This window comes from Manis pentadactyla, chromosome 6 (genome assembly GCF_030020395.1).
Source record: "Manis pentadactyla isolate mManPen7 chromosome 6, mManPen7.hap1, whole genome shotgun sequence".
Classification (NCBI taxonomy): domain Eukaryota; kingdom Metazoa; phylum Chordata; class Mammalia; order Pholidota; family Manidae; genus Manis; species Manis pentadactyla.
Genome location: NC_080024.1, coordinates 3230977 through 3374750, shown reverse-complemented (window position 1 = coordinate 3374750; position 143774 = coordinate 3230977). Strand labels below are relative to the sequence as shown.

General features: G+C 48.8%; 1 protein-coding gene and 1 long non-coding RNA gene across 7 annotated transcripts; both read right to left on the bottom strand.

Moving 5' to 3' along the window:
* Positions 1–39897: 39897 nt before the first annotated feature.
* LOC130684215 (uncharacterized) lies at positions 39898–43431 on the bottom strand. The gene is made up of 2 exons (XR_008998402.1): positions 41939–43431; positions 39898–40097 (listed from the first exon to the last, which is right to left on the bottom strand). It is a non-coding gene; the product is annotated as an uncharacterized LOC130684215 (long non-coding RNA).
* A 6853-nt stretch (positions 43432–50284) lies between these two features.
* Positions 50285–127646, bottom strand: COL6A3 (collagen type VI alpha 3 chain). 6 transcript variants are annotated; one of them, XM_057503389.1, is made up of 45 exons: positions 126682–127646; positions 126387–126528; positions 111189–111309; positions 109086–109703; positions 102465–103067; positions 98157–98741; positions 95882–96481; positions 94070–94642; positions 92057–92665; positions 89531–90136; positions 87540–88154; positions 86099–86698; positions 85171–85508; positions 84006–84084; positions 82908–83053; positions 81583–81675; positions 81071–81124; positions 80020–80091; positions 79294–79320; positions 79143–79187; positions 78970–79023; positions 78447–78509; positions 77753–77818; positions 77308–77361; positions 75166–75201; positions 74500–74562; positions 73708–73770; positions 72396–72458; positions 71494–71556; positions 69935–69985; positions 69753–69788; positions 69239–69301; positions 68183–68245; positions 66963–66995; positions 66843–66879; positions 66741–66752; positions 66145–66638; positions 64574–64670; positions 63306–64004; positions 62210–62312; positions 59809–60206; positions 58851–59114; positions 58511–58609; positions 51859–52023; positions 50285–51057 (listed from the first exon to the last, which is right to left on the bottom strand). In XM_057503389.1, exons 3-45 carry the CDS (start codon positions 111277–111279, stop codon positions 51017–51019), a joined length of 9534 nt encoding a protein of 3177 aa, XP_057359372.1. In that variant the 5' UTR covers positions 111280–111309; positions 126387–126528; positions 126682–127646; the 3' UTR covers positions 50285–51016. The 6 variants fall into 6 exon arrangements, with proteins under 6 accessions (XP_057359372.1, XP_036756977.2, XP_057359373.1 ...); XM_036901082.2 differs by lacking the exon at positions 126682–127646 and having other exon boundaries at positions 126387–126630; XM_057503390.1 differs by lacking the exons at positions 66741–66752; positions 126682–127646 and having other exon boundaries at positions 126387–126630.
* Positions 127647–143774: the final 16128 nt, after the last annotated feature.

The following is a 143774-nucleotide window of genomic DNA, read 5'->3' as shown; positions in this document are numbered from 1 at the left end:
ACACTCAGAGTGAGGAGCGCTCTCCAGGGCACTTAAAGGCATCGTTTGTATGTGTCTATGTGACAGACATAAGCGAAGATCAGTTACAAAATTTAAATATGTGAGTTACAGAACCCCAACCAAGTTGAGAATACAACTTTAACAAGACTTCCATGTTTAAGAAAAGGCAACTTATTCAGAAGAGGTGGGGCATTGAGACATGGAATGGAAATAGTGTGTAGACAGAATAATCTGGAAACCTTGAACCCACAGTCCCCTTCAGTTCTTCTCAGAAGAATCAGACCTTTCTCAATGTTTGAGGAAACATCCTGCCTTTGTCTAAAGAACACCACTTGGGGCAGTAGTTGGAATAACTACGATCCTCAGGACCCATCCTCACTGTCCCCTCACCTCCAGCCCTGTAAATCAAGACCCAAAGGACAATTCCAAGGTAGTCGTAGAAGGAAATGGCTTATGCACCAAGAGCATCGCAATGATTTGTATGAGCAGGAACCTGAGGAACATGTGAATTTTAAAGGTTATCAGACCAAGGAAGAGGAGCTATAAATGGATCAGACTGAACTTGCCAAAATGGGGTTACTTTTACAAGATTCAGGATTTAGTGTTCTCGCTTTCACAGCTGGAATGTCTTTATTAGTTGGCGTTGTTCATTGACTGAAACTTGGATTTAATCAGTGAGGTCAGGATGTCAGATCTCTGGCAGCATAGTATAGACAAAAGAATCCAAATGCTTAGGGAGAGGGGGATAAAGTAGGTTTTATTATGTGGGACCCACTCACTTTCACCTTGACTGTGTCCTCAGGTGGTCCCAGAGGACAGTAGATAAGGAATTGAGAAGAATCCTGGAAAACCTCCATGATAGCCTCCTTTGCAGGCGAGGGTGAAAGGACAGATCCTCCACTGAAATAGACTCCCTGACCTGATTTCGATAGGAACGGTGGAACCCACAGCGGCCGAGACCAGATGGCAGCACCTAAGCATGGAGTAAATAAGTGTAAGGGGCTAAAGCGTCAGTGTGGTGACACGTTTTATACTGCAGGGAATTATGGTGATGGCTGATTTATCAAGTGCTTCCTGTCAATGAAATAGACAAGAAGCCTACTAAGATTTTACTTGATATATATAACTAGAAAAATTCTAAGCCCTCTGAGCAGAAACATGACTGAGCCACCCAGTAGGAAGCCCTTGCCTCTCACCCAGTTCTTTCCTTCGCCATTTTTATTGAGGAATAGTTGACATCCATCACTATATAAATGTAAGGTGCACAGCGTGATGTTTGATTCATGTTTGCTGTGAAGTGATTCCCACAGCCGGTTTAACTCGTATCCATCAGGTCACACAGACACCATAAAAGGTAAATAAAAAAATTTCTCTTGTGATCAGAACCCTTAGGATCTGCTCTCTTAACGGCTTTCCTGTGTGTCAGCCAGCAGTGTGAGCTGTGGTCGTCGTGTTGCACATTACACCCCAGGACTCCCCATACCTCTGGGTGTCAGCCAGTTCTAATACTTACGCCCCTTAACCAAAGCAGAGGCTGGTGCCCTGTGTGAGGAGGACCCTGCGTCCCTGAAGCAATGCACACTGCAAACTGTCAAGCCTTCCTTATGCAGCCCCATGTGACCATGTGGCAGGAGTTCTAGAAATTCAGCACTGTAACCCCTCACTCTGTAAGCAGAGCTACACAAGGTGACTTCCCTCCAAAAGAAGGGATGTGCAAAGGAAAAAGAATGCCTTTATAGTTCAGAGCCCTGATAAATACTGCCTCAGACACGTGGCCATGCTCATCAGCTGTCATCAGTCACGTTGATAGTGTTCATCCTTCGCAGGATGTGAGGGTAAGGGCCCTGGAGACGGCTGTCCCAGAGGAGCTGGGATCTTTGGGGAAGGGGGTAGCCAGACCTCCAGCCTGGAGACCCAGAGCACGTAAATACCCAGACCTCACTCTCCTCTCATCTTTCAATTTTCTGCATGTGGTCCATGCTGTCCAAACCCTCCTAAAAGGCAGAGGGCACAGGGGCCTGCTGACCTAGGCTACAGGGGCAGCCCCTGGACCACAGAAGCTGGGTGAAGGCGGGGAGAGTACCCCATGCATACCTCATCCACCTGCACACACAGCAAGCAAGGGGTCCTGGAGCTTTGGGAACTACACACACACAAACACACACACACTCACACACACACACACACACACACACACACACACACACACACACACACATGCAGATATCTGCCTCACTGGAACTTCTGAATGTGAAAAATGCAAAGAGAGAAAGCAGAGAATACTGCGTCCGAGAGCAGGTCTGGTTTCTGCCTGAGTCTGGTAGCCTGAAGAAACCACTTTGTTCTTTTCTTAAGAAAAGGCAGAAACATTCTTATGCCCTGTTAAATGTTTTGGAAGACACAGTAGACAGACATTATTTTTTAAGCCTGTCTTTTAGGACAGGAATAAGTAGTCTCTATGAGATGGTAACTTGGGGGCCATCCCCTGGCCACTGAGAAAAACAGAAGCTCTCTTCAGATTAGACAAAAATCTTCAAAGGATTTTCATAAAGTCACCAGCATCCAGAAGTGGCTTGCTTTTGTTTCTTTCTATTCTGAAATGAGGTGGTTGGGGGGGCAGGGGCAAACAGGACATAAGGTGACAAACGACCTCTCCTGGTTAGCTGGTAGCTCTCTACTCCTCCTGACCAGAGGGAAGTTCACCCTCGAAGACTGGCATGCAATCGAAGCTTCATCAATATTTGCTGAATGATGATGGAAGTTAGCAAGACTGTAAAAATTTATTGTCAGTGGTACCATCCTGAAGTTGGACTTTGCTGTCTGTGGCTCCTTTGATGGGCCAGATCACCCAAATTATCATGCTTACCTGCTTAAAATCCTTCAATGGCTTCAAAGAAATGCCAGGCTCCCAGCCGGGAACCCCTGGCTGCCGATCATCGGGCCCTGCTGCCTCCATCTCCTCTCCAAATGCCCCCTCACCGGCCCCCACGAGCCAGCCATTTGCGCTCCTGCTGCTCCACAACCAGCAGCACCATCTGCCCAACGGCCGCTTCTCTCGGGGGCCCAGTCCTGCCGCTGGTGTCCCTTCGGGCTGGATCCTGCCCGTCCTCTGCTCCCTGGCCTTATTCCTGAGGACTCTCCTCAAGCCCACACTCTAGCCGTGCACCCTATTCCTGCAGGTCTTCCTGGCTCTCCCCCACCAGACTGAGCCGGGGTGACAAACGACTGTCCCTGAGTCCCCTCGCACCTGGGAACTCGGCAAGTGCCTGCTGGGTTGCTGCGTTTGTGGAATACGGCCTCCCCAGAGGGAAACCTTACCTGGCAAGAAGGGGAAGTCTGTGTTATTTGACCAAAGGGTGGAATCGTACATGACTTACTGGTTTTAAAAAGGGAAAACACAAGTGAACGTAAGCAAAGTTGTTAAGGCACCAAATTTCTGTTTTCAAATTTGATATGGAGCCAAGCATGAGTTTCACTGCCACGAGCCCGAAGGAAGCGCATGCATCTTAGAGACTGCTTAGCATGCCTAGTGGGCACTAAATAAATGGGTAGTTGTAACAGTCTGATGAAGGTAGGACGATGTGAAGGGGTCAGCAGGGCACAGGCCACCTGACAATGACATACAAGGACAGCCCTGGCAGGCTGTGCGGGGTTCCAGGAGCTGTGCTGTTCAGTTCTGGCTTTGTTCTGTGCAACCAGTTCTCTCCTGGCTGCTCCTGGCCCTGCCTGCCTCCCTGCCTCCCCACCCCGGCCTGGCACAGACTCCCAGTTCTGGCTTCCAGGCCCAGAGATTGCAGACCAGTATAGCTCTCCCCATCCCTCTCCCTCCCACTGGACTGGGCGTTCCGTGGGCACAGCTCAGTGACCGGCCACATGCACCTTCAAATGAATGAATGGAGAAAAGATACAAGAAAAATGCCTGAGTTGGTTCCAGGTCATCTTCTACCTCAGATGCCTTTAATGTCCCCCTTCTTCCTTATGCCATTCAGGCTTTGGAATCCCCAGATTCTCACCAGAGTCAGAGGTAGAGTAATAAGCAGAGGCTTAAAAGTGTACATTCTGGAATCCCCTGTGTGAGGTTGACTCCTTAACCCCCAACTTCTTACCAATTGTGTTATCTTAGCTCAGTACCTAAACTCCCTTAAACTCAGTTTTCCATTCTGTAAAACTGAGATATTAATTAATAGAGCTGACCTGATGAGGCCACAGTTCCCAAATAATGTGCCAAGGCACCCCAGGACACCACAGCAAACTCACATGGCACCAGTGGACACTTCAAACCTTCAAGGAACCACGGAGACGCTTATGCGATGCAGCACGAACTCCGGATAGCTTCTCTTGATAGGGATCTACCATAACATGGCCACCCTTGGGTTGGTTAGACTAGGTACTGAAAAGGGGCTTTTCTTTTGTTCTAGGGACACTGGAAAACTTCACTGAGATGCTCAGGGCAGTGTGAGCTAAGCTAGGCTGGGAGTCCATGTCCCAGGTTGTGAGCATTTAATGGAAGTACATGACACATCTGCTACTTGTGAAGTAATCACAGATGTGAGCCATCATCAGCGGACCCCATTCTCTGAACCAGTTTTGTCAAAGAATTCTACTCGTGTAAATCAGCATTTAAATTATGAGCAAACAAACTTAAGCAACAAAATTATGAAGAATTCAAATTCCTTTATTTTCCCCAATTACAAATTGAGATGACAAAATAATTTGAGAAAAAATGTCTCTGTGGGAATGGGCAAGCACTAGAACTCCTTGGGGCCCTTTCTTCTAAGAAATGAAACCCACAGACATTATCAAAATTTTCTCTGGGAACAAAGTGCTAGAAGAGAGTGAATAATCCTTGAGCCTGCTGTACCGGGAATTTGCGCCAAATAATGACAACTGAATGAAAGATAGTCTTTGGAAGTATACCATCTTAAACAGTAATTGGAATAATTCATTGATTGTTATTAACTAAATGTCAAGCATCCTGCTTCTAAAGAACTAAATGTACTAGAAACAATTTATTCTATTATCTTTATTTAATTTTTTTATGGGTATTTTGTTTGTTTGTTCCCAAGACAACCACCATTATATTTACTACTGTTTTCAGACCAAACGCCATCACTTGGTCAGCAGTTAACAATATATCAATGTGAAGTATTTAAGTGGGAGTTGCCACGTCATTTTTACAAAAAGATTCCCAAGAATCACTAAGGCTAGAAATTAGCTCTTGGTTCTAAGGCTCAAACACCAAACAAGATGTGTTGCCTTTTTTCTTCCAAAGAAAAAAGCTGAATTCTTGAGTCGACTTTTTTCAGACTGAAAGGCTGACCCACATATTAAGCTGTCCTGGCGTCCTGAGTATTGCCAGAGCCCCCGACAATCGCAGACGGGAGGAGGAGAAACCGGCCGTTAACGCCCCCACGATGCTGACCAGCCACTTTGGTATCTTGGCTGTCGAGTCTCTTTTGCAATCTGTCTAGCAGTGTCCTTCCTTCTGCATCCAGACCTAGTCACCGCAGCAGGAGCTCCAGAAAGTATGGGAGTAAAAGCCTTAGATTTAGTTTGAATCTAAACTGACCTTAAACTGTTGGTCTGGGTTTCTAAATGTTCAAACATTTAATAACAGCAGATTCTTGTTTGATAAGATCTAATTGTGAATAGTGTACATACCAAGGAGCTCAGAAAGCTTTTCCGTCTAAAAAATTCTCTACCCCATCCCTATGCACTGAGGGAATAAGGACGCTGGCAATCTCTTTATCAGAGGGTAAAGCCCACATGACCAAAAACACATACCGAGGGTTCCAGCACTCCATTTTCCTGAATTTTAGTCCTAGAGCCAGTTTTAAAACGGTTGCCTCTAAAAATACATTAGAAGTCATGCAAATCGTTTGTGGAACATGGATACATTTGCTCTGTGACTTGTGCCACTAAAATGTCAGGATTTTGAGGGTGGGCATCATGTCCTGCTTTTTCCCTGCCATGTCTCCAGGATGCAGATAGTAATAGGTGCATAGTGAATGCTCAGTAAACAGTGCTAAAATCAATAGATAAATGTTCCAGTGTTATTATATGCTGTGAAGCAGGCTCTTAAAGTCACCCAGTCAGTCCTGTATGCATTGCTTCATCTCATATTTACAACACTATAAAGGAAGTTAGTATCATGTCCATTTTACAAGTGATAAAGCTGAGATTCAAGAAGGCAAGCAAATCACCCTAGACCACACAGCCGGCACAGAGCGTGCCCCATGGTAGATGCTCAAGAAAGCTTTGTTCAAATGACCCAAACCACCCCCACAGGACCACGCATCTTATACCGCTGGTGTTTCCCATTCATGAGGGTCTACAGCATGTAGAAAGCTCTAGCAGAAGCAGTACACGTGGGAGGAGGAATACAGTGAGGGCCCGGGTTGGGGGGCAGCCTCCCAGCGACTGTGAATGGGGAGACCAGTCTTCCCTGGCTGTGCAACCTCTTTCTCTTTTGGAAAATGGCAGGATCTGCAAGACTGAGAGGGGTCCCCCAGAGCGTAGGTGCTCCTAGCAAGGTCGGTACGCTTCTAAGATGCCCACTTAGACTCTCAGGATTGAGACACAGCAGGTTCCCCTGGCAAATGCTCCAGATTGTGAGTGCCCTGCGCCCGGCCACATGGGAACCTCACAGACCCCGCCTTCTCCTTCTCACAGCCCACACTGGGCGCCCCTCTGGGCTCTGGCTTCGTCCTTCCCCGACCATGACCTGCTTGGAGACTTCTGCCCATTTAACTTCCAAAGCCTCAGTCACAGCCCCGGCCTCTTTTGAAGGCCATGCCGTGGGACTTGCGTCTGTGGGGCATCCCTTGGAAATCTTGGTCACCGTTATTCTAAGGCCAGAGCGGGTGGGCGCGGCGCTGGACACATTGCACAGCCACACATGCTCTTGGCGGCGGGGGCCCTGGCTTTGCTGCCACCGTCTGTCCAGGGTGGGGGGACCCTTTACGAGGAATCTCGGAGGGAAGTTCAGGTAGTAACATTCCTCTGCTCCAAGGAATCCCAGCCCCTCTCGTTGCCAGTGTGGAAACGGCCATGTGGGGAGGCAGCCCCCCAAGATGATACGGTGAGCTAACCGTGGGGCAACTTCATCTCTTCCTCCTTAAACACCACACCCGCTGCTTCCCAGAAAAATCCCAGACTCTTCGGGAAGAATGACAGCGCCCTGAACAGCGCGGGGATTCGCGGGCGCTGTGAAGCCGCTGTGTCCTTTGCGCTCAGCCGGCTCCTGCCCCCACGCGTTCCAGCCGCAGGCCTCCGGGGACGCCGTGGTACTCGCACGAGTGTTCTGGCTCCGACCCAGGCGCGCCCAGGAGCAAGGGGCTCGGAGCTCATCGGGAGGGTCCGGAGAGGACTCGGGGGCAGCGTGGCCACAAGAACTCAAAATCCGTTTCTTCAACAAGAAACACGGCTCCCTTAAAATAAAATTAAAAAGTGTCCAGAAAATATTTTATTTCGCAGATGGCGGATAGGAAAGTCAGCCTTCAGAGAGAAAGACAACCTCCAGAAATCAAAATCAAACAGCTCTGCCAGTCGGGCTGCCCTGGAGAGGGGCTACCCCAACCTCGGCTGGGTCCCGTGGCTTCGGATGGAGGGGCCGGATACCAGGAGCAGAAGTGATTTTCCAAATCTATGGCTGGTCCAGCTGGGAGGGCTTTACTCTCAACTGCCATTCCACCAAGAAATTAAAAAACAATTTTCCTTTGAAGTCCTGGAGTGTTGTTTTTTTTTTCCTTTATTTAAGATTGCAGTTTGAGGTCAGAAAATGAGACACACAGAGAATTCACAAACATGCACGCATTCGATTTGGTAACATTCCATCCTGCAGGCCCGTGTCTCATTGGTGCGAAGGCCCAGATGGTTTACAGCTTGACCAGGCTTAGGCTGGCCAGCCCGGAGGGATCTGGCTCACAGCGTTTGGCGGAAATGGAGGTATTTTATGCATTAAGCTGATCAACACTGGAGGAAGTGAACCATGGAGACTGCCTCTAAATATTATTTTGTGACTCTATTTTAGCCAAAAGATCAGGACAAAAGATGCACAGGAATCAAACATATAAACCAATGGAGACTATGTTTCAAATTACAATAGGTGTGCAGCAGTTTATTCATTCTGTGTAGCACCGATGTTTTTCAAATTAAAATCAAGTTTTTCAAACTTATTCAAATCAATTTGAGTTGATGTAAATGAAGTCAAATTTTCAAACACAATTTTTCTCAAAAGATTATTGTCTTTTATCAATTACAGCTCAATCAGGAGAGGGAAACCACAGTGCAACTTAGAGAAAGTTCAGAATAAAGATTTAAGTAAAATGGGGGATTGGAGGACCAAGACATCGGCTAGTAAGAAAGGACAAGACCTCTAAAGAATATAGGGGTAACACACAGCAGGAGCCACCACCCTCTCCCCAGGGTGGAGGTGGAGCCCGCAGGGGTCCCTCCCACCTGCCAGTGCAGAAGAGAGTCAGACCACTGACCACTGGAGGTGGCCCACTGGGCGGCGAGAGGTCACTGAGGTGCCACACCAGGAGCGCTTGCTGGAAGTCAGTGCTCTAGAACTTGCTGGAAATTGTTCTCCAGAGGGCCAGGAAGGTGGCTCATGGGGAGGTGTGTTCATGGATGTGCTCTGCTGGAAACCAAGCAAACTGACTGGGGGCCTGGGGAACAGCACCAGCTGCCATGCCCTGGGTGAGCCGGGCACTGGGGGAGCAGTCTGTGCTGCAGAGGCTCATGCAGGAAAAGCCCTTATGTTGTAGGAGCTGAGGTGCTGGAAGCCCCCCAAGGCAGGGTTCTGCCCAGGGGACACCCTAAAGCCAGGAAGGTAAAGCCCTTCCTCTGGCTATATCTCTCCAGTGGCCTCGACCGACAAACATTGTGCCCAGTGGCCAGGGAACAATATTCAAAGGGTCTGTGCGGGGCAGATTTGGAGCTGAGAGGCAGTCCATTGATGGCCGACACAGCCCACCCCTCTGGCCCGTCCGCTTGCATAGGTGCTCTTCTTGAACTCCTGTGCGTAACAACAAGACAACAGTGTACTTCTTCCTAACAAGATACAGCTGGGTCCTAGAAGTGAAGAAACACTACCCTTCCCCCAAAATGAGGAGACACATCAGCCCAATGATTGCATTGATTGTTAGCTGTATTACTCATTCCCCAATTTCAGTCACAATCTAAGGTTTTTTTCCATAAATAAAACATTAATTTTCAACAACTTGTACATAAATTAAAAATAGGGAAGATTGTGAATGCTTAACATATAGAAAAAATACTCTGATATAATAAGCAAATAGAAAATATACAAAGACCTAAAGTCCTTGTTTCTGCAATTTGCCATGAAGCTGGATCGGTGACGGGGCTTCCTGCCACTAGGTCGTATTTCCCTTGCCCTCAGCCAGGCCCGGGGCTGTTCTCTGTATGATAGAGAATCCCAAGCCCTCCTTCCCCAAAACTGACAGAACAGACCAGGGAAGTCTGGGGCTCTGTCATCGCTGAGAGGGGCCTGAGGAGGCCTGAACACGATGTCCCAGGGAATCCTGGACGGGATTGTGGAGCAGAAAATGGCATTAAAGAAAGGCAGGAAATCTAAAGTGTGGACTTCAATTAATAATGATGTGGGAAGATGCGAGCCTAAAAACAGGGACAGGGTGTATAGAAACCCCCTGTACTATTGCTGTGGCCTTAATTGTGTCCCCTTAACAGCCACATGCTGGAGCCCTAACTCCCAGTGTGACTGTACCCCTGTGTCTTGGGATGGGGTTTTTAGGAGGTAATTAGGGTTAAATGAGGTCATACAGCTGGGGCCCTAATCCCATAAGACTGTGGCCTCATGAGATGAGGACAAGTCCTCTTTCTCTCTCTCTCTCTCTCTCTCTCTCTGTGTCACATGGGGACACAGCAAGAAGATGGCCATCTGAAACTAGGGAGAGGGCTCTTCCCAGCCCCCGCCCCTGAGGGCCCCTGGTCTCAGACTTCCAGACTCCAGATAAACAAATGCTTACCGTTTAAAGCCACCAGCCTCTGGCATTTTGTTACAGCAGCTTGAGCTGACTAACAACAACTCTTTACAAGCTTCCTGTAAATCTAAAAGTGTTCTAAAAACCAAAGTTTATATTTTAAAAAGTATGACCTAGTCAATGTGTCTCATCCACCAGGGGTCCAAGGATCGTTATTGGTTTTTTAATTGACGGCCTGCCACTCCTTTACCCCCATTGTCAGGAAACCAGGTATTGCCTTTAGAGCCCCCACCCCCAAAGTGACCAAATTTGGGGGGGCCTGCTCAGTCCTAGAGGGGCCAGCCCTGCTTCCAAACCCCAGTGGAGAGAACTTGGAAATCCAGGAGAATCCGGAACATACTCCCTGCTCTGAGGCTCTGCTGTTGGGCTGGCAGGCATCACTCTTGCTCATGCATGTCCCCTCCTGGCCACCGAGGGGACACTCATGTGGGCCCCAGGTTCACGCTCATTCCTTCCACCATTGTCCCAAGGCCCAACACCGGCACTGACGGGCGTCTTCCTGAGGGCCTCTGGCTCAGTCCCCTGTCCAAGTAGGGCCCGGCCCCCCTCCAGGAACCTCACCCAGGCAGGACCACAGACAGCGAAGGGACCCAAGGATGAGGAAAGCGGCTGCCAAGGGACAAATTCAGCCTTTAATTTTACTGAATCGCAGTGCAACCTCACAGTAATGATTCCATTTTAAGTCAAAAAAACATACAAATGGGAAAAAGAGAAATAATCTTTTACTCAATTGTTTATTTGAAATTGAGTACTCCTTTGATTTGGAATCAAGTTTCTGATTTTCTTTCTGGACTAAATTGTCAACGACGGGCCCTGTGTTCAGCATGGCTTCTGAGCATGGGGTCACCTTAGCAGAATGGTTCTTGTCCCATCATCATGACAGAATCCCAGGGTCCCAAAGTCATCCTTCGGGACCTTCAAGTATCCTCTGGTTTTCTGCGCTAAATGAAACGGCAGTTCAGCGACTGCCATCGAAGTGAGGAGGCCAGGCTGAGCGATGTCGGGGCGCAACCACGGAGTTGGAAAGCAGGAAGCCTTTTTTGATTTCGGCTTTCGACTCTGCAATTTGAGGGCTGCCATTCAGGCTGAGCCAGGGAAAATGGGCCGTATCATCCTAAGCGAGTTTCCCAAAGATAATTTTGGTACAATACATGAATTGAATCACAAATTTGTGTGGCAACTTGGCAGAGAGAAAAAATCCCACTGTGAGGTCGATTGTTGAATAAGAAGCTGTCCTGATTCCCAGTTCGCTTTGGAGGGTGGGGGAGTTCTCTCTGTGACATGCGACGCTTGAAGGCACCTTTCTGGCACCACCCAAGGCTAAGCCCCTGCCCTTCCCCTGGCACGGACCACAGGGACATTGCATGGCCAATTCCACAGGCCCACTGGGGACCTGCCAGTGAGTTCGGCGCAGGAGGGTGTGAGATTTGCTGAGTTAGCTACGCCCGTGCATATACCCGTGGTCACATGTAAATTTTGACTAATCTATGTTAAACCTAAAACTTCTCTCAATATTTCAGACTAACTCACCTCTCAGATACCTGGTCTGTTCTCCCAGAGATCCTCCCTGACACCTGGAATACCTGTGGCTCACTGGGAAGCATGATTTCCATCTGGACTCTCATCAGTAACAAGAAAATAATGCTACAAATAATAAACTTTTTCTAACTTTTTCCTATAACTTGACCTATAAATTCTAGGCCATGACTATCTCAGACAGGACAGCAGTACTTCCAGTTAGATGAACATTTCTAAATATTTTCCTCTATTCAGGACGTGTCATTGCTATTGCCCTCAAGTGACCCTCTTTCAGGAACTTACCTTCATACCTGGGATGTTCCTGTCCCCTAATTCATAGATGTATCCCTCAGCCACAACAGTTAATGAATTAAAATGTAAAAAGGCTTATTAGAATTTTTCTTTTTTATAATTTATGAAATTTTCTGCCATACCTCTCTTCCTTATATAGATCATAGATCTTATTACTGTTATTTGCTTTATCATGATATCTTAATTTGAACTCATTCTGATCGGATCCACTTTACAAAGTAAACATGTAGAATTATTTTCATTTTCAGTTGGTTTGCTCTAAGTTTTTTTCCTTGGAACCTGTAGGTTTCTTGTTCTTTCATTTTTGCTCTCTTAATAGAGCACGAGAGGGAGGTAAGAAGAGGATTCCTCTTTATATGGCAGAAGGAACAGTGTAGGAACGAGGATTGATACCACTGAGTGCTTTGCGCTGGGCAGCAGCAGAGGTAGGCGGGACGGCAGTGGGGGGCCTGCTCACCCCCCAACCACAGTGACGGCTGCCCTGGAACATCGCTCAGTGGCTACAGAACGTTATGACTTTACAGCTTCTTAGGACAGAATGTGGCCCGCAGGGCCCCCAGCTGAGGCCCTTCCCTGGGGGAATGACGCCTGGAGCCCTGGAAATGCCCAGCGTGTCACTGGGCGGCCAGCGCAGGACCTGCCCCTCCTTTAGAGCACCTTCCGGCCAGGCTTTCACACCGGCCTCTGCGCTCCCAGGTTGGGCGCCCAGGCCAAGCGCTGCCTCACAGGCCAGGCGGGCCCCCCAGCTCCCCGGGGCCCGCCCACGTGCTACAAGCACAGCCCCGCCCGCCCGCACCACCAGGGCTACTGGGGCTCTGGGGCCAAAGGGACCCAGGCGTCCTCACACAGCTCATCAGAAGTGAAGTGGAAGCCAGTCTCTTCCAAAGCTGGCAGTGGTCCCTGACTCAACCTACACCACCACCCCTCCCCTCGCTGCTCTCTGGAAGGAGGTGTGTGCAGGGCTGCGTGCAACCAGAAGGCATGTGTGCAGTACCCCTCAGTTCACAGCGACTCCATGGTTCTGGCATGCATGAGTTTCCCGCAAGACGGAAAAGAGAGAACTGTGATGCTTAAAGCCGACGGATGAAGGATACTCCCAGGAATGTGTTGTTAAAAATGTTTCCCGTCTCGCTCCAGACCCACACATTTCATCCTTGCTTCCTTAAAACAGATTTCCTCCCTAGCTACCTTAGAATAAACTGGGTTCAGTAATTAAATATGTTAAAATAAAAGCACAAATTGTTATAGGAGGATTATTAGCTAGCTTCATAATTAGTTGGCTTTATTCTAAGGGTACAAAGCCCTCTCTAAGCAAAATCTCAAGTGAAAAACATCGAGAAAATAGTTTTCTACATAAAGTCAAAATGTTCTGCATATCTAGGAACACCATAATCAAGTTTAAAGACAGATAACCAGTGGAAAGAAATCGTTCCAAGATAAGTGGTGAAGGTTTGATGTTCTTTATGTATCAAAAACATTTACAAATCATTAAGAAAAGGATAAATATACACAAGTCGGATAAAAAAGGCAAAATGAGGAATTACGAAGCTAAATAGAAGGGGTCATTAAATACGTTAGAACATGTTTAAACTTACCAAAACTTGAATTTAAAATAATTAAGGTTATCATTTCCAAAGCAAAAAATGAAAAGCTGATGAATGAAACTCCTTACTGGCAAAGATTTAGGGATGTAGGCTCGCAACTGTGCTTTGGGGCAAGGCACATTGATTTAGGGTTTTTCAAAAACCATCTGGTCCCATGCCTTCCGGCCAGGTGAAAATTTTCTAGGATGTTCCTCTAGAAGATCTAGAAGGTCAGTCACCCGGATAAAGTTGTTGATCACCTCACTGCAATAATAATGAAAAGCTGGAAGAAATTTACGTGACCAAAAATAAGGAGACAATTGAAGAGCCAAGTGACATTCCCCACAACTATGACATGAATTGCATTGTTGAAGAAGGCAGAGGACTCCGGAAACGCCTCCTTCCAAGGAAAGTGGGGCATCTCCATATGCATCCATGTAGGGACAAACACTTGAAGATTGGACACCAAATATTAATCATGATTATGGTTAGGTAATAGGCTATAGACAATTTAATGATATATTATGTGAAGAAAAGCACGAACTTTTAAAATTTTCACATAATAGTACTTTAATTTTGTTTAGAAATATGCAATTGTTATCATTTCATTTAAGTTGTAAAGATTATGCATAATAATATCCAGAGCATAATCTTAAAGCAGAAAAGCAAAAAATTATATAAATCACTACACAGTTTTTAAAAGCATAGAAGGAAGAATAAAAGGTGGGATATCAAAACGTCACGTAGAGTTGAGGCAAGGTTGCGCATTTGGGCTGGTTTCTATTTTTCCTCTTTCAGCTCTTGTCTATTCTTCCAGTGTTCCTCAATGCTTATCTATTACTTTTATAATAAAAATATTGTTCGAAATAGCTTTTGCCTCCACTTCTTTATAAAAGTAGTGAAATGGCCAGGGAAACAACATGAAATGTGCATAATCACGGGAAACAAATTTGCTGTTCAGATGCCTACAGGCTTTCTTTTCATCGATATGTATTGTTTTCAGCCTATAAATCATGAAACTTGCTTTTCTTTGATATTTAGTCATTCAGCTTCAGCTTCTATAAAATGATTAACGACTTTCTCTGGGAAGATCATTTGTATCCATAAGTGAAGAAGAGTTTTATATACTTTGTGTTCGTACATAAAGGCAGAGTAGCCTCTTTTTTATTCTTCTATTGACTCACAGAAATGCCTACAAGTCACTTCATTCTGGAACAAATAAGGTAAAGTGGTTCTATTCCTGTCTCAAGTGACCTCAGGCAGTTTCTCTGGTAAAGAGTCCGTTTCTATGGAAATGGCTTTTTCATAGACCACGCTCCCTGCCCAGAATCAGTGTCACATCTATACTTGGTGTCCTTTTTGGAATTGTGAGGAATGGATGATGGTGAGTTTGGGTCAACTATAAAGTATGCCTGCCAAAGAAAATAACCCAGAAGCTGTCAGCTGTGCAAGGCTTTTGCCTCTTCTGGAAGTTTCCAGACCTCATCTCTTACATATCAAAGACAATTCTTGAAATACCTTCAGTTCTGACACCGATATCCAGCTTTAGTGCAGCTGTCTGCTCTGTGTGCAGAGAACCAGAGGGCCTCTTCCCAGAGCTCTGTCAGCTTCCAGAAGCGCCTCTCCTAGGGTCTTGGGGACTCTGAAGACCTTGACTTCTCATCTCCCCTGCCCTCTGAGGCCACTCCTCCCCAGGTTCCTGGAGGTTAGAGTCTGCCCCCCTTTCCAGGCTCAGTCTCCTTTCTTGCCCTCTTCTGCATGCAGCACCCTGGGTCCCTCGTACTGTCCTCCTGCAGGCTGCAGGAGAGCGTCCGTAAGTTGTCAGAACGCTTGTTTGCATGAGCTCCCGCAGGGGTTAAGAGCTAAGAGTCTGGGTCCATGCTGTTGGGGTGCAGATCCCGGCTCAGCCCCTCTGTGGCTGTGGGGTCCTGGGAAGTCCCTCACCTTCCCTGGAAAAGGGGACAGGCTGGGCCGCACTCCTGGGGACCCCTGGGGGCGTGGAGGAGCTGCAGTCCTGGCCGCGCTGAGCCCCAGGTGTGCACTGAGTGAGAAGAAGCAAGCTGCTCTCATTTGCTGGGCAGCATCTATGTACACACGTTTCATATACTTGTTACTTAGTTCTTACAAAAGTCCTTGGAAATGTGATTAGCGACATACTATCCATAAGACTGAGGCTCAGAGAGGCTCTGCAGCACGCCCACACCCCTGATGATCACAGCTAAGGCAGCACTACACACGCCTCTTTGCGAAACACACCTTGTCCCTCCTTTCTGTGCCTTCAGTTTAAACAACAAAGCCGACTTCTGCCCCAAGCACTCCACTGCACACAAATCAGTAAAGTGACCATCAGTTAGTTAGGTGCTTTGATCTCGGCTAATAGATGATCACATTGTGTAAAAGACAAAAATCCCAGTTAATGACAGTGTAAATGCAGACAGGGCACGGGATTACCTTTGGGAGGACGGAGTAGACCTGAGGACATCTCCCTGAGGACACAGGCAGAGGGCCCCTGAGCCCCTGCAGCTTGCCCTTTGCCCGTGCATTTGGAAAAGGCTGGTTGCAAAACTCTAAATGGACATTTGAATTCTTCTTCCATACTCGGAGTTTCACTGCCAAGTGGGAGAAGGAATTGGCATCTTCTGCCAGCTGGCAGGCTCCCCCCGAGGCCACGGTGTCCAGCCTGGGGCGGCGGGAGCTCCCTAGGCCTCCTTCCGGGATCTGGCCAGCTATGCTGCACCCCCAGGTGGCTGCCGGAGGGGCCCCTGCAGAGCGCAGGGCACATGAAGCCCTCGGCTGGGGAGGGGCCTCCTCGGGCCTTCGCATATTCCGGGGTAGGCGAGTCTGCACCCCCAGCACCCGCATGAACGCCCACCCTGCAACGCCCCTGCAATGCCCTTGCAAGGCGGCTGCCCTGCTATCTTTGTGCACGTTGCCATACTTGTTCCGGGGTCACATTAGGTTTTCTCAATGAATGTGCTTTGCAGAGTTTAAAGGTGATGGACACCTCTCATTTTGAGCCCAGCACACTCCATCGTGTTTTCCCCCAACACTGCAGCACAGGTGTGCCCGTCCATCAGCGCGGCGGATGTGCACTGCCCCCCCACCCATCCCCTGCTCACTGCAAGGGCGCCCAAGAGCTTCCTGTCTAGGCCAGCAGGGATGCTCTGTTTACCCCTGGGCGTGGGCGAGCGGCAGGCCTAGGACGCCGCCTTCTGCTCAGGGCTCTGGTGACAGAGAGCTTCAGTCTTACTGAGGAGTGACTCTAACACAGGTTGTGTGGATTTGGGGGAGATGGGACTTTTGTGCTATTAAAAACTACTTACTCCCCAGCTTTGCCCGAGCACAGTACAGGTGCTGGTGTGGCACAAAAGTCAGCCGTCCTCAGCCATCCCAGGCCTGGGTCCTGGGCACCGCTGACCACCTGACCACCAGGCAGTGAATTCCACTGAGATTCCGGGAAACCTAAGCCCTCTGGCCCATCTCCTTGCAAACACCTGTGCCCAGGACCACCTGGTTGGTGACAGCGGTGGGTCTCCTGACCTTCAAGCGGGGCCTCTCAGACTCCCCCAAGAGTGAGCAGCTCCCATTGGTGTGCCCCAGCCCTTTGTGCTGAGTCCGGCGGGCAGAGAGGCTCTCCTGGCACACAGTGCAGGCCCCCTGTTTGAAACTCCTAACCCCCATCTGCTAACTCAGGGCAGGAGGGGGCACCTCCCCAGCACCAGAGAAGGCAGTTCTTGAGGTGCGCAGCATGACCAACTTTGTGAAGGAAGAGCATTTGCAGGGAGGAAGGAGTGTGAACAACGGCGGGGAGGCAGGCAGGGGCCCAGTGGGACCAGGAATGGCCAGCAGCATGACCAGGACAAGGTACACAGCAGCCATGGTGGGAGGTGACGCTGAGGACATGGCAGCTGTCAGAGCAGGAGTCCTGAGGTGGCCCCGGTGTCTAGGGAGGGAGGAAGGCATGGCAACTATGACCTTGACCTCTGCTGCCACCCGGACCCGGTGAGGTCAGACTCAGCCACTCACTAGCCCATATGAGCTCAGGCAGAGCACCATCCTCGGTGAGATTCTGCCTCCTCTGTTGCAAAAACTGAGGTCTTGGAGAAGGAGGAAGGGGGTCTTGGAGGAGGGCAGGGACCTGGGGGAAGCCCTGTAGGGACAGCTGACGACTCTCCTCTCCCCGCGCCCCTCACCTTCCTTTCTCCCAGCTCCTGGCACCTCTGTCCTCTCTCCCAACGCCTTTCCTTTTTTAAACAATACAGTTTGTAAAGATAAACACTGGGCTAAATTAAAACAAAAACTGAGTATAGGAGGGAAATGAAAAATAATAAATTAATAAAATGCGGTGATCTAGGAGTGAAGTCAGCAACCAAGATTAAGATCCTGGCACTTGCCAGAGGCGAGATTCGGTGCGGCTCCACACTTCCCAGCAGCAGAAGGGGAGACTTGATGGGCACAGGAATCAGAGGGTCCCTGGGGAGAAAATCAGCAAACAGGTCACTCTCACAGAAGTGCCTCGATACCTGGTTTTCCTCACACGGTTGCTCCTGGAACTCACATCCATCTGTCTCTGCAGCCAGCCACCTAATACATGTGCGATGTGCCCATCTGTCTGCTTATCTGTCTATCCATCCCTCCCTTCCTCTATTGTCACAGAGAATGGTTTGTTCTAGTCACTATACAGAAACCCTGAGCTTACACACTTTCACCTCGGAAACTTCAACATGAGCAGAGCTGTGACCTAAGCAAGAATGCCAGCTGGGCCCACAGGGGTAATGACAGTCACCCGTGAAGGGCTGTGGCATCCCAAACACAACAGCACTTAGGAGGGAACCTGTGCTTGTTTAGAAGACAGGTCTGTGTGCAAGCATGCTTTTCTAAGCCACAGCACAAACACTGTATACTGTTGAAATTGTTCGGAATTTACATGACTCAGTTTCTGGGAATGTTGACCTCCATAGGGTGAGGAGTTTATGGTTATAAATACTTATACTTAAATTAAGCTGAGTGCATGGATTAACTGCCCACTTTTTTTCAGGAACGTTTATTAGAACATGAAAATGTTCACAAAAATTCCATAGGTTAGATATGTGACAATGCACTCTTGGACTCGCCTTCGTGTTCTCCATTGCAGGTAGTGCAATAGGAAAGGTGCTGTGTTGTCTCTGTATTTAGGGTAATAACCGTCTCCACTCGTATTGATCATTGTAATAGCTGATTGGTGGTGTGCATCTCTCCTCTATCGGTCCTAGTACTGGATGGGATCTACAATATCCTTGCATATATTCTTAGTAAGAGGTAGAAGATTTTTGTTGTTAAAGGTGGTGTGTGATATTAACATAAATTGGACATATTCATCATATCTGTTGAAATGGATCGACTTTTCCCCCAGCTCGCTCAGTGAACTAACCCACTAAGCGTTGCCCTAGAGTTTTCATTTTGTTCTGACAGCTCCCACTTGACCACCAGGCTTTCCAAGTGCTGAGCTGATCTGCAAAATCCCCGAATAGGACACTAATTTTGTAGTACTGCGTGGCGCTGCCCGGTCCCGTTCTGGTTTTGTTACCCCCAGTTTCCAAAGGAGGCAAGTATTTCCTGTCACTGGCAATGCCACGCCCACTGATCACCAAAAGGCTGACCAGCAACGCATTTTGTGACCCACTTTAGAGAGAACAATTTTAAAGAAAGAACTCTGGTGGCCACTGTGACTATAGGCCACCATTGTGGCCGGGTGGTGTCGCTGTAGAATTGCTCTGCGGTGCCTTTAAACATGACTGGGCTTAATAGCATATAGGACACCTGCCCTCTGTATTTGCGTACCGAAGGCCTTCCTCCTCTGCTGGGGCATATTTTACTTTCCACTGGAGCTGAAGACCCTTCTCATTTCCCCTCTTGCTGCCTCTCAGATCTGAACGCTGGTTCCAGCTCCACCATCCGTCCTCCCAACACCCCCTGGACCACAGCAGCAGTGTGCAAGCTCCAGCCATACGCAGGGAGAGCAAGACAAGACCGGGGAACAGACCTGGCCAGGCCAGACCAGGCCCGATGGGAGGACGGCCAGAAAGAGGGGAGTCATGGCAGCTGAGGGAAAAACAGTTTTTAAGGAGGTCAAGGGTACCAGAAGCCACTGGGAATTCAGGGAAGATGACAATAGCATCATAGCCATGGAATCTGGCAACAAGGTGGGCACTGCTGATCTGGGGGAAAGCCACTCCAGCGGGCACAGAGCGTGGCCACAGCAGATACGGGTAGGAGGGGAGGCTTCGCCACAGCATAGAGCTGAAAAGTGACAGTGGCTGGAGAAGTTGGTGGAATCAAAGAAATTTGCCAATGTTTTTTGCTTTGTTTGTTCTAGGGCAGGAGATAATCAGAATTGATAGAATGATGGAGAAGAAAATGCTAGTGAATAATACAGGGACAGAAAAACTTGTAGGTTCTTAGAAGGAAGAGAGAGGAGGGGTGGGGGCACAGGCAGAGGGGTCGGCATTTGGTGGGGCGAAGGTCTGTGGGGGAACTCCAGAGGGCAGCGGGCCATGAGGCAGCACCTCAGGGTGGCCTCTCCTGTCAGGTGCCAGGTCTGCAGCCTGTGCCCGGCTGACTGTTCACACGTTCATTTGCTCTAAGCCAGAAACTTCGCCAGATACTGAAGCACAGCAAGTCATTCTTGACCCTGAGATTCCTGCTGTCCTCACTCATCAGTGGACCCCGGGAAAGCATCCTGGGCAGGCTTTCGTCTGCATTTGGCATGGCCTTCCACAGGGTGACCCCTGATGCGGCAGGGGCCCAGGTACACGGTGCTGGAGAGACTTGGAGCAGTGAAAGCTTGTAGGCACTGCTCTGACCCACTCACGCATCAGAACAGGAAACTGGAGAGTGAGCTCGAATGAACTGTGTGAGACTTAAAAGGGGTGGACGTACACATCAGCACCAGAATTTTAAATATATATATATTCTCTACATGTTTGGAATTAGAAGAAACCTGACAACTAGTATTGTGTATGTGGGGGCCGATCTAGCTGGGAAAATCCAGTAAATGAAAACACCAGAGACACCCCCCACCTGTGTCACATTGACTCCCCCGGCGAATCACCCGGAGGAAAGTATCTTCAGTGGCACCCCGTACAAGCCAGGAGATCCCTCCGCCATCCGGACCTTGCGGGAATTCCTGTGGTCACCCACACCAACGGCTTGAGGTGGAAAACTGGCCTTAAAAACCCGGCTGACCCACAGTCTCCGAATGAGGTCACTCTGAACTGACCGAGCTGGGAGAAACTCCCTGGGGACAGTCCACATCCTGTGCACTTGAATTTTCTGAGATTTCCTTATTTTAGCAACATAATCTAGGTCACTCAAAAATTTTTCATTTCAATTTTATTTTTAACCCCCATAGCTGATAGAATAGCAGGTACAACAGGGCTCTATGCACAGTAAATACTCGAAGCTCTGTTTCCACTCAACTATGAAAAATGACAGTAACTCCTGTATTGCCAACCTCACCAGTTCTCAGGAAGCACAAAGGACATACATACACTGCCTAGAGTCTATGCAAATAAGATTCTCCAAAGGGTATATTCAGCCCTTTCTTACAGTCTGTGTTACCATCTCGATTACCTAAATTGGGAATGGGTTTCTGGTTATTGAATTGAGTGTTACTCAAATAACCTTTTTGTTTCATCCTATGTTAAAGCATTTCTAAAATGTTTGTCCACTTTCATTCTTTGGTAGCACCATCTGGGGGCAACGCTCAGCTCCGTCCTAGGCTGAAGGGACGGACACAGGAGCACAGGGTCAAGCATGAATGATTGGGGTTAAGCAGAAAGGATGTTGGCCCCATTAGCAAATCTGTTTGTTTCCTATCAGTTTCCCCACTGAGGCAAGCTCCACGAAGCCAGCAGCCGCACCTGCCTTGGCCAGGGGTGGACCCTTAGGGCCCAGCACAGCATCTTACCTTCAGCAGGTACATACAGATATTTGTTACCTGAAGAAGTTCCTGACAGTAATCTTGTTTTTATTTCTTTTCCTTCCAAAATAGGAATAATTATAATACAAATATTCTAACTGGTTGAAATAATTTAGGGTCTTAACCATCTTCATAAAATAATAATTTTCAAATGGAAAACCAGAATATTCAGAGCATGACCTTGACTTTCTCTGTCTGCATGAAATCAAAGTATAAAATGAACTAAGTATATTCTTAAAGCAATGAATCCTGATGTATGACATGGGGGCAAAACCCAGGGGCTCCCTGGCCAGAGGTGTCATAGGAAAGAGTAAGCAGGATGGACGTCCAGCTTGGCCACAGTGAGAGGCGGGTCAGGCTCACGATGAAGGTGAGAAGAGCCTTGGACAAAAGGAGGTTCTTAAACAAGCAAATTCTAGAGGCTGAAAGAAAATTATCTGCATCTTCTAATACCATACGGTCAAAACCAGAAATGAAATCACTGTAACTCTGAAACAAGAACCAGGCCACAAAAGCCTTGCCTTCCATGGGCGTGCAGAAGGGGTCCTGCCTCAGCTTCAGAGCCACTCAGGTTTCGTTTGACTAATAAAGGTTCAGTGTAAAATGTAACGTCATTTTGCTCCCCGAATGATCTGCCTTTTTGAGAGCATAAGCAAAGATGGAAGTGATAAAGCCCTGGATGAGTCGGCCGCATTCCCCGAGGGAATAACGCGCACACAGCTGGAAGCCCCAGTGACCACATCAGTCAGACTCAGCCGTCTCAGGATGGTAGGAGTTCTCAAAGACAGCCTGGCTTGGGGGTGCTCCCACGGAATTCATTTCCAAGTTCTTTGATCACAACTTGGAAATCACTCACGTCTCATCTCAAAGACAAAGAAGCCCACACACGGGGATTACAGGATTCAGAAACCCAACCACCGTTTAAATGCCATAAAGCACACTAGACCTGCAGTTTGAGTAATGTCTGCACAGATCATATAACTCGTGGAGCACTTTGTGTACTCTTTGTGAAAAACACAATTCTCCCAGGCATTTTGGACATTAAAGCTCAGAGACATGAAGGGACTTGACTCATACGGAGGGTGAGCAGAGTAAAGATCTGCGCACAGGTCTTCGGGTTCCACTGCAAGGCGAGGGGCCTGAGTGTATTCACTTAATGATCATGCTGAATATGGATTCTGGGAGAACAGGGATTTGTGTGTGTTTGTTCCTTGGTGTATTTCTGGTTCTCAGGATAGAGGTGCCCAAATACCTGTGGGAGGGAGGAAGGGAGGGAGGGAAGGAAGGAGGGGAAGGAACATCCCACTTCATCATGAGCATCTAAATGGAGGCACAACAACACCCCTAGTTGAGGAGAGAGGGCCCCCCTGCTGGTGAAAGCCGAGGCCGGTCAGCCAGGAAGCTCAGCATCACCTCCATCGCTGTGCCCAGGTTGGGGAGGTGGAGGAGACGAGGTCTGTCTACACAAGCAAACCTGGGACAAGGGGTGTCTGCGGTGACGACATATTTCCAAGCTTCTCATTTCAGCCCAAAGCCTTCCTGTGCATCTGGACCCAGGGTGGAGGCTGCAGAAGGCAGGGTCCCCCTGCACAGCAATCCTGGTGGGGATGAGGATGACGGGCACCACCCTTCTCCTGCCCGCCCCCATCACCTCATCTAACTCAACAGAAAGTAAAATCCAGAATGAAATTTCATGAAACTTCAATGCCTAGGATTTTATTATTGTGGTTTTTAAGGGAAAATAAAATATGGATAGTAAACATTTATTTTCAATTCCATCTGTGCCCTGCATATTTATATTTAAACACTGTACACTTGCAACATTTAAGAAACAGTAACGGTGATGGTTGAGACCTGTTCTCAGGCCGTGGCTCTGCATCATCACAGATGTTTGACTTGGGAAGCGTTACTGTTCTTCTGATTCTGTTCTTCATCCTCAGAAGGTCATTATAACAATTAAATATGATAATTCAGGGGAAGCCCTTAGCACAATGCCTGGTACTCTATAAATGCCCAATAAACTTTAGTGACCATTAGCTTACTTACTGTCTTTGTTTATTGCATCATTATTTCATCATTACTTTGTCAGGGTCACTAAGCAAGGGTATTATCGGGTAACTGCCTTTCTCTTTGTGTATTATTTTTGGGGTTTCTCCAAAGTCCAAGATACATTTTTCCTGTGTTTCATGCTCATTACTCATTCTCCTTTACGAGGTTTGCCAGGTGAACGCCAGTCCTGGACTTGGGAGCAGACGCAGCTCTACCCCGACCCGGAACATCCTGCTCTCCCTGAGACTCAGCCAAGGAGGGCTTGTCACCCTGCCTTCCCGCCAATGCGGGTGCTGTGAGGCGCCCATGTCTGAAGACGGGGCACCACAGACGGGCATGAAGTGACCCGCCGGCACTCTGAGGTCTATAAAAATATTCCTAAGAATTGTTTCATTTGTAGAAATTATCAAGCTGACCTGTTACCACACACTAGCATCTAGATCATTATATTCTAGATCAGAAGTTAACAAACTTTTCTGTAAAAGACCAAACAGTAAATATTTGGGGCTTTGTGGGTTGCGCACAATCTTATTTCATATAATATCCTTCTTTTTCTCTTTGTTTCACAACCCTTAAAGATGTAAAAAAAATCTTAATTTGTGGACTGTACAAAAACAGTCTATGGGCAAAATTGGCCCCCAGGCTGTAGTTCGCCGGCCCCTCTGCTGTATCTCTGATGTCCTTTGTCTTGGACAGCGTGGCGGTCGGGAAGAAGGCTCACTTAAGTTTTCTTTTGTTTGCTAAAACCACATTAAAAATCAGCCTTGTTTTCAGCTTTTAGGAAACTGGACTCTTCCAGAGACTTAATTGAAAGAGAAGAGGTATTTCACTGAAATGTATTTTGGAATGAGTTCTGTATATTAAATATATATAATTAAATATATATATGAAAAATAAACACACACTCACAACATATGGTCCCTGTATTTCAAGTAGTTGAAGTTAATAAAAATGTCTGAACTTTTTCAGTTGGTTTCCATGGGAACATCCGTTAAAGCAAGATGTATATCCTCAACAAGCACCAGGGGCTCTGGCTGACGAAACGTTTTATGTATTGACTTTGGAGGGCGTTTTATTTCCATCCGTGCCTGCGTGGCCGGCTCCCCCGTCCCCCTTGGCTCCCTCCAGCCCCTCCTGTCCGCGTGTGCCCTGCGCCTCCTGTGCTCCTCGGCTGTCCCGCTGTCTGCCTGTCTGTCTCTCCCCTCCCCCGTCCCTTGCCTCTTGATGCTGTTGGCTCTGTCAGCCTCTGAGATGAAGGTCAGACATCTGGTTTCCATCTGCCCACACTGTTTAACTGAAGCCCAGCCGACCCAGATTTCCCGCTCATAAATCATTACTCATCTGGAGCACACTCAAGGCCGCTCTGGGACTGTTTACTCAGCGTATCTCCTTTTTTAGAAGAACTGCTTCCCTTCCACGTCTTTTGGAGTGGCCTGCCATTTTCTAAGTTGATCATTTTCTCGATTTTTAATTTTTGGAAAGGGGATGAAAGGAGAGTTTACTTTGATAAGGCATTTACACAAATTGTATGAAAATTAGCATTTGAGAAAACGTAAGCGTTTTCCAATAATAAAAGTAGAAAAACTGGAAGTGCACACATATTATAATATGAAGATATGATATTCTACATTTTAAGTAAACTTTTCAGAAGTAGAGATAGTTAACCCTTAACATTGCTATGGGCCAGGTTCTGCTTGAAATGTTAACTCACTCAATTTTCAACAAGCCTGCAAAATAGGTGTTACTGACCTTAATGTACAGACTGAGGAAACCAAGGAGCAGAAAAAATAAGAAACTCACACATAAGCTCATAAGAGGCACTCCTGGGAAGGGAGCCTGGCCCGGGCCAGAGTCTAAGCTCCCTGGTTCAACTGCTTCTCAGTTTCTTCCATTGTCCCCATTTCACAGTTGGGGAAACTGAGGCACAGAGAAGTTAAGTAAATGAAACCATCATAGCTATTTTCAAATTTTTTTCAAACACCATCTCTTTTTCAGTGCTTCTGATAACGTTGCAGTGCTGAACTGTATGAGTTTTCAGTGAACTTCCAAGAAGTTTTTGAATTCTGTATGTGGAGTTGAAGTTAAAAATGTTTACATTTTTCAGAGAAGCATGTAAAATGCATAGATTTCTCTTAACTCACAGGAGAAATGAAATGACTACATCAAAATATTTTAACCTAGAAATTGACCAACTTGGTCAAATGTGTCTCCTACGGTTATAATGCCAACAACTTCAGATAAATTTAAGTAGGAAAATGAAAATGTGAATTTAGGTAAAGGGCACTGAGCCTTCTTCTAGTTCCTGAGTCACACCAAGCGATAATCACTGTAAGGGATATTCAGTGGCTATTCTTGACGTGCAGTCCCTGCAAAGCGCTGCGTGGGGCCGTGGGGAAACGAGGCATTGGATCATTTCTCTCCCTGCCAAGGGTGACCCTGCGATGGCAGATGTAAAGGCTGCAGGGGGATCCTTGTCAACTGTGGCACTTTGCACAGATGTATTCTTTGAGCGTGAGAGGTGAGCCAGTCTTCCCCCCGGGGTTTCCGAGCAGCATGCTCGTGGGGCGGGAGCAGCAGGGAGAGGGCCCGGGGGTGCGGCGGTCAGCAGCCACTCCACAAGCTCAGGAGCTGAACACACAAAGTCTTACTTTTTATTCACACTCTCTGCTCTGTAGGGTATAGCAAGGGCCGTCTGCTCCACACAGCATCTCAAATACTCAGGCTAATGGACCCTGCACAGTGTGGTAGCTACACCACCAAGAACGCAGGCCCTTCATGTTCACCGTGGAGAGACTGAAGGAAAGAACATAGCTCTTTACTCTCTCAGCAGGATGGAACTTCACTCCTTCTCCTGCCAGAGCTCGTTGTCAGGACCCACCACCTGCAAGAGGGAGGGGACGCATACGGGAGCGGACGAATCCACTGTGTGCTCACAGAAAGGGAAGGAAGGCTGAGAACAAGCAGGAATGCAAGCCCATTTCCAGTCCTATGGAGCTGGGGAAAGAGGCAATGGAGCCTCAGGAATGGGGGCAGTTGGCACAGAGATCCTCATGGGGGATGATTGCATGGAGCTGTTGGTTCTAAAATATATTGCAGGTAAATATATTAATTATTTGGGGCTTCCAAATTCCAAGCACTTGGCATGTATTTTAAAAGCATTATGTGTTTTAATTCTTGAAATAACTCTATAAAGTTAAGTAGTCTGCCCAAGGATGTGCAGGTCATGAATGGTCAATCTGGTGCTCATCACGAGCCCATCGCCTCCAGAGCTGTGCCGGTGCCCCACACACAATGCTGCTAATCATCATGCTGTGCAGTGCAAAGAAAAGGATGCACAAGGCTTGGTGCAATCTGTAGTTTATTGGCCTGAGTATTTCCCCCCCTCTCCCGGGTGTATGTCTCACAACCTGGCTGCTGCTTGTTTGCTCTTCGGTCTTCCTCTTATTCTGCAAGTATCCTTGTAACTGGATGGGTTTATTTAATGTAGTCTGTGCTGCTTTCTGTGCCCCAGGTGGATGCGTGTATCATAGTGAAACAAGTATATGTAGAATAAAGCAGAGAATTACTTATTTATTTATACACAGAGATAATCTCCGGATGGTATTTAGTCTATGAATCTAGTCTTCAAATTCCAATATGCAGCTCAGTAATCATTACAAAAAATCCCGTACTGCTCAGCGGTTTCTGTTATTTTTTAGGCAAAATATTTATACTAAGAAAAATCAGAAATTAATTGCAAGTAACTGATCCGGACATATGGAGGAGCTCAAAGGAACGCAAGCTCCAGCCCAAGGTGACCACCTGGAAGCAGAAAAATCACAGCAGGGCAAGTTTCCTGTTAGTTAAGGGCAGTTCTTTCTCCCTGTTTGCAGCCATCTCACAATGCTGGGTTTTAGATAAATGTGCCATTTGTGAACCTGAACAATTTCTAAAGCTAATGTTGAAGTGCCAATAAGGAAAATAAGAGATCCTCATGGCTAGACTGAGGAAGAGGCAGAGGGACCCAAGGTGCGAGCGGCCTGGGGCCCCAGCCTCCTCGGAGCCTCCATGTCTGCAGGAGCTTCTGCCTGGGGTGTCCCTCATCACCAGCGCCCTCCCACCCAGCGGGGACCACAGGGCTGGCCCGCATCTGTGTTGCCCTCGGGTACCTGCTCAGTGGCTTCCTTTCGGAAAGGCCTTCCCTTGGCCTTCCCACACAGCCGAACATACACATCACCCTTGAGTCTCCTACGCTGCCTTACGTTTCTCCCTCGCCCTTATCACCAGTAAGCACGTTATATGTTTATTTGCCTATCTCCGTATATTATTTAGGGTGGGCTCTATATTACTGACCTAATAACAAGTGGGGTCAGACATGCAATGCATCAACAAAATACAAGTCCCTTTTCTTGCTCACATAACAGGCTGGGTAGGTACTCAACTTGGCCATGCCGCCCTCGTCCATGCAGCCATTCAGGGATCTATACCCCTGCCATCCTGGGGCTCCATCATCCCCAATCCAGAAAGCAGAAGATAATCAAGCATGGGAGATAATCTTCCATAGGCAAGCTTTCCTGCTACCCACCATACAGTCCATATTAGGAGTAGGGAGTTGGGCCAACCAGTCTTTCCCTGGAAATTGGGATGAGGGGGTCAGGTAGGTGTGGATCTATATCCTAGTGATGGTATTTCCCAATGCAGGGGAAGCAAAGGATGTATTAGGTGTATTAGGGGTGCATGGGAGGCCTGAAATTGGGACATAGCAATTTTGCTCATATGATTGGAAAGGACTTGTCATATGGCCACATGTAACTTTAAGGGACATTGGGATAGAGAGTTCTGATGTGTGTTCAAAGAAGAGGAGACTGGATCTGTGGAATAGGTAACAGTCTCTATCCAGTGTTCTCACACTAAACTGTAAGTACTTGAAGAAAGCAGCTGTGTTCTGTTCACAGTTGTATTCATAATGCCTAGAACATAATAGACATTCAATAGACTCATATTAAATGAAGAAGAAAAAAATGAACATAAGCAAATTTGATTAGAACGTGCCCTTAGAAGGCTGGGGCTACCCTCCAGGACACGTTAGGGAACGAAGTCCCCAAGCCTCATCCCCTGCTATTTCCTCCCTGCACACTGCCTGCAGATTGTGAAATTCAGAACCGAAGAGATAAACAAGCCCTAAAGTTGCCCGAGCAGAGGCCGTTTCCTTTACTGGGCCTGATGAATACAAGTCATGATGATCCAAAATTTCTGGCATCAGAAATTTACCAATATACCTCAAAAAGAAAAGAGAAAGGAACCCTAGCAATTTCTAGGTGGTCCTTTCCCCAGGAAACCCCCAAGCGCAGCTAAGAGTCTTGAGGCTTTTCCTGCGATCTCCAGGAGACACCCTGTCTTTTCCTGATCTTCCACACACTCCAGTAATGGATTAACTGATGGGCACCGCACACACACACACACACACACACACACACACACACACACACACACACACCACACAGGAAAATCGTCCTTTTCCTTTCTTGAGCCTGGCCTAGAAGGCAAATAAACTAGAAAAAGGAAATCATTTAAACAGGCTGAGGTGATGGCCACTGGATGGGCTTGCTGAGGGGTCCAGTTCACACTCAGAGACATGTACCAACAAAAGGTGTGCAATTACTTTTCCTAACCAGCAGAAAATGGCACGTGCTCTGGACCTTGGGCCAATGGATGGCGCTTCCCAGTTTCCACCTTGTTTGGTCTCGACGAGTCCACCTCAGATGGAAAGGGCATTTCACACCCAGGTTGCAGGTTGTGAGGACTCCATCTGCACCAGGTCAAGGCTGTGCATGGGAAGAACTGGTTCTCATCAGAGATCTGTGATGTTACCTCTGGAAACCATGACTGGGGTGACTGTGTGTGTTCATATGTGTGTATGCACAATTGTGAATACTAGGCAGCCAACCAGTGGACTCTAGACTAAACCAGATAACTTACTTTGCACCACTTTTCAGGAAATTGCTCTTTCCTGCTACCCATCATACAGTCCATATTAGGAGTAGGGAGTTGGGCCAACCAGCCTTTCCCTGGAAATTGGGATAAGGGGGTCAGGTAGGTGTGGATCTATATCCCAATGATGGTGTTTCCCAATGCAGGGGAAGCAAAGGATGTGTTAGGGGTCCCTTGGAAAAGGAGTATATTGACTACTGCTGTAAGTTTTTGTGACAGCTGGGTGATGCTGGGTGGAAACTGACACTTAAATCTGTCTCTCATAATAATGACAATGACTATCTTTGCTGAACACAAAATATGTCAGTAAGGTACTGGGTACTTGCAGGAATCCTAGGAAGTAGATATTATTAATACCTCTATTATGCACATTAAAAAAAAAAACTGGCTCAGAAAGGTCAAACTAACACAAATGTGCTAGTTTTCTACTGCTGCAATAACAAATACCACACATGTAGTAACTTAAAACACACAGTTGCATTCTTTCATAGTTCTGGAAGGCAGAAATGGGTGAAAAGCGAGGTGTGGGCAGGGCTGAGCTCCCGCCTGAGAGAAGCTCGCCCCTCGCCTTGTCCTTCTTCAGAGGCCGGGGGCATTCCTGGCTCACGGCTCCCCTCCTCCCGCCTCAAAGCCAGCCATGCAGCGTCTCTCGGACTTTGGTTCCATTGCCCTGCCTCGCTCTCTGGCTCTGATCTTCCGCCTTCCTCTTCCACTTTTAAGGACCTCTGTGATTAGATTGAGCTCACCGGATAACCCAAGATGATCTCCCTACCTGCCATTCAGTGAACGTGATCCTACCTGCAACCTCAGCTCCCATTTGCTACATAATGTAGCATATTCAGCGTATTCCGGGGATTAGGACGTGGGCACTTTGGGAGGGCCAGAGGCCACCTACCCCAAGGCCGCACCCTAGCAGGCAGTAGATTTGGGATTCGAATCTGAGTCCAACTGCAGAACTTGCATTCACCAGCCATCATGTTCTCCAGCCCCTCAAGTGATCACCCTGCTGCTTTTTCTGCCCCTTGAGAGACTTTCTGAGCCACTTCAAGCCTCCCACCTCCACAGGCGCCCCACTCTTCAGAGCCTCTGCCACGCAACATTTCCTGAGGCAGCTCTCCTGGTCAGCACCGAGCCCCCGCCTGCAGCCTTCTCTTCCAGTGTCAAGGCTGGAAGAATAATAAACCAGTCCCAGCCCTGTGCAGCCCACCTCATCTCCCACCACCTACCCACCTGGTTGGTTCTAAACCTTAGGGGCAAAAAGGACAAGAGCAATCTTTCTTCTATAGGCAAGCTTCCCATACGCATGCAGGAAATGGCGGGGGCTCTTTCCCCACGGCTCTCTGCACCACGTGGAAGAGTTCTGGTTCCTCCAGCCATCCGCCCAGGCCTGGGGCTGGCACCACCTGCCCGCTTTGGGCACACTGGCCTGTGCAGGCGGTGGTTAACCTCTTCGGAGTGGCAGGCCCTTAGGTGTGGGCTGATCAGACCTCCACCCAGACAGCACATTTCTATCAACTCACAGGACCCACTAGCTTGTCAGTGGGTACAGCACAGTGTTTGCTCAGATTTGACTGACCTTAACGCTAATCAGAATTACTAAGATATTTCCAACAGGCTGCTACTCAGTGACCACTCCTTTACCCTGTATTTGTGGGAGTTGTGTGAGTAGACCCAACAGAAGTATTTGCATTTTATTAAAGTGGGTTTTTACACATTCAATCAAGGTCTCATCATTCTCCCTCCAAGTGTCATGCCATCTATAAATGTGAAAACAGTGGCCTCTGTGTGTCTGTCCAGGGCACTGATACTAATGCCGAAGAGTCTGGAACTGGGGATGGATTTCTGCAGCACGAGGATCCAAAACCTTTGGGTTACTGAGTCAACAATTCCTTGAAACATGATTAGCCAGTTAGTAAATCACCTCATTATAGCAGCCTCTGCCCCGTACTTCCCCAGCATGTCCACAAGTAGAACAAAAAAACTTGTCAAAGGCCTTGATGAAGAACAGATGATACACCATGTCAACCACTAGGCTCCTGTGAAAGAAGAAAATGAGGCCTTTGGGCGGCAGCTGCTGAAATTACAGTAGTTCTTTCCCACGCCTTCCACTGAGTGAAATGCAGAGATAGGAAAGATATCAAACACATAGTCACCTTACATGCAATTACAATTACCTTCCTTGGTATTGTGGAAGCATACGGAATCGAAGTGCAGAGTCAAGAGCCAGGTCTGACTTAAGTGCCTCTGGACATGTCCCTGAGCATGCTCGGTGTGCTGTCAGTGAGATGGGCACAGTACCTCAGCCTGTCTCTCTGGGCATCACTTTAGCTGAGATAACGAACTTGCAGAGAAAACCACGTTCATGCCCTGCAGGGCCGGTGTTGGAGGCAGTCTCATCATGGTCCAAGCACACCTCTCGTGCTGCACCTCAGTACCCTCAACCAGCTCAGGAAGCCCCACATCTGGGTGCAAACCTCAGCCAAGTTCTCACTGCAATAACTTCCTTAAAAATGCACCTACTGCCTCAGGATAGACTGGAGGTTAAGAACAATTCATAAAGCTGAAAACTTTAACAGTACTAATCCCAAGATAAAGTTAATCCTGCTTTAATAGAATAAGCTTTATACTTCACAACCCATTTTGCATTTCTGAAGTGCTGAAGCCATAGCCCTGGCATCTTTGCATGGCTCATCCAAAGAAAGGAGTTAGCCAATCACACTGAAAGGACATTGTCACACGTGAACAGTCACCTGCTACTTGGTGTCATTCAATAACCAAAGAGATGACCAACATAGAGAACAGAGGTGCATTTTCTCCACTTCTCACCTGAATGCACAGAGCAGCTATTTGGAGGTATATGAAGTGTGTGAAGTGTGGAATGTGATCATAGGCAAAGCACTTCTCACTCATCAAGGGTGTGACCTTGGCCTGGCCATCCGAGTCTCAGCGCTGAGTTTCCCCATCTATGAAATGGGTTCACTGGGCCTTCTTCACCGACACATCCCTTCATCATGTACCTTCTCCACCACTGTACCTTCTTCATAAAACTGTTGAGAGAGTAAGTGAAATAATGGATATGAAATTCCCGACTCCAAGGCCAGACCACACCGTAGGATTCTCCATGACTAGCACAGCAACAGATGTTTTCCTTGAGACGAATCATGACTAATTCACACAAGACCAGCTTCCACAGGTGGCTGAGCTCGCCTTTGATCTCAAGCTCAACGTTTGTCATGGTGTGGGAGCATTCAGTCTAAATTATATCACAACCCCCCACAGATATACTTTTACTTAAAATAAACCTTCTATAATGCATGGGCACTCTGTTGTATTTACAACAGTAAAGTTCCCAAACTTATGAAGTACTTTAGTCTAGTGAGGCCATTTCACTCTGAACTAAGATATGAAATAATAGAAATGATAAGTAGCTTCCAGCTTTCATGGTAACACTTATAATACCTTTTGAAAATGAGGAAAAACAGTGTTCTATAATAGCAAAAGCAAATAATCACTAAAGATTTAAATTAAAAAATTGTATTGAACTACACTGTTTGTGAAGAACATTCCACATACATTAGCTCAACGAATCTCTTCTGCAGGTGAGCCAACTGTGCGGAAGCACTGTTGGTGCCACACGGACGTTTGGTGCCCGAGCTGAGTCTCACACCGCATCCGTCCTTCTCCGAAACCCCTGCCTTCTCCCTCTGACCTTGGACACTCCAGCATGACAAGCTAGCCACGACCTCTAAACCCACCTCTGACCACCTTCTTCCCTACTACTGAAAATGCCCTCCTGAGCCAGCACCACTGTTGTTTCCCTTTGTGGTTGCTATCAAGAGGACGCAGGCAAAAGGCAACCTGGAAATTGGGAAATTAGCCATGCAGGCCGTGGAGTTAGGGAGCCGCCAGACACAGCTGGAAGAAGTCAGCGGGACCCACGCCCTGTGTCCAGACGGGAGAAGCACAGTCAGACATGTGCAAGCGGAGGAGGCCGCCCGTGGAAGAGCCCAACAGGAGGAGTCATCCTCGGGCTCGGGTGATCTGCAGACGGGGGCAGGGGCCCAGGAGCCAAGGTCCAGCGGAGCAGGAGGCAGGCAGGGATCAAGGCCTCAGCCGGGAGACGGGGCTTGGGGCTGAGCTCAGGACTCAGGCTGAACGGCAGGGTCAGGCAGGGGAGCGGGGAGGGGTTCGGTCATGCCACGTGGATCCCACAGAGGCTGGGGAAGCAGGAACTGGACATCAGACAGAGAGTAACTCAGGACCGTCTGGTGATGAGCCAAGGTCAGACCTGGCCCAGGAAGGGTGAGATGCTTCCACCCGGGGGGAGGTCTAGGTGAGCACAGCCAGAGAGGACCAAGAGAACGTGGGGGTTCGGCACTCACCCTGCCCCCATCACCCCCTTCACCTCTGCCCTGTGAACACTGGGCTTTACTCTTATTATTGTTACAGAATTACATGTTCATCTGTCACAAAGATTCACTGAGTTCCTGCAGTAGGCCGGGGGCTGTGCCAGGTGGGGTTCACACAACAGTAAGCGAAGCAATCCTGGGCTCTGCTTCCCTGGAGAGGTACCGGCTGTGAGGGGACAGCGGGGATGGGCAGAGGCAGGGCGGGCCCAGGGTGAGGCAGGCCCGTCACTCACCTCCGTCACAAATTGCAGGAAGGCACCAGACCTCAGCAATCAAGATAAATCATATTTTAATGCAATGTTTTTAAAAATCAAAATAAATGCAACAAAAGTCATGGTAAACAAAATATGAAACAAAATAAAATAGAATCTGGCAACGGAAACATGCAAGGAAGAAACAAAAAAACTCATTTGCCTTCCCCATAGCTGCAGGCTCTGCTGTGGTGAGTCCTCCTCCTGCTTTTAAATATATACACTTGCACGTATTTGAATGCACCACGGGAGTGATGACTCCGCCCCTAACTTGATGCCCTAAGGTCGCCTTTCAATCTCACGTTATCACTCAAAGACGTTCTCCTTTGGGGTCTAGTAGCAGCCGATGCTTCCGCACAGCAAGTTCACTACAACTGCCATACTTGTTGCTTGTGCCACGTGTCCCCCTAGGGAGCTCTGCTGACCCCAGTCCTCAGGATCTAGGCTTATGGAGGCCTGGATTGTCGTTTGCTTCCTCAACTACAGAGGCCGGGAAGGGAGGGTGTGCCACAAGCCATCCTCAAACTTCTACCCCAAAGTGTGCTTTGCCAGTTCCACAAACACCGCCACTGGCCAAAGCAAGTCGCACGGCCGCACCTAACCTACGGGATTAGAGAGGGCGACTCCACCGTGGGTTGCGATCGGCCTTAGTGACCCCCGCGGCCATCCCCGGCTACACCGGGACTGGGGAAGCTCTTGCTCCTTTGGCTACTTTGCAGGGAGGTGGCCACCAGATGTGCTATTCTAGCACCAAAGGAGAGGCGTGCTGTTCGGAAGAGCAGAGGAGGTTGGGCGGCCAAAACATGTCATCTTTCCACTGTAGCAAACCTTTCTGCCACCCGGCGTTCACTTACCCTTTACGGGGCATTCTCCAAGGGACACACACCCAATTAATGTTTTCCCATTAGGACATCGTTTAGTTTTTGTTTTTTGGGGTTTTTTTATTAGTCAATTTCAATTTTTAGAGTAGTTTTGTTTTACAGAAACACTGCGCAGGAAGTACTGAGGAGGGTTCCCAGAAATCCTCCCAGACACACAGTTTCCCTAGTGTTGGCATTGCATTAACATCGTGCGCTTGTGACAAAAGATGACTGAGTTAGTTGAGGTTCTCAACCAAGGAGGAGCCTTGGCCTTCGTGGCTAAGGAGTAGGAGCGCTTGGCGGCCCCCCCTCCAAGCAGCTGCACTTGTTCTCAGGTGACCTCGATCGGTGTGCTCAGCGGTCCTAGGAGGCCCAGCGGGGAGTCCAACGGGCCGCAACCATGCTCCCCTCCACCCAGTTTGCAGCAAATGGATTATTTATCCTGAGGCTCAGGATCAGTCATGCAGGCACTATAATCCACTTCTTCATTGGTTAGCTCAGGAGCGTGAAGAACCTTGACTGGCCAAGTAGCAGCATTATTTCTGACTGAGTGGATGGAACTTTGTTGTAAGACTGGAAGAGGCAGACATGCCTAGAGTAATGCTAACCCAGAAGATGCCAGCACTGTGGCAATGCGAGGGAAGAAACCCAGTCAGGTTACCAGGGATGCTTGTGGGAAATTGCACATCTCCTCCGCCTCATTGTTCTGAAACCCACATACAGTAGTTGTGGAAGAAACACACCACATGTTGGTCTCTGGCTAAGAGCATACGGCACAGCATGTAGAACGCCACCACAAAACCTCAAGGCATTACACCCTGGCTGGCACGGGTCTGGGTTCTCCGTGAGCCACCTACGCTGGTCCCTGGGATGATCGCACATTCTGGCTCTCCTCTCTTCCCAGCAACCCAGCTGGAAGGTCCTTCCTCATCCCCTGGCAGTTAGCTTTGGCCTTGTGCCTTGCTTGACCAATGACATAGAAGGGAAGCGATGACTCATGCCAGGGTGTGAATCGCCTTATCTTCTGCCCCCCAGGTTGGTAGCTGTGGAAGCATTTGTCATGAGGAAGGTGCTGTCAGCCTGGGCTGGGCCTGAAATGTGAGTGAGAAATCAAGCATTACTGCGTTTGAGCTTGTTTATTACTTCACCATAACCTAGCCCATCCTAACTGATTCACCATTTCTTCTATAAGGCCAGTTGATTTGGGGCTGTGGGATACATGAGAAAGCCAGGGAAGCTTATTTCCTGTACAGTGACTCCCTGCAGAAGCCGTGCTGCACGGCAGCCTGTGAGTAAGGACTTCAGTACGTCCATGGATGGTGGCTCTGGCAGAGCATGGCAACCAGCAAAAGCAAAACCGAATTCAGCATAAGAGGCTGTTCCAGGCAGGGCAAGCCACTGTTCCCTCATGGGGGAATGGCTATAGTGTTGTCCACCCCCATGGAGCTGTTGGTTGGTCCATGGAGACCAGGGCTGGTCATACTTTGCGGGCAAGTAAACAACACCACAGCGGCAACGGCCACACTGGCCTTGATGAGGCGGGGTTCCTCTCCTGGAGGCCCTACTCGGGCTGTGTCACAAGCTCCAGGGCCACTTGGTTTTGCAGTCATTGGTCATCAGAGGGAAGAAGCCGGCGAAGCCCCCAGGGAGGCAGCTCACCCACCTGCAGACCAGGAGGCCCCTGCAGCGGGGGTCTTCGGGCGGGCTTTCAGACAGGATGCGGAGAGTCTCAGCATCTGGGCTCATCTCAGAAGGACCGGCCGTTTGCCCCAACCGTCCTTGTCTCTAATGCTCCGGTCCTGCTCATTTGGGTCCCTGGCTCTCGTGTCCATGAATCAGTGTGATCCTCATCTCGTTCCGTTTCTTCACTTCTGGCTGCCACGAAGGCAGTGACTGTGAGAAGGACATGGTTCCGCTCATTGTCATTTTTCGCCCTGTTACGGTTACTTCCTGCTATGTGGACAAGATGATCACTCATAGTTCTGCCCTCAGGAGGCTTTCCCTTCTCTGCTGTCCCTCAGCGTACCCCCATTATGGGCTTACACTGTCTCAACCCACTGCCACATGGCACCAACACATATACAGAGATGTCTATGCATCATGCCCCATTTTTCTTCTCCCCTGTCACAGGTGTAGGCTAAAAAGTGGTGGCATGGTGATGGAAGAGGAGGGCCATTTATTTGCTTGTGCCAAGTTCCTGGGTCTGCAGCCCCTGCCTGAGCCAGCCCAGATCCTCTACCAAATGCAGGGATGCTGGGCATCCCTGACCCCAGGGCAGGTGGGCTGGGGAGCATCTGGTCTGTGACTGGTTCATGGCATGGCCCCCTCATGCTCACTGCCATAACAGAAGCTATTTTCTAAAGAATAGCACTTATGCTCAAGGGCATGTGGATGGGCTCCAAAGCCCAGGAACTCTGCTGTGACTCCTTCCAGTCAGGGACTGTCGCCAGCAGCTCCCAGCTCCACCACGGCCATGGAGGGCCTGGAAAGGGCCGGCTGTGCTGGACCAAAGAGACGTGCAGGGGCCACGCAGCCAGTCCCCATGTGCTAGCTCCGTGGGCCTGTCTTACGATAAACTAAAAAGTCTTTAAAGAAAATAAGCTAATAGCAGTAAAAATAAATTATAAGATACAGGCCTGAAGTTTACAAAGTTAATTTTCAAAGAAATGAAAAAAATAAATAAACGACCTAAAAAGCTTTTAAGTTTAGAAAAGCAAACTTGGAGTAGCATAAACTGAGGTTATGAACAACCCAGATGTCATTTTAAAGGATTGAACAGTTATAAAAATGAAGTTTTAAAAATGATTCAAGTGGAATAAAACAAAACAAATTTAGAGACTAATGATTATGGAATAAAGCTGAAAAGAATGGCAAGAGGTAATGAAACAAGAGGCCAATGCTAATGGCTTTGTTTGGCAAAGAGGAAGAGGATCCTCTGAATGGCGTACACGGCGCCTTCAGCCTCCAGTTCAGAGGGGAGACCAGGCAACGTCTTCAAGTTGGCATCAAATCAAATACTGGGCTTCCTGCCCAAGCAAAGACTTGGAAGCTGGCAGCCTTTGTAGTTGAGGCAAGTTTGCCCTCCGCAGGACTCTGGCGCAGAGCCCCAAGTGTCCCTAGTGACGTCTCCATATCCTCTGCCACCTAGCAGCCAGCGTTCACTCATTGACTCACTGGGGATTGAGCAAGAGGTTCTACAGCTGTGCAAGGGACGTGCAAGGGACACACAGGTGAGCCACTCCGAAGCCTTGCTCCTGAGGCATGGAATAATAAAGAATAAAAGTTATATGTGAAAATACTGAAACCAAATGTCTGTTGACACCCCCACGGGCCACCAGCCTTGACCTCCTCCCACCGGTGCAGTGTGACTTGGTCCAGTTCCACGCCAATTCTGAATTGATCAGTTTCACAGAGTCCCTTTTTTATTATTTTACACAAAATGTATGGGCTCATGGGGGGGGGGGCAATGCATTACCTATAGAGCATTTCACTGGAAAAGTCCCCTCCGGACACCTGCTCCCCAGATCTCCTTCCTGGCACCTGCCATTGGGTGCTTTCTGACTGCTATGGGCCAGGTTCCCGGAACCAGTAATGGAGATGGAGATTTGCCTGCAGGAAGGCTACTGGGGCATGCCTGGGGGGTCAACACTGCCATCTCCAAGGATGGCCAGTCACTGGGGTGGAGGACTTGGCAGTGAGGGGACCAGCAAGGAGGTGGGCAGGTGACAGCAATCAAATGGAAGGGAGCGGTTCCATGACGTTGGTGGGAGCACAGTAATGGCTCTGGGAGGTGGTGGCTCGGAGCAAAGATGGTGACCCCATCCTGCTGGTGCTGGTGTAGCCAAGATTCAAAGCAAAGCCCCTAGAGGTCTGGGGAGGAGGGCAGCCTCTGCAGCAGAAAGCAGCCTTCAAGTAAGCAAAGAGGGAAAAAATCATTCTGAAACTTCATTGAAGATAAAGGGAATTTGCTGGTAACAGAGGTGATTCAGAAGACAGACTGAAAAGATTTGGAAAAGAGGGGAGAATGGGGAACAGAGTCTAATTATGAGACAGAGAAAGCGTGTGGGAGGGGGCTCTGGGCAGAGACAATGGGAAACCTTCCCAGCAAGCAGGGTCTCAGGCCGGCCCCCCACCAGCCAGGCTGTGGCTTCTGGCGCTTGTGGCCCTCATGGGCAACTGACTCAGTCCTCCCAGCCCCTGCATGTTTCAACCAAATCAGGCACTTCACTAGACCCTAACAAGAGGAAAAGAGACCTAACGTCTGGGGCGTTGCAATCAAGAAACAAGATAGAGGTGGCCGCAGGGCCATTGCTCTCACGCCCCGCACCAAGGAGGCAGGAAATGCGCCGACCAGGGCATCCTGCCAGGAGGGCACAAGGCTGGGGACACATACAGAGTGGGAACATGGTGCTACTCCTGCTGGGCCCCCATTTGGGGAGCCTCTCTTTTTCTCCACTGGCAGACCACTTAGAGCTGAGGTCAGCCGCTTGGCTCCTGGGCCCTACCTAGGATGACCTGAGATGATGAGGAGGCTGAGGCCTCATTCACGACACCTGGGGATTTCCTGGCACCAGAACCTCAGCAAGCCACCTCTCCCTTTCAGTTTGTGGTGGTACCCATGGCATCTGAGCCACAGCCTGAGACCTCTGAGTCAGCTGCTCTTAAGCCCCTGACTGCCTAATACAATAATTCAAACTTCTAGTGATTAACAGCTGACCAGGGCATTTTGCCCTTTGCTGCTATTCCTTAAGACAAGACTTCTGATCCCAGGGGTTTGGGACCATGGGGCAGTGGTCAGAGAAGGGGCCCAAGGCCTGGGCAGATGCCCAGACAACATCCACTAAACAGTTTTAAATTTGGAAGTCGAGATAGCAATTATAAGCATGGAAGCAGAGATGAAGTTTGTAGGGGGAAAAAACAATCTATATGAGTTAATAAAAATTTAAAGCCACATAAATAAAAGAAAGATAGTATTTTAATAATGTGTAATATGTGTGAAAGCCATTCAGTTAGTAAAGAAACCTTTAAAACAGAACAATAAATAGGCCAAAAGCTGGCAACACAGACATTCAGTGTTGAATTCCAAAGTCAGTTTGTCCACTTAGCAGTCATGTGACTCGGGGCGGTTACAGAGACTCTCAGCCTCTGTTGCTCTGCCTGCAAAATGAAGAGCTGCCGTCAGCACCAGGAGGATTAGATGTGACGCATCCCGGGCACGGAGCACGTCTCTGGCCTGGAAAAGCCATCGTATATGTTAACGTTAGACGTTTCACAACTGTTTAGAATAAATTCGGTTTGTTTAAAATTTCAGCCTCACTAATACTTTTTAAAAATTAAAATAATGCAACATAAGTTCTCATATATCAAATTAGCAAAAATTTAATAAAGTGAACATACCCTTCTCAGATGTGACATTTCAAAGACCGTAAGTGGGAGTATAAATCAGGGCCACTTCTGCAGCGGCAATGTGACGACGCAGAGACCAACCACCCCACTTACCATTCGTGCTGTAGCAACAAAAAGATACCATGCTAACAACTACACACAAGGTTTCTGGTCACTGCACGACTTAGGAGAGTGAAAACCTCAAAACAAGGTAAGTGTCCCAAAACTGTGCAGGTTTTACTGTGGTGCACGCACAGCAGTGAAAGATCCGCATTAACATGATGCTGCAGAGCCACAGTCAGTGAAAAGAAACCCCATCACCATCTATCTAGTAAGTGGCAGCTTAGCCCTGGACTCTGCCGGCTCTCTTCTCCCTGAAATTCTCTTCCCTTCCCCAGCCCTCATCCCCAGAATCAGCCCTCCTCGCCCCCTGCTTCCCCCTCTGATGCCTGGCATCCCCCATGAAGGTTGTGCCCCCGGTCTGTCCTATGCTCCCCAGTGCCAGCCATGCTCTCTGCTCCCTGCACAGTCTCTCCAGGCAATAGCATTTGCTTGCAAGGCTTCAGTCATTCCTCCCAAATCGAGTGCCCAACGGACTTCCCTCCTCTAACTGCCTGCTGATTAGCTTATGCGCAGAAGAAACTCAAAACGTTCCTGAGCATTCCCTGCTCACCACGTGTTCCCAGTCTCAAGGAATCAGTGCCCCCACACACCCAGCTCTACAACCCTGACAGCCGGAAGCCATCGTCAGCCTACCCCTGTCCTCACCAGCCTCCAAGTCCTCTTTTTCTGCCTCTGCATCTCTTCTGTCCGTCTGCTCCTTCCCCCAGTGGTGCAGCCCTGATTAGGGTCTTACCATCTCTAGCCTGACTGTTAACGGCGTCCCCTCCTGCCGCCCCTCTCCACTTTGCAGAAATCAAACAGTTCATGGCAACGGAGAGTGGGGAGTAAATTGTCCTGCAGCCCTGGAGTATATTGGCCCACTTAAAGTTTCAGTCACCATCCCTCCACCTGCACTGTATTAAACAGAACCTCTTTGTCAGGCAGGCAGGGCCCTTCAAGACCTGCTCCCCGGCCCCCAGGACAGCCTCATCACCACCACCTCAGGAAGATCCAGTGATAACAAATCTATGTCCCCTGAGCACCTCCCCTCTCTGAACCATAACCCTCTCTCCCTAGCCCTAACCCTCTCTCCAAAGCCTTCAAGCATGATTTTTCATCTCCTCGTCCCTACTGCCTTTCACAAGGCCTGGGTCCCAGAGGGACTTCTAATCATGTGTGAGTCTTTATCAAAGCTCTTCCATATTTCCCTGCAACTGTTACATACATGTCTGTTTCCCCCAACCAAACAGACAGACAAAGACTCCACCATATCCATCCCTGTTGACACAGAGCCTGGCAGAGCAATGCACAGCCCACAGCTCCTACCCTAACCCGAACCCTGACCCTGACCCTGACCCTGACCCTGACCCTAACCCAAACCCTAACCCGAACATGCCCACACAGCCCTGGGTGTTAACTTACACCAGATAGTTGTTAGACATTAGAGCTCACACATACCCCCACCTGCTCTGACATGACTGTTCTCAGGTCTGCTTGGATTTTATAACTACCAGATACAATGATGATCAGGAGAGGCCAAATCCCCAAGACCAGCCCATAGCTTCACTTCCAGAAGTTTCCTTCTCCTGGCACTTTATTTATGAAAACACTTGTCTTCGGCACTTGGTGCATTAATGACCAACTACTGTAGGTTGGTCTCCTCTTTCCTGTGGCCCTGAATGCTCAGCACATCCCGGACACATATTGCACAATGAACTCTGTTTATTCTTTATGAAAACAGCATTACTGAGCATAGCAAATCTTCAAACAACTTCAGTGACTCCACGGTCAGGCACATGTTTACAATAAGACTTCCAGAATTTTCACCTGTTCTATCCTCCATTGGGGCCATGTCAATGATCCTGAGGTCTAGGGGACTCTATTTACAGGCCAAAGTGCAAATCTTTGCACAGTTATTTATAAGAAACCAAACAGAGCAACAGCGAATTTTAACTCAGTGCCCATGACCAGAGATGGACACTGGTGGTCCAAGAGCTAGATTTGCCTAAAGGAAATTTATTTGGCCGTGGTATTAAAAACTGCATGCCTGTAAGTAGACTTCCGCCCCGTATGCCTCAAGCCCCAGCAGTCTTTCCTGTGGCCTTACTCATCTATGAAGCCTGCTCCAGGCCTTGAAGGCATTTGCATCTGCAACCTCAGCTAAGCCAAGAGTACTACTACACAGGCTCCAAACAGACCCAGGGCCCTGGGGCTGAGGGTGGCCTGTGACACAGTCCCTGTGGCTGCTCAGGCTATGACACATTTCCTCAGCACTGTTTCTTTCTGTCCACTTTGAAAGGCTGTGGCAGTAAAGGTGGAGACCCAGGGGTCCAAGAAGGCATATGCCTCACTACCAGGGCCATTCCAAGAGGGAGTGGCCCACAGAGCTCCATGCTGTGGAGCCCCTCTCTGAAAACCAAAGATTAACTTGGCATGGGGTTCCAGTAACAAGTTCTGCCAAACAAGGGAATTCCAGGGTCCCGATGGGACCCAGCCCCTGGGCCCTGCATTTTCACAGCAGATGAAAACAAGCTGCTGCAGCAAAGCCTGTTGAACCGCCCGGCTATGTTTAGCGCCCCCCTCTGCCACGCTGGCAGACGCGCTCTCTCCCTGCCAAGTGGCAGGCAATGGCTTCCGTGCGCAAACGGAACGCAGCAGCTGAAACACAGCCAGAGGCCCAGCGTGTTTCCTTAAAAGGCCTGAGAAAGACAGATCGGGTGGCTGTGGGGACAACAGCACGGACCCCCCCACCGGGCCGAGGACGGATCTCCTCCCGAGAGAGCTCTTTGGGCACAAGGAATGAGCACGAACCTGCCTGCAAACAGCCTTCAAGTGAAAATAGGTTTTTCCTTTGAGACTCAAATAAGGAGAAGGATTTGAGCTGATAGGTAGGTTCCATTCTGGTCGTCTCAGCACTAACAGTCCCTGGGTGATTCATTTGTGCTAGAGGCTTTGGAGCTCTCATGTAAATTCCCTTCAGACATTTACTTCACAAATCAAAGCTGTTTGGCTAGCTGGTCAGTGCTTGACGCTAAACAGACCCAGTCCTCGGCTCAAGACTTTCTCAGGGTGACCTCACAGAACAGTTCTCTGAATATCTTCTAAGGAGGAACAGAATAGAATGGAATAGAAGACAACAGAAACAGAATATATTCAACTGGGGGGACTTTATTCTGAAGAGTAAAACATATGCATATGGTTTTGTTTCTCAAAATGGTTAGTATTTATTTTTGACATCCAGAAGTTGCATCTTATCATGAGTAGCATCAGTTACCTTGATGAGGGGGCAAATTCAATCAACTATTCATTGTGTATAAATAAGGGCCACACACTCTATCACCAAGGACTCTCTCACCCCACTCAAGTGCAGAAAAGCAAAGATGGAGAGATGTTTGAAGTCTTTTTGCATGGCCGTAAACTCTTTCCCAGCCATTATAGTGGTTTCCAAAACATTGCCACGGCTCACAAGCATTCAGTCTGACCCTAGAATCAGTGAAGGCCACCAGAAAATCAAGAAGGTGGGAAATTAGGAGCAGGCTGGAGTGTGTGGCACAGACCAGCGACATCCAAATCAAGAGGCGCTGCAAAGCGGGGGCCACCCTTGAGGCAGTGGAGCGGATGGTCACAGGTCTTCCTGGACCACAGGAGGGAGCCACAAGAAACTCTAAATGTCAGGGCCCTCTGTTCAAGTTCTGCCCTTCCACAAAAGCTCTGCTTCACTCTTCTGTTGTGTCTTTTGGAGAAAATTAATTTAGCAGAATAAAGCTTCTGATCGGATGAACTACCCTCGGCTTGTCCAATGGCACACACCATTGTGCGTCACGGATGCACACACAGGCCCAGGCGGGCGCACGAACCGATGTATTCAGCTCACACCCCCCTGACCACAGCCGCACTGATCTTCAAGTTTCTGGGACTGAAGGGAAATGGGCTTCTTGTCTAAGAGTGATAGCAGTCGCCTTGCCAAAGACTGGCTTAGGGAAGGCCACGTGAGCCAATCCCAGCCAGCAGAATGCCCGGGGAGCTTTCGGGAGACGCTGTCTCACACCCAAGAGAGCCACAGAAAGAGATGGTCTTATTTTTCCTCTAACTATTGCCATGTCCAAATGCATCTGTCTTGTCCCCAGCTAGAGGGTGGAGCCCACACTGCCCACAGCAGAGACGGAGAGAACACCGGTGTTTGACAGCATCACCCAGCCATGTACCTGGCCACCCCATGGCCCCAGCTCTGGACTTCCTGTGATGGAGATAAAAATGCCCTTATGGTCTAAGCCGGTACAAGACAGGATTTCAGTCCCCGGTAGTTGAGAATGTCTAATCCACACGAATCTCTAGACCCACCTGCCCTTGTCTCAGGAGTGCTCAACGGCTGGACATGCCATCTTCCTGAGGCAGTTCCTTTCATGCTCTGCGTGACCCTTCTGTCCTGGCTCCCTTCTTATTGCTCCAGATGTTCCTTCTCGACCTCTTCGGCTGGGCCTCTGCCCGACCTTTAACTGTCAGTGTGCCCGGAGGCCTCTCCAAACTCCTCTCCCTTCTTTATCTGTGCTCAAAATCTAGGTCATCGCATCTGGACTCATGACTTAAAATATTACATATTTTCCAAAACACCAAATTTACTCCCCTAGTCCCAGTCCCTCCTCTAAACTTCAACTGCCTCTTGATATCACCACCAGAGAGTTCAACAGGCACCCCAAAGTAAAACGTTCATCAGAGAATCCTTAATTATACCACCCCGCTTCTAAAAAGAAGCGAATGGCACACTAAAAATGCCATCCTGCCCCATTATTCCTCACCTCCGTAAAGGGCGTCCGCAGTGAACGGCTCCTCCCCACCCATGTGTCTAATTCATAAGCAAGTCCTACGGCCTCGGCGCCCAGGTGAGTTCAGACCCGTCCTCTCTCCTCCTTGTCCCTGGCCAGCGCCTGGCGGAAGCCTCGTCTTCTCTAACCAGTCCCTAACGTCCGCCTCACTTGCTGGCCCAGTCACACTGGCCATTGCACTATTGCCCCCACGTGCCAGACTCACCAGGTCAGACTCAGAGGAGCCTCTGACCCAGCTCTTCTCTCAATCCATTCCCTAAAAATGAGTCACAGTGGGGGAAGAAATTTAAAATCGATCTTGAGATCTCATGATACTGCTTTCCTACAGGGAGAGTGGTGCCCACTGGGTTTTTTTTAATTAAATAGAAAATAGGAAAGAGGAGGGGTTGAAGGCACTTATATTCACAAGTCCAGCAAAGCTGATGATGAAAGGGCTGAGACGCGCTAATAGTGGGCCAAGCAGCTATCCCAGCGGCTGAGTCTTGGAGGCCCAAGCAGGCTGCCCTATGCACAGGCCCTAAACATGAGCTTCCCCAAGTCCTTCCCTGAGAAGAGCAGCTCCAGATAGTGAAAAAGAGGCAGGCACAACTGGGATAGAAGGAGGGGCAAGGGTAGAGATTCTCTGTCCAGCAAGAGTCGTGATGGCCTCGGCAGGGAGCTGTGCTGGGAGGAGATGGAGCCAGAGCGCAGACCCCTTCCCCAGAATCAGTCTGGGACCTCTGGGGAATGACAGCAAGGGTCCTGCAGGGACCAGTACATCCTTGGAGCTCTGGGAGAGCTTCTGGGTCACGATGACTCGCTTAGACATAGCCTCCATTAGGTCATAGCTGGACAAACTGGACCACCCTGACTTCTGTTTCACCCCCTGTAAAGCTAGGATGATGATCACCACCAGAGAGCACTGCCCGAGCTAATGTGTGTGAAGTACCCAGACGGTGCCTGACGCACAGCTGCTACCGGATCAAAGTGACCTGTGCCAATTCAGGTTACACTGGCTGCTAGAGCCCAAAACCTCAGTGCAACAGCAGTTAGCTCTTGCTCACAAAATCCAAAACAGGTGTTCTTTGCTGGCAAGCTACCTGCACACAGCCAGGCTGGAAGTTCTCTGAGGTGGCCCCAGAAAGAACTGGGTGGGCATTTGGGTTGGGGTACACCAGGGTCCAGGAAGGCCGTGGTGTGGTCTGACAAAGACCAGGGCTTGGAAAGAGGCCCACAGCTGTCTGAGGCCAGGACCCGGCAGCTCAGACCACACTTCACTGAACGCAACAACGTCAGGACAGATGGTCTAACACAGGGTTTTGTTTCCTTTGTGGGAATAAACGTGAAAAACTGAACACAAAAATTGTATCAATTCTTGGGTGTATTAGCTCAAAATGTACCCAGAGCCTGAACTTCACTGACTTTTGCTCTGGTCTTGGCCGCTGTTGCCTGTCACCTGGGTTTCTGCCCCAGACTCATCACCAGTGCCCCTGCCTCACGACTGATATCTCGCCCACACACAGCAGCCAGCAGGTCCTTTAAAACTCACGAGATCTGCCAGCCCCTTGGTCAAGCTGTTGAATGGCAGCACCCATGTCACTGAGTAAAAGCCAGCAGTTTACACCAGCCACCAGCAGCCCCTCCAGCCCTCCCCCCAGCTGGCCTCAGCCCAGCCCCTGCCCATTGCCTTTCCCAGGTGCCCCTGCGGCGTTTCAGGTTTTCTCTTCCTCGGATCACCACGTGCTACCTGCACAAGGTCAGACAGGAGCCCAAGGGGACAGGAAAGGTGGCTGTGGCGATTTATCTCCTGACACTTCCCACCCCCTGTTGTTTTTATGAATGTATTTGTGTTGTCTGGCTCCCCCACCCTGGGTAACCCCACGGGAACTACATTTTGGTGCCTAGACTTGGATTTGGCACATGGTAAATATTCAGTGAATACCGGTGAAATGAAGGAGAGAATGATTATGTGCATCTATTCAACACAGATTATAAAGCAGCTTAAGTTCACAAACAGGGCAATTTGAGAGCAGGGTCTAGGGGGAGAAGGCAACAGTCAGCCCCTCACCGAGGGGCCTGGGGCCCAGAGCTCTCTGCCCATTAAATTCCTACAAAAGGTTGGGATTGGGTCCTGATGGATCCTGTCTACCCAGAGCTGATGGCCAATGGCCCCAGCCAGGAACCCAGCACGTGAGGTCCCCACAGCCCCTGCTGAGGTGGAGGACAACCCAGGGCAGAGGTCGTGCCGCCTTTGGAGGATGATGGGGGCTCGCTTCCTCACCTCCTGTGGGGAAGGGGTGGGACTCACTGCCTTTGGTGGCATGAGTGGGCATCCGGCTCCCTTCCCTGAAGTCAAAGCCTAAGAGAAGCACTCAAAGTCAGGGAGTGGGGGCAGAATCATTCCTTCCCACCACCAAGTCAGGGGCTACAGACCAGCTCTCAGTTGACCTCATGCCTGACCACTGGACCCGCGGGAGGAGCTCAGTGGGCGAGTGGAAAGAGGGAAGCCAGTTGATATGGAAAGGCCACGTGCGTTTCCTGTGGATTAAGTGGTCGAGAAGGCGGCTGGACATGAGTCGACTTGCTTGTGCTATACCCTGAGGGGCTACTGGATAAAGACGCCCAAGCACCAGGAGCCCAGGAGGACGTCCCCCTGCAGGGCTTCGAGAGGGGAGAGAGAAGCTCTCACAGGCCAGACTGCCCACACGAGGCTCGGCAGGTTCCTTGGCATATTCCTCCGGAGGACCGATGCACGGGGGTCAGCCCAGGGACCCTGCTGTAGAGGGGGCCAAGGGCAGGGCAGGTAAGAGGGTGGCAGTGACCGTCAGCCCCAGCCTCAGAGTCTGGCAAAGACTGCGTGACTCTAAAGGTCTGGAGGGTGGCGAGGAACGTGTGGGGGAGCAGGCCAAGACGTCTCCATTCAGGCGCCACCCAGCACCGTGAGTCCCATCTGCCCTGGGGTTCCCGGGGGAAGGCTTTGACGGTATCTGGGATTTAAGTTTTAAAATGAATAGGACCGAGTGTTAAGACCCATTAGCGATGGTTTTAACAGCCGCAAGTGCCTAGAAGGTGACAGAATTCAGCTAATACCCTTTACTGGAACTAGTTCTCAGCATCAACACAACAGAACCAGGAGCAGGACTGAAATGCTGACTGTGGGATGGGCTGAGCTGGGTGTCCCCACCAAGGAAAAGGTATGTTGAGGCCCTAGGCCCAGTACCTCAGGATGTGACCTTACTTGAGAAGAGGGTCATTGCAAACGTAATTAGTTAAGATGAGGTCACACTGGAGTAGGATGGACCCTTGATCCACTGGGACTGGTGTCCTTATAAGGGGACAGCCATGTGAGGACAGACACCCAGGGGAGGGCCACGTGGGAACAGAGACACCCAGGAGAGGGCCATGTGAGGACAGACAGAGGCAGAGTGACGTACCTTCAAGCCAAGGATTCACCAGGAAGTAGCAGGAGCGAGAAAGGATTCCCCTGCAGATTTCAGGGTAGCCCTGCCAACACCTTGATTTTGGACTTCCAGCCTCCGGAACTGTGCAAGAGTGAACGTCTGTTGTTTTAAGCTGCCCGTTTGTGGCCTTGGTTTGGGGGCCTCGCAGACAGCGCAGGGCCACTCCGTGGCTCCAGGCCGCCCACCACACCAGTGATGAGCCTTCACCAACCCCACTCACGTATCTTTTTGCTCCAGTGGGATGAACTTGGCTTGAACACACACAGCCTGAGGGGAGGCACCCAGGCCAGTTTACGTGGAAGGGGCTGGAGAACTTCGGGGTGGCTGTCCCTGAGGAAGTCACCAGGGGCATGCCACCCCGCAGACTGAATATCCATTTGGAGGAGTTCATGACCACCACTGGGCTCTCTGTTCCATTAGGTTGGCCTCATGCTAAAGAGGGGAGACTTCAAAGCTGGGGAGAGGTCAGCGTGACCTAGGGGGCAAAAGAGGCCTATGAGAGGGAGGGGCTGGCTCAGTGCGTCACTCACACAGAAGAGTGCGGGGGTGAGGAGTGCCAGGGGGCTGTGGCATGATGTGAGCAGAGGTGTCCAGGGCCGCCAGGCTGTGACAGCCCCAGAGCGATTCCCAAAGCTTTGCAGTTCCCCCCAAAGCTGCCCTGAAGTTCAAGCAGGCCTCTCAGTCCCCACGAGCTGTAGTGAGCTCAGATCCCCTCTGACCCCCGGGTTCCTGCAAGTCCCCTCAGAGGCCTGCCGCGCACCAGCCTTCCAGGCCTGCCCTTTGCCTTGGTCCCCTCCCACGCTGTCGCAGGCACAAAGCCCAGGCCCTCTGCCAGACGGGGCCCCTCTGAGTGCACTCTGAGGCTTTGACACAAAGATCTAGGTGGAAATCCTGGGGAGAGGTGACCAGCCAGCCTCCCCCCCGTCTCCCTGGCTCCAGACATGTCTGCCCTTCTCTTGTCTCATAGACTGGCTGCCAGATTCCCCCCGTCATACATGAAACACACCAAGGGCCCCAGAGCTCTGGAGAAAGCACCTGTCAGAGCTGATGGGATTTGTCAGACACATGCAGTTTCCTTCGTAAGTGGGATTCAGGGACCACCTCCATCAATATCTACTTGTTTCCTGGGTCCTTCCTAAAAACAGGAGAAAAAGATCTTTGAGGAAATAAAGAGACTTCGTGCTTTGTCTGTGAGACTCCAGAAGAGGGACAGGGACTCCTGGGCCCGCTGCCTCTCACCTCTCAGCCTCTGTGGGGCCGGAGCAAACCACTACTTGGAAGAGGAGGCCAGGGCTCTGGGGTCCAACCAGCAGTCAGAGAGGAGGAGGCAAGCCAGCCCGGCTCTTAAACGCAGAAGGCTCCAGGGGTCCTGAGCAAGGAAGTGACCCACCAGCCAGGGCATGGAATGAGGGAGCAGAAGGGGCTGCGTCCACACTGTCTGATGGAGGGCTCTCGCCACCCCCAACCCCGACCGGAAACAAAAGGGGGGCACCCAGGACCACAGGCCTGGACGGCGCCCACGTCCCCTGGCCTGGGAGTGGTTCTGACACCAGGTGCTATGGAAACAAGACAGCCGATAACGCCAAACCCAGGACACTTTCAATACACTTTATTAAAAAGTTTCTTTGTATAAATTTCCTAAAAATTTTAAAATTAAAATTAAACCCCCCCTCCAGCAAAAAAAAAATACACACACACAACATTAGAGGAATGCCAAAAATATTCTCTATTATGACTTTCTTTTCATTCTTTAATTAAGGCATTAGTCCCACCGCAGTGCACACAGATGAAGAGATTTCAGTTCCTTCTAACCAGGCTGTTTGTTAGAGGCTTTGGAAAAGGAAAAGTGGCTGGAAATCTAATCCAGGTAATTGGGGGGGAATGAAAACGTTGGACTCCTGTTTATTTGCCGTACATAGGCTTTCCATCTAAAGTCATGCTTAAGAGAAGAAACAAGGGGCCAGGCAGAAGTACAGAGAGCAGCTGTGAAATTCAGAGTTATTTTCTAGACCTCCCATTTGCCCAAATCAGGCATAAGGTGAAACTCCAGAGGGAATCTGCATTTATAGAAACGTTCACACCAACACCAGCAGTGGATAACTATAACACGACACGCAGTCTACACTATAACCGCCTGGAGACAGAGCCCTGGGCCCACAGACACACGTAGCACCATATCGATAGGTCTTGCGGCAGAGCGGCTCCTCCCAGGTTCGAGGGTAAGTCAAAGCGCGAAACGGTACAGGGCCAGGCCGTCCACACCGGAGCTGCTACGGACATGACTCACTGACTCCGTCAAGAGGTATGTGTCGCCGGCTGGCCACGCCTAGGTCCCAATGGCAGCGATGACTCTGGGGTTCGCCAGCGCTGAGCATTGATGGATGGGGCAGGTGAGATGCAGGAGGGAGAGACGAGGAGGGAAAAAGCCACATTACTGACCAAAAAAGGACACTATTGCTCATGAAATGGATCTCACGGCCTCTGGTTTTCCTCGCCAACCTCACTTCTCTGCTCAATATGTTCAGCTCTTCCCTGGGAGCGTCCTGGCCTGCAGTCTGAGACCCGCTGTGCAGCGTGACCCCATTCTCACCTTGAGTCACCTTCCAGGCCTTTATGCAAATGGAACTCACCCCTTTCTGGCACCGGCCCCAGGCTCTCTGTGAAGCTGTTCGTATTTTATTACCAGTTGAGGTGTCCAATATCATAAATAGATGATCCAATATCACATGAATGACTCTGGTATCCACATTATTATTTCCCATTAGAAGCAAAATTATATAAAGATAAATATCTGGGGCTTATTCATATCTGGTGTTACCCATAATTGTTCATTATATTATTTTCCTACTACTAATCATGTTTGTTACAATATTTTATGAATAACAGGGACTGAATAACACATCTGAAGGGTGAGGAAGTGTAGGGCCATGTGTTTCTTCACCAGCAAAAATGCAAGTATACAAGTATGTTTTTAGTAAATAATAATAATTCAGAAAATTAATTTTATGTGTTTCATTTGACTATCTTCCTTATCTGAGGATACAATGTGTCTTCCTTCTCATATCTACCATTACCACAGTAATTTAAGTATTTTTAAAAGGTGAATTATTGGCCTGGATCTCGCATCCGATTTGCCAAAGCCACAGACAGGAAAGAATGCTGACTTACCAGGAGGGCAGACCTTTTCACATTCTTCCTGTGAATTAAATCTGTTCTCGTTTCCACCACAGCCTCCGTACCAGAATCGCACACAGCTTTTCATCTCTAAATCATGGTACCATTTCAGTATAAACTTCCTGCAAGTTCCTTCATCCTTTGGGAACTTACATATATCTTGAATAACAAGATGAGAAAAAGGCATGAATTAGCTCAAGGCACTCTGCTCCTGGTGCAGGTCCGGCCACCATGTTCTCAAACAGAAGAAAAGGGCTTCAGGGAGGGAAACGCCCCTCAGCACCCCCACACCTCAGCCTCCTCACTGCCAAACGGACGTCATGATCACCTATGGCCTTGGGGGCAATAAATACAGTCATGTCAATGAAAAGGCTTCATATGCTGCACTCAGAATCCCAAATGAAAGCTATGGCTATTGGACAATCTGAGATGAAATGAACCGTTTCTCCCCTTTCCAACCACTGCACCATTTACCCTGCAGTTCCTTCAGTGCTAGATTCCCAGACAAGACTGAATCTTAAAACCTTGGAGTTTTCTAGTCCTTGGCAAAATAGCAATTAAGTTCTGTCAAAATAAAGTTCAAAAATAGAGCCATACATCGCACTACAAGTCAAGAAGATTGAAAATAAAAGTTAAGCAGAAAAGGAAAATCCTTTATGATGTGTGCATGTGCACATACATGTTGTGTGTACATATGTGTAGCCTGAGTGCCTTCCTGACCAGCCAAATTGAACCAGTAAGTAACCAGAAGAGCTCATACTGATGCAAAATTCACGATGCAAAAATGTCACATAGCAAAGTTATTTTGAAGATAGATAAACATTCTTTTCCCCGTTTATGTTTTAAATGCATACTCCTGAAGTTTATGTTTTAAATGCATACTCCTGATGTAGCCCAGCTGCAAAGTAAAAGCAAGATTCTCCAAGAGGCCTGTAAAGGAAAGTTTATGGTTCATCCACAGTCAAACTGTTTACAGAATTTTCTGGCACACTCCAGATCATGTTGGGAAAGAGCAGTGTTATTGTCAATCGTTATCTGGAAGTTTGACAAATGTAAACCTTCCTTTGACAAAACTCCTTGGAGTGGACAGTGCTACATGTTCACATGAGTTAGGTCCTGACTCGCTCCGCACCCCCCTGCAGCTCACATCTGCATGCACCTTTATCCCCAGCTACGTGGGCTGCTCACAGCTGCACGGGTGGTGAGCATCTGCAGTTCTCGGGAAGGAAAAGGAAAACCTAAATCTTGAGGTAGAGAATCAAAGCTTGGGTCAACCACAACAGACCAGACTTGAAGAGACATGCCAGTGGAGCAGACACAGGGTTGAGGCTCAGAACTGGTCTAAAACACTCCCTGGTGACTCTGGGGAAGCTGTCGCCCAAGCATGAGGAGTTGGTGGCCCCACGACTACAACAGTTCCTAGTTGCAGACCCTCTCAGAGGCCCAGAAGCCTGCGGTGCTTACCAAGAGCCTTCCCAAGCCAATGAAGTCAGAATAAAATGATGACAATTTACTGAAACAACTTTCTTCCTCTCAAATGTGCCAACAACTGAAGGGAAATGCCTGTCTTTCACGGAATGTCATGGAAGAGGCTGAGCAAGGCAAGCTTATCCAGCCACCAACCATAGCCCTCATTTACCGGGGGGTTGCCTGTTAGCATGATGCCCAGGCCAAATGGTTGCCTGCCTCATCCCGTCTCCTTCCCCAGAGCATCTCCCAAATGGCCAAGTTTGTACCAAGTGCACTCAGTGTTGAACACTGATTGGCTCAAAAAGCACAAGGAAACTTCACATTTTTAACTTTGTTATAAGTGTACCTGTAGTTAAGTTTTAGACCCTTTGCTCTTTCAGATCTTAACCAATAGACTTTTATTTTCAAAGACTTTCATACTTAGCAATAAAAAAGTGCTGAACACTCTTGGAGGCTCAACATAACCCAAACATTACAACTGATATAGATAACATTCTCATGCAGCAATAGCACACAGTCTTGAAGATAAGTATTTCTCTTTAACCAACTACAGAAAATATTTATAGCTACTTAATTTACCTCCACTTGTAGGTAAGTTAGTTCCTTAAATCAGTATTAATATAACATCAATATTTTCCCAATTACATCATTTTGTGCAAGCCAGTGCTGCCAATCAAATACTGTACTTCATTAAATCTAAGGTATCTTAATTTTATTATGCATTATTATTTTATATTGCACTAAGTAAGACAAGACACAGCCAATAAACCATGACTTGTCATCAGTGGCAAATCACATTTCAATTTCAGAATTGTTAGAATGGGAAAATTGTGCATCTTAGAACCAATAAAATAAAGAAAACATTGGTGAGCTTATTTCTTTCAGAGCTATGTAATTAATGAGGTAATGCCTGTTCAGACAAAATGTGGTCATTTCTACAGATGGCTAAATTCTAAAATAAGTGAGAAAGAATGTCACACATTCGGTTAGTTATTCTGGCTCTCTTCTGTGTTGAAACTTTTCTTTGACACCTATGGGTAAGCCAGGAATTTAGGATTCATTTTGTCATGTCGCATAAAGGGAATTTTCTGAGTAAAAGTTTGCTGTCACTTAGAAACTTCAGAGAATCTTAGCTTTAGTAAGAATACACACAGGAAATATCCTTCCAAGGCCTCTTTAGCCAAAAATGAGGAGGAGGAGAGAGATGTACCAAAAACCAAAAACCAAAATTAGCAGCTAGCAGCCTGGGAAAGCCAGCAGGAACAAAGCATGCTGGGCAAACACGCACGCAGCCAACACTTCCTGAGACGGGGAGACCAACCAAAGATTGGCTTAATTGTTGCTCACTGACACTTACAGGCAACAAACTAATCACAGATTCTTTAGATGCTGAGGAAAGAAAAGACCGGGATGGCATTTGGGGAGGGGATTGTTTTGTTTTGTGGAGGAAAAGACAAGTATTAACCACTGGAAATGGAATCACGCCATCTTGCAAAGCCTGGAATCCTGAGTGGTCCATAATGATGCCATCAGTCTGCTAACCTCATCAACTTCATCTCAAAGCCTAGGTAGGCCTTCTGGCCACACCCCATGCCAAACAGGGCCAGGCCTCATCAGGGGGACAAGGGATCCCCTCACAAGAGTGTCCTCCCATCAAGTGCTTGTGTCAAATAAAGAGATGACTGATAGAGAAGCATCTGGTAAATGTGAATTTCAACACGGGTGAACATTAACACGTGCCAGTGAGAACTCAAGTGTTACAACTGTTACAACTGCTCACTCTTCTCCTTCATGAAGAGGACAGACCAGAGACTTTCTCAGTGCATAGAATCTTGCTCACAAATTCCTGCATAGATTACAAACCCTCGTCACCACATATCTTAACTCCAAAGTGCTAAACTATGACAAAGCACAGTTCCTTAAGATGGAATCAGAACCCAGTGAACCTCCTATTCATGAAGTTAAAAAAGCAAAGAAAAGTATCTAATACTGAGAAAGGGACACATTTCTATAATGCAAACCAAGTTCTAATTAACTCGTGCTGCAGAAAGTAAGAGGAATTAAACTGTATTCATGTCCTCATATAAATGCTATTTTTAGAACTCAATCTTGCCTGCATTGTCTCAAAAATACATTCTGGAGAAATAACACATATGGTGGGAGTTGCTTTTGGATGCAAACATATACGCTACTACTGAGTAAGAATATAGTTATTATATTTGTTTAAAGTTACTTTGCAAAATGTTTTGTTGTCACTCCTTCTATCTGCAAAAAGATGAATATCACAAAAATATTTGACCCCTGGGAAAAGTTTCTAAGATGCTTAATTAAGGACAGGAGAGGTTAGGAAGGAGGGAGTATGACAAGCTCTCATCTCCTAATTCTGGTTACCCATTTTGAATTTTAAATATTTTAAAGTGAATGTCTAATTAATTTAATTGAAAAAGCTCTCAAAAATGGTGTGTGTGTGTGCATGCACACGTGGTGCACACACACTTCTACATGTCCACTAAGCAAATGTGTTTTAATCATGAGCTTCTCCTGGCAAATCACTGTTTTGACACTGTGTGGACTGGAGAGCAATTACACAGAACCTTGTTCTTAAGAAAAGCAGGTAATTTCTATCTTCACTGTGACTTAAATTGCCAGGTGGGAAATACACACATAAGCATGTGTGCAAACACACATTCAAGTCCTGGGTTTGAGGCTATGTACTGAACCAGAATGGAGGAGAAAGATTTGGCATCATCCCCATCTACCTTCTACCTATGTCCTTGAAAGGCACACAGCCCCAATTGTAAACAGTCCTTTCTCTCTGTCACATGGACAGAGGCATCTAGGTAGACAGGTCTGCCTTGAAAACACCTTCGTGACTCGGAACTATGACTCAGTCTTAAAAAACAAAACAAAACAACCCAGCCAGATTCTTGTTTAAAGATTGTGCTGTTTATATTAACTAAACACTGTTTATATATTCTCATCCCTTCTGGACCACACATAAAAGAGCCCCAAACATCCCCAAATCTGGCCATGGGGTTTCCTCCTAGCCATTTTCTCTCAATGAAGCACTGGATTCAATAGAAATTTTACATTTCCTGCACTCTACAAGGAGTAAATTTGCCAATGAGTGGGAAATAATATCCAGATTCCAGAGACTTTTAAGTTAGAGTTTCTTCTATTCCTGACCCCTATCTTTGGGGAAATCTTACTAAGTTCTTTGTGGCTTCTGTCTGAACTCAAGCGCCAAGCTGGCAAACCTGATGGAGGGAACTCAGGCAGGGAGCTGGGACAGGTTGGGAGCAGTGGGGTCCCCCAGGGCAGGGCACAAATATTCGCCCTGGCCCCTGGATGCAGGACTCAGAAAACAGCTTACAAGCAGAGACAAAGGGGGTTGAGAACTAAGTTTCCTTCTCCATCCCAAACCTGCACTCCACAAGCCTACTTCGTTTTTTTTTTTCAGTTTGAGTCATAACATTAAAAGTTTCTATAAAAACTTTTCATGCAATCCCTGAGAAGTTAAAGCTTAATTACCCAACTTACCATTAATTGTTCCTATAAATTTCTATCAAGAAGAGAGAACTCCTTGTTTTTCTGTCAGTCTCTCCACTGGAAAGGCAAGAAGAATCTGGAAACCACATGGCTATCCCTAACATAAACCGATTCCAAAACTTGTTTCCAGAAGCAAACTATTTTAGACACTTTTCAGTTCCATAAGTAGTTCATGTCTTCACCCTTATTATGTGTACATCTATATGTGTAATAGCTCCCCAATTCCTACACTGATTTACTCTCTTTCTGGTAACCCCTGAAGCCACATGTCAGTATGGGATGTAGCAGTATTGAGGGATGGAGAGATAATAGATGATGGAGAGGCAGAGATCTATAGATATACATGATACACATATACATACAGATAGATATATACACATATATATGGACATAGGGTGAGTCCATCAATGCAATAAAACAGCCTAGCAATAAATAGAAAAGATCCCCTCTAGAAACAACTAAAAGGATCAAAAGCCCTATTCCCAGAAGTCCCCAAAGTGATGATATGTGGAGTTAGAAACTATCCAATATTATGTAAACACAGATGAGAGGGTGCAAACACTACAGAAGGGGGAAGGTGGAGAAACAAATATCACTTTAAAAACTTACAGTAGAAAGAATGAAATGAGGTAATCTCATGGATAGCTCAAAAAAAGAATGTGCTGTTGCTCTGGCAATGCAATGCCTGTTGGGAAAGCTGCTTTTAAATCTAGCTCGATACAAAAGCAGCCAGGCCCCCTGGGAATGCCTTTCACCGTGATCGACTGCAGAAATAAACACTGCAAAGAGATATGCCTTCCTCCTCCTGACTGTAGCCAATACCCCAAAACTAATGAACTGTCCCTGTAGTTTGCAGAAACCTTTGCTATAAAACAATAATAGAGCGAAATGCCCAGTGAATTTTAACTTTGGGTATTGGCACCACCATCTTTGGCACAACACTCTTGAGCAAAGCATATCAACTATTTCAGTAACCGGTTTCGGATGGATGAACTCCCTGAGCTCACATTCTGCTGAGTGAGGGGCTACAGGTCTCTCCGACCCACTGCCCAGGCCCTGGAGTAACTGTTGTCAGTCTCCAAAGCATGTCTAATAGTCACGGATTTGACACAAGCTGTGCACACACTCACACTCAGGCGCAGAGAGTGGTGAGCTAGACCAGGCCAGGGTGCGGGAGCAGAATCAGGACCAGAACGTTTGGAAGTGACATGGATCCCCTCCAAACCCATGTATTGCAGGGGTTCCAGTCTGGGTTGTCTTGTGTTCTTCTAAGCAGTTTCTTATTAGATTAAATCACTGAGTGGATGAAACCCTACTCTGCAAATGCACAGACCCCAGTCTGAGGCGCAGAGGAAATGACTAACACACATGCGTTCCTGGCTACAGCCCCCAAAGCAACTCCCATCCAGTTTTCTCTAAAAGACTGGTGACAGGCCAGGCTCGTGTCCATTTACAACTTGGAATATGCAGGAGAGACCAGGCGGCCACACAGGGCCGATTCCCCACGGAAGCCATGCCTGGCCTGAGAACTGGAATCCCAGCAGACAAATAAGACTTCAAAGGCTTTAAAACCTGTGGGAGATTGTATCTGGGTGCTGCTCATGGGCCTAATGCTTCCAGGACTCACCTGTTTCGCTACCAGCCAGCAGGTCTGTGCTCACCACTAGATGGCTGGTCAAACTAGAAGCTCCCTTCTCTGGTTGTGGTGGCGGAGGCGGAGTTTTCTCTATAAAAGAAAAATGTATGCAACGAGTAGGGAACTCAGAAACAGAAGGTCTTAGGGGCCCTGAGGGACTGAGGCACGCCTGCCTTCCTGGATTAACGTCGTATACAAGGGTGACCCCTGGAAACACAGAGACCAGAGAAGTCTCTGTGGACACTGCTTATGGCTGTGGTCCGGGAGCTCCTGCCTCAGATCCCATGTAAAAATCAGGCACTAGCTTTTCTTAAACCAACCAGGTACTTACTTGTACTGAAACTTCCTTGGTAGGTGGCTCTGACCTGAGACTTCAGGAAGCAGACCACCACGACATGGTACGTCTGCCCCGCGAGCAGGCCCGCAATGACGCGGTCCGTGACCGTGAGGTTCTGCTTCAGAACCAAGGACTGGTCATGGGCCAAGGTGACGGCGAGGCTGTAGAAGTAAGGACCGGGGGGCTCAGGCTTCTCCCACTGGAGTCTGGCGCTGTTTTCTGTGATCTCAGACACGTGGACCTCCCGAGGTGCCCTACCTGGAAGGGAGATCAAAGCAGGGTGTGGGAGTGTGGAGATGAAAATATAAAACCCTAATGCCTATAACACATAGGCCAGAGATGAGACCTGAAGGACATGCATCAGTGACTGTTGATCTGAAATTTAGGTGAGACAGAAAACTACTCCCCTATTCAAGCTCCTGAGAAGTACTGGTCTTGTAACCTACCAATGTGTATGAAATGCAATTAAAAATCTCCTAATTCATCAGCAAGGCACATTACTACTTTTCTTTCCATTGAAAATCTCTCTTACTAAGGAGAAACTTTGAAAATACGTGGTCCAGTGTGCCGACTGACGTGAAGTGCTCAATACAGAACAAGCCCAGAGAGGACAGACAGCTCCCCCCCTCACCCAAGTCAAGGTGCAGCATTCAGGGCTTGGGGAGGGAGCAGGAGAAGGGAGGGGCCGAGCCTGGGAGACACTCAGGGCGGGAGAGCTGCTCTTTGTCTGGGACGCATCAGCCTCCCAGGGGGTAAGAGAAAGATTACTTTCTAATATAGATAAAAAGCAATGCTCTGTGATTTCATGCTCTGACCTGCACCTTTTAAAGTACATCCTCCATAGGTACGGATCCCAGGCCAATGCCTGCGTTTAACTGCTCTGTGAACAGGCTTCAAGGGACATGCGCTGGATGCAGTAAAAAGAGATGGCACATTTGGACCCCTTTCTTACCCACAGGCTTGGCAGCAGCTGGTTTGGTGGCAGCCACTTTGGCTGCCTGTGGCTTGGGGGCCTCGGGTTTGGCAGCTGAGGGTTTGGCAGTGGTGGGGGGTCTTACAGCCACTGGCTTTGCTGCCACTGCAGGTCTGACAGCAGCTGTCTTCATGGCCTCGGGCTTCACAGCCACAGGTCTTGCCACGGCCGGCTTCACAGCGGCCGGCTTCACCGTGGCCGGCTTCACCACAGCTGGCTTCACCGCGGCTGGCTTTACAGCGACCGGCTTCACAACTGGCAGGTTTACCACTGTCACTGGCTTTGTTGTGCTTGTCACTGGTTCCGTGGTGGCCACTGGCTTTGTCGTGGTCACTGGTTTGGATGTAGGACTTGAAGTAACATTATTCGGAACATTTCTGTCAAAACAAATCACATATTGTTTCAACCCACCGTATTTTTGCCTGCTATCTAAAACAGACAAAGACATAACCCCATGAGCTATGCAAAATTTGCTGCTATCAAAGTACAGGCAGTAATTTTATATATTACATTCACTATTGCATATATTAAATCCCTTATTTTTAGAATCTGTTCCACAGAAAAGATACTGTACAGCACATAAGGGAATACAATCATTAAAAAGGAAACTTGTACTATAAATGTATCTGACATATTATTTTCAATTTATAAACTAGAAGCAGAGAGAAAGTAAATACAAAATAATAGATACTACAATAATTTTTATTGTTAATTAAATAATATTGAACAATGTTCTCATTATAAGCATTGACCAACTAAAAAATATACACCAAAAATTAAGTAAAATCAGTTAATAGCTACTCTCATTTTGAGAAAGTATCCATTCAAACAAAACACCATGTTGAGCTGGAAAATCAGTATGTCAGCATGTAGCTTCACACCCAGAGCTTATTGTACATTTTTGTTTGTATTAATCTGTGTGCATGTGTTCATTTCTTGTCCTGAGATGAATATTCATTATTTTGTAAGCATCATTCTATATGTCATATATAGTACATTTTCGAGTTAGAATCATAAAACTTCAAATACTAGGTTATTTTATTCATTCTGTTTTCCTAAAGATGAGGTTGGGCCAACTTTGGGGAATGTTCGTGAGAAACTACGAAGATGATTCACTGCTAAGAAAGGCACCCCTGTGGACGCCGACCCAGCAGGACTAGCATCAGGGCACCGGAAAAGGGTCACAGCTGCCTTGCTGATGGTTCTCGTCTTACCAGGCTGAGAGGCGAAGCGCTGTCCCTGAGGGCCGAGGCAAGAGGGGAAGGGCTTATGGAGGGGGAGAGAGAAGGGGGCAGTAGGAAGAGGGTGGCTCCCTTCCCCGCCCTGGAGGGCGGGCAGGACCACATGGCCACTTTCCAAGGATAATTAAAATTCACATCTCCTCTTCCCCCAAAACACGACACACCACGGCCTTCTCTTGCTGCCAAATTGCCTGAACTCAGTTCCTGTCACCAGGTGCCCCTCACCTAGCCCTCTGCCACAAGACCCTCCTCTCTGCTTCTGGAGTTGGCACCAGAGACAGAGCTGGGCACAGGGCCACTGAGCCCATGCCAGGTGGACAGCATCCCACCCATCCCCCGCCCCACCAGGCATCCTTGTAGAACATGCGTGTTGCCTCCCAGTTACCACCATCACCTGTGTTATTATAACACTGATCATTTTAAGAAGACTTGGAACCCAGTTTTCTGCTTAATGTATCCAATCCCTTTATATGAAATAGTTTCATACCAGATATGGTAGACTGTCCGGACATGTGGCCCAAAGGCCAACCATCTCTGCACCCATGGCCTTCACAGTGCGACACGACAGGTCCTCTCGAGCCTAGTACCCCACTCCTGAATTCAGCTAGGCTGGCCTTGGGACACGCTTTGGCCAATGTGATGCGGCAGGAGTAACAGTGTGCCAGCTCTAGCCTCGGCCTCAAGAAGCCTTCGCATTCCTCCTTCTCTCGTGGAGCCCTGCCCACTCACCCTGCGAACGAGCCCAGGCTTGCCTACTGGAGAACAGGAGCCCCCAGCGGGCAGGGATGAGCCATCCAACGGAGACGGTCCTGGACCGCCAGTCCACAGCTGGCGAGCAGCTGGCCACAAACATGTAGGCGAGCCCAGGAGAGGCCGGAAGACCCGCCAGCCGAGCCCAAGTAAAAAATTGCAAATTAAATACATGGTTGCTGTTTCAAGTCACTAAGTTTCAGTTAATTTGTTACACAGCAGAAGCTAACAGGTACAACAGGTTCTTTGAAAATAATGCCCCATGTGATCTTTGAGGAGTACATTTTCTGGATTGCAATGTCTTCACCCATAACGTTAGTCATTAGTTGAAAGATAAGTGTATTCCCTTTAGCACTGTGATTTTTGAGCTGTTTACTACAATTACTTACACTTGTTTATGACCAAACTTCACATGATTCTTTGCCAGTTGGTTCCCCTGGAACCAGTCACACTGTTTCTTGATATCTGGAGACAGGTAAAAAGCATTTTCACCTAGAGAGAAACAGACAAAATATTTTTAAGTGCATGTGAATCACACGCAAATTAAAATTAATCTGCTAAATGAGTTAAATGGATCACATACTAGGTTATCCATTAATACTTGTTGAATTGATTAATTCTGCCAGACAAGCTAAGTCCAGTGATTTTAAACATTAATGATGATGATACATGGTCCACAAAACATCTTAAGCCAGTATCTTCTATTTGGCAGTATTTGTGTGATTAGGTTAAAGATAGTGTTCACTCAATGTAAGAGAGAAGAAAGGAACAGAAGAAAACGAGTACAGATCTTGACAAATTCTAAGCTCTTGAACATCAGATTACTTGGAATATTCTCCCTATGCTGTGTTCAACAAACTTCTGTTTCAATCTTCTGAAGGCGGTGGCCGTGGCCGTTGAGGGGACTTGCCCGGCTCACCTGTGCTTCACATTTTTTCCCTAAAACTTTGGGGGGACAGGCCTTCCCAAATGTGAACACTGTTTTCATGGCCTCACTTTCCCTTGAATAAGGAACTCACTGTATCTACATGTTTACTCATACTATGTACAGCTCCCTGATGTGCTAGATGCTTTCCTGTGCTGACTTTGCAGGACAGGGGCGATGACACACGTCCTCAAGGACCACAGACCCATAAAGGAATGACCAACAAGCCATTGTCATGGATGGGGTAAGTAGAGTCCAGATGAATGACAAGCAACCCCTGGGAGGTGATTGGGAAGTGACTGGGAGGTGCCCAGTCCTACTTGGTTGAATGAAGGAGGGAACAAGGACAGGATTCTGTGTGCTTGTGCCCAACACTGGGTCCTACAGTGTGTCCAGGACCCGGCAGGCACTAATGTGTATTTGCTGAATTAGTGAACAAGTCAACATAACACACCGACATTGGCTTTCCCATGCCTGGGGCCCCTGTCCCCGACAGCCCAAGGGTGTGGGCTGGTTCAAGGCTCCGGTCTTGGCCCACGCTTGTCTGACACGGTACTTACTGCTGACAAAGGATGGTAACAGCCTCCCAAAGCGCATCAGAGGCTCCTCGTTGAGCTCAGTCGCCTTATCCACTAGTTTGAAGAAGACATCGTTTGGCTCGCTGGCGAAGCTGTACACCTCCTTGATGTTCACCTTCCTGCCGATGGCCAGGATCACGAAGAAGTAGCCCCTGCATTTGGCCTGCAGGATGGCCCTCCGGGCCTCCTCCAGCTGCTGCTTCTGTACCTCACCCGTCAGCATCAGGACCACGATTTTCAGGTCCCGTGGGTTCGGTGCGCTTTCAAAGATGTTCTCGATGGTGTATTCAATGGCACGGCCCAAGTCCCTGGTCCCCTGCAGCTGTGTCATTCTTCTGCCGAGGAGGTCCACCAGCTCCTCCTTGGAGCCATAGTCCGTCAGGGAGAACTCCACCTTCACGGGTGGCACCCTGGAGTTCCCCAGGGACTCGTAGGGCGAGTGCTGCCCAACTGCCACTCTGGCAAAATGCTGGGAGGCCTTGGGGTCTGGGCTTATGTCCAGCTGTCGGACCAGGTACCCTATGTACTTCCTCATCATGTTGAACTGGAACAGAGTGGTGGACTCCGAGCTATCTAAGAGGAAAGCCATGTCGACATCCACATCGCTGCCGGCCGCTCTCCTGTCCCTGAAGGAAGGCCTCCAGCCACTAAATCCACAGGATGGGTCAATGTTGCAGATGTCTAGAAAGAAGCATGGTAGCCTGCTTATTCTGTGACCCCTGCAGCAAGATGTTGTACATCAGTCTACTGGAGTCTGGGCGCAATTAAAAGTGTCACATAATACAGAAGCTTATTTATATCTTGCTCACATTAGTGTGGCCAGATATCAGTTTTCATCACCTAACACTTACTAGATGAAACAAGTCAGTAGGCTGAAATCTTGGTTAGTTCACTATGGCATTTAAAAAAAAGAAGAGAAAGGAAAAGCTATCTTACTGCTTTTGCACTCTGAAGAAACGTGTTCTAGAATGTCACAAAGCCAGACAATTAAAATCTGGACTCTAAGGTAAAGGAAGCAGAGCCCACTTTCTCCTTTGTTACCAATAAACATTTCCTTTCAAAGAGGAGCTCCATTTTGGGAGTTCCACTTTAAGTACATATATAGTATTTACACATAATCACAGGCTTTATGAGTCTCCATTTAACTCAAGACCTCTATACTGACACTGATCAGTCACTCAAACATCTCCATGGGTAGCATGTTCTGCAGTTGCAGCTGGGCAGACCTCCCCGCTGGAGAAGCACCTTACCCAGGCAGACGTGACACGTCAGGACGTTCTTCAGGAAGTCCGTGAGGTCCCCTGTAGCAGGTAGGACGAGCACGTGGCCCACTGCTGTGTTATTGATCTGGTTTAAACAGAAGGAAATGCTTAGCAACAGTGTCCAAGAGAAGTAACTATTTGAAAACATAGCTGAGGAATAAATTAGAATCACAGCGATAAAATAAACCTCCCAATAGAGCAATAGCTCCATTTTTTTTGGAAAGGGGCTGGGATGGCTCTGGGTTTATTAGGAAAATGGGTTTTCTTCCCATAGGATGAACTGGCAACCAGACCTCTCTCCTGCACTTTCCACCAGGCCTGAAGGAAAATGACTTGACCTCTCTGGGGCTCAGTGTCCTCAGCAGCAAAACAGGGATAATGGTAAGCTCCTAATGGAGGTCCTGGGAAGATTTAATCAGATAATGCATATAAAGTGCCTCTTATAGGCTCTAGCAAATAGTGGGGACTTGCCTATTAACATTATTTGCAGCAATAACAAGAACAACTAACGAATGTCAGCTCCATCCCTTTCTCACTCTCCCAGGTCGAAAAGGGATTTAACAACAAAGCAAGTAATGAGATCCCTTCTAGAAAATTCAAGGAGTCCTACCCATTGCAGCACTCGATCCTCTATCACTACATATGCAATCAATAAATAATTAGATTCAATTAAAATAACTTGCCAAAACTATGCTGTTAATAAACGGATCTGCTTCTGGGTCCCCTTGCCCCCACGAGGGGAGATAATGTAGGTGAGTCCCTTACAGGAGCAGAGAGCCGGTGGCCCTAGCTGGATCCCCAAACCTGGGCTCCGTGTTCCACCTGGCCAGCACTACAGCAGAATGAACCCTGAGAGACGGGGATCCTGACACAGGCGGTGGCAAAACCATTAGAATACCCAGTTTGGAAGGAAAAGATGCTAGACGCCGTCTCCCCAGACCCCTCTGCCACAGGTGGGGCATCTCGGACGCAAAGAGGGTATGTGACACGACTATGCTGAGTTCAGAGTTCAGAAGGCAGGTGGCCAGGGGCCAGGGCCAAGGCCGGCCCACCCCTCTTCCTGACCCACTTCCTTCCCTTAACGCCCGCCATCCATCTGTTTGAAACAGTGCCGTCAGAACTGGTGCTCCATAAATATTAATTGATTTATTAATCAATGGTGAAGACCATGATTATATATATTATTATAACAGTTATTTAAGCAGATGACAAGGGAACAATCGGCCGCTTTACAGGCTGACCTCTGGCTGCATGGCTGCACAGAGGTTTGAGCAGTGGTGCAGACAGAGCCACTGGTGTTTTGGGGACCCCCACTAGGAGACTGGAGGCCTCCAGGGTCAGGTGTCCAACCAGGGGGAAACCCAGTGGGACTAAGTCACGAGTATTTGGGTGTCGCTCTACAGCTGGAGCCATGAGTCTGTCCTGAAACCTCGCAGAGAAGTCCTAGGTCGCCACAGCCTCCTCTAGGACCCTCTGGGAACTGTGGGGCCCAGCTCCATCAAGGAGGGCATGGATGCACCTGAGAGGCGTCTGAGAGCCTCGAAGAGGAGGGGACAGACCTGCAGAGCGTTACTGAGCTGTCGGTCCTCCTGGCTGGTGAGGAACAAGGGTGTGATCCCAGCGTCCGAGAGCTTCAGCACCGCCTCCCGGAGCTGTGGGGAAGCTCTGGTGGGCTTGTTGCTGAAGAAAATGGCCACTTTCCTCATCAGGAATCCATTCCTCACGCGCTTAAACGTGTTTCTGGCCACGAATGACATGGCGGTTTCCAGACTCTGCTGCTTGGACGTCAGCGCCACCTGCAGGTTCTTCACCCTGTCCAGGAGGATGGACTTCCTCTTGGAGTCGGCAAACCGGATCTCCGTGGTCACCTCATTGTTGTAGGTGACCACGGCCACGCGGGCCCCCCTTGGGCAGTTACTCTCCGCGATGGTCAAGTCGCCCACGACCTTCAGGAGCACGTCCCTCATCCGGCTGAACATCTCTTGGGTGACCCCCTCGGAGGTGTCCAGGGCAAAGGCCAGTTCCGTCGGGAAGACGGGGCATTCCAGGGGCCCTGTGGAGGCGGGGGTGGGGGTGGGGTTCAAGACAGACTTTACTTACTGGGAAAGGGGTCTTCTTTCGCCGGAAGAAGTCCAAACTACTGAAATCAACTCACCATAGCAGCAAGCTACAGAGGAAACAGAGGGCAGGGTGAACAACACATCTGCCACGTGAGAATTTCAAATGCAAAACCATAAACATAGAATCATGTACTTACGACATTTATCTTTGATGCTTTGCACAAGGGCACATTGCTTCAAAAAAGGAAAGGAGAGAAGATATGAGGAGAGGGGACAAAGGCCCACAGGGCAGTGATTCGTGCACACATGCAACTTACATCGAGGGAGTCTCCTCTGTTGCCTTTGAGACCCTGTAAAACAAGGAAGGGAGGGTGAGGTGCTTGGCAGCGCACAGGTGTGCGCGTGAAGGAACAGCCCTCGGCCGCAGAGCCATGCTGGGAACAGCAGAGGCGGGCCTGGGCTGACCCCAGCTGTTCTCAGCTCCACCCAGGACGTTGGCCTTACTGCTCAAGAGCAAGAGAGGACAAAAGTATTTCCCCTGTGAGACAAAGAGCTCCTCTCCCTGAAAACCTGGAAGCTTGTTACAAATCAAAGCGAATCACACAGCGAAGCATGAGTCCGACCACCACCGCTCCAGAGAGAGAGATGCCTTTCACCCGCTAGCTTAAAGCACCTGTTGGCAGAAGGCGCCACGAGGAGTTGCCTCGCCACCTCGTCAGCCCCCAGCCTAAAGCAGCCCAGCTGGATTCTGCCCCCAGGGAGTGCCCAGGACAGTGCCAGGCTGCCCTCAGCCTCTCAGCCCACAATGTGGCCACACTGGAGGTCAGGCCATCGGCTGGTCTTCCCACAAGGCTGGTAACTGGCCTGACTCTCTCCATCAAATGCGTCCCTCTGAAGGCAGCAATTAGCCCGCCTCAAGCTTCTCCCCAGCTCAGCCAGGCTAATCCCTTAACCTCTCTTTCCAGGATCGATTTTCCATTTCCTAAGTTACATTTTCCTTTCTTCTTTCAGTGTAGGGAGATAATATAGGGAGAAATTCAAATAAGGAGACAGATATTAGCGGCAAAGAGATTTTCTGGAGGGGCAGTGACAGGACCCCTCCTGGCTCCAGGGGGCAGGAGGTCAAGCAACTTTTAAACCACAAAACAGTAGCTTCCTTGGGGATTTCACAGACCGCAGGAAGTATTCTCTACGCTGAGGTCTGACATACATCATGCTACTTCTCTACAAGATGCCGTCAAGAGGTATTAAAACTTGTTCTCCTTTTTTGTCCTCTACACAAACATCAAACAAGCCGACACCAGGGATTTATAAAAGGCAAATTACAATACATCCGAGACTGCAGTTCCACATGAAACTTCTCTTTAAAGCTTCCTGTTACACTTGTCAGAAGAAAAGTGGTTTAAAAACAAAACGGTAACAACAAAAATGCAGGACACCTTCTCTGAGAGGAAAGGAGGTAATGGAAACTTTTCCGGGACTGTATGTAAGGCACCCAGTCCCCTGATGGTGTGACTGGAATTGGGTAAGTACTTACAGCTGGTCCTGGGTGGCCAGGGTCCCCCGTCTGTCCAGCTGCCCCTGGAGGTCCTGAATTTCCCTAGAAGGCACAGAACAAACACTGTTCAATTGTGGAAGAAAACAGGGACTTCTCAGCTCCTGCAGTTGGAAGGGGAGGCGGAGGTGATTCAGCCCAATGTCCCCAATCACCACGAGAAATCACCCTGAGGAATCTTAAGTGTCTCCAAAATTCAAGTGTAGGGACAAGTGGCCTTAATAAACCTGATGTGTGCGTCCCCACAGCCATGTGCTGTGGCAGGTTAAGGCAGGCCACATCCTTGCTCAAGAACCATCACTGAGACGACCCACAGGCGCACAGAAGTTGGTCACTCACAGTCAGATCACTGCTTGGTGCAGACAATCAGTTCAGTGCTTTAAAGCCCTACCTTAAGTAGTAAATGGTCTAGTTTGACTGTCTTCCCTGAGAAAATTAACAGGATAATTACAATGATTTTAACCTTATTTTAAGCTATAAATAACTGCCAGGAACTTTTACTGGTATCTAGACCACGATCGTCAATCCCACACCCCGGGCTATCTTAAGAGAATTCATAGGCACCCACTGAAGGGCATAATCCAGAGCAAGGAACAGCTTAAGGAAGGGGAGTCCCCCCACAGTGGGGAGGCAGGGGTCTCAGCCTGGCTCACCTCTGACCTGGAACCCTTGTAAGCACTTCATGCACCCCGCGACATCCGCTGCCTCACCATCCAGTGGGCACGACCAACCGTGAGCACCAGTGTCCAGAGCCTCTAATTCTAGACTCAGGCCCCCCCAGTGGCTCCTGATGTGTGAGAGGGGGAGCCTCCCCACCAGCGGCGCACGGCTGGATGAGGGCAGTGCAGACACACCTGCAGGGGTCTTGAGGGCGCCGGCCTCAGGCTTAGGATGCTTTTCGTCCCCCCCACACTATCACAGATCAGGTGCCAGTGAGGGTAATTTTCAAAGAAGCAACAGAGGTGTTGGCGTCCAGTCACCCACCCACATGCCCTCTCCCCGCCCCCCACCCCACAGCCGGGGCGCAGGCAGGCTCACCCTCCGGCCTCTGACGCCTTGGGGTCCCAGAGCTCCACTGGTCCCCGGCTCGCCAGGGGTGCCCTGGGGAGAGAGCCAGGAAGAGGCGCGTTAGCTCAGGAATGGAAGGTACAGCGAGGGTCCCTGCGGCCTCTGGCCCCACTCCCCGGGGAAGCCAGGCAGCTGAACTCCGACCTGCTTCCAGGGGCCACTTGTACACTGTCTTTCACAGACTCAGCCTCGGCTCACTGAACCCACAGTCACCAAGTCCTATCCACGATACTGTCTTTAGGGGTGCGAAGGGTTTTCCTGCGTGTTGTTTCATTTATTCCTCACCAGCGCCGTGGCCAGTGCCTAGTGCCGTCGCCCTCGGGCAGGTGAGGGACTGTCTCAGAGAGGGTGGGGCCTTCCCAGGGCCACTCGGTCAGTGAGCCCTTGACGCACTAGGACCCAGATACTCTGATTTTCAACCCGTGGGCCTATGGGAATCATTCTAAAACAATGGCAACATTTTACCACTGGGGGGAACACTTACCTTTGGACCTGGGTGTCCAGAGAATCCTCGTTCTCCCTATAAAAAGATAAACAGATGACTCAACGTTTGGTCCTGATTTAAATTCCCCTAAATTATTCTTGAGCAGAAAAAAATAGATCCATAGATCACCAAGAGAAAAAAATTCACTACGTCACGGTGACATTTCAGAAGCAACTACGTACTTTCTTGCCTTTGCGTCCTTCGCTGCCAAATCCGTCCCGCCCGTCGTCTCCCTGAGAGTGGAGACAGTGTTACCACAGGTCACGGCACGGGCCGCGCCACCGCGGCCGCAGGAGCCCTGAGCAGGGGTCCCCGAGGCCCTGAAGTGCTCCCAGGCCAGGGTCCGGGTCAAGGATGGGCTGCTGCTCCTACCCCTCCTCCGGGTGTAAACAAGCCCAAGTCTGGAGGCGGGTGGGCTTCACTGCACCCTGGTGCTGGAGGGCTACCAACATAGGGCGCTACTCATCGCTACTGGTAGAGATACTCGGAGACGGAGGACCGAGAGACCCGTGGGATCTGGGAATCTTAGCGTTGCAGAGACCTCGAAGGCCACCTCTGCTCTGGGCATCTGTGAGTCTTTGATTGAACTTCAGAGCAAGAACACGGGACTCAGTCTCTCAAAGCCTCCCCAGCCTTCGGTGCCCAGGCCTCCTGCCCTCCCCTCCGGTCCCCCTTCCCTCCTTTCCTGGACATGCCACCACCTGCCCACTGCCCAGACACCCCCTCCCTGTTGGCTCGGATCCCCGTCGCTCTCTCACAGGGTCTTTCACAACTGGATGCCATTAATCATTACAAAAGAATCAGGAGGATTTTATGTGAAATATACATTAGTATCTCTAAAATATAATGGAATGTGCTACGTAGTTAATTTACAGTTTTAAACAGACAACAGCTACAAAGCTATTGGCCCCAAATTTATGGAAACAGAATCAAGAAGGGATTTCCTTCAACAAATTTGAACAGATTTTAAAATCTGATTTTCTTCCCCTCTGCTTCTGAAACTAAGAATAACAGAAATGGATTTTTTTTTTTTAACTTCATTGAAGCTGTAGAGAAGCTCCATATACAAGAAAAATACTTTAAAGTCTTGGGATTATATACCAGATCAGTCTGGTCCATGTACATAGTTTTTAGGTAGACTGACTCATTTTAGAAAAATTCCTAATGTGCTGTAGATTTCTTTATTCTGTATAGAAATATATATTATAAAATTATTGCCAGTGAGCAATTGTTTTTAAATTGCAGTGAGTTAGATTGTTTTTAAATAACATTTTTCTCAAATGAGTTATCAAGGTAATAATTTCTATTTCTACAATGTCTCATTCAAAGGAACCTGTTTTGATCTGGACTGAGAGCTTGTCAAATCCAACTCCATTTTAACCCAAAAGCATCTATTTCCTTGCAGGAAAGCTCCACCTCACCAAGCTCACGAAGCTTTTGCAGGACTGAAAATAATGGTGGTTCAAGCCTCAGTAAGACACCACATTCCCTTGTCAGGAAAAATGCAGGGAAAAAAAATGTCTTTACCTATTTCCCCCCAATGAAATGAAACTTATTTTGAGATTTATTTGCTGTTTATAAGCAACAGGTCTTACTATTTTCAGTCAAACCCCCAAAGATGCAAGAAACTACTAAAGTTATCTCTCTTCCCCACCACCCTAATTTGCAACGACAAAGGACAGCCCAAAGCGAGGCTCCGCCTCCCTGCCTCCCGGACCTCCCAGCGCAGAGTCGGTCTTACCGTCTCGCCACGGGGGCCCCGGCTGCCAATTCCGCCCTTTGGTCCTGGTTCTCCAGGCTCACCCTACACACGAGAAACAGGCTGAGACATGTGTGGGGCTGAGACCAACTTAAAATGCGGTTCCAAGCCCTGCCCCCATTCTAGGTGAGGCCACCAGGAGGGCTGCTGCAAGCTGCTAACTTCACCTCTTAGATTTTGATAAAAATGATTTTTAAAATTGCAACATTCTTGCATGGAAAAGAATCGAGGAAGGTTTGTGTTTTGCTCTTTTCATGAGCGTGGTCGGGGAGCACGCTGACGGGGAAAAGACGGAGGGAAACGCGGAATGGTCAGGAAGAGCCGTGACAGTTGGCAGGCGCTGAATCCTGCAGGGACCCCAACAGCGTCCCCAGAGGCACAGAGGCAACCTTGGAGTCACACCAACACATTTCTTTTCCTGAGACGGTGCTTCCTTTTTGGATCGGTTGTGATAAATTGTGGTTTTTCTCCAAGTCTATAGAAAGCAGTTTCCCAGGCAGCCCTCATAGAAGAAGCTGCTCTTATTCACAATCATCGAGAAGGGAGGCGCTTGGATCAGCCAAGCTAATGAGCGCTGCCAACATGTAAAGAACCTGCGTTGGGTGGACTGCCGAGGCTGTACTGAGCGCCCCCAACCAGATACCCCAGCAGCCGCTGACGGGTTCTGGGCACAGCCCGTGCGTTCCCTTGAGGTGGGAACAGGCATCCCACTGGCCAAGCCCGCCCTCACCCAGGGGGGCCTGAGGTGGGAAGGTCAGCCGTGAGGACAGGGTGTGTGCAAACTGGGCAGGCGGGCAGGCTGACGAACGAGGTGGGCAGGGGCCCATCGAGAGACTGGCCGGGCCTGACCCCAGCACACAGGCTCGCACTTTGCCAAGACAAACCTTTCTTCCCAAGGGACCGAATCTGCCACGTTCTCCAGGAGCACCCGCCGTCCCTCCGCTTCCCTGGGCACAAGGAGAGGAGTGTGTCAGTAAAATACTCACCCTCCAAGCCAACGGTCTGGATCCTGCCTCCTCACCGTGTGCAGTCAGAGCCACAGGACTCAGCGCCACGCAGACCCAAGCGCATGCATGCGTGGAGGCGTCTTGTGCAGATCTGAAATGTTAGTGTGACCACCCACCCCAGTCACGGCTATCACCGGCCCTGACCGGGGGACAAGCACCCAGATTTATGAGGCTTTGTTTCCTCCCTTCCCGCACCTCCAGGATGGTGACACAGGTGTGGAAACGAGTGTGCACTTGTTCACTGGGTAAATGGCTAGATGCGTGAAGGACCATCGCTCTCAGAATGTGAGCCCGATGCCTGGTGCGCGCACAGGCAGCCTGTGGGGTCCGCCGGCGTGCCGACAAGCACAGCAAATGACAGAGGGAAGCAGTTGCTTGGCATCACTAGCGATTTGAAAAGCTTCACCTCCTCCTGCTCCATCTTTAGTTTTTGACTCATCAGAGCTCAAATAAATGTTGCAAATAAAACATAAAAGCTTTAAAATTAGGTATTTATCAAATTTTGAACTGGAAGGAGAAAAGGCCTGCTCTCACTATAAAACATTTTTGTGCATTTGTGTAGCAACAGGCCAGCCCATTGCCAGCTTTTTCATTATAATTTTTGTAACAGATGATAGGATGGCCCCCTGGCTATCACACCAGACACGAGGGGTGTCAGGGTGCAGAGCGCCAGGCCCCCGGCTCAGCTCCAACAGCACCCTTCTGTATTTCATCCCCAGGAGCTGACGTAGATGTTGACATGTGAGTCAGCACATCGAAGCACATTGAATATCTGTTGAGCCTGAGGTGGGGAACTCCTTACACAAAATCCCGAGCCACGGGGTAATCTCTAGAGGCCAAACATGACACGGTTGGGCATGATCTGAAAAATCGGGCGATTGGCTGGACCTTGTGCAGCTGCATGCTAGGACTTCTGCAGGGAGCTTCATCCTCCCTTTGCTCACCTCCTGGCTGGCCTACGTTCAGAAGGAGCTACATGGGGACTTGGAAGTCCCACAGGCACCAAGAAAAGGGTCGCACTCCATCAAGCTACCTGGCCAGTGGCTGTGAGGACTGCAGTTGACCCAGGGTCTATGCAGCCACAGCAGAGGGCTGAGCAAAGGGGCAGGCTATGGTAACCCCAAGGCCGAAACCCCAGCCTGCTCGGGCCCTGCGCACATAAGGACAGGAGAGGGTCAGGGCGACTTACCTGGGGTCCGGGAATGCCTTGTTCACCGATCAGGCCTGGAGGGCCGGTGGGACCAGCTGGACCCTGACGAAGTGAAAGGCCAATGCAATCGCCGCGTCACTGTCATGCCCACGAGGAGCCCCGGGTGACGTTCGCCCTCCAGAGCCCACACCCTCCCTTCTGCTGGCCAGCCCTGTACTTGTACTTCAGCCCTGACCCAGAACACAGAGGAGGAAGTTGGTTTAAAAAAGCACAGGAAGTGTGTTGAAACAGAAGCTTGGACGACACTCTTCACGATAGCCCGAAGGTGGGGACAGCACGAGTGCCTGGTCCATGCGTGCATAAGCCAGCCGTGGCCCAGCCACACCATGGAACAGTACTCGGCCACGAGAAGAGACCACGCATTGACACGCGTGACACGGATGAACCTCAGAAACATGGCGCTGACTGAAAGAAGCCAGACACGAAGTTCACCTATGAAACGGCTCCATTTAGGTGAAACGTCAGAATAGACAAACCCAGGGAGTTAGGAGCCTGGTGGCTGCCAGGAGCAGGGGCATGAGAGGTGGGGAGGAGGGGAGTGACTGCTCAACGGACACAGGGCCTCTTGGGGGATGGGGACAGTGTTTCAGAACTAGATAGAAGTGGTAGATACACAACACCATGAACGAACCAAGTGCCACTGAATTGTTCACTTCAAAATGGTGAATGTTGTGCTCAGCTTTGTAAAACTGACTCGTCTCCTCAATTAAAAGAAAAAAATACTAGAGCATCTGGGAGGAATCACAAGGTGTCACGGCACGGGGTACTGACCTGTGCGCCTCTGGCCCCCGGCTCTCCTGCAGAGCCCTGCTGGCCTGGGCCGCCCCTGTTGCCCTTGGAAACAGAGAGGAGGGGGGTGTCAGGAGGTTATACGGACAGACCTCAGCTCTCTGTCCTGCAGTGGTGGCCCAGTGGGGGACAGGAAGCATCACATCTCTCCCAGGGCTGGAAGTGATGGGCAGGATGACCCCAGCATGAGACCCTGAACGCTTGGAGCAGCTGTCACTCTGCGTCTTTGTAAGCGTCTGTCTTTTGCCTCACCTTCTGCTGGAGATGGCTTCGTGAGAAAAGGATTCTTTAGGCCTAAATCTGTCTGCCACAGATACCAAGACACCGAGATGTGGAGACTTGCTGACACCAGGTAGGTGGGCACACTGTGGGTAAGGGAGGCCCAGGACGCTGCCTCCCTGGCCTCCCCTTCACTTCCCCACTCCCCGCAGCCCCACTGGACCCCTTTTCACAAGTCTTCTGGAATAGGCTGAATTGGAGCAGCCAGTGGGAAAGATGGTAGCTGGCTGCGGTTGGAGCGACAAGCCTTGACAGCCAAAGAGACAGCGTGTTCCAGCTCATGGGCTGGACTCCATCTGTGCCCCTGGAGGTCCGAGGGCCCATGTGAGTGACAACGGGACGGAAAGAGGTGCTGACTCAGAGGCTTACCTTAGCTCCTGCTGGCCCCCTTCGGCCAAAGCCACCCTGCAAAGGAGGACAGACGATGAGGGGAGCCAGGGACAGAGCCTGGGGCTTCTGCTACCTGACCTGCACATTCATGCAGCCCTGCCGCGCACCGGGCACGGCCTAGGCAGCCCTGAGCAAACCCACATCGGGAGACAGCCTCCTTTCTGCCCTCATGTCCGTACGGTTTTGCTCCCATGCTGCCCCTATTAATCACTCAAATGAAAGTTTTGAGAAGTACTTGGACCTGCCAAGCAAAATAATGACTCCTTCTGGCTACGCTATCCCAGCCAATTTCAAATAAGGAATGTAAAATGGGAATGTCAATCTGCCTATTTTTCTACCATTTTCCTGACTGTAGGGAGAAGTAATAAAATACTATAATTATAATAGAAAGGAGTCCCAAACTCTCCAAAATCTCTTGGCCAAATGTAATACATACTCAGTCAGGTGAAAAATCCAAAGTTCACACACGTGACCCTAAAAGCTCAGGTGTGCTTAACTTGGGCTCATGACTTGGCAGCCACCTCTGTGCTCTACAGGTGACCCGGAGTTCAAATAAATGTGGGCTCACTGCGTAAGTAGTCCATTAATTCCCACTTTGCGAGGCTTCCCCTTTAGGGGAAAGGTTTGGGAATACCTGGGTATATTTCTGCAAAGTTAGGGGTCACTGCTCTGGAACTGTGAGTACGAGCTCTGGTAGGGGCTTGAGCCCACAAGCCACACTCCCCACCCACCATGCACCTTCCAGGGAGGGGGCTTTGCCATTATTCTGTAGTGGCAGCCTCTGTAATGGGAGACACTGGCCTCCTTCCATGCAGACAAGTGGGTGGGAGGCAGGCCACTCCTCCACAGAGAACCACTCTGGCTGGCCTCTCCCAACAGGGACATCCTAGAGTCTGACCAGAGGCCACTGGGGCTCAGTGCCTCATGCCCGGACCACAGGCAGCCGGTGGAGGCCCTGAAGCAGTGGCATGAGGTGTGAGCTAGCCCCATGGGAAGGATACACTTCATCTCAGCCTGAGGCTGCATGGCACGGTTCTGAGGGGAGGGGGAGACCGGGCCACCAGGCTGCACAGGAGGCACTGAGTCTCCGAGAGCCCTCAGCACACCAACCCCACACCCAGGTTTCCACCTCGTGCACAGACCGAAAACAAATCGTATGCATGACTGTATTTTAAGTCATTTCATGAAAACAAGTTTTAGCTTTGCTCACAGAGTGGTATAGCAGGACAACCACTGAGTATGTCCTCATTGTTTTTCATTATAGAGTTCGACAGCATTATTCGGAAATCATAGAACTTTGAAGACAGAATTTTGAAATGCAAAGTTTTCTTCTGAATTTTAAGAGCAAAATTATGCCCATAGCACATCAGCAGATTAGGGGTCATTTCTTTTAAAAGCCCTCAGCTCAGCATACACCTCTGAGCTTCCAGCTGCTAATCCCTAAATATGTCACACCACTCATTCCCATGCAGGGACCACCCTCCTCCAGCCTGGAGGCCCAAGCTCTCTGTACCCCTGGGCTCTGGAAGCTTCCTAAAGGTTTGTAGAGCTTTGACTTCAGCAACCCTTCAAAAGACTCAGAGGTTAGGCATGCAACACGCTATTCTGCACCAGACATTTCTGAAATGTCTTAAAAAAGTGATTGCGAAATACAGTTCATGAGAAAACTCAACCTAGTCTCATTGCCTGACTTACAGCAACACAGAAAAACAAACAATTCTGAAGCCAACAGCAAGCTGGAAACACCATCACCTTCCTGCCCGTCGTCCCCTCACCCACCCCATATTCGTGTTTTTGTTTGGATTTCTTAAATATGTAATGGGATAAAAACCTGGTCAGATATTCTAAAGCCACAAAGACATAATTTTTAAGAGGACCTATTCAGTATTTTGGGGGGAAAGAAGCAGAACTGAGGGAGGGAGGAGAGATGGAGCACAGGAAAAATTGTAAGAAGGAAAATTCTCTAGAAGCATTAAGATTTGGGTGACAGTAGTTTCAGAAATCCCCTTAAATTCCCTAAATAAACATGCTGAGTAACTCTGCCCCAGGTAGTGTCTGGTGGTCTAAGTGGCACATGCTAAACATCACCGCAGAGCCCGCACAGCCCTGAGGGGCACTCACGTTCTTCCCGGGCTCTCCAGACCTTCCAGGTGGTCCATCGCTCCCAGGGAGACCCTAAGGTGAGGAAAAAATTGTCCTAAGACTCTCATCTGCAAGGAAGAACGTCTAACTCTGAACATTGTGCAGGCACTATGGGGAGAGGAGCAGGCCGGGCGGGTGGACGGTCCATGGGATGCACGGACCAGGCACGTTCCCGCCTCCATGAGCACCTCCCATAAGCATCTAGGGGCCCAGATTCTGCGGAGAAGCCCTCCTGGCAGGGGCCTCCATCCCCACTGGAGCCGTGCTTCTCAGGCACACACGGTCAGGGTCTGGGGGCTCTCTGCTCCCGACCTGGTTGGCTTCACAGCCTTAAAGGCCACCTGCACGGCCTCGGGCTGAGGACCAGCCTGCGGCAGTTTCCTGTCTTTGGCCCTCAGCGCAGGGGGAGTCTAGGCATGTGTACCATGGGGCCGAGGTCTCCCGTTTCTCCTTTGGGTCCTCTCTGCTGGCTGTCCCGTCCTGAGTCACCCTGTAAATAGCACGGGGCAGGGGAATGGGCCATGTGTGTAAGAAAAGGACACTTCACATTTGCTTTAGGAAAAGAAAGCATTTGCAGCTTTTCTCATTTATGGCTCTAATCTGCAAGCAAAGGGCTACTGCTGGCAGCCTCCTTCCTCCCCTCCAGGCCCGGAGGAGGCAAGAGCAAGCCTGGGGCATCAACCCCCCTGGGGAGGAAAAGCGGTGGCCCCCTGATGGGGGCTGAGGGTGGCTGACACCCAGTGGTCAGGGTCTGTCAGAGTGGGACACACGTCACCCAGGTGGGGTGTGCCGGGAGGACTGGTCCCTCAGAGCCTGGCATTCATATCATCGCTGACATTTTTCTGACCACCCAAGCCAGGTGGATTAGTGTCCTGACACCACATTTTAGGGACACTTGTCACAGCTTCCGTTGACAGGCTCTGGAAACCCTCACCTTTGCAGCCGGAGAGCACCATATCCCCAGCAGACCCAGAGTTATAGGCAAAGGACAACAAACCACATATCTTATCAACACGTTTTAAAGCAGCTTCTAAAGTGGTATTTTTTGTCCACCCACTTCTCCCAGAACCCTCTCCCCCAGACTCAGGCCTCAAATCATCAATAAAGCACTTCCTTACCGGGTCCCCTCTGATTCCAACGTCTCCTCTTTCTCCTCTGTCTCCTTTAAGACCTTTGTCACCCTAAATAAAACCCACACAAATAAACTAAGAACAAGATAGCTTTCAAGTTGTCCTCTGGCCCTTAAATTCATGTTTTTCAATTAAGAAATCTAAACTACAACAGTGTTTCCCATTTACCCATTTGCCATGAATTTAAATTTACTTCCAAATATTTCTGATCTGTTCAGGTAATCCACAAATATTTATTTGGGAGTTGACTCTGTTCCAGGCACTGGGCATTTATTGAAACAAAACACGCCGGTCTCTGCCCTATGGGACGTACTCTCTAAACAAGAAAATGGAATGTGACAGGTGTCACCACCGATGCAGGACATAGGAGGCACCAGGGATGCACCCCCAAAGGAGGTCAGGGATGGCTGCCTGGAGGAAGCCGCCTTAACATACACGACTAAAAGAAATATTCCTTCAATGAAACACTTATAGTTTTTCCACAACAGCAGCACTATGGGAATAGACGTACCCTTCGCCCAGGATTCCCCTTCTCCCCAGAAGTACCAGGCAATCCTTTATCTCCCTGCCAAAGACAATGAAGAAATGTCACTCCTGGTCCAGTGTGTACCATAGACTGAGGTGTTGGTCACTGGAATCTCCAGGACCAAAAGCAGTTTGGACTTGGAGTGTGAAATCACTTACATCCTCACCGTCAAGACCATCCAGCCCGATTTCTCCCAGTTCGCCCTGTGAGGGAAGGAGATGCACGTATAGAAAGTATAGAAAGCCATTCTGGCAAAGGAAAGATGAGAAATGCTGGGAATCCTCCCGATAGGAACAAGAAGCTTGGTACCTTCTCTCCTGGGAATCCTCGAGAGCCCTGAAAGGGAAAGGGGGGGAACGTTAGCGCCCTCCTGGAGGCTGCAGACAGGCTAGGGGAGGCTCGGGGTGGCCTCCGCCCCACCTGAGGGCCAGAGTCTGAAATCCGTCATCAGAGAGTCATGTGCTTGCCCTTATCTCTCCATCACGAGCAGGAACACAGAGCTAACTGGTCCGGATGTGAGGATTTGGGGGCTCTCGGCTCCCTGGGTGGGAGGGGTGGACCCTGAAAGCTAGGATAGGGGCTCCGAGGCCCCTTTGTAACTGTGATAAGGTGGCCCTCCCCTCCAGCACCTGCTTTCAAACCTCGGCAAATGGAGAGGACATACTATGAGTCCTTGAATCCAAGTACTTCTCACAGAGAACCTTCCAGTGCATGCCGTCTTCACATCCCCCCTGCTTCCCGGCTCCTCTTGGGGTCCCGGGGCTGAAGCAGCTGCCACAGGCCTTTCCTCCACCCTGACCCACATTCTGCCCATCCTCCTGAGCGTGTCCTGGCTGCCTCGTGCTTCCATAGGAAACTATTCCTCCACTACCAGGCTCCCTTCCCAGGGCCCCTGAACCAGATGGGAGGCCACAGGCTGCTGGACAGAGAGCAGAGACGCCCCACAGGTGGCCTTCCTCCCCTGGAGGCGGCTGCAGGAACTGAACTCCCTCTCCCCGCCGGGGCCGGGGGCCACAGTCCCCGTCCATGCTGTACCTTTACTCCTCTCTGCCCGGGGCAGCCCTGGAAACCTTGAGTGCCGTTCACACCAGGCGGACCCCGTTCACCCTGTGAGGAGAAACAAAGGTGAGCTGCAGGTCGGCCGTCGTGCAGCCAGGAGCGCACACCGCTGTGGAAGCCCATGCAGGGAAGCAGATCTCACTGGTAGGAATGCTGACTGGGCCAGGTAGAGCCTCCAGCACCCTCACCCACCCCATGCCCGTGCTCAGCACTGGCCCTGGCCTTGAACCTGCAGGGTGGCATGGGGTCTGAGAGGGTCTGCAGCGCAGAGAGCACACCCTGGCGGCCAAGGATGAGTGAGCCTCGGGGCCTTGCAGGCTCTGGGCCTGGGTGAGCATGTGGCCCCCGTGGAGAACCCCCAGCCTGAGAGCTCTTCTGCAAGGTCCCTGGTCCCCAGCTCCCCAGCAGGCCTCAGGCCCAGCCTGACACCCAGCACTGCTGGCCGGGACCCTGTAACCTCCCCTAAGCCCATGGGACCCTTTACCTGCATCCCATGGCTGGGCCTTGTTCTAGGGTCTCAAAGCCTTGCAGACCGTGTCTGTCCCAGTTCTGCTTCCAGAAGGCCCTGCTGCAGGCTCCACTCACCCACAGCTAGAACTGTAGGCCACCGATGACCCAAAGCAGCCCCCCAGGGGGAGACTTCCCTTAAAGGGGAATCCCTAGTACAGCCTGAGTAGGTCTCCCGCACTCCTCTCTGCTCACGCCCACCTCTGCTCAGACCTCTGAATTCGCAGGACACAGGGACGCTGACCGGTGGCCCCTCTGCCTCAGGAGCCCTTTACTCCTCTGCAGTAGGACCAGTGAAAGCCCCACGCTCCACACCACACCTGCCGTGCTCCACGCTCAGACCGCAGGGCTACTTTTCTCAGGGTAGAGTCCTGAGTCAGGCTGGTAAGGGCGTGAGACGTGGGCTCTTTCCCAGTGGGAAAGTCACTGGAGATGGAGCCAGTCGTGAACTTCACTATTCAGTCCAACGTGTGAGGATCAAGGAGGGAATAAACGTAGAGACAAAGCGACTTTTACTCACAGGTCCACCCTCGTCCCCAGGATAACCTCGGTAGCCGTCTTCTCCAGGGATGCCCTGCGACAGAGGAAAGCAGCGCCCTGGTTATACCCTGTGCTCGACTTTGTCCTCTATTTAATTATCCTCCCAATCCCCCCTCACTGGCAGAGCGCGGCTAGCACTTAGTGTCAGGCTCTTGACGTGCCAAGAAAACCTGTCAGTTTCCCATAACTCGGAGGCAAATGCTCCGAATGCTGCCCAGCATCCACAGGGGCTGCAGTCAGTGACTCCCGCTGACTTTAACACTGTTTATAAGCGGAAGAGCCAGTGGGTTAAAGAACAGATCCCCTCACCCGCGGGAAGGGAGGTCAGCAGACATTCACCCACGAGCCTGCGCCGCAGCTGTCCCGTCCTACAGCAGGTCCCTTCTTTCCCCTCCCCATCTCCAGGCCGCCACAGTACAGGAACTGCCCAGCGAAGCACCGAGTGGCTTCTGGAACCTAACCCCGGGGGCCGGAAGGGCAGAGCTGCCATACCTTTGGCCCGATGCTGCCCAGCAGCCCGCGGTCTCCCCTCTGTCCAGAGCATTTGCAGGGGATCCCACAGCAAGCTTTCTCAGCAATGTTGTCCTACCAAAATGGAGAAAAGTTTCAAATTTCAATAAATGCCTAGAACAAAAGCCTAAAAATGCCATAAAGGGCAAAATCTGAGGCACGTGGATTTCACAGTGGGCAGTGAAGTCGCCCTGGACAGTGTCACTCGAGGCCTGGCTCAGCAGGCCGGACGGCCAGGGGGAGGGTACAAGTGGAGAGGGACGGGCGACCAAAGTGTGACGGATCCCACGACGGTACCCCAGCTAGGCCTGATTTCTAGAAGTTCCAACATAGATAGGTTTCAATTGTCAAGCTTAATTTAACAAATGTTTAAGCTTCAAGGCACAAACCCAAACAAATAAACTGCATGTGGCCCGGAGGGAAGGGGCTTCCACGTGGATATCCACGTCCCTTCCTCAGAACCACGGGCAGCGTCTCGGACTAGGCCAGCCTGGAGGAGGCCTCGGGAACGCCAGGGTGGGCAGACACCAGCGGGCCCTGCCTCCATTCCACGAGCACCTCGACTCCAGGTGACCAGCGCCCCTAACACCCGTCACGCACCCTCAGCTCTTGGAGGTCAAATCTCATTCCTCGCAGTGAGCTTCCTAGAGTTCTCACTGTCCCCGTGTCCCAGATTCATCAGTGCCACCTCCTTCCACCCAATTCACATATAGTCCCAGTTCCAACCCTGGGAAGAAAGTGGGAGGGGAGGAAGAGGCAGTCGGTCCCCCCTGTGATCCCCTGGTGCTGCCGGCCTCTCGGAGCGGGCATCTCGGAGCGGGCCCCTCAGCCCCGTGTCTCCCAAAAGCACAGGGGAATTTGGAAGCTGCACAGGGACACCTTCGTCTGCTCCAAAGGAAACTAGGAGGGAAGGTAGCAGGGGCACCTCTGTGCCCAGAAACACTTTCTTTCCTGCAAGTTTCTGTTTTCACCACCTGAGTTTTGATGTTGTGAACACTGTTTCCTGTTTGGGGTCCGGCTCCGTCTTTGCCGTCTCATGATCTTATAAGTGAAAAGACACCCATTAAAGGGAGAAGAGGAAATTCTCAGGCAACCACATCAGCGTGCCCAGACACTGGCTTTCTGGCTCCTGGGTTCCTGCGTTTCCAGGGCTCACACATATTATTGCAAAAGGCAGATCCAGGTGAATTAAATCACCCACCCAAAGGCCCCTCTCCCCCTCACCGGACAATAACTGACTTCATTATCCTGAGATGCCAAAACTGTGCTATTAAACCAGTTTGTGTGTAAAGACGTAAAAAACTCACGAGCTGCTCTGCTAGTTCGTAATCTAGGTCCAGCAGGTTAAGACTCAGGGGCCTGTTGTACAAGAATCCTCGCCCGAACTCCAACTGCATCAGCCGCTCCAAATTGGCTACACGTTCAAGGCCCACCAAGATCAGAGCATGGACACCTATGGGGAGAAACGTACATCCTAGGGCCCACCCAGGATACGGGAACACCACAACTTTTTCCTCCTCTTTTTTTAAAAGAAAACTTCAGCATAAAATTTGGCGTTTAGCTGACACATGGTTAATCAAACCTCAGCTGCTCTGAGGAGTTGAAATATTAGAACTTCGGACTCCTGAGTAATTGTTGCAGATATATCAAAAACTAAACTGGTCAATGTAAATATAGGAAGTAACACCATGAAGCATATTTGTACATAAATTCTCAAGTTCTGGTCCTAGAGAACGTGGGTATGCTCCAGGAAGAACTGAAACACCACACCTCCAAAGTCAGATAATAGCAGTCTCATCTCCATTGCCAGAAAAGCAAGCAAATAAATAGAAAGTTCTTATGATAAATTATGCTGTCATAAATTCTTAAACCTCTGGTGCTGGCATCCACTTTTTGATAGTAAGTGCTACTAAATTCCAGAGCAAATCAACAGTCAGATATTACACCTGACAGTGGACATTATTGAGTATCCATTATTGATTTCATTATTTATTTCATATTCAAGCATATTTTTACTTCATGTTGAAGTATTTTTGAGTTGTGATAACTGCCAACTGAAAATGCAGCAATATTTTTTGCTGGGAAATTAATTCCTTCTTTATAGATGAAGCTAAGTGAATCAAAATGTCATAATCTTTTGCAAAAGCCTCATGCTTTCCAGATGCTCTGCCCCCTGAATGAGTCTGAGAACCTGTGGGGCCCATCCCAGGGCATGGCGATGAAGCTGTCCATCTGCAGGGAAGGAACCCCGTCAGCCCAATCCCATAGCTGCAGGTGGGCGACCGAGGGCCAGGGAGTTGCTCCTCCCCGAGAGGATGCCATCAGCAGAGTCGTTTATCTCTAGCAGAGCAGGGTGCCCGCCTCACCCATGTTGGCTCCTCATGTCTAGAGAGCCCAGAACCTACCTTCTTGTCGGAGGTCCTCAGAGGCCCTTTGTAAATCAGCCAGATTTCCATCTGCCCCGTCAGTAAAATGAATGACCACCTGAAAATAAAAAGTCAAACCACAGCAGAAATTCAAAAGAAACATCACAGACTCTTGTTAGAGATGAGCCAGCTCTCACCCCTCATCATATAGTTGAAGCATCTGAGGGCCATGTTCATAGTTCTTTGATATTATGCAATAAATGTATTTTTTAAATGGTATAAAATAAAGTGGGCAGATTGCCATGCTTGACTTACTAAAAACTCATGCAACAGTGGAAATAAAAACAGCTTATTTCATACTCCTATTTATGCGATGTAGTTTCCAGAAATCACATGTGCGCATGTGCATGTTTTACAGGTTGAACTGCATCCCTCCGAATTCCTATGTTGAGGCCTTTCTTAACCCTCAGTACCTCAGAATGTGACTGTAATTTGTAGGAGGGCTTTTAATGAGGTGATCCAGTTAAATGAGGTCATTAGGGTGGGCCCCCATCCAGTATGACTGGTGGCCTTCTAAGAAGAGGAGATGAGGACACAGCCACACACAGAGCGAAGACCTGTGGCGACCTGTGGAGAGGGCACCCTCGCCAAGCCAAGCTGGCGGGCCTCAGAAGCAGCAGCCCCACTGGCGCTCTGACCTTGGCTTCCAGCCTCCAGAGCTGTGAGGAGACACATTTCCACCGTTTGACCGCTGAGTGTGTGGTGATTCGCCGTGGCAGCCCTCGCAGACTTTGTGCGTATATGTGTGTGTGTGCGTATACTCATACAACATATATGTATGTATGTATACACACACACAGAAATATTTAGAGAGAATATAATGTATTTAGTGGGTAGGACTATAATTAAACATGGGTTAATCATAAATTCAACTAAATCAAGCTCACTTACTGATTTCCAGATTTTTTTTTTTGAGCTTAAATGCAATGAGTGAAACAAGGCAGGTGCTACATTGCAGATTAATATAATCAGCTGATAGTAAATGTACAGGCACTTGCATGTGCAGGGACTACCAACCCTGTCAAGCGTGAAGAGCATTTATAGAACCCTCTGCAGGAGGGGGTGTCCGGAGATCAAGGCATCCTCCTGACCAGGAAGAGTCCAGGAACTGCACGGGAAGCTGAAACAAGGGGACCCTGCTCACCTTCACACTGTTGGGCGAGGACTGTCGGAACTTGTTCTGATAGACCTTGAGCGTGTCTGCGGTGAGGACATAGGGGTGCTGGCCACGCATGCTCTGGAACTTCTCAAACAGCTCCGGCTGGTACTCAGCAAAGTCAAAGGCCTCCACCGGGCCCGTGGGCGTGATGGCCACGACCGACACCCGCACGGAGGGCATCTGGGCACCGCTGCAGCTGAGCCTTTGCACTTGGCTGATTCTATTCAAGATGGCATCCATCTTGGACTCGAGGCCCTTCTGGCTCACAAATACATTCTGATCTCTTGAACCATCAAATCCCAAAATCACATCCAGATTACAGGCTGAAACAGGGAAAAGTAGGGGATGAGCTCTAAGTCGGGGCTGCCAAGATGAATTCGACACCCGGGCCCAGCCCCGGGGAGGTGGGCCGGGGCGCCATGCTCAAGAGCAAAGGAGGTGTCCCACGGATGGGCTTTGAGAAGCGACTAGATCCGCCTCTCACACAGGGAAAATGGGTGCTGGCGGTGGGGGGCCAAAACTGCAGGCCATTCTAACACGTTTGCTACTGGGGACGTTCATCGACTTCATCGCGGTATACAGTCAGGAAGCCGCCAGGGCTGTGCTTCAGATGAAATGCACTTGAGAACTCAAATGCTCTAATCTCAAATAATAGATCTAATAAACTCTAAACAATAACAGGGACCAATAAATCTGAAGAATGGGGGGGAAGGACTAAATCTTCTAAGAACAAAAAAAGGGACTCCCCCTCTTATCCTGCGAGAAAACTTCTAACAATGGCTGGGGGACCTCTGGGACCCAACCCCCAGGGATATAAGTAAGTGCTTGTAGAATCTGTAGGCCAGCACTGGGGATCTAGATAACGAAATAACACGAATAGGACGGACGACAATTGGCACATGAAGGGGATCACCTTTGGAAACATCAGACACGCCCGGACATAGGGTCTCATGCATGGCATCATGTAGAGTCTCCAGAACCTGCTCGCTCAGCTCAGACAGCTCCTGCACGTTCCCCACGCGGAACGCCGTGGCGCTGTTGGACGCTATCTTCCCGACCTCCTCGGAGTCGATGTTCTTCACACCCACCGCGAACACTTTGACGCCCCTCTGGGTGAGTGCCAGGCTGGCCTCCTGAGCGTCCTCCGCCGACTTTCCTCCTGTGATCACAAATGCGATCTGAGGGACCCGCTGGTCCAGGCGGCTGCCCGCCTCCGGCACGAAGTGATTCAGCCGCAGGTGCTGGAGGCCCACTTTAGTGTTCGCGTGTCTCCCCCCTTTGTAGACCACTTTGTTGATGGCGTCAATAATCTGCTGCTTGGTGGAAAAGTCCTTCAGGAAGAATTCGTCCGTGGGGTCAGAGTTGTACTGGACCAGCCCCACTTGGATGGAGTCGCCCGCCTCGTAAAGCGTGTCCACAATTTCTGACACAAAACGGAGCACTTCCTGGAAATTGTCCCTCCTGAAATTGATGGAACCATCCAGCAGGAACACAATGTCCGCTTTCTTTTTCTCTAAAAATGATTAAAATGAAAATGAGGAGAAATTTGGTTTCCATGTCCAGAACAAATATACAGAAGGTACAATGATTGAAACAAGCCATTCCTGTAACTTTTTCAAAGTGAATGTCTCTGCTCTATTCTGTGTCTTCACAGTCCCCAAACTCACAGCCCTCCAAACGTTATGCTAAAAACAAGAAGATAAATGATAAATCATCTAAAAAAAAAAAAAAAACAGTCCTGAGAACTCAGTGCAAAATGGTATATTTTCCATGGATTCAATGGTCCATGGTCTCTGGTGTTTTAGGAAATGCCACTGAACACTTTCCTTCTGACCAAAAATAAAAGATGATGTCTGGCAGGGGTGGGAGGAGATGCACTAGAAGCAGGACAAAAAAGGGCTGATAGAAACATATTGGAAAATGGGATGTGACCCCATACAGCCATAGAGGGTTACCTACCAGCACGCTGGGAGCTTTGTGGGGTCCTGCTAAAAATCAATGGCATTTGGAGATAATTTCCTAATCAAGAAATCAAGACTGGAACAGAAAAAGGCATGGATCGGCCAACTTCAAAGGTGCTCGCCTATTAGGAAAGCCAGTGAGTCTGCAGTGAACCCTCGGTGTACCTGTCAGTGGGGTTGTAACTAGCCTCATGGAAGAATCAATGACCTTAGGCTTTCTGGGATGTGTTTCCATCTACAATTTCTACTGAATTATTTTTCCAGTATTTAATTTCTATATTATCTTCAACAACAACCTTGAGAGAAGAAAATCATTTAAATGAATGCTAATTACATTTTTTCAATTAAAAAAATCATCATCACGCTCTGTAGTCACAGCCCCACCACTCATACCTGGTCTCGAGGGAGAAGGTGTCGCCACTCCTGGAGGGGCAGGTGTGGCCCCGGAGGGCCCGAAGGAGTTCATGACCCTGTCTTCTATGTTGGGCAGGTCTCTGAACTCTCGCACCATGAAGACCAGCCGGGGGTCGTTGGTGATGGTCTGCAGCTCTGTTCTGTCAATGTTCCGGTCTCCTACCCCTAAACTCACGATCCCTGAGGAGCCCATCACCTGTGAAAACCTGGAAATGTCATCCTGGGATTTCCCACCCAGAAACAGAACCAGGTGCTGGGGCACCCCGTCTTCTATTCGGCTCCCAGCAGACTTGACAAAGAGATTTCTTGCCACAAATTCCAGCGCTTTGCCCGTGTTCAGGGGAGAACCCCCTTTGAACCTCAGGCGGCGTATGGCATCGAGCACGGGGGCCTGGGACTTGTAGGTCTTCAGGTAGAACTCTGGGAAGACGTCATTGCTGAACTGCACGACCCCAATCCTTACTTTGCTGGGGCCAATGTTGAGTCTTCGAACAATCCTGCTCACAAAGTCTCTGATGTGCGCGACGCCGTCGGGCTTCACGCCATCAGAGCTGTCCATGAGGAAGACAATGTCTGCAGCATCGCTGTCAACAGCTGCGGAGAGGAGAAGAGAGGAAAACAGGACAGGGCTGGTGCTCACCCAGCTTTATTTCTGCTTTTGTTTCTGAACTGGGCATCATATCGCAATGATATATACTAATTATACATTTATGCAATTACATATTAATTATATACTGCAATTATATATAAGTTAACATTACAATTATAGGCCAACACATATGTGTTTAACTCTTGGGCCTTTGTAAATTAACCATTAAAAATGGGGCCTTTTTTTACCAAAACCATTTCTGCTTCTTGAAATATTTTATGTTCTCCAAAGCTTTCATTTTCTGAGTTTACTCTATTTTAATTTTGGCTTTGCGTCTGGGTTACAACTAATTTTAAAAACATAAGCAGCATTTAGAAACTAACCCAGGATCACCGTAACTATAGACTCATAAGCTGTTACTGCCACAAGGGATCAAAGCACCTGGACCAACACCTTTGTTGGACAGGAAGTGAGAAACAACTGAGGTCAAATGTCCTCTCTTCGTCCAAGGACAGCCCAGAGAATCCCAGCTCCCTCCCATGTGCCATAGCATCTCCCCAGGTGTTTAATTCATAGTATTCTTTTTGCTTGCATATCTCTAGCATTTTACAAAGTTTTCATTTTCACTATTATTTCCCCTATTTTATTTATATGAATCCATTTTTTTACATATTAAATTAATTCAGAGTCTCTGGAAAAGATAAGCCATGTTTTCCCCTTAGAATTTTAAGTACTTCTTCGATGCCATTTTATTAAAATACTCATATGCTGTCACTCAACAAATTCCAACTGTCTTTCGCCTAAAAATCACTGGGTTACTTATACTGGAAACAGAGCCCAGCAAAAGCAGAGCAAGTCATGGAACTGAATAGTTTTACACTGAGAAAGAAGAAAGCTAGCCCAGCACACACAGCCAGGCGCTGGGCTCTCCTGCAGAACGTAAAAGACATCACAGAACTTCAACAGCAGAATCGTGCGTAAACATTGACAGAAAGAAGACAAAAATAACCAAACATCCCCATACCTTGGCCAATTGGAGCGACAGCTGCTTCTTTACCAATTACAGCTTTAGCCGTAAAATTAAGTAGGATACGCAATCATGGAATTACTTCCACAGCTCGACAACATCTGATCCAAGGGAAACTCCCACTTCCTTAGGACGTCCACAAAATCACCCAGCGCACACTCAGACCCTAGCACAAGTGCTTTCTGACGCCCCTACAGAAGCGCCCCATGGTTCCCTATCATGGGCAGCCCCGCACCCCACAACATGCATAGACCCAACTGGTCCAATCCCAGGTGTAAGTACTCTGGATCTTTGAGCTTATTATTTTTTTCCAGCAAAAATGCTCCAAGAACAATACGCCACACCCAGTCTTACCCGGAGGAGGATAGCGGGCGCTGGCCAGGATCCGCTGTATCTGCTCTGCAGTCAGGGTCCTGATGGGGGTCAGGAGCTTCTGCTCCAGGCTGGGCAGCTCCCGGAAGGTGCTCACCGAGAACACGTACTCAGGGCTCAGGGAGATCTTGGCCAGCTCCTCCTGGTCTGCGTGCCTTGCCACAGTGAATGGCGCCACACCAAACTGCTTGAGCTCGGCTGCCGACTCACCCACCTCGTCGTCCGACTTCCCAGACAAAACGACGACCAGGAACTGAGGGACACCCTCTTCGATCCGGCTCCCCAGGGGCCTCTTGAAGATGTTCCTTGACACGTACTCCAGGGCACCCCCAAGGTTGATCTGCCTCCCGCCCTTGGGCCGCAGCCTCCTCACTGCGTTCTGCACTTCGTCCTTGCTGGTGTGGGCATTCAGCAGGAACTCCACCCTGGGGTCCTCGCTGAACTGGATGACGGCCACCCGGGTCGTGTCAAAGCCCACATCCAGGTAGTCGACCAGCCTCTCGATGAGGGTGCGGACGTGCTGGAACTCAGGGCCAGCGCTTTGGGACCCATCGATGAGAAAGACCACGTCCTTCTTGCCGCCAACACCTGCAATCAAATGTTATGGTGGGCTTCGCCTTCCTGGGCACCAAACTCTTACTGTTAACAGACCACCTCCCAGTCTGTCATGGAATCACCGGCTGATGGGCAAATATCCCAATTCTGCTTTTTTAAGTATTGTAGTTAAAATACCAGTCCCGGGAGTGAGTCGTGGCATTTCAGTGATTACAAATTAGGGAGAAGAGGAGGGTTACCAGGCGGAGTGTCCTTGACAAGGGCACTTTCCGCAGGGCGGTGAGGGTGAATGGCGGACCGAGGCAGCCCAGAGAGGACGTGTACATGGGAAACTCTTTTAAAAGGGGACTGTGGCATTGCTGGAGGGGAAAACAGAGTGTCAGAGTTTTGAAGAGAGGAGAAAAAGCAGTGCGTGCATGTCATGGGGGGGCTCATCCTGCCCACCCGCAGTGGGGAACTGATGGCTCAGGGGAGCGGGCTGCAGACGGGGCCTGGCTTAGGCAGAGGGGCAGGTGCCCAGGAGCAGACCGCTCACCCCGGCAACAGGAAGCGATGCTGGGGGAGAGTGTGTGGAGCTCCCAGAACGCGCCCTATGGACCTGCATCTCACCACGTGGGACTCGAGAGCACCCCTCAGGGGAAGCTGGGCAGTGCAGGGCACAGGAGCAGCAGCAGGGGGTGAGGGGAAGGTAGGAAAGAGTCATTTGGGAGAGGGGAGAGCTCTGCGGCAGGATCGTGTTTCCGTAGAAATATATGCTTGTATTTAAAGTAAAGAAGCTGCACATACATGATGGGGGTGTCTCTAAAGGGCACTCTTGTGAACACTGGAACCCAAAATGTGCCCAAGAAAAGAAAGCTGGCAGTCAAATCAGTTTGAGAAGTGTTACATTTCCCAGACTGCGGTCAGATCAGTTTGAGAAATGTCACACTTCCCAAATGTGAAACGGGAATCTCAAAGCACATCCGCTAGGGAAAGAAAACCCTCTCTCACTCTATCCACCCCACCGTCTCCCACATGTACTCGGCTGTGGACGTCACAGCACTCCGTGGGGGCCGGCGGGCATGCCGCTCTCGGGACTCCGTGCACCCCTCTCCCCGCCGTCCCCAGGGGCAGTGTGGCCTGCGGCCGACTTTCCCCTCACTTGCTCCCACCCACCCCTCCCTTTCTCCCCTGCCCTTCCCTTCTCGCCTCTCCACGCCATGAGGCCATGGCTGGTATTCTGTGCAATGTAAGCCACGGGAGGCAAGGACACAGCTGCCTCTTGGGCACCAGGTGCCCCACCACGTGCACAGGAGGGCGGGTCCTCGGCGGCCGTCTTGGAGGGCATGGATGCCCCTCAGCCATCCTCCTTCCAGCAGCCGGGGCTCCCACCGCTGCCCGGTGTACTGTCACCAGGCACAGCAAAGCGAACAGGAAGGAGGGAAGTGAAGAAGCCCTGGTCTAAGCACCGGGCAGCCTTCCTGCCAGTCCAGACACTCACTTCTCAGCACTGAGCAGGTCCAAAGCAGTCTTCACACTTCGGCTCTGGAAACACCAATATTTCAGAGACGGTGCCCCGACTTCTCAGGGCACCTGCGGTCAGACTCCCTCTCTGATCACAGGAGGCTGCAGCTAGACCTACCAGAGCAGCCCAGGATGGACAGGGAACTGGCGCTGCCAGGCAGGCTCCCCCTCAAGTGTCTGCACAGAAGGCTTTATGCAGACTTGGGGGATCTGCACCATAAGCCGAGCATGTTTCCCTCTTCAAGATTTAATTTGGCCAAAACATGAATCTTAGCATCTCCAAGAGCCTCTGGCATTTCTGGCCGCCAAGACCCAGGGCACGTGATTTCCAGCTCTTGTTCTCACTCTGCATAGCAGAGGAAACAGAACTGAGGACACGTCGGAGCCCGCAGTCTAAACACCCAGCCCCAGGCATTTCAGGAACAACGACCCAAACCATCCCCTCCTTACCTGGGCTCGTTGGCGAGGAGAAAACCGGCTGGAGCTTGCTCAGCTCTTCACGGCTGAGCTGGGCCACTCTCTCAGTGACGACCTGCTGGACAGTCCCCAGCTGCCGGAAGGTGGGAATGGCCACAGCGAAGTCCGGGATGAAGGAGATGGTCTGCAGCTCTGTGATGTCGGCGTTCCCCACGCCGATGCCGATGGGCACTGCCCCTCCCCTCTTCAGGACCACCGAGGGGCCCCACACATCATCCCCAGACCGGTCGGCTGTGAGGACTATCAGCAGCTGGGGGACACCTTCTGCCATCCTGCTTCCAGCCGAGCCGATCAGGATATTCCTCAGGACAAAGTCCAGGGCGGCCCCGGTGTTGGGCGTCGGCCCTCCCAGCAGGGTCAGGCTGCGTATGGCATCAACCACACTCTGCTGGTCCATGAATGAGTTCAGGTAGAACTCGGGTCTGGTCCGGTCACTGTACTGCACCACGGCCACCCGGACCCGGTCCGGGCCCACATCCAGGCTCTCCACCACTCTCTGGACAAACTCTTTCAGCAGAGGGAAGCCGCTCCGGACACCCTCGGAGCCGTCAATCAGAAACACCACGTCCTTCTCACCTGAAGCTGGAAGGAAGACAGACGCAATGACTCCCACGGGACGTAAGAGGGACAACTTCCTACTGACCGTGGTGGGCTAAACAATATGTGAAATCAGTAACTTGATATCCCCACAGAGATAGCAGATTCAGAACCCCCTAACTTGTGAACGGGACTTTGCTGATGTGATAAAGGATTTGGGGGTTGGGGGGATTATGCTGGATTATCCAGGTGGACCCAACATAACCAGTCATGTGTCTTTGTAAGAGGGAGAAAAGGATGGGTGGGAAGACAGAGGAGCGAGAAGCTGCCACACTGCTGGCTTGGCAGGTGGGGAGGGGCCGTAAACCAAGCACCCCAGGCACCTCTGGATGCTGGAAAGGCCAGGAATGGACACCCTGCTAAAACTCCAGAAGGTCCTCGATCTTGTTGACACTTTGATTTTAGCCTGCTGACTCTGGTTTCCTCTGTCTGAACTCTAGAACTACAAGATAATGAATTCATTTGTTTTAAACCACCGAATGTATGGCAATTTGTTATATCAGCGATAGGAAAGAAACATACCAGTCTATATAGATTGCCCTTTTATTTTAGAGCAGTTCAATGCTTGAGCAGTACTATGAACTTTAAAAACTATACTCAAGAAAAGTTGTTTATGGGGGAGTGAGAGATGGGAGGGCCGCGCCTGCATAGCCACTACAGCATCGTACAGACGGGAGGTTTCCAGTGATTCACCGCCAGGCACGCGGATCGATGGGAGAAAGACTAACCCAGATGTCTGGGTGACAATCCAAACCCAACAGTGTATGGTCCCAAAAGTCAGCATGAAGCTCCAGATTCTCAGTTTTTGATCAAAAGGATTCTATATGAAATCAATAGCTCTTTTCACTGCATTTTTATCAACAAATGGAAAATGGTTAAACATTTAAATCATGGTCATGTAGATGGGCAGTTGCAAATTTTATTTTGTTTCTGGTGGGAATTTCTCTGCCTCTCATCATGCCTTATATTCTCAGTGAATGTAGTGAATGAATCATAACACAGTGACACCCACTTAAGATAAGACATTGAGGCAATACCAGAGGAAGACTGCTTTAGCTGCAGTGTAACTATTTTATACAGCTTTTAGTATAGAATAAAAGTTGTGTTTTTTGAAATGGTTTTTAACTATTAATAGGTCTAAATGCCTATAATATCTTATTATGAAATAATAAGATATCCTTAAAAATAATCACCCTGATCCTTCTGTGTTGCAGGCAAAGTGGGGAAAGAAAGTCATATTCCATTGTTCCTGCAGGAACAAACTATTAATTTTCCTTCTTCCCTGGACACCCAAGGAGGGCTTCTGTCTGAGGGACTGGAGCCAGCTGCCTGCCATCAACCATGTATTGGAAACCCGGGCTGCAGAGCAACCTGCCTGCTATGGCATACCTGGGGTTGGTACCCCATTGTGCACCGATTTTAAGAGATTCACGATCTGTGGTTGCAGGTCTCCGATCTTGGGAAGTGACTCTGCAGCCAGGATGAAGGCAGGGGACAGCACCACCAGCTCTAGCTCGGCAGGGTCTGCGTTCTTGGCCTGTAGCACGAAAGGCACCACCCCGCTCTGTTTCAGGCTGAGGGCTGGCCTGTCCACCCGGTCTGACGACCGTCCCGCAACCAACAGCACCAGGAACTGAAGCACCCCCTCCTCGATCCGGCTCCCGGCGGACTTCACAAAGATGTGTCTCTGGGCGTAGTCCAGGGCGTAGCCCAAGTTGAGGGCCTTGCCCGTCTTGATCTTCATTCTCTTCACCAGATTCAGGATTTCAGGCTTATTCTGGTGTTCGTTAAAATGGGACTCCACCCTGACATCATCGCTGTACTGAGCTACCGCTATTCGGGTCCCGTCCGGTTTCACATCAAGCTCGTCAATAACCTTGTAGAGAAAGTCTCGGACAGCAGGGAACTGGCCCACGAGATTGGCCGAGCCATCAAAGAGGAACAGAATGTCTCGCTTGCTTTCTGCAAGGAAAGGAGGTTAGGACACAATGAGGGACAAGAACACAGCAGGTGCCACGCTGACACCACCAGCCCAGCACCACCAGACTTTGGTAACGGGAGTGCATGAATTCATCTGAGGGCCACTGTACCACCCAGGGAAGAGGAAAGCCACACTGGCTATCATTAACATCCCGTTTCAAAGCTATGCATATTTTCAAAGCACTGGAACAACTAGAAAGATCTTCCCAGCCTAGCATCAGGCTTGTTCAACAAAATAAGACCATGAAAGGCCCTGGAGGATTCTGTTCTTGCATATGTGGCAATCACCCCAGGAGAACAGTGTTTTTGAATTGTTATAAATTATTGAAAATGCGGTCCTTATTGTCCTTCTGCTTAAAAATTGACCTGTGTCTTGTCACAAAGGCTGCAATGGGGTAACTACCTAAGGATATAACACATCTGCTCTAATTGGATTATCTTTTCATTAAGCTTGAGCTTGTTAGGACCCAAAATAGTGCCCACCATGGCTCTGAGTGTGGGTCCGGCTCTCTGTCAGCACTTCCCAACCTGCTGCAATCAGACCACAGAGGACACAGGCGGCAGCGCCTCGTGGGCCACACCATGTAATGCGGTGCTGCTTTCAGCTCAGTTTGGGGAACTATCTTGATCTGCCTTCAGTTGGATCAGTCTCATTGCCCCATCTGTGTGATGCAGAGAGCTGAACGTCTAAGGCATCCCTACTAATTTGCCATCAGCAGCAGCAGTCAGACATCCTTTGGAAACCATTTCACCATCCCATAGAGATACAGCCTTTGCTGGGTTCATAACAAATCACTTCCTACATACAGCAGATTTGAAACATAAAAATTATCATATACAAATTTTCAAATGTTAAATGATCCCCGTGCATACTCAGGTATGAAGGGGAATCGGTCTCTCCTGCGCTCTCACTCCCATCTGGATTTGCACTCCAGAATCCTCACAGGCGTTGAGCAAAACAAAAAAAACTTCTGAATAAAGGGTGGGATAAGATGAGAGGAACGTAAGCTGGATTTTCTAGACTCTCTTTCACTAATAAACACCCTTTAGACAGGGACTCTATACTTGGGGCACAGTGTCTGAAACCCCCATTTAAAATACTTCATCTGAACTAGGCCAATGGTCTTTCTACGGTTCACCACACTCCTGGGCTCAGATGGGCCACCTGCCCACCAGGGATGTCTTGGGGGGAAGGGAGCCCATGCAGCGCGGTTGCTTTACCTGGCTGGGCGAGTGGAACTTCCTCCACACCGCCACTAACATATGTGGTTAGGGGCTGAATCAGCTGCTGAGGCAAAGCTGGCAGGGAGCTGAAATCATCCATGAGGTACACCAGGCTCGGGTTAAAAGCAATGTGCTCAAGCTCGGCCTTACTGGCCTGGCCAGCGCCCACACAGAAAGTGAGGACACCGGCGCGTGCCAGGGCGTTGGCGGCCTGCAGGTAGGGGTCCTGAGCCTGCCCGGCTGTGAGCAGCACCAGCAGCTGTGGCACGTGTTCCCGGATCCGGCTGCCGCCAGCTTCGCTGAAGTGGTTGGCACGGACATAGCTTAGGGCAGAGCCGGTGTTCAGGCCCGAACCCCCCTTGAGCTGCAGCTGCCTCAGGTGAGCAAGCAAATCTGACTTTGTCTGGTAAGTGTCTAGAGAGAACTCCGTTACGGGAGTGTCACTGAATTGCACTAAACCGACACGAATATTGTCGCTTCCAACATCAAGGCTGTTAACTACGTTCATTACAAAGTCCCGCACGTAAGGGAAATTGGCCTTTCCAACGTTGACCGATCCATCCAAAAGAAAGATGATATCCCTTTTGTTTACGTGAACTGCAGTGGAGCACAGAAAACAAAGTGAGACATACACAACCACGGAGGGTCTTCTCATGTGTGCTTATGACACGGGCACACATGCCAACATTAGAACACACAGACAATCAGAGGCAAAGCACGTCCGTCCTGCAAAATATGGCAGAAGGCTGCATATTTTCTCTAGAGCGGCCGGTGTTTGAGAGGCATAGTGACAGCCAAGTTTATGAAACTAACTTGGCCCACAGAGGGATACAGTGCCAAAGTTAGAATGTCTGCGACCAACAGAAATGACCCAAGTCCTTGAAACAGAACGTTCCTTCCCTCGAAATGAATTCCCCTGTGCCTTTCTGCCCTGCTCCTGTTCATGGCCACAGTCACAGCCAGGTTTACGTGTGTGAGACTGGATCCTCCCAGGGCCACCTCTGCACATTTGCAGAGAGATTTTCACTTAGAGATAGCTTAGAAGTGTTAGCCCAAAATAATCTGAGGTCATGAGTTCCTGAAGGCTCAAACAAAAATTAACACAATGAGGCTGTTCTCATCATGAGGTATTCCCAGGCCCACCCGCGGGCCGCTCCCCACTGGGACTCTCCTGTCGGGAGTCACAGCATTGCCAGGCCATAATCCAACAGAGTGCCCGTGGGAATTCCTCCCAAGGGAGATTACAGGATCCTGGGTCACGTCAGGAAACAGGGAGATTCTTTGCTATGCTTGGCTGATGTTATACATGTGAAGAATCAAAAGCATGATCCTCAAATTAGAAGATGTGTACAAACATGTTTAGTACATGCCTTTTAAAAATGACTTCCAATTTCTTCCCTGGCGTCTCACTAAAATTTAGATCTAATAGTTAATTTTATCCTACATTCTATCAAATTCAACTTTGGCTATGAAACTGTGGATTAGAAGTTTTAAGGAAATTAAAAGAAAGGGGGAGAAGGGGTGAGAAGGCCCGAGGGCCTGAGGTCAAAGCATGCATGCATCCGTGCAACATGGGTCATGCAACAAGCAGTGTTCCCGTGGCAAAGGCTGTGAGGTAGGAAAGGTCGTGTCCGTGATATGCATCTTCATTAAGGATGGTGACTTGTACTTATCCGCTTTGTAAGCTCAGAAGCCTGTATGGTGTCTTTGATTATCACATTAAAAGAGGGATTCAAAGAACCAGTGGGTGTTTCCCGTCACACCCCTTCGTTCACTGTGCTTCCAACTGAAGGAAACCCCTTCAAGAGAGTGGACAGGTTCAGGCACTCAGAGGTGTGCTGCCAGCTTAGGAAAGGAAGGGTCAGGCTACATCTTGGTGGAGGGAGAAGGAGGTCAGACAGGCACCCCAGGAGGAGCAGGGCACTGGGACCTACAAGACTAGGAGCTGAGAAGTGACCCTCTTGGCAGGAAGCTCCAAAGACAGGCAGTCCCTGGTCCTCTGGTTTACGTCGTGGGATTTTTAAGTCATGACATTTGAAATCATACAGTTCTTAGCATATGATATTTAAGACATATAGTTGCTTCCTATGGCATGTAAGTCATACACATCCCAACTCAGGGTAAAAGGAAACCTGAAATACACCTTGTCTACTGCTGCTTCCATCATTTAAGAGTTTGTCTCTTAGCTGAACACAAACAGAACTTTGTTTCATTTCTCAAAGGCTCTGCCCAGAGGCCCCCTACTGTGGGTCTGACGCCCTCCCCACCATACCTTCAGTGGTTCCAGAGAGGGTCCTGAGAGGTGCCAGCAGGCCGGGAAGCATGCCTTGCAAAGGGGCGGCTCGGAACTCAGCAGGGATGAACACCAGGGAGGAATCAAAAGCAATTTCTTCCAGCTCAGCCTGGTCGGCACCCTTGTTCCCAATGGCAAACGTCATGATGCTGCTTCTCTTCAGCTCCTGGGCAGCCTGGCTGACTCCATCCAGCGACTTACCACCTGTGATTAGCACCAAAAGCTTAGGGACCCCCTCGGCGGCCCGGTAGCCAGCAGCGCTAGTGAACAGGTTGTTCCGAACGAAGTCCAGGGCAGAGCCTGTGTACAGCGCTGAACCCTCCATGGGTCTCATTTTCCGCACAGCGGTCATGACTTCCCTTTTATTGGGGTGGCTGTTGAAATAAAACTCTGGCCTCACGGTGTCTGCATACTGAGCCACTGCCACCTGGACAAGGTCCTGTCCGATCTCCAGTCTCTGTATGACTTTGGTGATGAATTCGCGGACTGCGTGGAAATTGGCCGGTCCCAGCATGGATGAGCCATCCACCAGGAAAACTATGTCCCTCTTGTTGACTTCGATGACTGCAGGTAGCAACGTCAGAAGGTGAATGCAGAGGCCTAACCAATCACATCCAACTATGACTCTACACAGCTCACCCCACCCAAAGGACGCCCGTAGGAAGTCAGTTGGCAGCCCCTTAGGAATTCACTGGAACACACACACTAATTTGTTAGGGCTGCTTCCTTCTCCCATATGGCAGGTTGGCTCCCAACCCACCCCTCCACCCACTCTTAGTACTTTTTACAAAAAGCAGTGGCACAAAAACAAATTTAGTTTTAGTAACCGATTATTTAGCATGTCGTCGCTAAAAAAGTCAGGGAGCCCTTTTCTGCCATAAACCTACAGCTTGGACTTGCGAGGCCAGATGAAGCCATAGCTCAAATAATCACGAAGCCGTGAGCGTCTGCTCGGGGGGCTCTGGGCTTCACAAGCTGGGCTTCATGACCACCCACCACCACGCCCAGACGCTGGGAGCATGAACACTCCCATTCCCTTCAGTTCTATTTTCCAAGCCTTAATTTTTCAGAAAGAAAAAAAAAAAACCTGATTACTTAGCAGCATAAAACTTATAAAAAAAGAAATCGATGGTGGCACAGAAGTGACCTCATCTAAGAGGCCTGGGCTGTGAAGGTCCTCAGCTACATGCTCAGACTGCCTGAACCGGGAGGCGAACCTCACAGCAAACACACGTGGGCCAGACGGCGGCCTGAGGGCGACCGTGAACTTCCACCCACCTGTTTTATCAACCTGTTGGCAGCCTGGGACAAAGAATGGTCTGAGGCCACAACCCCCAACCCAAAAACCTGCTAGACCTTCCAAGACTTACAATAACATAAATGGTAAAGCTGAGGCAGGAGTGTTTGCAATATATTAAATAATTGTCTGGACGCGAGGAGGCCTCAGTTACCCCAAACAGCAGACGGATTATCTGTACCACTTGAATTCAGGTGACATGCTGACACTATTGGTCCAAACTCTCCTCTTTAAGAGAAAACATGTAAGTGCTATGTAGACACAAAATATGCAGGGACAGGCACGTGGGACCACGGCTTTGCCATCGAGTTGTAGTGGGAACAGTAATTCCAAGTCCTCGGTCTCTCAGGAGACCTGCAGGTGGGTGGCATGCGCGCTGCTCTCCGCACTGAAGGAGGCTGAGCGCCACACGCCGCCCCACTGCATACACATAAAAGACACACGTATGCTGTACAGTTAACTGCATGTGTGCTGTTTATGCACGTCCAAGGATGGTGACACTGGACACGCTCACCCCCCCTCCTGCAGCACAGCTGCGAGAAGCTGATACCAGAGCAGAGACCCCGCCACTCAATGACACGCATGTAACATACACGAAGCTGAACAGAAAGACAGACCGACCTTCAGTCCCTGGTGGGGCTGAGTGGCAGCCCTTCTCCCCTCCAGTAAGAGGCCGCCTTTCTCCTGGAGCGGGATGCCAGCCCACACAGAGCCAGCTCCTCTCTTTCACATGTTCTGCAGGACTGGGTCTGAAATGCCCCTGTTGGGGGACCCCACGATGACCAGCAGCAGCACGCGCCCTATGGCCCGAGGCCCCAGGACGGGTGCCTGTCCTCGCTCTCCGATGCTTCTCTTTCCAAGGTCTCCTCGGACACCCTGATCCACCACCTCCCTCAATGTGGTCTTACTCTCCACCTAGTCCTACCCTAGCCCTGGCCTAAGAAACAGAGCATGTCCTCCTGCCCCCCAGCCCTGCCTAGGGCCCAGCTGGCCTGCGTACCCCCAGAGCCTGCCTTGCCTCTGAAACATCACTCAGCCACCCTCAGGCCCCCCCAGCCTCCTGCAGCCACGTGAGCCCATCTGTCCACCTCCCTGCCAATCAGCCCTTCCTGCTCCACCTGCCTCGCCTGCTGCCCCTCAGTCCCTGGTCCTTGCTCCCTCGGAGCTCCCGACAAAGCCAGCCTCTGACCCTCCTCCTGCGCCACCCAGGAGCTGGACATTCCTGAGGAGTCACACAGCCAGGCACCAGCACCTCGCGCTCAGAGCCCCCAGGCCACGGGCGGCCACCAGTCCCAGCCGCTGGGCACACAGGGCCTCTGGGGGCCACACCGTCCCTCCTCCCTGGTCCCTGCTCAGCCTTCCCCACCGGCCAGGCATGGAGACAGTGGAGGCACTCTGGGGGAGCCTCAGCCCTCGTACGCACCGCAACTCTACAGCAGCTCTGCCAAGAGGCCCGGCTCTCATGCCGCCCCTGGGACACCTTTTCCCCACTCCTCACCTGCTGGTCACTTTCCTGCGGCTTCCCAGAGAGCTTCCCGTGGCCCCCCCACTCACACTGTCTTCCCCACTCTTCCCAGCACAACACCCTCATGACCTCGCGGGACTTCTCACACTCGGCATATTCTGTTTGCCGTTGGTTTGGTTTTTCCCACCAATCTTCCCATCACACAGTAACGAGCTAGTGGCCACATCTGTCACTGTCTCCAGTGCCTGGCATAGTGTCCGGCACATACCAGATAGCCAAGAGTATTTGTTGAATATTCACAAATGAATCACAAAGACTAAAGATGATGTTTGTAAATGAGGAGTTAACATCCTAGGTAGCCAGGGAAAACTGCATTGAGGGCAATGTGCTGCCCATAAATTTTAAAAATTTGAAATTTCTCCTGAAACAGAAATGCCTTCATCTACTGTAATATCTTTAAGGTAAATTCAAGAAATTGAAGTCCAGAGAGGTAGTGTGGCCTGCCCAGAATCACACAGCTGGTTAACACAAGACCCGGGACCAACTGCAGTCATGGTGCTTCCTTAGCTTTTACAAAACCTGTGGAAATAATCTGTTTCCAAAAGTATTCAAGCCCAGAGAAACCTTAGTATGTTGCATTCCACTGGGAGGGGTGTCTAGAAATATCAAGAGAATTTTCAGGATGTAATTTCACATGGGTTCCGATTTCTCCCGCGTGGCAGTAGGCTTCGTATCACTGGCCATGAAGCCTCAGGCAGGCAGCTGAGCCCACCAGGCAGCGTAGCAGGCGGATCTGCCTGATTTCTGACTACAGCAGCCTGGAGAGCAACTACATTCCCACTCGGATTTTGAAACACATTTGTCAAATGTATGTTCATTATGTTTCTACATGACTTCAATCGGGCTCTTTTGCCAAAGACCCTCCATTTAAGTGTACATCATAATCTCCTCACTCAAAAGAATTACTCCTAAACTTGATAAACCCCCGAAAAATGGTTTTCATAAATGTTCCACCAAGTGAGAGCTTTGTTATTTCTTACCTTCAGGAGTGCCACTCCCAACACCCCAGCACAGACAGGACTCTGAGGAGACAGCCTCACTTTTCTGTGAGCACACCCCTAGCATGCTGCCTTTCAGAGCCAGGGCCACCGTCCTGGAGTATTTTTGTCAAACTTGCAATGAGCTCCTGAGGTCTGTTTTTCAGACGACTGGCTTATCAGTAGATGGTACAGTGACATTTAATCGTCTCAAAGTAACAGGTTTCTCTGAGCCTTAAAAGCACACTTTCTTGATGACTCTAACGAGAGCTTTGCCCTCACTTGTGGATCTTGTTTTTTCCAACACGGCTGTAAGCACAGACGTCACTTGCAAGAGCTAAGTCACCTAAGAAGGACTCGACGGTGGGTACTTACAGGTTCCGCTGAGACGAGTCATTCTGTAAGGTGCCCACCTTACCTCTACACACACAAAAGCCAACACACAAAACACCCCGGTCCCACACAGACGGCGAGAAGAGCATACGTACCTTGTGTGACAATGGTTGGCGGTTGCAAGACAATGTGCCTTTGGGCCACACCGACAATGTACGGCAGTAATTGCTCCTGCAGGTCCCCAAAGCTACGGAACTCCGGGACAGTAAACACCAAGTTGTCATTGGTAGCTATGTGCTGGAGCTCTGCCCTGGAAGCGGCGTGGGCTCCGAGGCCGAACGAGAACACGCTAGCCTGCTTCAGTGCTACCACCCCGTCGCGGATCTCATCGCTAGAAGGCCCGGCACTTATGAGGACCAGCACCTGGGGGACCCCTTTCTCCACGCGGCTGCCTCCTGCCCGGGTGAAGTGATTCTCCACCACGAAATCCAGGGCAAGGCCCACATTGGCCAGCTCCCCACCCATGAAACCAAGGGCTTTCACTGCCTCCAGAACCTGCGCCTTGGTGGAGTAAGTGTCCAAGGAGAACATGGTTCTGGGCTCATCACTATACTGGACCACCCCCACTCGGATCTGCTGAGCTCCGATTGAGAGTCTCTCAAAGAGATTTACAAGGAAGTCGCGAATGACTGGGAAATTGACACTTCCGGTGTTGTTTGATCCGTCAATAAGGAAAATAAGGTCAGCAGAGTCTTGTGCTTTAAAAGAAAGAAATGCAAAAAAATGTGAAAGCGTTAGAACAAGTGACCACATGCATGTTCAGTGTTCTGACATGTTTCTTTGGAAAACAATAAGAAACACGAAATATGGACAAACAAAACACGTTCAGGAACGTGAAGTTCTTTTAGTTCTGCATTCTGAATGGATAAGAGGCAACTTCTTAGAAATGACGGTGTAAAATAGAGATATTGTATCGAATTTCTATTTGTGCAATATCTATAGTTAAATTTCAGAATATCATAGTCACTTTTCTGTGAAACCATAGGTACATATTCTAAAAATTCCCACTAAATTTGGAGGGCCATGTGGTTATTACAACTGTGCGTTACCATATGGACAGGAGGAAATTAAGGAGTGCACTATTAATGAAGGTCTGAAGTTTTTAGTTTCTAGACACATGTCTAAAAATGCCTAATTTTTAGAAATTTCTCTCATAATCTTCAGGTGATCATAAGATTTTCTTTGTCCAGCTCCACAGCTACAAAACAGAATCTCAGGTTCCGAATCTCAGGTTCCGGTGACCCCTCATTCCAGTACATTAAACACTTGAGCAACTATCGCTTCTTTCTTTTTTCTTTAAAAACCAAAATGACTGCATGCATGCAACTTCGTGAATTTGAAAAAAAGAACTCAGACTATACTGAAAGTTCTAATTTTAAAAATACTCTGATGCATTTTTGGTTTGATTTTCTTTTCTTGTGTGATGTTCAGTTGGATGGAAGTCAAATGCAGTTCTGGGACTAAGCAAGATGTTTTGTTAAGGTGTTTGTGCTATTGCCTCTATATTCAATCATACAATGCAGAACGATGTTAAGCAGAGTGATAGTAACCAGTCATGACATAATTATCCAACCTTATTTTTATGACATTCTAAACTGATTGCTAATGAGACCATAAGCATCAGAAAACTCCTTAATTAGAGTTTGCTCTGGGGTTATACCTATGTCCATATCCAAATGGACATAAAAGTGGCTAACCAAGACCTCTGTTCTCCCCACAATGGCAAAAAAGAGATTTCCATTCTGTTAACTGAGAATGGGGCTTCACAGATGCCCTGAGCAATGAATAGCAAACAATAAATCTACAAACCTGGCAGAATATTTCAAAGCCTCAGCTAGAATATTTATATCAGACTGATTTAAACTAGAGAAACAGCAAAATTATTCTGTTAAATGTTTTTTTTAATAACTTAAGTGTATATTAAGAAGAGGAAGGGTTTTTATGTGAGCATATATGATAGTTCTGTTCTAAGACTTTAGGTATCTATATTCAGGGTGTAATTGTTGTATTATATAAAAAAAGATTTATTCTGATCTTTTTAATGACAGTGAACACTTCATATTTAAAATTAACTTTTCCTGTGTCAGCAAAATTGCTTTTGCTTTCACTGTGGAAGCAAGATACAAACATCTCAAAAACTAAAGAATTTTGCTGTAGTGAAATATGTCCTTACCACTTTTCTCTTGTCATATAAGCTGAGCCAGGGATTGTTAGAATCAGAAGTGTTCTTTCTTCCCATATATACACAAAATCCTTGACAATATCCTTGTAGATGAATGCTTTGCACAGGGAAAGATATTAACTTGGAAATATCATATAAGACCTTATAAGATATTAACTTGGAAATAGTAGATAAGGGAGAAGAAAAATTTTTTGCTACAATAATTAAGATCTTGCATTTTTAATAATGGCCTTAAGACAGTATTAAATAAGACTGGGCCTTTGCTAAGAATTCCAAAGCATTGCTCCTCTTTAGCCAAAACTTAAGATTCCTGAAGGATCTTAGGGAGGGTACGGTACCAGGATTGTTCATAACACAGCTGGGTATAGAAATGGCCCACACCTCATAGAAGCTAGAGGCTCTGCAAATCACACCACAAAACCCCTCAACACTTGCCAGGCCTAAACCAATGGCCCCAAGGGACAGGGCAAGATTTGCTGCTTCCTCAGCATACCAAGACATTTAAAAGAAGAATCAGTTATGAGCCTAGAGTCAATAAAAGAAAAATGATGCCTAAATCACAGGATGACACAGTCCTAATTAATTTACTATTCTAACTAATTTATCACATTGTTGCTTTTTTATTGCAATGTACAAAAACGTCAGTAAGACAAACAAGCCCTGAAGGAAAATCCTTGGACATTTCTTCCTAAAAGGCTGAACAGCAGCAAGTCATAGAAAAATGTTGGATAATTTGTCATCACCGAAAAAACACCATTGTCCTCTTATGCACACAATGATAGGACACACAAGGGCATGCTGTGTTATCCAGGAGAACCAGAGCCTCAAATAGACACAAGAGCTACGCATTCTTGTGTACAGCAAGGCATACCAATGACCAGTATTGACTCCATGGGAAATTAGGCCTATCTGAAATGTAAAATGTGGTTGTCTGGTTTCTGCTTTAATGGCTCACGTTTCATATCCTCTGCAGCATTTTCTATGGAAAACTTGTGCCATGTCCAGAGAAAACTTGTAGGCTCCTACAACACCGTTGGAAACACATTTTCCTGAGCATATTTGTGGGGGCACAATGCCTTCCTTAGCTCATGGGACGCTTCCTTTTCTTAAGAAAAATTTAAAAGGTCACATTCATGTTTCCTTTGTAAACACAAACATTGTAGATAGGTTTCATTGAGTTTTTGAAATCTTTATATTTTGCTGAAAAAAATGTTCATAGTAAAATCCTTACTGACCGCATGTCATCTTTAGCTTTCACTATAGTATAAAGCTTTTTTATTTTAGTGATATCTATTTACAAAAGAATGACAAAGGGATTTTCAAAAATACAACTTTCAGACTGATTACTAGGGCAGAGTTCATGTAGAACAATGGGGATCACTAACATTTTGTACACATTTAAATTGTATAATCAAGAACATTCTATGAGGAGAAATCACCTGGTAGACAGCAATGGGAAGAGCTGGCCCTGACTTAACTAGCAAACTCTATAATGCCTCCTGACTGCCTTCCCCTACAATTAGAAACAGAAAATGGTTATTATTTTGTGTTTTTGCAGTGGAACATGCAGTGGGACATGATACTGGCAGAATCGCAGAGTGGAGTTAATTAGAAGAGACGACATAAATGGATTAATATTCCACCCTGGTGATGCTAGTGGCTTCAACACTAGAAGACAGAGATGCTTTCTTGGCATAAAAACAAAGGTTTTATCCTCTGTGTAGAAACACCCTGCACGGATAGGCCCCTTGAGCATTCAGATAGTAATCTAATGGCACATTTATATAATGGTCACACCTAAAGGCAAAATCAGCCACCCTCTTTCCTGAGTTGGCCAAAACAGCCATAAAGAAAAGATGACCTATTTCTCTACCGATCCCCTGCACTGTTTTGGGGGATGGATTCGTTTTTATCCCTGTATCCAGAAATGTGACGATCAGTGAGTGACCGATCCTGGAAACAGGGCAGCGAATAGAGCAGGTCATTACGGACACTCATCATATCCTTGTGACCTGGAGGGTCAGGTTTGGGGTGCTCTCAAGGGCCCCACCTTCTCTTCCTGGAACCTGGCAGGAGGGACACCGGCGTCACAGTACAGGGGTGAGGCATGGCATTGGAGGTAGAGAGCCTGCTTCAGTGTTTAATACCAACTATCCAGGCCGCCACACACTCCTCCCTGTTAGAGGCAGACTCACTGTAGGGCCGTCGGCACTGCCACCCCGTCAAAGCTGAGGTCATGGGCAACCACCAGGGAGACCATCTTGTGCACCGCCTCCTGGAGCTCCGTGGGGTGGCCGTTCTGGAGCCCTTCCCGTAAGTGGCTCGGCCTGCCCAGGACAGCCGGCTCCTTTATCCTGACATCCAGTCCCTTTGCTTCACCCCTTTGTGAATCTGCTATGAAAACCCGGCGTCTGTGCTATCTGCCCTCTCCCATTGTTCTCATCACAGTCCAGAAGGCTCTGTTTCTCTGGATCCCTCCTGCCCCTCTGAACTTCTGCAGCCCCTCCCACGTGGCCCTTTGGTGGATTTATGCCTCAAAACCCCAAGTCCTTTCTTCTTCCTTCTCCCTCCTACATCTGAATTAACAAGAGACTGACCTGCCAGGCACCTCCCCGCCTGCCTCCTGTCTCTGAAACCCGCTTGGTGGTGACCTGAGCTTCCAGAAGCTCAGGGGCTGTAAACCACTCCCTCGCCGTGGGTGCATTCCTACCGAGGCCCACTGGCCAGTCCACTCTTTCTCCATTCAGAGAGTCCCCCCTCCTTGCTGCAGCTAAGTCCACTGAAGGGATCCTCCAACCTGCTCGTGACTGCAATTAGATCCACGCCGCACGCCCTGGGCTCACCCCGGAGGCTTTGGGTCTATACAGCTCGGCCTCCTGGGCTCCAGCCTCATCCGGTGCGCCCCTGTCTGCCGCACCCTAAGCATGTAGGGCCGCTCTGCCAGCATCCCCTGAAACCCCTCCACCCCACAATCTGTCCCCCAAAGTAGTCTCCCTCCACACACAATGGCAGCATCCCCCATCCACACCCTCTGCAGCCCCCAGACCCCCTCCCTCACCCTGGCCTCTCAACCCCACCCAGCCAGGACGGCAGGGCGGGCTGTCTCCGGAGTCCACTTGCAGCCATTCTGGATTTCCTTCCCAAGGTGATCTGGCCTCTGTCACTTTCTCTTGGCCAGCTCCATACCTCACCACTCCTTGTATTCTAGGAGGGCCTGAGATATCTGTAGGTCAGGGTGCCAAGCCAACAGCAGATCACAGGCTTGTAATCTCAGCTGACACCTGCTTGCCACTGCAAGTGGGCGGCTGTTTCCTAAATGTCTGAGGACCCTTCATCACAGCCCTACAGCCTCTGGTCAAAAAAAAATCCCTCCATGCTCACGAACACCACTGCCTCTGTCCCTCCGTCTTCTTTTCTTACTGGGACAATGGATGCCAACTGGGCTGGGACTCTCTCTGCCCTCCTGTCTACCCAAAATTTTTCCCTTCCCTCCATCTCAGAGGACATGTGTCTCCTTTTTGGAGCTTGTCTCTCCCCGGAGACCCTTGATTCCGCCCTGACTCCCTGCCTCTCTCCCAGAATTCTCTGCCACTGACTGCCAACTGGCTGCAGGGACTCACTGACAGACGGTGGTCCCTCCTCCCTGTCTAATGCTGGTGAGTAAGCCTCCCACAGGTATTGGTCAAAATCGCTGCAGCACAGTTTACCTGAAATTGTACTTCCCAAATTCCTTCCCTATTGGTCTGTTAGACACTTAGCACTGGAAGGAGCGCTAATGGGTTTGCCTGGGACTTGCCAGCCAGTTAGTTCTGTACATATCATTGTGTAATAACCCATCAATGTAATGCCCATGTATTATCAATACTTCTGAGTGGCACTGGGGAGGGTCCTCTCCGTGGGCACAGCCATGGTTACAGCAGGGAGGTGTGGGCTGAGCTCTGGATCTTCCACTAACTGCATGTCACTTACCCTCTAGGACTCAACTTCCTCTAAACAAATATGGACTGGATCACATCTAAGGCTTCTTACAATCCTAATTCCGTCAGCTGTCTGAAATACATCCCAGAGTACTCTCTGTTACTCTGGGGACACACAGTGGACCCCCTTTGTACCCCGCCCCACCCCAGCTCATGTGCTGTCAAACAACAAGGAGCTTTCATTAAAGGCAACGGGCCCTCTATTCCAATAACAGAGGGCAGGGGTTTTGTTAGATGCCTGCCCTGCCACCTGAGGCTCCCTCTCCCAAGGATCATAGAAGTAACTCTTTGGGGTCATACTATTATTAGAATGTGTTTTTTTAGCATTCAAATTCAACTGTTTCAAAAAACACCCTCTTGAATGTAGGTGAATGCTCTATTTGAGAAGGAGACTACAGAGAATATGCAAACCTTTGTTTTTAAGCCTGTGAACAGCCATCTCTTTCCTAATCCCCCCGCATCTTTAAGCCATAGTGTTGCTTTAACGCCAGCGAGGTCACCAAGCTTATCGGCAAAGACTAGCAAGGCAGGCAGCAGCTTGGCCACATTGCTGTTACCTGTGATGTCCTTAAGGGTCTCTGTGCCTCCAGCCCTCTCTGGAGTCACGGATGAATGCACACAGGACACTAAGTTTCCTACTACGTCATGAAGTGAGGTAAAATTCTCTAGGTTGAAAACATGCATATTGAGCGGTTCACTTGCTATTTCTTTTAAGGCTCCTCCATCTGCACCCTCAACTCCAACTGCAAACACGTTAACATCAGCAGACTTAAGTTCCGCTGAGGGCAGAGCAAGGCCGTCGTCCGAGTGTCCGTCGGTCAACACTACAATAACCTGAGGGACTCCGTCACTGGCCCGGCTTCCAGCAGCCTTAGTGAGGTGATTTTGCATTACGTATTCTAATCCTTTTCCAGTCTGATTGCTTCCCCCAGTGTAAGACATGTTGGAAATATGGGAGAGGACTTCTTGTTTAGTACGATACGTATTTAACAGGAACTCGGTATGTGGGTTGCCGTTGAACTGGACCAGAGCAAAACGGAAATCATTTTCTCCCATAGCTAAAGATTTTATAGCATCATAAAGAAATTCCCGAACAAGTTGGAAATGTTCCTTCCCAAGGCTCCAAGAGGAATCCACTAGAAATATTATATCGGCAGCGGCACCATTTTTGACATCTTTAAAAAAAGACATTGGTTTAGATTTTTCTCCTGTTCAAGCAATTTCTTCCTACCAGTGCAAAGCCTTCCTAAACCAATTCAGTTCACGCTATGCTGTCACTAAGTGATCCGCACCTCACTAGCGATATGAGCAGGAAGGCTGACTCACCTGAGAAGTATGGAGGGACCTGGACACACGGCCTCAACAGCTGCTGGTGTCCAGTCACGAGCCCGAGTCCCACAGGCAATGACCCCCCTACATGAACCTGCAGCAGGCTCTGGGGTGTCTTTTTACTCAAGCATCATTCTTTGTGGCAGTCTGAGCCCCAAGACCCACCTGGTCAGGCTGGAGGGATGGATACCTTATCAGATAACCGACCATCATTTCACAAATACCTTCTGTAGTTTGGGGTCAAAATTGGTCCTTGACAAGAAGGAATGTGAAAACTACTACCAGCTTCCACTAACTAACCCCCAGCGCCTGGGGTACATAAATGTCATGGATGTCTCCCCCAGTGGAAGCCTAGTGTAACTATAAAGAAAGTCATTTTTCTTAGACTTTTCAGCATGAATAAAGATACCCTCACTAGTTACATTTTTTTCACTGCCAGAAAAGCTACTATAGGTGTTGGACATTATTTATCTCTTTCAAAGATGACTCTGATTCCACCTGAAAAGGAGGAGCAGGAGGCTCAGGGTGCCCAGCTGTCAGTGTCCGGGAGGGTCTTCCTGCAGCCATGGGCCTGGTGGCCGTACAGGGTGGGCTCCTGGGCTCCACTTCCCTGGGGCCGACCCTGATGCCCCAGTGCTCCCCTTCCACCGAGGCAGCTCTCACCTGCCTGCCATCTAAGAACTGCCAGGCCTCGTGGGAGAATTCACGTCCGCGGCCCAGCTCTCCAGGCACAGGAGAGGAAGGCCCAAGTCAGTCCTTCCAAGCTCACAAAGCATGAAGCACTTTTCCATTTGCTAAAACTCTGCAAGCAAATTCTTAATAGGGTTAATCAGGATCTAGATTTTAAAACAGTTTTTGGAAACTGATTTTTTAAAGATTTAATGATTCTAGGTGAAAAATGCCTTTCTGTCTCTAGAATTATAGAGAGAGGGTAAACTGTTTTTTGTTTTCAAGGAAGATAATTTTTGCTCTCAATAGTTGTCTTTTCCTGGTTTTATGTGATCAAGGACCAACCAGGGCCAGAAATGTGGAAAAGCTCTTCAGATGGTAAAAATTCGTGGTACAACTTTCTGCTCATACTTGATATAAAAACAAACCGTTTGCAAACCAACTCCAAGATATCAAACCCAAAGTTTAGTAAAGACACGCTATCTCTCACTAGATAAAGAGTATCTGAAAAGGTCTATAAACTAAATGAACATCCTGCAATAAATGGCTTACTATCCCTGAAAAGCGTATCTAAGCCTGATATCAGGCCTGTGATGTCTAAGCTCTAGAATCAGGAAGCACTATTCCTCTTAATAAAATTAAACAATGTTTCTGGGTCTTACCTGCTTGCTGTTGTTGGGCATAAGTAAAGGAAAAGCCTGAGAGAAAGAAGCAGAAGGCAGCCACTGCGGGCCAAGGGCCACGCTTCCTCATTGTGAATTTGTCTAAGCACCACGTGTGGGCCTGAAAGAAAACAGGGCAGAGAAGAATCATCAGGTTTTGACTCTCAGATTTCTATCTAGAGAATCAAGGATATATCCCTTTTATGAAAATGGTTTTGACTAAACACATAAATGAGAATCTTTGAGTCTAGTGATTACACTACTTTGGCCATAGTTAAAACCGGTGCAATTAAACCATTTATCCTTTCAAATCGTGGCTAGCATGTCGCTGAACAAATGGCGGAATATAAAAGCATCTGGAGTAAAGGCACATAGACACAGAAAGTGGTGGGTTCTTGACTCCCAGCTTGACTCTGCAGGTCATGTTTGAAAGAGTCCCCAGAAAAGCTCAGTTCATGGGGAGAACAGCTTTGTCCAAGTCTCACAACACAGAAGTACAAGCACCGCTGACGCCAAGACCACTTCACATCTTGCCTTTATTCTTTAATACTATTTAACACTTTTCTGCCAACAAGAGCTGACTGTGAGCCAACATCCAATCTCAGAATGGAACAAGCCCAGGGATACTGAGTCAGCCAGGCTGTGAAGCCAACGCTGAGGGCTGTGGCATTGCCGCACTGTCTCCTGCACCCATGCACCAGCGGGCAGCCGCCAACGTGACTTCCAGCCAGTCAAGCTCAAGTTCACATGGGCTCAGTAGCCTATGTCACCAGACCTTTTCCCTTTAAACAACACCCTCTCCCTCCCCCAAACCAGAAGGCACCCACACCCATACCTTCATACCAACCTCTCCAACCCTCCAACCCCCAAACCAATGAGATCAGCATGAGAGTCTGGGCCCTTCCTTAAGAGCCCTCCAGAGATCTGGTCTCAGTCTTCTCTGCCCCAGCTTAAGTTCCCTGGCCAGGGCAGCACCTCTTTTCTCCGCCTCTTGGTCCAAGACTCTGTTCCCTCTGACTATTTACATCCAATGACCCAAGTTGCACACTTTGACAGCAGTGGCTATTCATTCCCATGCCTGAATTTTGCTAAGTCCTTGCTGCTTTAAAGCACTAGCTAAAAGCATCTCCACCTGCCCAGGTCTCCATCTAACCCAGGTCAGGGGTCTGTGGACGTCTGCTCCCTTGGATTCCATTAACTGCAAGTGAGGATCTTTGATGGGGGAGCTTGTCACTGCCCAGTGACCATGTAAGAAAGGTGGGCTTTATTGATGACCAAAGTTGCTCTGAAGAGGTTCTGTGAAGGGGCCAGAACCAATCCCATCATCAACATGAACTTTCAGGGTGCTAATTAATAATATTGGTTATTTTTTCATGTACTTAGTTTCAGGAAGTACTATTTGATATTGGAAATTATAGAGTAAAGACTACAGTTAAATCAGAAATCCCATTTGGTTTAAGAAACCTAAATACATTTAATATAGAGAGATTAGGTTACCATCATCATTTATATTTCATTGTTAGGGTTTGAGGATTAAAAAGACCTTGCAAATTACCACATGAAAAGATATTCAACATTAGTTTGAATGAAAATCAAAAACATCTCATGTCAGATTTTCAAATGCTTTTTTTTTTTCATTTCAATCCTAAAAGTCCAAATGCCTGTAAACTCGTTTTTTATACCTTGCCTTGGGAATTTTTTTACTCTTCCCTGAGACAGGTAAGGGGAAATGAGAACAAATCAGGCATGTGAAGTGGCTTGTAAAACATCTTCACTGCTGAGAAGTTGAGAACACTGACAAGATCCCATGAAACCTGGAGGAAGTGAGTACAGGAATATGCCGACAAACTGGGTAACCTAGAAGAAGTGGATCAACTTCTGGAAATGGTGGATGACCTACCAAAACTGAATCATGAAGAAATAAAAAAATCTGAATAGACTTACAACTTGTCAGAAAGTTGTTTCAGTATCAAAAACCTCCCAACAAAGAAAAGTCCAGGACCAGATGGCTTCACTAGAGAATCTTACCAGACATCTAAACAAGAATTAAAACCAATCCTTCTCAAATATTTCCAAAAAATTGAAGAGGAGGGAACACTTGCACACTCATTCTATAAGGCCAGTATTACCCAATACCAAAATCAGACAAAGATACTACAAGAAAACTACAAGAAAAATATCCCTGATGAAAAATGCTCAACAAAACACTAGCAAACTAAATTCAGCAACACATTAAGAGGATTATACATGATCAAGTGGGAGGATGAATTCCTGGAATGCAAGGATGGTTCAACATACAAAAATCAATCAATGTAATAGTACACCACATTAACAAAATGAAAGATAAAAAGCATATGATCATTTTACTTGATGCAGAAAAATCATTTTACAAAACTCAACACCTTTTCATGATAAAAACACTCAAAAAATTAGGAATAGAAGAAAATTACCTTAACATAGTAAAGGCCATATATGAAAAACCCACAGCTAACATCATACTCAATGTGAAAAAGTGAAATCTTTCCTTCTGAGATCAGCAACAAAGCAAGAATGCCGTCTCACTACATCTGTCCAACATAGCATTGGCAGTCCAAACCAGAGCAATTAGGCAAGAAAAATAAATGGCATCCAAATTAGAAAGAAAGGAGTTACATTGTCTCTGGAGATGACCTGATCTTATATGTAGAAAACACTAAAGATACACAAACACACACTATTAGATAAAAATACTGTTAGAACTAATAAAAATTTCAGCAAAATTGCAGGATACAAAATCCAGTTAAATACAGTTACCATATAACCCTGAAATCTCACTTCTGATTATATTTTCAGAATAACTGAAAACAGGATTCCGAAGAGATGCGTGCATACCCAAGTTTATTACAGCATTATTCACAATAGTCAAGAGGTAGAGACAATATAAAATGTTTATCAGTGGTTGAATGGATAAAGAAAATGTGGTGTATATATGTACAATGTAATATTATTCAGCCTTAAGAAAAAAGCATCCTGTCATATGCTACAACATAGATGAACCCTTCGGACATTATGGTAAGTTATATAAGCCAGTCACAAAAGGACACATACTGCAAGACTCCACTTACATGAGGTATCTGAAGTAATGAAACTATTAGAAAGTAGAACGGTGGTCACCAGAAGGCAGGGCTGACAGTAGAAAAAGGGGAATTGTTGAATGGATACAGAGTTTCAGTTTCACAAGTTGTAAAAGTTCTACAGATCTGTTGTACATTGAGGTGCATATAGTTAACAGTACGGTACTGCTCCCTTAAAAACGGTTAAGATGGCAAAATTTATGTTGTGGATTTACCATAATTTTAAAAAAAGGAAAAACTCATCTGTGTTTTTTAAAAGTATGGGTAATTATGTACCCCTTAAATGTAACTATCGATTTAATAGAAATGATATAAATGTGGAATCTCTTTTTTGAGGTATGGTGTTTTAAGAGCTAATATGGGAAACAGTACAACTAAACATCTCCTTAAAGCACCCATGTGCCCCTATAATTAAATAACATAATATTGATCCTTATGACCCTAGGGGCACATGTGTTATTTAATTTGGAAAGGAAGAAAAAAAGAAGTATATGGCAGCGAAATGTTAAGGTTTTGGAAAAAGACTTGAGTCTCATAAAAGTGAAAAAGAATCTGATGTAAACACTGACACTTGGTGCAAAACTTACTTGTGCCCTAACTAGTGTCATCTGAGCTATGAAACTGGCTCCACCAAAGGCCTAAGCTTCTGTACCTTCTTGATCTTCTGTGGGGAAAATGGAAGTTTCTATGGCCAGGATCCTCACCTGACCCTAAACTACTTGATGATGTAATTGCCCTACTGCTAGGCTACTGTTCCCACACATAGGCAATGGGCTGTTATTGACTGAGTCACTATATAAAGAGCTCTACCCAATGATGAAGACCTCTGCAGAGATGAAGGAGGATTACAGATCTGCAGACTGTTGGATGCAGATGTAATTCTAGTGCTCAACCTATTGCCGGAAGAATAAGCCGGGTAGTAAACATTTCACTTCAAGAATGTTCCGTTGTCATTCCTCAGTTGCACTGAATCCATAGTGAACTTGCTCGTGGCTGAAACCCATAGCCAAGACACCTTCCCAGCTTGACCTTCACCTTGCCATAGGCACTCCATGGGCCCAACAATCCTCTTCATGGTTGTCCATTGAATAATGCAGGAATTCCATTTCCTCCACAATGCAATGCTGAGGATGGCCTGACGTTCTCAATCTTGCTATCTAGAGCAACACAAGTAATGACAGCAGAGGAAAGTCTGTCTGGCTAATTGGCAATATAGCTAGGGGACTGGTGTCTAGATGGACTACTTAGCAAGATGGCATTGAGGGCCAAGACCTCTTACTGAGGCCTCCACCCAAGGACAGTGGTGAAGTGGGCACAAAGATACCCTGAAACTCAGTCTCACAGTTTTGCCTACCTGAGGTCAGGCCCAGAGAGAAGTGCTGGTGTCCAGATCTTGTGGCCCAGCTGTGAGAAACAGCAGGACATAGTGTGGGCCCCAGGCCAGCCTGCCAGAAGTTAGTGGGATAGAGAAAGATGAAACCACAAATGTGAGAATGCATTCCAAGACCCACTGTGGCTTTGGATTTCCAAGGAAAGTCAACAAAAAGCATCACCTGTGATGAAACACATCTACCCTATAATTCAAATTCTGAGAGTTCAGAGACAACCTTAGCAACTAAAACAGAACCACCTGTTAATACAACTCCCTCCTGGCAACATGTCAACCGTGGAACAGAAATGTTCCAGTGATGATCAGAAGGCCAGCCATTAACAGAACGTGTCTGCTATGAAGGGACAGCAGGTGGTGACAATGGCCACATTCCAAAAGCACAGTCCAGTCATCTTGGCTTGCAGTGGTGTCTTACCTGAGAGTTTTAGCCCCAGGCAAGTTCATTATGGATTCAGTGAAACCGAGAAATGACAATGGAACATTCTTGGGGTAAAAGCATTTATACCCGGCTTTATTCTCATGGCAGTAGGTTAAGCACTAGGATTACGTCTGCATCCAACAGTCTGCAGGTCCATAAGCCACCTCCATCTCTTTCTTTGCCTAGAGCCCTGGGCAGAGCTCTTTATACAGTGACTCAGTCGATAACAGCCCATTGCCTACGGGTGTGGGAGCAATAGCCTAGCAGTAGGCCAATTACATCATCAAGTAGTTTAGGGTCAGGTGAGGATCCCAGCCATAGGAACTTCCATTTTCCCCACAAAAGGTCAGCACATGTTAGACATGGATCTACACACCATAGAAGGGCAGTCCCTGACATTCAGCTCATTGGTTCCACGGTGTCCCCAAGTCCTAGTTGAGTCTGGGTTGATGCTCAGGGCACACACCCCCCCCCCATGTGGACTGTGGAATCCCACTGCTTGGCTCGTTTCTCTGCCTTCTCCACTAAGGATGTCCTCCCAAGCTATAGCACTGCCTGCTCCCCTCTAGAAATCCCTCAAACCCATGCTCTACCCTGGGAATCTTCCAGACTTTTCCATCCAGCCATATCTTCCTTCCACTCTGCTAGACCTATTCCTGAGTTTTCCTTTTGGAAAAAAATTAATCAAACGCAATGTGTCTGATTTTTGTGTGTGTTCCCAACTAAATAAGGCCATACGCCTTAGGACAATGTAGAAGTACATTGTACACTTGCTATTCTTGATTCTTTATATTAAAATTAAACATTGGATATTAGCAATAAGCATCCTACTAGAAAATTATGGGAAAATTATCTGTCCCCATTATTTAAAGTTTACTGGATTCTTTCCAGATATGTAGCCCATTCTTTCCAAAGCAACCTATAATAAATGGTCAAGAATATCTTTTTAATATGCAATCTACAGATTTCAATGAATTTATTAACCGTCCACAACTGTGTACAAAGTTGCATCTGTGCACGTGGGTTTCCCTGGGGATAGGATCTGGGTCTGCCTGTGATTCCAGAGGCATCTATTCTAACTCCCCACTACAGTTTAAGCGCCACAGCTTTAGTGAGAGGCATTAATGCAAATCTTCTGGAGGGTCTCGTTCAATTGTTTTAAACATTTGATCCAAGCACAAGATGCAGGATTTTAAGTAGTATTTTTGCTTAAGAATTAGAGCAAAAGAGTAGTTCAGGGCCTTGTCACAAAGCTGGACTATGGTCTCCATGTGGTAAAAAGACAGGATGTGAGACGAGATGTGTCCAACCACTGCTGACCCCTGGATGGGAAGAACCACGGAGCCTCTGCAGACGGAGGCCTGGGTGGATCGTGCACTGGGTGGTTTTGTTAATGGCTTTTTAACCAACCTGTATCCCCACAAATTCTGTCATACTTTAAACACTGAATGGGCTCTCTATTGAGAAATTCCAAAATAATTTTCTAGCCTTTGATAGAGCTCAATAAAATCTAAATCATAATAGGATGAAATCTATAATGTCTCTCTGAGGCATTACTTACTTCAACTACTTGCTAATTTTAAACTGGTTGGAAATTATATATAAAGATTTTAATTTCCAAGATACTAATCTTTAAGAGAGTAACCCCCTAAATAAAGGGCTTCCCACTGGGACACAAAGTAATGAAATAAATGTGCAGTGCAAAGGAATTGTCTTTTCCAACGTCTGTCCAGATACAGAGGCGAGGGGAAGAGAGGGAGGGCAGGGGAGGGCAGAGGGGAAATGCTCCTTCGGTCTCAGCAGGAAGGGCAGGAGATGATGCTCGCGGGCCAGGAGTTTTCCAGGCTCCACTGGTGACTCACGAACTCACGAGGTTTGGTTGAGCTGAATTCTCAGGTGGGAAAACCGCCTTCGGCTCCCCACACTTTTCCCGCCATCAAGTTTAGGGCCAGTCATGGGATGCAGGCATTCCTAGCCCAGCTGTTGGGTATTTGTACATGTTTTTGTCTGCAGTTAAATCTATTCTACTCTTTAACGTGTCATGGAGTCCCAATTTTTAAAACTGCAGTTCCTGGCAACGAATCTTGTAGAATTTTTTCCATTTAGATATTAAAAGATGCCAAACATCATCTCCCCAAATGGTCGCACCACTTGCCATTTAATAAGGGGGAACAAAGCAGCTGCCCCATTGCCACCCTCCCTTCCCCACTGGCAAGAAATAGAGACGAGAGTACAAGCATATCAACCGGGCTTCCCGCCTGTAGGCGGACCTCATGCCCCCTCGGCTGCTTTCCCCCACTGTAAAGTCGGGGCACCCGAAAGCAGGCGGGGCCGTGCTTTGCCCGAGGCCGCGTGGATAAAGCAAGACAGAGGCAGAATCCTAGCAGAAGTCTTCCTGCCCCAAGCCCAGGGAGGAGCCCCGGGAGACCCTATGCGGCTGGGCCGGATTTGGCGCAGATCCCAAGGGAACTCCCGTCTTTTGAGGAAAAAATAGATTTCTTTGGTGACAAACCACAGATTCTGTGTCAATAGAATCCATTTGTCTGCTGTCGTTCTTTCAAAGGAAAAAAAAAGTCAGAATTGGCTACTTGCGACCCTCAGGCTGGGTGGGGACCTGTGCTGCTGTGTGTCACAGACTGGGTCATAAAGGCAGCAGATTCAATGACAGAACTTCATTAAAGTCTCCTTCTTATCTTTCTGGTCGGCATTAGTAATTCCTTTCTTCACTCTGCCTCATTCTAGAAAGGGATTCCAGGTGCTTTTCCCTTTTGGTAGCTGTCCACTTGAAACTTAAAAATATACCTCTTACTGTAAAGGTTGCTTTGCACGGCCCTTCGGCTGAAATTGTGTTCAGTCACATTCCAAACATTTCCCTAAGCTATTTTGCAACTCTGTGAAATTAGTTTTCATTAAGTCTACTCAAAAGGCTTTTTCATTTTCCATGTCTGGAAATCTTTTTTAAGAAAAAGACACACACTTGCGCACAGTAGGAAATAATTCTAAGACAAAGGCTGACATCCACCCTGAGCTCCCATCTTGAAATCATTTGGTCGGTCTTCTCCAAGCACTGATTTTAAAATCAGGCTGGTCCTCCGGTCAAGTTCTAGGACTTCTATCAGCTCCTAACGGTCCCACTTAAATGGAAGCTGCAGAAATAGCTGGAGAGACAGCCATGCCTGCCTGCCGGGCGATGGGGGGTCCCAGTTCAGTAACCCCGGGGGTCGTGAGCTTGCAGGCACCCCAGTCTCTCTACTTTTCTCACTCTCCTTCCTTTTCTTTGCCCCAATCCTGGGAAAGGAGTCCCTGTTCTGTCCCCAGGGGGGGGACACTAAGAGAGGTTGCTAGGTCCTCTGGTAAGGGAGGGAGAGGGGAATTTAAAATATTATTGCCGTTTGAAAGAACTTGGGGAATCCTCAAAAGCATATGATTTGGAACAACCCTAAAAAAACTCTTCCCAAGACCCAAGAAATACCCAGTTCCCTGGCTTCTTACTGTTTGTTTTATGACTTGAATCTCGCATTTCCATTCTGTGGACATGTCCTAGAGAAGAAAACATCAACCAGGTGTACATATCTGTAACCAGTTGTCTGTTCAGCCCAGGCTCTGAACGCGTTTCCCGGGACAGCACAGTGTTTAACTGCTCTGACGTGTCTGCTGGCTTGGCCACCCCGCCGCCTCCTGGTGTCCTCATCAGACACTGAGGAGCGGACCCAGGTCTCTGGCTCTTTCTGGTGAAATCAAGTAAAACAAAGCTTGCTCGGCAGCTCATTTGTCAGCGCACAGCCATACGGAGGGCTTGGCCATCCCCTCACAAACAGCCACCTCCCTTAATGAGGCGGTGAGACCAGGACCTGCCGAGCACCGGGGCGTTAGTTTTCTTCCCCAAAGGCAACTGGAAGAACCTCCAGATTAGCTGCCCAGGTATTTGGACATTTATTTAAAGCCATATTCTTAGGGTCCCAGATAATAACCGTGACACAGAAAGTTCCATTTCTGCTGTGGATGGAAAATGCCCACCATGCAAATGTAAAACCCATTTTACCCTCTTAAATATAAGGCAGCCAGACAAGGCTTTTTCTCCATTTATACTGCTAAGAATACACATCAGGCAGAAACTAGTTCAGATTTAATATTGAGGAAGAGAGTGCCTCAGAAAATGCTTCCAAAGAAATTGCGCAAGCACCCGTTTCATTCCAGGCTCGTGACACATGGCGCTACATCTCCAGAGAGTGCCCGGCGGGTCCCGCTCCTTTCTCGGCCACAGACTTCAGGGCCACTGGCCTCTCCAGAACCATGGTGCAGAATTATTCATACAAAATGGCTAAAATGTTCTCATATCATAAGGAAAATCTAAATATTTTTGTATGTTTTCTAGTCTGGTTCGTGATCAAGTCTAGAAGAGACGTTTTTTTAAAAAATGAAGTTGCAGCATCTGATAAAATATCATCAACACTGGATGTAGTGTAATCGTCTGGAAGAATTCTGCTTCAGTGCTTCAGTCCTGTCTCTGTCAGTAATGGCCACCAGATCTCTCCCAGCCTCACTCAGTGTGTGTGTAAAGTAAGGCTAATGGCCCGATGCTCCAGCAGGCAGTAGCTCTCAGACTTCTTCCCTCTGCTGCCTGAGGCTCTGGCCAGTGACCGGCTTCCTGCCGCCCCCACAAGAAACAGAGGGCCAGCCCCCTGTGCACGGGGCAATCTGTGGCCTCGGTGGGGCTGGCTCTTACTTGGGGCCGGCGCTGGGCCCCTGGATCAACTGATGAAGATTCCAGAAGAGAAAAACTTGTTTCCTGGAATGGCTTCTCTTGAGACCTGAGTCATCTCCAGCTGCTGTTCAGTATTTAATTTTGAAATTAAACCCATGAGCTCTTCCTTCCAGTGGCCAATTCTCGATGCTTTGGGTCCATGAAAACCAAATGTATGGCCCAAATCAGGGGGATTTTACACAGATCCCATCGTCCTTTTCCCTGGCCACTCCTAACTCACAAACGTTTCTCTGTATTTCATGAGCCTTAAAATGCAGGAGGCCCGCAGGACCGTGCTAGGCTAACTGCAGCCAGACCCCTACAAAAGCCCAACAGTTTGCCTTTGGGAGAGGGTTTGGCAGAACTTTGTGTATTTGTCTTATTTTTCTTCTCTCCTTTTCCTTTCCAGATTTTTTAAAAACAACAATTACCTTTGCTGAGTAAACTCAAAATATGCTACTCCATAGAAGCCTGGTCAGGGGAAAGAATTGCCTCTCTTCACAGGACACTCAAAAATATGCTCTGAAGGTGAGGCTTAGAAACTCACCCCCCCCCCTGTTTTGAGGGAAATCTTCTGCATCTGTGGATGTTTTGTTGCCCTTTTCTAGCTTGGATCAATACCTAGTCTATAGGCACAGACCTGATCATCTACATTTGCTCTCTTATAGCACTAAACTATGTTTTCTACCTTTATCTTGCATCTACCTACCACTTCAGCATTTTATTTAAAATAATAATAATAATAAGGGAGAAATGTGGGATTCACATATAAATCAAGTATAAAAATCAAACGAATAATCATAATTGACCTGATTGTTTATAGTTCATAATGTGTGATCAAAACCAAAAGTTTCTGTGATGACTGCCCTTGCACTGTTCACCATGTAAGAACTTTTTCACAATGTAAGAACTTGTTCACCATGTAAAAACTTGTTCGTTATGCTTCAGAAGATTGGAGACTGTTGAGAATTAGGCTTGGGGTTGATTAATGATTGTGCATTGAGTCCCCTATACAGAATTTTATTGTTGTTAACAACCATTTGATCAATAAATATGAGAGATGCCCTCTCAAAAAAAAAAAATACACTCTGAAGGTTTGAGCTCCCTTGATGCTCCTGGTACTCCTGGTACCAGATACCTGCCTAGAGGGAGGCGTGAACATGTGCAGGGGCTCCCAGGAAACACTGATTTTGCTTGACCACTAGCACTGGGGATGTCAGACCAGCAATTCAATTCTCTGGGCCCCACCTCTTCATTAGAAGCGTCAAGAGTCTGGAGAAAGCATCCCCCAAGACAGTAAATTTTTGGTATTTCACACAGCCAAACAGAAATCCTATATTGGTCAAGCAGAGGACAAGGACCACTCCTTAATCGTTTTGCCCCCTCCCTCCACCCCAAAGCTCCATGCACAGAGCACATCATGGTTCATCAAGCTTGAATGAATAGGAGAACTCATGGACCAAGTAGAGGGCAGGTTTCTTCGCTCTGAGTTGGAACTCTGTAACCCAGGATCCTGACAGTGGGCATCTCAGCTAAGCCATCATAAGTCTGAGTCAGTAATGTATTTTTTAGGAACAAATACTTTAAATGGGACATCCATAATTATTTGCATGAATTTTTTGAAATAGGTTCAAACAAGTTGCCTCATAGGAGGAAACAGCAAGGGGCAGGGAATGAAAAGTTTGAAGTTACTGATCAGTTCGTCTTAACAAGCAGCTCTAAGATGCAAAATCCCAAAGTGACAGAGCGCTGCATGACTATGCAAGCTTGCTTCCGTTCTGAAACACCTACCTTCCTGTTAATTTAAACTTTTCTTAGCAGATACAGGTAAAATGTTTCCTTTAAAGGCCCTTAAGTGGTGAATGCCCTTGTAATGAAATCATGTTAGAGCACACAGACTGTCTCATTTCAAGGCATAATTTCACATCATTTCTACTCCTATGCGAGCATAGAAAAATAAAAAATTCCAAATTTACATCTACTTCACATACTAAAATCACATTTTTTTTTTTAGATTAGGAGCTGAAACAGTCTGTAGGTGGGTCCTAAAATTACCCATGAGCCCTGGTGAGAAGTGCGCTACTTCCTACAGACCCAGAAACCCCACCCTGAGCTGCTCGGGCACCACCTTGAGACGGTTCTGGAGCGCTGAGGGAGGGACACGCTGCCCTCCAGAGGGGAAAAAAAGACTGCATTTTCAGGAAAGACCATACCAGGACGAATGTGCTAACTCAAAATTCATCTCCTTGCCAAAATAGACCTGTGAGACTAAAAGGCATTAAAATGTATGTTTTCAAAAGTTAACATACTGAACTACTGAAAAAACTCCTCTTTGCAAATCAGGCTGCCGTACCCACACCCTGAGATCGAGCTGGTTGTTTCTGGGTTTAGAGGGGCCAAGCAGTGTCTTTTCTTTAAAGGGCAGGATTATCGCCCAGAATTTTTACACTGGAAAGAGAGAAACCATACATTGAATGGTAGAATAAAGAAAACCATCCTTCTCTAGTGCAAAGCTATCTGAACTAGCAGGAACTTTTTTACTTCTTAAGTTTCCTTCTCCTGCTTTAACATTTGAATCATTTGGGGCTTTCGTCCTTAGCTGGAGCTACTAATAGGATTTTTTTAAATGTCAGGTCCCCTTCAAATTGTCCACTATTTGTGAAGTGGTGGTGTGTTTCTACTGCCTGCTTTTTGCAGCTAAGACACCAGGAAAAGTTCGCCCCTGTGGGTCACTGTGGAAAGGCCGCCCGGCACACGGCGTCCCCTGCAGACGGAGCTGCCTGCAGTACATCTCTGAGAGATAACAAGCCCTCGGGTTCTTCCAAAAACAACGTTGACAAAGCCTAATTTTCAAATAAAACTTAAGGCTAAAGTTATTAGCATGCCTGTAAGACAGTCTCATGGGAAACAATCTGGGGCTTGACAGTGAATTTTAAATCCTGTTTGTGGAATTTCACGGAGAAGTGGGTGCTGACACAGAGCACTGGTAAAGCCCGGGGCTTTTGTCCACTTATCTAAGTGCTCTGAGCAAGGAGATGAATGAGGCCCAAGGGCAAAACTCTGTACCCGCCTTCAAAGGGGACAGAGGTCTGGTTTCAAGCTGGCTTTAAGCTGTGGCATCTGTAAGCACCCTAACCCAAAACTAAGGTCAGATGGGGAGACTCCTATGAGCCACGAATCCATCATCAACCACCGATTGAATAGAGGGGTTCCTTCCTACTTTGTCATCAATGGTGTATAAGGTTCTGAGCCATCACATCACAAAAGGCGTCATAATGGGAAGGGGAAGCCAGGAAACACTCCGGACAGAGAGGTGCAGAAGTAAAGACAGTTCCTATTCTGAAAGATGCTTATCTTATATCAAAGGTATCTTTAAGACCCCCAGTTTGGACATTTGCCATATACCCCATCACCCAAGGGCCACCAGCATGGTGGGGTGGGGCACACACCCTCCTAAGTGTTGGAAAAGCCCAGCCCCGGGCCAAGGACTACCTAGCCTTCTAGAGGCTTCTGCGGCCCCTCTCAGGAAGGTGGGGTGCCACACCCTCAAATTCCCCAACTGGGAAAGGAAGAACAGCCACACCTCGCCACCCTGCTGCCATGCTGAGGCCCACATCCCCTCCTCCACCCAGTGTCAGTTTAATGGTCTCTCCCTGCCTTGAGTGGGGAAGGAAAACCACACCTCGAGTGAGTGAAAACCCCTTCCTCAACGAAACACACGTCAAGACCACATACCATTCCTATACCCTGAACTCCCACAAAAGCCCTTCGCCTCCCCTCCCTACGCCCGCACCCTCGGAAACAAGCCCACAGTGGGACAAAGCAAATGCAGGTCCCATCTTTCTGGAGCCCCCTCCCCAGAGGTGGTCTGAGGGAGGGAAGCCTTCCCAGGTACTCCGATCACACAGCCCAGGCTCATCCCAAGGGCTGGCTCATGTCTACTGCTGCCTCCTCTGCTGGTCCACAGAGCCTTCGAGAGCATAAACCAATGTTCGCATTATGTCTAACAGAACATGGTCTGCAGGGGGAAGAAATCAGGCAGCGTGTTCCACATCCAGATGTAAACTAGCTCGGGCTCCTCCATGGCTCAGCCATCTGCTTTCCTGAAATGGTAAAGATCTCAGCCTCCTGCTGGTTCTGTGGCCTCGACAAGTAAGTTAGCATCTCATGGCCCAATTCTGCATCTTTAAAACCAGGAAACCAGGCCTCAGTGGCTGCCAAGTAAGAATCTCTTCCCTCACTTTAGTCCAGCAAAGAACTCAGAAGTGCTGGTAACGTCAAACAGCCAAGTGGTCTCCAATGTAACTCAGGAGTCAAAGGTACTAGCTTTTAAAGCTTTTTCTGTTCAGTTTTTTCAAGTATTAAGAATGGGTCCCCTAAGAGGCTGAGGGAGCCAGGTTGAGGAGGGTCCCTCCGCACGAGCTCCGAGCACCCCTGTGGCTCTAAGACTCTGCGGTCCTCATGTGGAGTCAGCTGTGCGTCGGCCGAGAGGCCGCCTGGTGTGGGTCAACACCCCGCTTTCCCCATGGGTCCAGGACGCTCCCTGGGCTCAGACCAGTTTGTCCCCTGGGGTCCAGAACAGCCTCTGAATGTGCTCCTCGGGCTGCCTGGGAAATTCTGGACTTGGTTTACACTCCTCAGCTCTCCACGGGGTCCTCCCAGGGACCCCACCCCTACTTCCATCCCGGTTGGTTCTCTAACACTCTAGGCTTTGAGGCAGGTCCCCACAGCAGGCCGGCAGCTGTCAGGGGGCACTTTCCGTCCTGAGCCAGAGAGGACCTGAGCCCACCCTCCCAGCCGTGAAGGGCCTTCGGCCTCCCCGCCCGGCACCCACACCACGTCTGGGCAGCACGGGCCAGCCCCAGGAGCCCTGCCTTATCCACTGGGCGTGCTGCCTGAACACCAAATTGCTTCTCCTCTCCTGACCCCTGCAGCTCCTTTAAGCAGCCCCAGAGGACAAAGACTCCAGCAGTGATTGCAGGTTCCTAAAAAGAGGAAGCCCTGATGGGAATAGCTGAGTATCTCTTGACTTGGCTCCGAGCCTGGGCACCCAAGTCACCCCAACATCCCAAAGGCAACAGATGTGGTCCCCCAGCCTGTATCCTGGCCCACCAGGACCCGCCTGATGCCCCAACCTGGGAGAACTAGACAGTCTCCCCAAAGAGCTGCTCAACAGGTAGCTGTTGAATCCTGGCAAAGACATTTCTGCTAACAAAGCAGATTCAAGTTTTAGGAGGAGACAGCATCAAAAAAAAACACTGCAGTCAGGAGCACGTAGGATGAGCGTGGAAAGCCCGCGGCCGCAGGACTGCAGCCCAGTGATACCCCGGGGCAGCCCACGGCCTTCACCGAGCTAAGGAAACCCAGTGGCCACACACTGAGAAGGAAAAAGCAGCTGAACCTTCCAGAAATGGAAAACATGCTCAGAAACTACTCTAAGAGGGTGAACGTGGAACATCAGGAACGGTCACCGGACGGAAAGCATGACCCTCTTGCCCACAAACTGAGGAGCATGCCCGGGAATCGCACTTACCCTGAGCAGACCTGAAGAAGGTGTGTCCTGGGGCTTCTCTATTCAGTTATGTTCGAATCTGACGCATGTTTCTGCTTCTCTTTCTGCAGGAAAGGGGACTCCGGGCACAGGAGGAAACTCCCCTTGCAGTCCTTGCAGGAGGCTGGAAAGCAGGAGAACTAAGCAGCCTTTGGTGGAAGATTGAGCGCCCAGCTGGAGCCCGGCCAGGCCGCCAGGGCTTCCTCCAGCTCCTCCCCTCCCCTCCGCTCCCGCTCCCCACCGTGGGCCTGACCCAAACTGTAAATGAAAACCAGACTCTGTGCTCTGTCGCTTCTGGCCCCACTGCCGGCTGATGTCACCCTCTGAACGCTGTCTTCAACCCTGCAAGCCCTCCGCTGGGCTCCCGCAAACCCCAGCTCTCGAAAAAAAATCCACCACTTCTCCTCGTCACCTTTTGGGCTGGGCCTCTGGTGGCAAAGAGAATGAATTTGGGGATTTTTTCGTGGGTATCCATGGTTTTCCTGCAATGTTTTCCAACATCGTCGGAAAGGAAAACGGGAAATGCAATCTGCCCCCTCCACCCTCACCACGCCCGCCCGTTTCTTCTTGAAGTTTCTGAATTGAGACTTCTCCTAAGGACCTCCCCTTTCAAGCACAAAACCAGTAATTAAAATTGCCTCAACTTTCTGCTAACCATACCTCTGTTTGCCAGGGAAAGGAAAAGAAAAGGAGCCTACATCTTTTTTTTCTAAGTTGTACCTATAATGATTCTACCTGTGAGGCTCATGGCCCTATTTGGGGATGTGTACAAGGCGGCTGAAGATGGATATATGAAGAGTTTCAAAAAAATTCTTGAGAAAGAACTTGTGTTTCAACAAGGCTTTGCACAAGTCACAAAACTCTGATATACATCATCTCTTTCACTACAAACACCATCATCCCAAGCCCTTTTAAAAAGATACTTCTCATTTTTTTGTTAGCTGAGATTATGGTCCCATTTTACAGATAAGAAACACCTGGGCCAATCGCAGAGTTCAAATGGAAAGCCTGGCTTTGGACACCCCCAGACTTCTCACTACTGTCCCGTCATGTGGACACTTTATGAAAAGCCTGTTCATGGAAAATATCAAGTCATCTGAAGGCTACATTGGACTTTGAGATCCTTCCAAAGCCAAGTTTGAGAAATAAAGGTACCATTAACTCCCTTCCATGGATTATCCCCTTCAGGTGCAGGAACAAAGGGGAGAGAATACCTGGGGGACGATGCCGGTTCCCCTCCTGCATCTGCAGGGCCTCCTCCTCATTTGTGAAAGGGGTCAGCTCGCATAATGTGCCAGGGACAGGGACGGAGCCTGCCACTTGTACATGAAGAAGAAACGTGCTGAGGCCAGTGTGACAGGGAAGACACCAATCCCGGAACAGGGGCTGGTTGTCCCACCTGCGTCCCCACCCCACAGGGCAGACACGAACTGGACTTGGGTCCCGTGGACACGGACATTCGCTGTTCCTTTGGTGGCTGGCTGCTGCAGGCTCAGTGCAGGGGAGCCCGTGGTCCGTGGCAGCTCACCTGCTGGAAATGAGGCCGCCCTTGATTACAACTCGCTGTTCCAAGCAGCCCTGCTCACCTCGGCTACCTGTGCAAGCGTGTCCTACGTGTGCCCCTTTAGGGGTTCCTTTCTTCAAATAAAAATACAACTATTGCCTTTAAACTGCTAAGAATATTTTCCTTGGTATCAGGAATTGCTGTTATTTGAAAGGCAAGATTTAAAGAAATAAAAACCCCTGTTCCATCAGGAACTATATATTATTTAACTGTAACTGATCACTGATGATCTAGACCCTCTCCAACACTGCCTGTGGCTAAAGAAACTTCTGGAAATTGTAGCAGTTGGTGGCAAACCTCTGGTATCCTCTCTTGTAGTCACTAGACAGCATTTTGGCTTCTATGGTTTCCCAGTTAATCATGGGATTGCAGATTCTCACTTAAATATCTGATTCTTCTCCGCTACCTGGTCTCAGGAGGGAACCACCTCAGATGCCAGCACTGACCTGCACATTGAGGGCCCTGATTCTGGACCACCGGAGGGCCCCCTGAGTCACGGACTCTCTCAAGTCAGGTTCCCCTTGGCATTGTGCTGACTTGGCCCTGGCAGCTCTGCCCAGGACTTCTGCACAGACGCCACCTCCCAGGCTCCCATGTAGTCAGGGCTCTGGCAGGGATTCTGTCCCCACTGAGATGCGCCGCTGGGATACAGGAAGGTGGAGAGGGGCCCTGGAGATGTTTTGGCTACTGTGGCTGGTCTTCCCTTCTGCTGGCAAGCACAGTGTGGGTGCGCTCGGGGCGCCTCTCCCAGGCCCCTTCATAGGCTGGGGGCACCCCTCCCAGCCACCGTGGGTGTCAGCTGCTGGTGGCTCACACCTGCACCCCTTGGGCGTCACCCTTGGCTGCTGGGCACTGCCTCTTCTGGAGATGTTGGGGCGTGGGGGCGAGGCAGAGTTCTAGGGCACATGCTGGCTGCCCAGAACTGAGGGACGTGGGGCCAGCTGGGCTGAGCACCCCCAGCCCCATTGCTAGCTCCAGGGAGTTGCAGGGCAGCTGTGAAGGCAGTCTCAGCAGCCCGACTCCCCCTGGCAGCACCCAGGCCACTGCAGGGGGCCCCCACCTGTCTCCGTTCCCTGAGACCCGGCTTCCAGCTGTGCAGTACTTTCTAACTCAGGCTCTGCAGTGCGGCCCCCACTCGCCTCCTTCCAGAATGGGCCAGAGGATCAGGCTGGGAGTCTCTCCGGGAGGCCCCCCGCAATCCCTCCTATTCTGCCCCCACCCCAATAATTCCTGCAGAGGACCCCTTTCTACTCACGATAGCTACAGCCGTTTCTCTCTCCTGCACAGATCTGGCTGTACAGGCGGATTCCATCAGCTCTAAAGTTGCTTTCAGTTCTAACAGTCTAAGTTTATATACTTCATAAGACAGACAAAAAGAGAAATAGCACTAGGTCCCAGCGGGACAGCAGGTGAAACATCGTATTTAATTAGTCTCTAGCCCAGGTGTTCCACGCCCGGCTGCCTCTCGGCCTGTGAGCCCCTTCTCGCGAAAAGACCGACTCCATGGCTGCCCCGGGTGCCGCCCTCTTGCCGACTCCTCTGACGGATTCCATCTGCCATTTGCAACCTTCATTAAACTGGCCCGCACATAGGGTCAGTCTACCAGCTACTGGCTATTATGACGGCTTGCAACATCTCATATATGCCATAGTATAATGTGGAAAAATATACTTAAATAGAATTTTGATTGATTTTTCTAAAGAAATGTGAAATGACTTATCCTCCAGTACCATTGCTATTCAACATAGTAAGTCCATGCTGATGGAGAAGAGTGTAAGTTACACGACTCACATGACCCTGAAGTGGTAAATGGCATCTCCGCTGAGGTGGAGACCCATCAAGCTTGTGGGAGTCTTAAGATACGTTTCTGGCAGACCCCTTGGTAGTACGGAATTGGACGACGCACAGCAAGCTCACAGGAGCGAGCTTCCAGAAGTCCTTTTGCATTTAACATCTTTAGAAATCTTGCCCAGTTCAGTCCCCCACTGCCACCCCAACCCATTGCCATAGCAACCAGCGTTCCATAATAAGCCCTGGGAGCATGGATAGGGTTGAAGGGAGCCAGAAGCCAATGTGACCTTCATCCCCACTAGAGTGATACATGACCTGGGGGCCCAGCCCCTCAGCTCAGGATACCTGGATGAGGCAAGACGTGCCCCCCTGCCCTCTGCACTTGCTAGAGACCAAAAGGATCTTCCCAACAGGCATCAACAGATTTGGTAACTAACAAGCAGACATAAAGACCACAGCATTAGGGAAAAGAATTCCAATTCTGCATAATTATGTACCCATCTTAAAAGATGGTGATATTCCTAAGATAAAAGGAAAAGCACTTTGTCCTCCACTACATACTAATTTCCACAAAGACGTTAACTAAAGGGACAAATAGTTGCATCTTCGGTGGGTGAGGGTGGGAGGGGCTAGGCCCTAAGTTCAGGACACACAGTCCAAGAGCCTGTCCTGTAAGAATTATTCTCGAGTGTCCCATCATTGCCCATGAGCGTAGCATTCCCACGTCAGCACAGACATTCCTGGGCACTAAATCCTGTGCTTGCCGGTGCTCAGGAAACACTGAGCGAGGAAGAAAAGGCAAGTCAAGGGTCATTCCTGCCTCTAAGATAAAAATCAGACTCCTAGGAGAGACTAAGCCTGGGAATGGAAGGGAGATTGTCAAGGTTTCTCTGCGTGCCTGCAGTTTGCGCACTCAGAGCTCAGAGCGACCACCTGCATCTGCCTTTATGCTCATAGATTTGCCTGCTGTGGTGAGGCTGCAGTCTCATCTTACTGGACAGAGGGTATGTAAGATTCCAAAGCCAGCTTAAAGTAAAATGCTCCAAAGGAGCAGCTCTATTGCTGCAAGAGAAGAAGGCTTGTGAGCCCAACCAGGGAGGAAGATTTGAGATTTCCACTGACCCTGCCACTGGAGGTTGGCTGGGATTCCTCCTTCCTGCACTGTGCGCATTTCTGGCCTCCTTGAGGGCATAGTGGGAAGTGGGAATGAGGCCCTAGTGCCCTTGCCACTAACAAACTGCAGGTCTTGGCAAGTCAGCTGAGCTTCCTGAGGCTCAGTTTCCCCGTATGCAGAAGTGGTAGCTTTGCCCAATAATGTCAGCACACATCTAGCGCTGCCCACCTCACCCTCCCAAGCCAGGCCATATGGACCCTATTTGTCTCTGCTGATTTCTAGCCCCTACTTCTTTCCCTGCCCCAGGCTGCAAACTTGTGCCCCTCCACCTCCGGATTCAGCTCCACCAACCCCAGTCTCCAGGGCAGGGTGGAAAATATGTGGTGGGCTAGCTGCTCCCTCCCGCACCCCCTAAACCAACCCTGTGCACCTGGTACACACATACTGATGCAAACCTTCCACCCCTGTAGTCTACTGTTAATAATGCTGTCATGGCAACTGTTAGGGGCTAAAGCCAAATGATGCCCCACCTCCAATTACCAAAGCCCAGTGGCCATGAGCTGGAGGGCAACATAGGGCCAGTCATGGAGGCACATGTGCTGTCACGGGCATGGCCTTGTTGTAGGAAATGTCTCCCCTGCTCTCATCCAGTGCTTCAAGAGAGAGCTGCCCTCTTCCCACAGAACCTTTGGCACCAGCCCCACTGCTTGATCCAGGGATGGGCATGACACAAGTGGTCCAAACTGGGCCCTTCCCTGGGCTTTATGCTGTGCCTGGAGCAGGCCAGTCTCAGGCCCTCTCAGATATGGTCCCAGGAGCTGCGTATTTGCAGCCATTTGGAAGAAGCCATCCAGAAAGAACAAAGCAGAAGGAAGAGGTTCCTGGTTCTAGGCACCCTAAGACCAAGCCTGCCCCGTAGTATGGTCCCACGCCCCTCATCTCCACTCTCCCTTTGACGGTGGAAGCCTAAAATTATTCCTTTTCTACAGTAATTTAAGTCAGGCTCCCAACACTTGCAACCAAAAGAGTCCTGCCTAATGTTCTAATAAAAGCTGTTCGCAGGGAAACCCTTGACATTAAGTCCCGGGCTAGTGGGTGAGGCAGGCCACTGTAATGTCAGCACTGTGATTCCGTGATTACTTCTGCTCTGCTAAAAATGTACCCCATCTTGATTTCCTTGATTTTTCTTTAAGCCAGGTTTCTAGTCAAACAAATAGGAAGTGAAGTCTCGTCCCTGAGCAGCCCATGGACTCAAGAGCCTGAAATGGAAACTAGACATTCAGTGCGTGCCACCCCACGACACGCCGGGGAGGCCTCAGGCCTAAGCCAGGCCGTGATTTTAAGGACCTGGGAAACACCTTGTAACGATATACATTCTTTCAAAAAAGTGCCTCACAAGAGGAATTTTATATTTATCTTGAATAAGTAACTTTGGGGGAACATGTTAGCCCCCTCTGTTTATGTAATATGCAATATGGGAAGTAATATGCCAGCATGGAGCTGGCTGCAGGAAAACCTGTGTAAAATGGCCCAGTTCAGAATACAGTATTCTTCCAGAATTTTGTGAGCTATAAACCAAGCTCAGCCGATTAATTTCAAGGATGTCAGGCCCAAATGGGGGAGGAGCCAAGGAACTTTCGGCAGTCGATTGAAATTTGAAACCCTAGCAAGATGTTTGGTTTTATTATTATTGAACAACACCTAAGTTCCAATTTTGACTCTATTTTTTCAACTTCGAAATATAAATTCCCATCTGTAAAGGATGGTGGATTTTTCTTTCAATCATCTTAGCCTTAAGAGTGATTCTCTCTTAGGCATGAAGTCAGACGTCTGCTAGTTTTAGCTCCAGTGTCATCTCAGCTCAGCTCCTTCATTTATCCGCAAACGTGTTCTGAGGGGCTCCTGCTGCAGGGGCCGAGCCCCCGGGGAGTCAGGCATGGACTCCCCTGAAGAGTGTCCTGTTCCGGGGAGACCAAACCTGGACGCCTGGGGAAGCCCGGAGCGAGTGCCCGGGGAGGCCAGAAGAGGGCGCCCCCACTTCCATCTGGGAGCCCCGGGGACTCCTGGGGGCTGTGACCTTGGGCTGAGGGGCCTGAAACTAGACGTTTGGTTCACGGAGGCAGGTCGGGGGCAACTGGAGGTTCCGGTTATTTTCCGAGGGTGAGCAGAGGCCGAGCGCACAGGGTTAGGTGGGCCTGGGAGGAGGGTCGCAGGCACGGGGGGCCCCGCCCGGGGCTCCTTCCTCACCCCAAAGGGAATCGGGAGGTTAATTTCAAGAGCACTGAAACCACAGAAGCTCCAGGCCTGGGTGTGCAGGGCCCAAAACAGGGCAAAGGTAAGACAAGGGAAGGGGATGGGTATTAACCAAAGCCTTCAAACTGAAGAGGACGGACGGGTCCCCTCCAAGCTGCTCGTCCCCTCAGCCTGCAGAGCAAGTGATGGGCAGGTACTGTCTGGAATCACATCCTAGAACTGCTGTAGCGAGTGCCACAAACAGAGGCTTAAAACAACAGATATTAGTCTCTCTCAGCTCTAGAGGCTGGCAGCCCAAAATCCAGCATCAGCAGGGCCACACTCCCTCCAAAAAGCCTCTAGGAGAGGTTCCCCCCTTTCCTCTTCCAGCTTCTGGTGACTCCAGGCGTCCTTTGGTGTGTGACCACATCACCGCAGTCTCTGTCTCTGTTGCCACGTGGCATTCTCCCTGTATGTCTGTCTTCTTATAAGGACACCAGTTCTCCTGGATTACGGGTCCACCCTACTCCAGGGTGACCTGCTCTTAACTACATCTGCAACAAGACCACTACCAAGGAGACTGCATTCTGAGTCCTAGGAGTTAGGACGTGGACATGCCTTCTTGGGAGACACAATTCAACCCACAGCGCTGTCCCAGAGAAAACTGGAAAGTACCCCCAAGGAGAAACTCGCTGGACAAAAAGAAAAGATACTCAGATGCTGACACATAAGCTTCCCACAGAAAAACACCTGAGTCCTGTACCGTGGAACCCATTACTCAGCAAGCTCCATCCAACACAGGGCTTCCCACGAGGTTTTCATGCCCCGTTCTTGACTACGAACAACCAGTCAAGCTCTCTAAGAAAATCCACAAATAAGACACAGAAACAACAAACAGAAATTAAAGAATGAATTAATTCATTCATTAAGAAACTTCAAGGAACCAGAGCTAATGCAGGAAGCAGAGAACACTTTCCTATAATGAATAATGACTTTTCATAGAAATCAAAGAAAAAATACTGCATCTGCAAAAAAAGAAAAGATGCTATTTTTTAATTTTGTTTTATATGAATATGCATGTTTATTTTATTTTATTGGAGCCTGCTATTTTTTAAATGAGAATATTTACTGGATAAGAAATCTTTTAGAAGTTAAAAATAAAATACCATATCAAGTCTCACTGTGGATTCCAAAATAGTCAAACTCACAGAAGCAAAGGGTAGCATGGTGGTAGGCAGGGGCTGAGGGTGAGGGAAGGGGGGACGATGATCAAAAGGTACAGACTCAGTTTTAAGACGATTAAGTCCTGAGGATCTAATGGATGACATGGTGAAAATAGTTAATGATATTGTATTGTATATTTGAAATTTGTTGAGAGAGTAAATGTTGAGTGTTCTCACCACAAGGACAAAGGTGAATATGTGAGGTGATGGGTGTGTTAGCTTGATAATGGTGATCATTTCACAGTGTATATACATCTATCATGCTGCACACTGTAAATATATGCAGTTTTGCCAATTGCACCTCAATAAATCTGGAAAAAGTACTAGTACTGAGCAAAAATAAAAAATTCAGTAGAAGATTTTGGAAGATGAACTTGGAAAAATCCCTCCAGAAGCATAACAAAAAGTTGAAGAGAGAAAATAAAATAGGGAAGACAAGGAACTTAAGACCCATTCTGGAGGTCCAATGTCTGAGAAACACAGAATAAAAGAGCAGAAAACAGTAGGGAGGGAATTTTCAGATGAAAACTATGAAAGAGACATCCCCGAATCAGAGGGTACGAGCTCCTACACCAAGCAGTGGAACAATGCATGAGGAGGCACCCTTGCCCAGACCTATTGCTGTGACATTTCACAAAACACTGACACGAAAGAGAAGAAGGTAGAAACTTACAGAAAATTGAAAAGAAAAACGACTGTGGGGGTTATGCAAAGGATTAGGAATTGGAAGACCTTACAGACATTTTCAAAAGCAACACTGGAAGGAAGGAGGCAATGGAACAAGGCTTTCAAAAGTCTGGTGAAAAATAAATATTTCCATCCTAGAATGCTCTACCCAACCAACGACTGATCAAATATAAGGGTAGAAAAAAGACACCATTAGTAAGATCTCAAACAGTTATGTCCCAGTACCTTTTCTCCGGAGTTCACTAAAGAATGTGCTCCACGAAATTGAGAAAGGAAACCAAGAAAGAAGAAAAGAAGGGCTGGGAGACAGATCTAACCAGAGATGCAGGCAAAGGGCATTTCCAGGTAGATGATGGAAATCAACTGGCCAGGACCAGAACCAGAGGTGGGGATTTCAAAACGGAGGCCCCCCAGGAACTTAGAAAGCATTAGTGTTTAATGATTTTAGAAAAGAGTTCAGGGAAGAAATATGCATAGACACATAGGCCAAAGAAGAGATCATTGTAACTCTCATAATGAAGTTAACACAGATAGAAGAAAGAATAAAGAGTTAAAAATGGCTTCAGGGAGGGGCAGGGGGTTGCTGGGGTTTAATTCGTTTAAAAAATACATCACTTTTTGGAGAGAAAAACAAAATCAGGAAGAAAATCAAATAACTTAGGTCTGGGTTTAATATTTAGTTCCCAAAATTTCTGAAGCTGATTAAAGAGTGGAAAATTGGGAGAGGGTCATCAACAACAGCATCCAGTTTATGTGTCACAAAGCACTGCTTTTCCGTTTGGAGAAATGGGCTTTTGGCTTAAAGTTCAAAACTTCCAGACATAAATTTCAATAAACATGGCGTTTCCATTGTCATCATGACCAAAAAAGAAGGTTTGACGTGCTTTCTTAACCTCCCATGACATCCTTCAAACTGGCCTGAGCGGATAATTGTGGATAATAACCTGAGCGCGACTGAGGGGCGCTCTCCTAGGCTTCCAGGTCTCGGCTTCCAGGATTGCCCTGTAGGAAACTGAGCAAGAAGACCTTTATTTGAAATGCTTTTTTCCCTCATCTATTCTCCTACAACAGAGTCTCTGTCGTGATTAAAACAGACAGACTGTCTTGTGAGACAGATTTCAGCCTTATTTATCCCAATCTGGTAAATAAACCCCATCCTTGGTTATCAGAGCCAATGTTTGTAGAGTGGCTGGCAGTTACATGCCCAAGACGGAGGTGCTGTTCCTGATATTTACGAGTCATCCCTGATTAGGTACAGGGGCTGAGGAGTTTTCGCTGTGCCATTATGACTTCAAAAAGTGTTTCTAATCATTCTCCTGAGACAAAGAGCTTATTTAAGGAAGGGCTCCGAACACTTCTAAACATGCTATAAATGTCTGGTTTTCATTAATTCTAAGTGAACTTCCATTTCACCGTTCCAAGAAATTTTTCCTGCTTAGAAAAGAAGGTCACAAGATAATTTTGAGAGCGGCTCCCCAAATGCACCTTGTTCTATCAATGGAATTTATTGCAGCTTTTGTTTTTAAATATTTGAGGTGAAACACATAAAACAGCTACTGAAGAACGCAATACATTATAACCTCAACTGCATCTCTATTTTGTCATTCTTTTACCTCTTTCAACAAACACTGACTGAGCAGCAGGCACAGTGTTAGCTGCAGGATCCCGTCTAGTGAACAGCCCATTCCACCATGCAAACTCTACCGGAAATGTCCAGTACCCTCTGCTCCTCCTTGTTTCAAGGAAGAAAGGAAGATGTGCTGGGTGTGGCCGAGTGTGTTAATGTCCCCAGATAATCATTCTCTCCCCCAGCAGAGCGTGCATTCCCTCCCAACTGCCATTGATCTACAGCACCTACCTTCAGATCACAACTCCCACCGCATTGTTAGGCTTGACCACGTGACTAGCTTGGGCCAAAGAAATGCGAGAAGACGGGACAGATAAGAAATGCGTCCCAGGCTTCGGCAGCACCGACATTCTCTTCTTCTGCTACAAAACCAGCGTGTCCACAGGGGAGCTGCCCCTCCAGGCTGGTCTCCCCAGACTGTGGGGCGCATGCGCAGCTGCGGCGGTCAGTCCACAGCCCCTTAAATTTAACATGACGGAGATTCAGATATTAGGGCGAAAGCCACCGAGCTCTGGGAAATGTTGCCACGGCCCAGGTGACTAACAGACAGGCTCTTGGAGACTGCGGCAGTTACACACTACAAGGACAGGGGAAGACAGTTTCGGAGATTTAAATGTCTTACCCACCCTTTTCCTTAAATGTGTTCAGCGTTGTGCCCCTCAGGGTCAAGTGCTATTCCCTTTTTCTCTGCAGCCGGGGTTCCGGATGAACGGTGTCAAACATCTACTGAAAGCTCTTAATTACTAAAAAGGAATTCTTCCTGGAGTCGCTCATGATGTCACCTGCCACTCTGTTTCATAGTAACTCCCCAGAGAATCAACATATCCCAATATGGCCCATGTTTTCTCTTGATTTAATTTGTCATTTTTTTTTAAATGTGGAGAAAAGCTGTAATGAGCAAATCTGTAGTTGTTGATATATTTAAGCAAGATCAATACAGAAATAGGATAAGGTATATAAAAACCAAAAACATCCTTGTGGGAGGGGAGGGAAGCAGAGGCCCAGAGCCCCCTTTCAGAGACAGGAGGCCAGGGTCCCATCTCACGGCCCGCACACGCCCTGAGGATGGCTGTTTGGGGTGAGTTCTGAGAGTCCTGAATGGCAGTAGGTCCTCAGAGGTGGACATCTCCGAGGGACTCAGCACACAGCAGGAGGACACCGCCAGCTCACAGCTGGCCAGTTCTCAGTGCCAGTCCCCGCACTTGAGCTTCCAGACAGCAGTGAGGGTGTGCCAACCAGACCCTCCCACTGGCCCTGCCACGTGGTTCTAGTGACATCTTTACTTTGTGGTCAATGGTTCTGCAGCTCAGAGACACGGTGGTCCTTCCTGGCTGTCCTCGGCTGGTTTTGGTTCATCTCCTCCACTGAAAGCCCCTTCCTCACCCCCTCCCAGAGGGCATGTCCGACCCTCCCAGAAGCTTCAGCTGAGCCCTGAGCATTGCGAGGCGCCTCCTGCAGAGTCACAGTCCTGCCCACTCCACTCTGCTCTGCCAATGGCAGGCCATAGGGCGAGCCGAGTTTCAAGTCTTATTTCCGGTTGAAGGTTGCGCTTTGATTTGGGTGCTCTTTCCCACCCAATGAGCTGACTCCTGTGCCATCAGGTGCCTCCCTGAGTTGGTCATCATCCCGTTCCCAGCTCTGTGAGTCTCTGTGGGGAGCCCCAGTCTCAGGAAGGTAAGGCCCAAAGTCAGAAAGCCTCATCTGCCATGGGCTCCGAGCCCATCAAGGGACAATGACCAGCCTCAAGTGCAGACCCAGTGCCAAGGGCATCACATGCTCTGCCTCATCTGGCATCATGACACCCCGTGTGACACCACTGTCACCGTTGGCGCTGACAGATGAGGAAACTGAGGCTTGGCACAGTGAAGGCATTTGCCTACAGCCACCCTTCTAATAAGTGGTAGGGCAGAAATTTGAACCCAGGCAACTGAACCCTAGACATGTCCTCCCTCGGGGGGAAGATGAAGACAGACATCAGCTGGGCCCAGACTTCAGCCCTAAAGGTGCCTGGGAGTCAAACGGGCTGGGGCAGGGGGTCCCACAACGATCACTCCTTTTTCTGCTTTCTTCCCCCGTTACACGTGTTTCTCAATACCCCTTACTTCCCCGTCTCCTAAAGCACCACGGTGTCTGCCGAGATGAGTTCAGTAAGAGCCGGAAGAAAACCAACTTCCTCCGTCCCCAGCATGTGTGCCAGCGCGTCGCCAGCCGGAACCGTGTCTCGCCGTCTACCTGGATGCTGTCAGTCGGCAGGGGTGATGGCGCTGACTTTCAACGTGCTCTTCAGTCTGAGAAACGCTCTCATTTCCCAGGAGTGTGCTCGAACCACGGGCGCCAGGGAAGAACCTCCCGTCACGTCGGACCATGTCAGTCCGCAGAATCAGAGAAAAGAGCGCCTCCTGAGACAGCCTCTGGCACAGATTCCCCATCTTACAGATGAGGAAACTGAGGCAGGACAAGACGGCAGCTCGTCAGGCCCAGGGTCTCCCAGCGCTGAGACTCGCCTCCTGGCTCCCCAGCCCTGAGAATCGCGGGGTCTCTCTTGACGACCTTCTCCTTTTTCTGTGGTTCTTCCTGTGCGCTGCTACATTTTCTCACCTTAGCCACAAATTTCCTAAAAAGAACTTCAAGTTTGTTCTCTATTCTGCCTATTTTCAGCCTCAAAGTGTAGACAGCTTTTCACTACTTAGGTCTTTGTTGGAAGACACACAGAATGAGATTTTTTCTTCCACGTAACAAATCCACCGTGGTTTTTCCCTCATGTCATCCACATCACCTAATGAGTCACATCCCTGAAACCCTCATGAGGTCACTTTGCCCTTTCTCGCCAGCTTCCCAGCCCTGAAAATCATACCTAAGATTAGAAGGCTTGAGTTTTCAACACAACTTTTAAGAAAATTGTTTGGGGGTCTCAAGCCTCCAAGATAATGAACATGTATGTAAGCTTCAAGCCTCCAAGATAATGAACATGTATGTAAGCTTCAAGCCTCCAAGATAATGAACATGTATGTAAGCTAAGGTTGAGGTATAAAAATTAAAGTCAGAATAAGTACTGGGCTGGGGGCAAAATTCTCTTCTCCCATTAGTCCCAAAATAAGCATGAGTTTGTCCCAAACCTGGTGAGAACTTTGAGCAAATGCTGCTGACCACCCCCATTGGACTCTGGGGATCATCAATACCCTTAATCCACCCAAGTCCCTGAGAAGACAGCCCATGTTCAGGGATTGGAAGACTTAATGCTGTCATGGTGGCACTGGCCCTCAAACTGATCTACAGATTCAGTACAATCTGTACAGAAGCTCAGCTCATAGCTTTGTAGAAACTGACAAGCTGATTCTAAATTCACAGAGATTTTCAAGACACCTAGAATAGCCAGAACAATATCAAAAAAAGGAGTACTAAGCTGGAAAATGCACTCTTCCTGATTTCAAAACTTAGTACAAAGCAACAGTAATCCAGATGGTATGGGACTTGTATAAGGATAGACATATAGATAATGGAATAGAATGGGGCCCAGACATAAACCCTTACATTTATGTTCAACTGATTTTCAACCAAGGTGCCAAAATAATTCCAAGGGGAAAGAATAGCTCACTGTAGTTGGGACAAGTAGATATCCACATCCCAAAGAATTAAACTTAACCCCTACCTCATTTCATAATATATCATATACAAAGATCAACACAAAATGAATTCATAACCTAAATGTAGAGCTAGAGCTATAAAACTCCTAGAAAAAAAAAACAAGGGGTAAATCTCCACAATCTTGGATTAGACAAGGTTTTTTAGATATAACTCCAAGAGAATAACAACAAAAGAAACTAACTTGGACTTCACCAAATTTCAAAGTTACTGTGCTTTAAAAGATGCCTTCAAGTGAAAAGACATCCTACATCATGGAGGGAAAATATTTGCGAATCATAGATCTAATAAGGGATTTGTATTTAAAATATACAACGACCTCTTGCAATTCAATAATAAAAAGAAAATCTAATGTTTAAAAAATGGACTAAGTATCTTTATAGGCATTTCTCCAAAGAAGATACACAAGTGGTCACTAGGTGGATGAAAAGAATGCCTGACATCATCAGCCCTCAGGGAAATGCAAATCGAACCCAAGAGATACCACTTCACACCCACCAGGATGGCTTAGATCATAGGAAGCATGGGTGAGAATGTGGAGAAAGGGAGCCCTCATACACTCCTGGAAGTGTAAAATCACCAGTTTGGTGAACACTTTAGAAAATAGTCTGGCTGTTCCTTGAAAGGTTAAACATATAGAGTTACCAGGTAAGCCAGCACATCCACTTCTAGGTATATACCCAATAGAAATGAAAACGTGCATCCACACAGAACCTCACCCAAAATGTTCATAATAGCATTATTTATAGTATCCAAAATGTGGAAACGATCCAGTTGTCCACCCACCGGTGGACGGATAAGCACAATGTGGTCTATCCATACAATGGAACATGGCTCGGCATTCAAGGTCAAGGGGAAGGCAGTGCTGGCACAGGCCGCAGCATGGACGGGCGCTGGAAACACCATGCTGAGCGAAGGGAGCCAATCGCAAAAGACCACATAGTGTATGATTCCATTTCTGTGCACTGTCTGCATAGGCGAATCTATGGAAACAAAGATTCCTGGTTGCTGAGAGCTGGTGCAGGAGAATAGGGTGGGATGGGAGGGGCGGTGACAGACTAACACAAATCTTGGGTATCGGCGGGGCAATCAAGAAGTGAGGGGCAGAGCAAGAGCAAGGAACAGGAGCAGAGGGTCGGACCGCAGACCCTGCGCCCCGCTGACTGGCCGTGGGGCTTTGAGCGGGTTTCTCCATTGGAAATTGTTTTCTCTCTGGCAAAATGAGAATTCACCCATCTTTCTGGCCTCACAGGGATGCAGGGGATGGCTGGGCAAGTAGGTGAATGAGTTTGAGGGCTGCAGGGTGGTCCAGCAGAAGGGGAGGTGAAGAGCTGCTTACTGCTCCCTCTGTCTCTCCCTCCCCCGCTTTAACAATCGCTTCCTCTGAGCAGCCCTCCAGGCACCCTTCGTGGGAGGTGGATAGAGAGGGAGACGACAGGGTGGCTTGTGGGCTGCCCAGAGACATCAGCAGGTGGGTGGGACGCTCCTGGAAGGTGACACGGCAGTGAGTAAGGGTGGGAGCAAGCACACAGCAAGCTCACCCGCCCGCCGCAGCCACGGCCCGGACGGCCCGGCCCAGAGCTGAGGTGGGTGACGCATCCTGCGAGGAGCAGACAGACGGCCAGGCAGCCACTCACGGGGCCTGGCACCAGCCCACCACTTCGGCTGCCTCCTCATCCCTCCCTGAAGGGGCAAAGTGAATGGGATACTCACTGAGAAGCCGTTAGCAAGGGCGGCCACTGATTCACAGCTTATAAGCCACGGTGAAGCCCTTTTTCCACTGGCTACAACGCCCAGAGGCTGTAAACAGTAACTGCGCCCATGCCAGTGCCCCACCGCGCCCTCTCCTCGTCTCACCTCTCCAGCCCTGAGCGGTGACTGGGGACACCAAAAACTGCCCCGTCACTGCTCACCCACAGAGCAGCAGCCGTGCCCTGAGGGAACACCCAGGGACACTTGAAGAGGCACTGAAGACATATGTGGAAACTGCCAGGCAAACTGGGAGGGGGTGGGTGGGTGGCAAGCCTACTTTCTGGGGGACTGAGAAGGGGCAGAGACTGAGCCCTTGGTCCTCTACGACAGCGTCCCCACTGGCGCCGTGACCAGGAGCCTGGTGGCAAAGGCTGGAGATATCATTCATTCATTTGTTCATGCATTCATACAAGCAAGCTGCCTCTGAGGCTTTCACATGTGAGGACCTGCCAGAGGCTAGAGACACAAAACAGACACGTGCATGTGGTCCCCAGCACAGAGGATGTCCTTTGTCACCTAATTCCCCAGGAAAGGTCCCCTCCAGGTCGCTGTAGAGAGATACCTGGAGGTCAGACAGGCTGCTGGTGGCTGCCACTCTCAGGAGCCGCAGCCCAGGAAAGCCTCCAGGTGCACCTCCTTCCAGGGGTCACCCTGGCCAGCCTTGGACCTGGGGACGCATGGTGCTCAGGGAGGGGCCTCTCACAGCCACCCGCCGGCCCTGCCCAGCCCTGGTATCCTTTCTCGGGCCTGGGGAGCCCATGGCCAGTGGCTGGTAAAGGCTCTCACCAGCAGAACCGTCCTTGACTAATGAAGCCACCTCCCCAGAGTGCCAGGAAGTTATGCCCGCCCCCAGGGCCAGTTCTACCAGTGCTCCAGAGCCTCCTCGCTGAACCCACCCTGGCCTCCCTTCCTGCCCTGTCCTCTCCTGCCTCCCGCTGCTGCCCTCCCTTCCAGGGGCCTCCTGGGCCACCCCTTGATCAGTCATTTGCATAAGAATCCATCCCAGGCTCTTCTTTCAGGGAGCCAGACCAGCTCACACAGGTGTGGGCCAGCAGGACAGCTCGAAGGCCAGCTGTGCTGAGCATGCTGGTGCCAGGTCCCAAGGCTCCCAGTGCCAGCTTCCTCCTAATAAGCTGGGGCTCATGGGAATAGCTGCCCATGCAGATTCTGGACGTATGTTAACACATGAAGAGGTTGGAACAAACCCAGACCCTTGGAAAGCACCTTGAGATGCCAGTTGTTTATTCTGCAATGTGCAGGTGGCCTTCTGTGAGCCAGGGCCAGACACCTGATGCCCAACTGCTCATCCATCCATCCCCCTGAGGACCTTCAGCGTCAAACGAGCCAAGTACCCACTTTTCATTTCAGGGGTGCATGCCTACATGCATGAGGTGCTCACCCGGCATCTGGATGGGGGCTCATCTCCAGGGAGAACATTTGAAGAACTGATGGAGTCTCGTGGAGCTCACCCGGACCTAAGTACACAAGTACCCACAGCCTTTGCTCACCCAGAACTAAGTACGTGAGTACCCAGGCCTTTGTGGGCTGCTTGGAGCAGAGCAGTGATTACAAACCTGGCTGCATGTCAGAAGCACCTAGGAGCTTACTGAAAATGCCAGCTCCCTTCCAACACCTCTCCTCCAGGGTGTCTCAGTCCCTCCCAGGAACCTGCATCTTTGACAAGCACCTGCACGAGGGGGTCATAAAGCCTTCCTGGAGGAGAGGATGCCTAACGTGG

What these genes read in the sequence shown, in the direction of transcription:
- COL6A3 (XM_057503389.1), bottom strand. Translation starts at nt 111,279, where the DNA reads ATGAGGAAGCGTGGCCCTTGGCCCGCAGTGGCTGCCTTCTGCTTCTTT. An exon ending in AAGGCGTCAGAGGCCGGAGG is followed by an intron (nt 68,246 to 69,238) that starts GTGAGCCTGCCT and finishes TGTGCCTTCTAG; the next exon opens with GGAAATTCAGGACCTCCAGG. An exon ending in AGCTGCTGCCAAGCCTGTGG is followed by an intron (nt 59,115 to 59,808) that starts GTAAGAAAGGGG and finishes TCTCCCTTCCAG; the next exon opens with GTAGGGCACCTCGGGAGGTC.